Below are 140,589 nucleotides of genomic sequence, written 5' to 3'. Positions count from 1 at the left end.
AGACTCCGTCTAATACCAGAACGAAAAGGAGTGACAACACTTTAGATACGTCTACACGGCGCATTTCTTTCAACTGCACGGGTAGCCCCCCTCGCATGGGTATAAAGAGCAGTTTAGACAGGGTGGCACTGCTTAGGGGAGTAGAATTGAGTAACGTGCTGCCTGCAGCCCGCGGGTACGTACCCGGGTATATACCCTACACAGCTCGCTACTCCTCCAAGCTGTATCTCTCCGTCTACCCCGCTGGTTTTAGCAGTGTTGTGTCCCACTGCCTCTTCCCTTTCCCTGCCTCAGGAAAAGACGACAGGAGCAAGGAAAGGCTCTGGGAGCGTCCCAAGGCCTTTCTCTGCAGCCTCCCCCCGCCAGAGCCTTTCACTGACATGTGTAGCTACACACACCTCTGTGTAGGGACAGCCCGCTTTTCCCTGTGGTGCTTAGCTACACTGCTGTACAATGCAGATGTACCCTGCATATGTCTATAGCACCACTATGAATCCTGCTCCATACATAGTCAGTGTGCTCTCCATTTTCCAGATGGGGAAACTGAGGCCCAGGCACCCCTCCCCCAACTGTTCAGCAAGGGACTACTCATCCAGCCTATCCCAGGGCCTGCTCCTGAGTGGCCTGATAGTCTCTCGGGCGCTGGGATGGAGAGAGCGAGAGTGCTGGGAGTCACAGCCGTACTCTGCAGGCTAAAGGCGCTCGCACTTGTCGATGTCAGCACATTTCCAGCACAAGGGGAGTCACTGGCGCAGTCTCTCCCTGTTTGTGATGCTTCCAGGCACCTCGATGATCTGATTTAACAGGCTGTGGGATGTTGGCTTGAGCCCCGCTATGCCTGCTCCAATTGGGGAACACGCTACGTGATGTGTAATGTATGCCGGGCGGGCCGAGGAATGCCAGTCACATCTGCCCATCATCATCCATATTCAGAGCTCTGGACGTTTGTGGCCAGCTGCCCTGCCTCTCCTGGCGTTCATTCACATTGCCCTTGCTGGCTTTTTATTGTTTCTTGTGCAAGCCCCGGCACTTGTTGCTCCGTCCATCTCTTCATGTCCCGCTGACAGATTTTTACGGTAAGCCGGATTTTCCTTTTCACGTGATGGTGTCTTGTGATGGCGGACCAACTCCGAAAAGCCAGGCCGGCTGGCTGAATTACTATTTAACAGAGCTCAGCCCGATCCTTACCGTAAAGCTACCGGCAATCCTAGAAATGACAGAGGAGGGTGCTTGGCCTCCGGGAAAGAGCTTTGACAAGAATTGACCCAAATGTAAACTTTGTTTTCTTTTGCCCTTTTAACGGGAAGGTCAAAGACTCCTCCAGGATCAGACACTGCATTTTCTGGAGGAGACTTGTCTCGGGCTGTGATTGTGTCCAACCTAACCAGCTACGCTCAGGCCTGGTCTACACTAAAAAATCGGGTCGACCAACCAACATCGCTCAGAGGGGTGAAAAATCCACACACCCCCGAGCGATGTGGTTAAGCCAACCTCACTGCTAGTGTAGACAGTGCTAGGTCAATGGAAGAATTCCTCTGTCGATCTAGCTACCGCCTCTCGGAGCAGTGGCTTAACTACGCCGCCAGGAGAAACCTTCCTGTCTGCATTGGTAGCATCTACACTTCAAACACTTCAGTGGCACAGTGACATGACAGACAGAATTACGTCGGTATAACTACATCGCTCCAGGGTGGGAGTAGTACCGACTGAAGTGCTGACAGCAGGAGAGTTTCTCCTACCGACCTAGCTACCACCTCTTGCGGAGGTGGAGTAACAAAGCCAACGGGAGAGCTCTCTACTATCTGCTTAGAGTGTCTTCATTCAAGTTCTACAGCGGTGCAGCTGCATAGATACATCGGTGCCGATGCAGCGTTTTAAGTGTAGACCCGCCCGGAGTCTGATATACCATGTGGGAATTGGCTGTTTGTGGTTATTCAAGGTCCCTCTGCGTCATCCATAAGACTGGGATTAAAGCTGGTGGAAGATTTTCCGATGGAACAGTTTTCTGTGGGAAAATGCTGATTGGACTGGATCTAAACTTTCTGTGGGAATGTCAATTCTGTCCGAACTTCAGATGGAAAGCAGGCAGGCTGGGAGGCCAGCAGACAGATGGGCTGGCCTGGCTCCCCAGCAGCCCAGCTTCCGCCCCGGCATTTCCCCCCCCCCCCAAAACCGAATGTTTCAAACATTTCTGTTCCGTGCTAAATTTTGCATTTCCAACGTTTTGTTCTGATTTGGAATGATAGAGATTTGGAAGATGCAGAAATTTCCACTGAACCGAAACTCCGGTTCCCTTGCCGTTCGTATGTCTTGTTTGTATTACGGCGGCATGTCTGAACACGTGGCAAAGACAGTCCTGGCAGCAAAGAGCTTGCCATCCAAGTAATCAGTGGGGAGAAATCACGTGATCCCATTCTTCCTCCCCCTGCAGTGTCAGAAACGGGGTTCTTCCGTCTCCAAGCCAGAGGCACGGATCTTCCCTTCCTTGTACCTTTGCAGTTCCATTGACGGGGGCAGCCTTAGACTATTGAGGTCAAAACACTGGGACAGGGACCAGCCTCTGAAGTCTGAAACGAAGTAGGGTTGATCACCCCACAGGCTGGATGGTTGGTTCCCAGGGGCTCCCCTGGGTACTAGTAAATAAGAAATGTTCCTTTACACGCTGGGATGTTCACCCCAGTGTCAGAGTCAGCAGGGGGCGCCACTGACACTTCAGCCCGTAAGGAGTCCTTGTGAAAATCTTCCCCGCTATTAGTGGGGGAGGCCCTGCTTTGGGAATCCTGCTGCGGCTTAGGGGTGACGGTGGCTTAGGTGCCAGGCTGCTCTGTGGTGTCAGGACTGAGACAGGTGTCTAGGGACTTTACCAGTGGGCGCGTAGGGAATTTAAGTCCCTACAGGGTTAAGCAGTAGCTGAGCAGGGGATTTAAGGATAAAATTTTGGATGTAGGCGCTTAAAGTGGGTGATAGGCATCTAAATCCCCGTGTGAACCTAGCCCTAGGTGCCTAAATACCATGCAGAGGGTGAGTCCCAAGGCCAGAATTTTCAACAGTGCTCCGCTCCCATTGAGGTAGGGGTTTCAAATGAGCTCCCGCGCTAGGTGAGGAGCTTTTTGGGGAATCGATCTGGAATAGAGGAAGGATGCTCCAGTCCTTAGGGTTTGAGCCTGGGATGCAGGAGCCCTGGGCAAGTCCCATAGGCCCAGATCCTCAAAGGTATTTAGGCTCCTAACTCCCCTGGATTTCAGTGGATGTTAGGAGTCTAAGTACTGTTGTGGATCTGGGCCTTAGCCTCTCTGGGTATGTCTACACTGCACATTAAGCCTGGGCTCTGACTCAAGTTTGAGCCCTAACCCCCCTTCCGTCCACACACAAATCAGTCTGGCTCGGGTCAGCAGGCACTTGGGGCCCGGGTCCTAGGACCCTGCTTGGGGGTGGGTCAGAGCCTGAGTCCCGCTGTGACTCAGGTCTAAGCCCTGTCGTTTTGCAGTGTGGACACAGCTCAAGCTGCAGAGCTGAGTGTGTAGCGCTGTATGGACGTGTTAGCACGGCCGTGAGACCCGGGCCCAGCCATTGCAAACCCAGGCTTAATGCAGTGTGGATGCTCAAGCATAGGTGTGGAAATGTAGAGTCCACAAGCCCTGCCTACGCCTTTCCATACAAAAGGAATTTTCCCCCTTAGGCCTGGACTCCACTCAGTGTTTGTACCAGTATAATTGTGTCAGGTTTTTTTTTTACCAATATAGTTATACCAGTACAACCCCAATGTGGATGCAGTTGCACTGGTATGAAGGTGTCTTATAAAGTCTTTGTACCAAGGTGCAAGGCTCTCCTTTCTTCTGCAAAATAAAGCAACTCCTCCTTATCACTGTCTGGCTGTTATTGGCTCTCAGCTAGGTGGACCCGATATTTCAGTGACACTAGTATTGCTTGTTCCCCTTCCTCCATGGGAATAGTTCTGAGCACTTGTATACTGGTCTAACTGCATCCACATGGGGGAATTAGTTATATGGCTTTCCCTGCCCCCCAGCAGTTAAAGCGGTACAACTTGTGCATGGGTTTTGTACCGGTTTTAGCCCTATTGGTTTAGACCCTGATCTCATTTGATCCAATCACCACTGTAAGCTCCGCTGCTTAGAGCTGGATGGGACAATCTTTCCAGTTCCACATCAGGATGAGAGAGAGAGAGAGCGACCTACCCCAGAATAGCCCCATAGCCTGGTGAAGAGGGCTCTCACCTAGAAGTCCCGGGTCCAAGTCTCTCCAAATCAGGCAAAGCACTTGGGTTTCCTACATCCTACAGCCTTTAGGGTATTTGAAGGCAGGGCTCTCTTTGTCTCTGGGACCGGGAACTACATCCTGCACTCGAGAAACTTTCCCCTGTTTTCCTGCATCAACCTTTTCCTGCAAAAAGTTTCAGTTTTGACAAACTGGTATTTTCTGGTAGGGGAAAAAAAAGTTTGGGGGGAGGGGTATTTTAATTCCCAACCACCTCAAGTATCATCATAAACACCTTTAAACCCATAGAAAGGCCCCCCCATTGAAAGGAGTATCTTTTTCCCCCTACTCTAGGCAAGGCTTTCTCTCAAAGACCCTGATCCCACAATACCATGTAGTATTGCACATTCACAAAGTGCTGTTCACATTGATCCGATTGCAGGCTTGGATCCAAGGTCGGCCTGGGGTCTGGAAGAAGCTCTGCGTGTTTGCGGTTTCTCGTTTTCGTTGTCTCTGGGATGCTGCTTTATATATTTTTGCACAAATACGACTGTTTGTACAAGAGCATCCCTTCCCTCTCCAGAGCTGCCTGTTTGCTGGTGGAGAATGAACGCAGCCCCTGTTAAAAGTTCATCTGTTTCCAAGTTGCTGAGAGAACAGAGGGGATTTTAATGACTTCTGCTAGCTCAGGGAATGCTAAGTTGAAAATAAATCACAGATCCTTAAACAAATTCCCATCCCAGCATTACAGATAGCTCCACAGATTAAATCTGAAAGAATTTTAAGTATCTCTGCAATTTTTCCCTGTTTATGCTCCCTGACTATTTTTGCAGTGACAAATGGTCTGGTTAGTTTCACATGTGTGTTACAGGCAGTTTGTCAGTTTCACTCGCAGGTTGTGGATGCTGCAGGGGACTATTTGTCTCCATTAGAAAGTTTTAAAAATAAAAATCATGGTGCCATTTCCCAGCTCCTTTGGCTTGGTAAAAGCTGGTTGTTTGTGTTTGTTTTTTTAAAGGCAGCATGTTTCAAGTGAAAGGGAAAGACTTTTACCTGATCTGTTATCTAGGAAACTCACTGCCTCAAGCCATTAGTATAGTCTGTATCCTAGCAAGATGAAAAAAGGAACTAGCCTTTTATACTGAGCGGATTTAAAAAACAAACAAAAGGTATAAAACCCTCGTTCTTCATGAGGTGCTCCCATAATACAAAGGCTACTCGGCGTCAGGATACTGGACTGGGTGGTTTTGGTGTCTGACCCCAGTTGGTGATTGCTATGGTTACAAAACCTAAAGTGGGGTGGGGGTGGGGGGGGGGCAGATTGGACTAGATGGACATAAACCAAGAGGAATTATTGGGAATAGTTAGAAGCACGGCTAGAACGGCTCGTGTAGCCCCACAATAAAAGACTTGTAATGCCCCGTGTCACCATCTGCAAGACAGTTCCTAAAACACCCCCGCCTCCAGCCTGCTGATGCCTGTTTAAACACCAGCAGCGCCCCAGCCAAGCAGTGTTTCGGCTCCGGCTTCATTCTCCGGTAAAAGATTCTGGGCTGGATTCTCCTTGCGCTTACCCTGGTGTAAATCAGGAGTAACTCCAGGGAAGTCAGTGGGGCTTCCCTCAGCGTCAAGGGAGAGGCGGATCAGGCCCGTGGCTGAGGTGCAGCTGTGATTCCAAGTGGGCGCAGCAATGGCTGGGGTTTTTGGGCAGTGGCCACCTGGGATTTTGACGAAGGCCTTGATGAGACTGGACAGATTTGTCTCTCTGGGCAGAGAGAGCTCCATTGGTTGCAGTGGGATCCAGCTGTGAGTGTCCCAGCCCAGGATTGGGGCCTCACTGATCCGTTTAGGGTGAAATCTCCCCTTACACTGGATTAAGAAGGGGGCTGCAGGGGTCCCACCCCCATTGACTCCCAGGAAGTCAGGGGTAGCAGGGGAGTCCCCCACCACACAGCTTAGAAGCCCTGAGAGCTATGCAGCTCCCCATATCCCCTGTACTTCAACCTCCATGAGAACTTAATGCAGGGGAAGTGAACATGTGTCCTAGGAAAATGGTGCATTTCCCTAGGGCAGGCAGGTCCCTAGAGCCTTCTTTTATTGAGGTAAATGTTTGCAGTTGACTAGTTGCATTAATCTGGTTCCTGAGCAGCATGGAGTCCGGGGCATCAAAGCTCTTCTTTCTAGCCACAGCATCAAACAGCTCTCCTGCTCAAAGAGCATCCGCGATGTCTCTAAAGCAAGAGAGTCACCTTCCGAGAGTATAGAGGGAAGTGGCATGCGACAAACCTTTTGCAAATGCCACTTAAACCATCAGAGAGGAAGCGGGGAGGGAGGGAAGGCTTGAGAATCTATTATGGTGATATAGCCGGGATTCTGGGTCTTAGACAAACGCTCTTCCTTTGAATTGGCAAAGATTTTCTACTTACCCTGCAGCCGTGCACAGAGGAAGCAGCCCGTAACGAGATGCAGGGCCAAAGCTGGGAGTCTGCTGCATTTCGCTCATGTGCACTCCCCGTAAGATAGGGGAGGGTGAAGGGAAAATGACCCTGGAGGGTGGGAGAAGATTTTTAAGCTATAAGCAGGTGGTAGTAAGATATCAGCCTCGTTAATGACTGGGGTGGGTGGGCGGAGCCTACTGAAGCAATGGATGGCCCCGCCCCTTCAGGTGAGGGGTCACAGAACCAAGACATCAGCTGAGCACAGGGGACAAAAGATGAACAGAGTGTGTGTGGGGGGGAAGGTCACAGGGTCAAAAGGTGGGATCCAAAAGGGGACACTAAGCAGAGAACCCCGGACAGAGCCCACCGCTCCATGGTGAAGTCCAAGCCCAGCCTGGGCAAGCTTCCCTCAGACCTGACTAGACTAAAGCTCTCTGTGGATGAGAAGGGAAGTTGAGGGGCCATGGCCCACTCTATCCTTTGCCTCTGTGCTGACACTGATGATAAGGGGGCTGGTTGGTGCAAGTTACAGTGGTAGCTATTGTGCTGTGGGTATCTGTTCGCTGGCACCGACCGAGCCATATCCCCAGACGTCAGCGCTGGGCCCAGCTGGGGCACCATCCAGCCCAAGAAGCTAAGATGGTTTCCCACGCACTGGGTTAGAACTCACATCACCGCAGGGGAGGGGTCAGCATCATTAGCTCCATTTTACAGATCAGGGAAACCGAGGCACTGAGCGAGGACGTGACTTGCTCCGGGTCACTTGAGCTGGGGACAGAACCCAGGCATCCTGTCCTTTAGCTACAAGTCTGTCCTGCTCAAATTAGGTCACTGTCCATCTGGGCTGGATTTGAACTAGTGAGCTAGAGGCGAAAGGAGACCAGGCAGTTTCTCCTTTTCAAAGGTGGTCTTATTTAGTAACTGCTTGTAGTTCCGCTAGAGCAGGTCAAAACGCAGATTTCCCATTCCGGGCAAATTCTGACACTTTGCAAAAGGATTCTCCCCCCCCCCCCCCAGATTTGGAATGAAAGGGACAAATTTTGGAAATTTCCCATGGAAAGGAAATTCCCACATTGTTTGTTTGGGAAAAATCAGAATGTTTGTGTTCTTCCCCCCGCCCTGCCAAATGGAGCAGCTGGCTCCAGGGGTGTCTCCCCCCCTTATCCCTGGATGACTCCCAGGACATCAGGGGTAGCCTGGGGTGTCCTCCGCCACAGAGCTTGGAAACCCTGAGAGTTCTCCAACGCCTTATCTAGTCAGACCTATGCATGCTACGGTGCTTTCCGTTTAAGCACTTCATAGACATTAGCTATTCCTCAGCTGTAGACACGTGTAAGTATTATTATCACTGTTTCTCAGATGGGGAGACGTGTAGTGATTTGCCCATGATTTCTAGCCTGCTGCTTAAGCCAAGGGATCATGCCACTTCCCCAAAAGAAGCTCTCCAGACAGCACTTCGAGGGAGATATCTTGTGGGACTCAAGACAGAGGCTGTGCAGAACGGCCCAGGCTAGATAAGGAGCGCAGAGCCTCAGGCTTGCCCTGCGTGAGGTCCTGGGAAGGCTCCAGAGTCAGAACTGAGGTTAGGGTTTGGCCCGTTCTCCTCGCCAGCATCCATGAGAACCGCCCGGGGGAGCCAAGAGGTCCCTGCCCTCCTCGCCAGCCACCTTTCAGCATCTAGCAAGAGGCAGCCCCTGGCAGCACGTAGGAGCCGTGGAGGCTGCAGCAAAACACTCGTCTCTGAGAGCAAAACATCTTATTATCAGCTATGGAGAACTGCCTATTATTATTACTCCGCCGTACATCTGTCAGCATCTCGCTGTCGCAGCTCTTCCCGCCCCAGGCAGTTAAGGTGAACAGTTTGCTGACGGCAAGCCAGTAACCCTCTTGCTGCTGGACAAAACCGTGCCTGGGATTCCAGGAGAAAGGGCCTGATCCGCTGCTGGCCTGCACCTTATGCAGGGGTCATTGACACCCGTTCAATGTGCATTGCAGGCACTCGGCTCCTACCGGCCTGTGAGTGGCTGGGCCGGTGCAGCTGTGTTTTATACCCAATTCGCACCGGTCTGGCCCAGTGTGCACAAGGATGGGGAATCAGGGTGATGGATCCGTTCCCATCCTCTGCCCCTGTATGTCACTCCGGCAGCATACAGAGGCAAGAACTCTGCTCCAAGGGCCAACTGCCCCCTGGCACGGGCACAACGTGACGGTTCCATTAGTAGTCCTAGGCTGACCCCCTCACAAGCGATGGTGCATGAGGGACAGGAAGGAAAGGGGCTGTAGACAGGAAGGGCAGCTCAGTGGAACTGGGGAGCCTGGGTTCTGCCACAGACTCCTTGTTTATCCTTGATCAAGTCCCTTAGTCTTTCTGGGCCTCGCTTCCCTGTCTGTACAAAGGGGCTAATAGCACTGCCCTGCCTCCCAGGGCTGGGTGAGGATAAATACATTACAGCCTGTGAGCGATTCCAGTGGTATGGTACCACAGATAGAGCTGGAGAGCCTGGCTCACAGAACAGCCCTTGAGAGACTGCCACGTAGTAGAACCCCCCTGGGGTTGCTCTAATTTATGCCAGGGGCATTTTGGCTCCCAGAACAGTCTGGAATCCCAAGAATGCAAAGGCAGCTTAAAGCCACCTTTGCCCTTCGCTCCCTTGGGCTGCACTTTCTGTGCAAAAGAAGCACAGCCTAAGTCTTTCGTCCAATCTCTCTCTTGCCCCATGTCTCTGCAGCAGCCCGGGGACTCTGTCCGGAGCCCTTAGCACACCTGCTTTGCCCTGACAGAGGTGAAGAAACTAAACCCAGAGAGGCAAATTCTGCTCTCAGCTATGCCAGTCCACGGCTGGGTTAGCTCCGGTGATGCTGATAGAGTGGTGGGAAGGAGAACAGTCCGGGAATGAGCAGCCCCACAGAGGTGCCTTCAGTAACTGGTGTCACTCTGTTGCTAATGGCAGCTGGGTGTGGTAAAAAGGAAGCCTGCCTCTGAATGATTGAGTTCTGGGTCTACACCTTGCTACATTGCTCTGGGGTCTGAAAAATTCACCCGCTTGAGAGACACAGTTAAGCCAAGCTAAGCCGTGGTGTAGACGCTGCTGGGCTGGCGGAAGAATTTTTCCATCTTCCTCTTGAGGGGGGCAAGAGCAAGTGTCTACGCCACACCGGTGTAGCTGCCGCTGTAGCCTCTGTAGTGTAGACATCCCCTAAGGCAGGGGTGGCCAACCTGAGCCTGAGAAGGAGCCAGAATTTACCAGTGTACATTGCCAAAGAGCCACAGCACAGACGCCGACTCCGTGGGTGCTCACAGAGCACCCACGGAAAAAAATTGGTGGGTGCTCAGCACCCACCGGCAGCTCCCCGTGGCCACACCCCATCCCCTTGCTCCAGCTCATCTCCGCCTCCTCTGCGAGCGCGCTGCCGTGTCCTGCTTCTCCCCTCTCCCTCCCAGGGCTTGCGTCGCGAAACAGCTGATTTACTGCTGTTTCGCGGTAGGGAGGGAGAGGGGAGGAGGGGGAATGCGGCGTGCTGGGGGAAGAGGCGGGGCCGGGGCGGGGATTTGGGGAAGGGATCCAATAGGGGCAGGGAGGGGGCGGAGTTAGGGCGGGGACTTTGGGGGTGGGGATGGGGTGGGGGCGGGGATGGGGTGGAGCCGGGGTGGGGCCAGGGGCAGGGAAAGGGGCAAGGGGGCACAGGTACCCACCGGCGCCGGAGAAAGTTGGCGTCTATGTACGTCAGCAGCCCCCCACCAGCTCCCAGCACCTCCCACACACCAGCAGCCCCGCCAATCAGCGCCTCCCCCTCCCTCCCGATCAGCTGTTTCATGGCGTGCAGGAGGCTCTGGGGGTGGAGGGGGAGGAGTGAGGGCACTGCTGGCTCAAGGGAGGGGAGAGAGGGGGCAGGGCCCATGGCAGAGCCAGGGGTTGAGCAGTGAGCACCCCCCGGCACATTGGAAAGTTGGTGCCTGTAGCTCCAGCCCCGGAGTTGGTGCCTAGACAAGGAGCCGCATATTAACTTCTGAAGAGCCGCATGTGGCTCGGTAGCCCCAGGTTGGCCACCCCTGCCCTAAGGATTGACTTAGAAAAGCAATATGGGTGGGGCTTGGGGGAAAGGGAGCAGGACACGGAGATGCGGGGGAGAGGGGGACTCCAGTGTGGGCAGGGAAAATAGGGTGAAAAACAGGGCAAAGTGAAAAGACACCCCACAGCGAGTGTGACAGGAGGAGAGGAGCAGAAAGACCTCATTCTCAGATGGTACTTTTCACTGGTAGGTCTCCAAGCATTTTACAAAAGAGATCAATATTTTACAGATGGGGAAACTGAGGCACAGAACAGTGCAGTGACCTGCCCAAGGTTACCCAGTAGGCTAACAGCGGACCCAGGAATTCAAGCCCCTTCCCGTTCCCTTCCCCAAGTCTCCCACTGCCCGCCGCTGCCTGGTGAGTCCCTCCACTCCACCCCCCCCCCTTCAGAGGTGCTCGCTGCATCCCTCCTGACCCCAGCACCCCCTCAGGGGAGAGGGGTGGAGGAGAGGAGGGATGCGGGGAGCATGAGTGGTGGGGGCCTCGCGGGGGAGGGGAGAGGAGAGGAGGGACACAGTGAGCAGCGGCTGTGGGTGTGTGAGAGCAGGGCAGGGGCGGGACCTGGGGTGGAGTGGGGGCGGGGCCATGGCCGGTAGAGGTGGGACAGGAAGCTGGGCTCCCCCAGGGGAAGCTTCACCCACCGCCCATGGTTGGTGGCCTGTGCTATACAGGCGGTCAGACTAATCTAGTGGTCTCTTCTGGCCTGAAACTCCATGACTCTGAGGCTCAGAAACAGAAGGCGGGAAATTGCAAATGTGTTGTTATTTAAAACCCAATGGTTTTTAAGCCAGGCTCAGGATTTTTCAGGCTGGGTGTGTGACTGTTGAACACTCGCGTTGGCCATACCGTGCTTTTGCCAGTTGAGCTTCTGGTGGAACCAGTCAGGCCAGCTCCAAACGTCCAACAATCATGAGTCGGGTCCCCCCCGAAATCCTGAGATTGGCTTACGAGGCGTGCGATTTTCCATAACAGTGAATGTGGGGTTTGCATTTTATTTTTTGACTTCTGGTTTCTGAGCCATTTCCAGATTTTTAGCCACAGCCACAAGGGTGAGAAACTTACCAGCCCCCCCCATCCCCCCAAAGCTGGGATTCTCACTTAATCACAGGGCTCCAGCAGCTGGAGATTTAAGAACCCCCCAAATTAGCACAATTTAATTATCCTGGCAGAGAGAGTGGGATTTAAATCACAGGAGGAAATATGGCTATAGGATGGTTTGGCAAAGCCAGATCTGTTGGGTGAGGTTTGTCCAGCCCTGCAAGGGACTTCAGACTGAATCTAGTGCGGACGGAAAGAGCATATTCAGCTGCAGCTAGCCAGCCTTGATCGCATTGCCAGTGGCAGAGATACCACATCCCCAGAGAATTGATAAGGGAAGCAAAGGGACACAAGGAGAAATCTTTGGTGGGCAGAGTTAAGGACAATAAGGATTTTTTTTTTTAAAGTACATTGGGAAGAGAAAAATCCTGACAATGGTATTGGTCCATTACTGGATGGAAATGGTAGAATTATCAATGATAATTCAGAAAAGGTGATTGGCGGACAAGACCAATTTCAGTCAGGCTGTTTGATGTTTAGCCTCTCATCCTCCCAGCTCCCTGGGAGACCTGAAATAAAGCATGTCATTTAAGGAACCACAGAATGGAATTGTGTGTGTGTGCGCGCTTTGAGGACAGGCTTGTATTGCGGGGGGGGGGTGGGGGGGGGGGACACAGAAAGCCATGTCCTCACGTTCGTGGCTCAGTGCCATGAGCCCATAACGCTCACAAGTCTTGCAGGGTCAGACCTGCGAGGAAACAGTGCTGGGGGGGTGGGGTTGGCAAGAGACACTCATCCTTCTCGTTCAGTCTGCCCGACCTCAGGGGAGCTGTGGCGCAGGAGTGGCAAGAGTGGCTCAGTAGGGGGTGCTGGCCCTGCTGAATGCTGACCCCCCCAATGTCCCAGCGTGGAACTAGGGGGTGCTGTCATGCAGGGAAGAAGGGGGTGGCTCAGTAGGGGGCAATCTTCTCCTTTAGTACGTGCTGACCCCACTGCCCCAGCATGGCGCTAGGAGGCACTGTGCTGATGGAGGGGCTGTATTTTAAATGAGATTGCAAATGAAAGCTCCTTAAAAAGGCTGTGGGGACATTTGTCAGGGTGTCAGTCCAGCCGTGTCTGGGCCAAATTCCCAGGTATGCACTTAGTGTCTTCCTAGCTAGAATACCCCCTGCTGAACAATTAGTTCATTGCTTCCTGTCCTAAGCTGTCATGTAGCGTTGCTGTGCTAATTAAAACAGCTGCTACTTTCTGTCCCAGAGGTGATTTTGTGAGGTCCAAGCTAATTTACTAATTAAATAGAATGCTGTAAGTAGTACAGTCTCTCTCATCTGTGTTAAACTGACGTACCGCTGCCCTCTGCTGGAGGGAATCAAAACTGCTCATCTGTGTGTCATAGGCCCCATATGGCTATGGGCTTGTGGTGATTCTCCCTTAGCTCAAGTGGATGGAGCCTGTGATGTTGTAGCAGGAGGGTCTGCGTTGCATCCCTGCTCTCCCCATGTGTTTGGGGAGATGTGCAGTGTAGGGATGCTTTGTTACTATATTGTGCTTTTGTGCAAAAACACTACAGCTAGAAACCACATAACGGCCTGTCTCGGAGACAGCAGGCAAGAGATCTCTCAGGGGTTCATTCCAGGTGAGAGATCCCTGACACAGTGCTGTCAGGCCCAGGCGTTCAGCAGACACGAGTCAGACCTCAGCAATCACGAGACTGGCTTAAAAATCGTGAGGGTTTTTTTTTTGTAAAGGTGGGCTCATTGTATTCCTCGCCTGGTTTCTGAGCAGTACTGTCGCCCCCAGTCTCGTTTTCTCTGCAACCACAAGGGCTTGAAATTTTCTTTAAAAAAAAAAAAAAAAAGCAAGCTGAGATTCTCACGTGACTCCGGGACCTGAGGCTTTAAGAAAAAGATCAACTCCTGTGAGACTTGCGATAAAAACTTTCCCTGAGAGTTGGCCCCATGCTAATAGTAGTTGAGACTTCCCCATGGGAACAGGAGGGAGATCTCCATCTGTATAAGCAGAGAGCTGTTGTTGTTGCATAAGTTTGGGTGCTGTATGTTTCACTTTCTTAACCCCTCCATGCGGGGGACTGAGGGTGTGTCTACACTGCATTATAAACCCGGGTCTGTGGAATCTGTGTTTCCGATCCTGCACTTGAGCATCCACACTGCATTGTAACCCAGGGTTTACAATTGCTGGACCCGGGTCTCAGCTGAGCTAACGTGTCCAGACTGCACTACGCAACTCTTATGACTCAGGTTTGCGGCTTGAGCTGTGTCCACATTGCAAAACGACAGGGCTTGGACCCGAACCACACTGGGACTTGGACTCTGACTCACCCCTCTAGCAGAGTCCTAGAATCTGGGCCCTAAGTGCTTGCTGATCTGAGTCAGTCTGGTTTGTGTGTGGACGGAAGCGGGTCTTGGGCTCAAACCTGAGTCAGAGTCTGGGTTTAGTGTGCAGTGTAGACGTACATTGAGTGACTTGCTTGATGCTGTGGAGCGGGGCTTGTCAGTGATGGGCAGCAAATATTTTAAGAAGGGACTTCTGCAAAAGTTTTCCCCCTTAGCACGTGAGTGCCAGGATTTCATGTGCCTCCAGGTTGAAATTCCATCCCACCCCTGCGTGGAGGGCCAGCACGCACTGCTTTGAGGCCCACTGAAGTCTTACCTTGCAGCATGTGTGTTCCCAACCCCTCAGTGCCTCACCCACAGAGGATCCGAGTTTGCTGCCCTGAGGGGCCCTGATCCTGCAAAACGCTGAAGCCCGTGCACTGACTGGGGTTGCTCCTGCATGCAGAATTAAGCAGAGGCACATGCGTTAGCAGGATCGGCCCTCAGCCCAAGCTGCAGCGGCTCCTGCTTTTAATTCTGAAGGTCCCTGGTCTGACCCAGATGAGCTTTGTTACATCTGTCCCATTCGAGCCTTATTTTGAGGGCTTTGGTGGCTTTCTGCACAAGGGTAGATTTTTGGCCCGAAATCATGGGCCAGAGCATCAGGCATCAGTGATTGCAGCCGGAAGGATTTTGCACTTATCCATGGCCTGTTGTTGCTTGTTTTTTCCAGCAGGCTCCGAAGCCCTCACTGGAGGTTGCCTGGGTTAATAACTTACGTTACAATAGCACCCAACTGAAATCAGGGGCCCATTGTGCGAGGCACTGCACAGACACACAGTGAGAGACAGGCCCTGCCCCAAAGAGTTTACGGTAAATAGACAAAGGCGGTGGGGGGCGGGGGGAAACCGAGTCACGGAGCGGGGAAGTGACTAGACTTGCCCAAGGCCACGCAGAAGAGCTGGGAGTGGCGCCCAGGTGTCCCAATTGCCCTGGCTACGCAATCACGCTGCCCCTCTTTTTCCAATTGCCAGCCCACTTGACCCTGCCACTGGGCGTCGAGTGGATTTTCCTTTTCATCGCCGCGCCCGCCCCAGCGCGGTGGGGATGATTCAGCGCTGCCCACGTGGCTGGCTGGCTCTTGTGTTGCACGGCTCGTGTCTCTCCTGTCCTTTCAGCCCTTCACTTCACAAAGGCTCTGAGTGCTGCACTGCCCCTGTGCTGGAACAATCTGCTCTTCACTGGGGAACAATGGGGGAGAGCGGGCGAGGCGGGGGAATTAATGTGGAAAGAGCATCCAGAGCAGATGTGTGTCGGCATCCCTTCAGCTAGCACTCTTCTTTCCAGGCTCCAATGGCTGCGGGAGCTCACGGAGGATCCTTGTCTTGCAGGGGAGGGAGCCCAGGGCCAGGGAGGGGTCCAGGGCCTTCTCAGCCCAGCCACAGTGACTGGAGGGTAGGAAGCACAAGGTTACATCAGGCCCCGAAGCAGCTGCTTCAGAGCAAAGGGCAATTGGAGGGCTGCCCAGGGTCCTTGCACTGGGGTCTTTGGATCACCCTGTGGCACCTTCTCTGGTGGGGGAGGGAGAGTTGAAGGCCAGAGGAGAGTTGAGCCAAGCCCCATGGATAGAAGCTTCCCCCCCCCCCCCTTTGCACTTACTGTATGGAAAAGCTCCTTTCACCTGAAGGGCTTTGCAAGGGTGGGCTGGCAGCATGGTTGTTTTTCAGAGGGGGAAACTGAGGCACAGACTTGCCCAAGGTTGCAGGGCATGCCGATGGCAGAGCTGGGAATGGAACCCAGGCGTCCTGTCTCCCAGCCTCCTGCCTGAGCCATTAAACCACATGAGTCTTGTACAACAGGGAACAGAACCCAGGAATCCTGACCCTCCTGCTCTAACCACTAGACCCCACTGCCCTCCCGGGCTGGGAACAGAACCCAGGAGACCTGACTCCCCTGGTCTAACCACTAGACCCCACTCCCCTCTCAGGCTGGGAACAGAACCCAGGAGACCTGACTCCCCTGCTCTAACCACTGGACCTCTCTCCCCTCTCAGGGCTGGGACTATGTCCCCAGAGACCAGTCGCCTAGCCCCTGCTCTAACCACTGAACATTGCTGTCTCCCTAGCTCTTCTAAGCCATCAGCCAGTCACACAATAAAGCCCTTGTCATTTACAATGCACTAAGTCAGCTGGTTTTCCAAACATCGTCTCTCCCTCCCTCCCTCCCGCTTCTCTCTCTTCAAAGTAAATAAGTCAAACTGCTTCTTTATTTTTTGAAAGACAACTATTAAGGGATAAAAAGCTCCCAACTGCACTTAAACGAAAGCATTTCAACTCCAGCCCACAAGATGGTTAAAACATCAAGCTTTGTGAGTCAGGTGGTAAATTGCTACCTTAATTCGACGGCTTTTTGCTCCTGAATCGGAACCAGATACAATTAAAGAGACTCATGAATGCTCCAATTTTGTTTGTTAACACTCTCTTGTCTTTCTCTGGAGTTTCAATTTTGCAAACTATTTCGGTGACTTCCCAATTTGGCCTTTCTCTGGAGTGGATTTAAAAAATAAATAAATAAATAAAAATCAGCTGTGCTGCAATACGCCATTTGCTTCAAATGAAATCATAAAAAAAATTGACTTTAATGCTTCAACTGACGTGTCTTCTAATCCTGCTTGAATTAAGCAGAGCACTTCTGTCCCCAGTTATGTCTGCTGCCTGTCTCTGCTCCATTTGCTTCTCATTTCCCTGCCCTTGCGTCAATTTGCTTAAAAAGCCTGCTACAATTTGGGCATCTGTTACGCAGCCAACAGGGGGCAGTGTTTTCTCGTGGCTTAGAGCAGGGTGCTGATTGGCGCCAGGCAGTGCTGAGTTTGTAATGAAACAGGTGCTGGGGCTCAACCAATTTTTTTGCTTTCGTAAGGCAAGCCCAGAGGTGCTGGGGCTTTGAACCGTGAAGCCAAGAGGTGCCAGGATACCTGGGTTCTTTTGCCTATTCTGCAGCTCACTTGCAGTGTAAGAACATACATGAGAACAGGAAGGAGGGAACGAATGGAACTGGGCAATTGATCAAGCGATCCATCCCCTGTGATCCAGTGCCAGTTTCCGGCTGTCAGAGGCCTTGATCTTTGGCTCACCCACACCTAAATACTTTTGAGGATGTGGGCCTCAGAGCCCAGTTAGCATCAGGAGTGTGGTTTCTAGTGCTTGGAGCAGTGGACCGGGTGAGAGCCACGACAGCTGGATTCTACCCTTGACTGCGCCACTTGCTTGTTGCCAGACCCTGGCTGAGTCAAACCCACGTTTTCGAAAGCACTCTCTAATTTTGGGTGCCTTAATTTTGGGAGTCCTAATTTGAGCCAACCGGGGCCTAATCTGCAGAGCTGCTGAGCAACTACCTCTGCCATTGAGTTCGTTGGCTGCTTAATTAGGTGCCTAACGATGGATCTGGCACCTTGAGCACCCAAAATCTGAGACATCTATTGAAGGCACTTTGGTGATCTCTCCACCTGGTAAACTGGGACAAAATATCTCTTTCTGGGGGGTGGGGGGGGGGGGGGCTGAGGTTTGCCAAAAGCTCAAATAGCCTGTAATGAAATCACAGATCGTTAGAGGCCAAGATTCTGGATGCCACCATGCTGTTGGGGTTTTTGCGGGGTGGGTGGAGCCTGCTTTCCCTAGGGCCGGTGCTCGGCAATTTCTGAACATTAAAGTGTCTGAGGTTGGCCCCCCCAAATCACAAGCCTCTTTTGAAAATCTTGTATTCCAATGTCAATGACTAAATTCTAGAGGCCGAGTGTGTGCAATATACCAGCCCTGCAAAATCCCTTCTGTCTGGCAGGGTGAATGCTATAGCAAGGGTGGGCAAATGTACTGAGCCACATGGGACAATCTTCGGAAGTTCACGAGCCGGGGCTCGGGGCTTCAGCCCCGCAGGAGGCACCTGCTGGGGCTGAAGCTCTGAGCCACAACTAGGTGTACCCCAAGACCACCCCCTCCACTGGGAAGAAGCCAGAGGTGATGCGTGGGGTGGCACGTTTTTGCCAGGGTTTGCTGGCCCTGCTCCGTCACATAGTGCAACCAGGCCCCTTCCCTGCCCGGCAGCTGCTGGAGCCAGTGGCCCCTCACAGCAGCTCCCAGCTGTTTGCTGCTGCTAATACCTGGGAGTTGCAGGGTGAGGCCGCTGAGGGTAAAGGGGGGGGGCATGCCTGGGGGTGTGTGACTCAGGCTGTTGGGGGGGGGGTTGAATCTTTAAATGGTGCCCCCCCCCAGCAGGCACTAGTCATCTCTGGCAGAAGCCCCTAGCCCCACCACCCTGCTGCAGGGCAGAAGCTCCAAGCTTCCTCCCTCCCCCCCCCGTCTGGTAGGCAGAGAATGCGGGAGGGGTGAGCCGCACTTTAATGGTAAAAGAGCCGCAGTTTGGCTACCCCTGCTAGATAGCAATCCTGATCTGCTATTTAAAAACCAAGGACACTGCCTTCTAGTATGAAAAGTGTCAGGTCTGTATAAGAGAAGCGTGAAATTCACCACTGGGCAGAAGGCCAGCGTGAAATCTAGGCACCCCTTCAACCCTGGTGCACAAAGGTTTGCATATGGGCCGGATTAGCATCTTGCTGACCCCCGGGTAAATCCAGAGTTAACTCCATTGATGTCAGTGACGTTACTCTGGATTTCCACCGGCATATGTGAGATCAGAATTGGGCCCTGGATGGACGTTTGTCTTTGGATTCTCCAAGCTCTTGAGCAGATTTTATTTACTTTTAAAGGCCCGTGAGTGGTTTATACTCTAGGCATCTATCACATCTCCAGAGTCCTGTCAGGACCATTCTTTATCCTTCCAGAGAGGGATCGAAGGCAGAGTCGCTGCTCCAGGAGCTTCAAAAGCTCTTGTCGCTCATTGATTCTTGGGGTTATTATTGGAGGGAACATGCGGTCGATGGCTACTATTTTGGAGTTGTTTTTCCCTGCCATGTTGAGTGGGTTCTCTCTCCTTTCCGATCTATTGAGCAGCAGTACCTAGGAGAAGGCAAAGCAGAGTGCATTTAGTTTTGTGGTGGTGGATGTAGGGAGGTGAGATTCATAGATTTAATTCACAGGTTTTAAGGCTAGAAGGGACCTCCTGCATATCACAGGCTGGAGCATTTCAGCCTGTTGCCCCTGGACTGAGCCCCATGACCTGTGTCTGAATCAAGTCTAGCTTCCAGAAAGCCAGTCACCCTTCATGTAAAAACATAGATGGAGAATCCACCACTCCCGGTGGCGCTACCGGCTAATCGCCCTCACTGTTAAAAATCAGCACCTTACTTGTCATTTGAAGTTGGCTGGCTTCAACTTCCAGCTGTTGGTTCTTGTTCTGCCTTTCCCTGCTAGGTGAAGATCCTTCTGTGAGAGCCAGTTATAAGGTTATTCAGAACATTTGCCTCCCATCCAAGGATATGCGGGTGATTAACAAATATTAGTTAATTCCGCCTCACAGCCCATCCAACCCATCTGGTGCAACCTGGGTTCAATTCCTGACTCTGCCACTGGTTGCAAGTCATGCTCTGTGACTCAGTTTCCCCATCTGTAAAATGATATTGCTTTGTAAAGCTCTTTGAGATCCACTGATGACCAGTATTAGATAGGAGCTAAGTGGTATTAGTAACACCTCTCTCATGAGCTAGTGAATATCATCGGATGAGACCAATCTTACATAGCTCCTGTCCCTGTATCATTTGAACACCTCACCATCTTCAATGTATTTATCCTCTCAACACCTCTGTGAGCTAGGGCTGTGTTGTTATCCCCATTGTACAGATGGGGAACTGAGGTCACACAGGGACTCTATAGCAGCCTCGTGTGCTAACCACTGGATCACATCTCCTGGGGAAGCTGAGACCCAGAAAGGTGAGCTCAAGGTCGTTTAGTGAGTTTTAGTATAACCCGGGATGGAATAAAGAAGGTATCGCCTTTCAAACTCTGCCCACAATCCCAGGCCCCACCCACAATCCCAAACTAGATGGGTGTTTTTGCAAAAACTGACCAGTGCTGAAATGATTAACATTGTTGCTATTTAAAATTTCATCAAACGGCTTCAGAATTGAAAGGGACCCGCACAGGACAATAAAACTGTGGTTTTACGATGCTTAAAGAAGACCTAAAAGCTGTTTTAAAAATAATAGTAACTGGCTTTTCTTTCAACATCAGAAAATCATATTTTATCCCCTTTCCTGGAAGGATCTCTGGGCAGCTGGGTTTGACATCAAAACCAGAATTTGGGAGGGAAAGGTGGGGTTTTTTTTTGGAGGTTCAATTAAGCTTATTAAAACTCTGTCTTTTGGGTAAGCATTATTTAACTCAAACGCTTGATAAACAGTGAGGAGGAAAGGTCTCTTGGTGAAAAATTTGCCAGCCCAACTGCTTGAATGGAGGGCTGAGAAAGATTTTTCTCTGGCAAAAATAGAGACGGTGGAACTTGCTATTTCTTGAAGGTCAGACAAAAGCAAGCAGGACGATTGTAAACTCTTTGGAGCAGAGGCTGTCTTTGCATTACAAGTGTGTACAGTGCCTAGCATGGTGCGGCCCCAATCCTGACTGGTGCCTCAAGGTGCTACAGTGATAGAAACGAATAATCAACTATCTCAGGCCTGGGACAAAATAGGGCAGAAGCCCAATGTTCTTTTCCTGGAACAGGTCTCCTTTAGCTGAGAGAATGCCTTGCAAACAGCCACTGAGTGCTACAGACAGGAAAAAGGAAATGTCCTTGTCTCGGAGAAACCGCTCACCTGGAACCAACACCTGAGTTCTCAGCCCAGGTATTATAGAGAGGTTTGGGCTTTCATTCAATCAAGTCCAGCGAAGCCTTTTAATGATCGGATTAGCGCTTTCCTATTTTCTGAGTCAGTAGCTCGAGAGCTCCAGGCCAGCGCCTGGATCCAGAAATTAACAAAATTGGAAGAGGCTGTGCCTCTCTGAACTAATTAATATCTAGCACTCCAGCGAGCACACCTCTGGGATTGTCTGGGCGCTGTGACGGTGCTCCCTAGACCGCAGCTCCCGGAGACGGAGTGGGGAGCTACACCTGGGAGCGCCCCCAACTCCCTGTGCGCACTTCTTCCCTGCGTCACACCGTTGGGGCTTTGCTGAAGGCTTCTGGAGATGGGGCCATTAACTAGAGCGCATCGGGATCCCCGCCCCCGAAAAAGCGCAACAAAAATGAATATTTTTTCATTTTCCTCTAATTTTTTTAAATGTTTCAAGATTTTGTCCAAAAAAGCCCCCCCCAATTCTTAGCTTAAACCCCAGAACATTTAGATGACCCCCCCCCCGCCAAATTTGACAAAATCATTTTCCATAAAAATTTCCACTTTGTCCAAAAACCCACATTCCATCATGGTGAAAACCGTTTGGACAGGACATTTTCAACCAGTTCTGCCATTAGCCTCTCCGTGCCTCGGTTTCCCTGGTGTAAAAACCCAGGTCAGGTTTGCGAGACTCATCTATTGATTCTTTGTAAAGTGCTTTGAGGACTTGGGAGGGAAGGAGCCGTGTCATTTTCCAACTGGGAGGCTGAACGGATGACATTCATTGGGGAAAAAATTAACTGAGGAGCGACGAGGATGGAATTAGTAAGACAGACATCCGCATGGACGTTGTGGAGCGGAGCGGCTTAGCGCCAGGAGCCTGGGGACCGAACGGTCAGATCAGACTTTCAGAGAGCAATGCTGCACTCAAGAACTGATTGTGCCCTGGAGAAACGCATCGGAATGCTTGAGAATTGGAGCAAAGGGGACACTCCCAGCCTGAACGCGGGGCTCTGACCCAGGGGGACTGCAAAATTGCTGGAAATGGATGCCGTGTGAAGGATCTTCCTGAATTACCCACGGAGAGGGAGTGTCATGAGGGCAGGAAAGAGAGAGAGAGACGTGGGGTGACGCTGTGATTGTCACCTGCGGAAAGAAAGCTCTGAAAGAAGCGGGGAATGGAGAGAAGGAAGGGGAGAGAATGAGAGAAGAAAAAGAAAGAGAGAGAGACACACAGCACTTGCCTTTGGACGTTCAGTTCCCTTCATGTGAGGACCAAGGCCTCCTTGTTAAACACCGGCCTGCCAGTGTAACTAACCCCAGTGCAGCCAGTGAGGGGCACCCCAGGGAGCTGGTCTGGGGGGTGACCAAGGGCTTGTCTACACAGAGACTTAGTGTGCAGTAAGCTGAGGTGGAAAAGGGCCTTTGACGTACAGCTCTGAACGCGCTATGGAACAGTCGCTGCACCATAGCAGGGTCCGCTGAAGTGGCTGCTTGGCCGGGCAGGGCTTGTCCCGCTCTGGAGGCAGCACGTTCAGTCCTCTAACGGGAAGGAGCGTCTCCCATCGCATCCCAATGTCCCCCTCTCCTAGCGATGCTCTGAGTGGTACTGATGCGCTGGGCCTAGCACTTGGGTATGAGCCAGACAGAGGAAGGACTCCATTTGACTTCAGTAGCCTGTGAACTGGGCAGCGGGCAGGCCACTCCGGTGAGGAGCCTGTGAGGTGGTTTCTCGGTACATCTCCCTGCGTCGGCTGGGGCGGGGTATTGGAAAGCGCCGGGGCCAGGCTCCAGGGCCTCCTCTCTCCCAGAGCCGCTGAGAGCAGGTTCGGGCCCGGTGAAAAAAATTTTTGGGCCCCCCAGCAAGGGCGGACCGGCTAAACAGGGCTGACGAAGTCGGGGAAGCCGGGCCCCGGGCCCCCTTCCGGACCACCGGGCCCCGGTAATATGTACCGGCGTCCCCCACCCGCGTCGGCCCTGCTCTCTCCCAGCGCAAGGTGCCGTTAATTCCTGTTTTAAGCCCAACTGGTCTCTCAGCTTGTTCTTTCTCTTGAAACCAATGAGATTTATTTGAATCTCGCAGCTAGAAAATAGGGGCCCTGGGAGCTGGGTGAGAATCATGAGCCCCTTCTACTGCCGGGGAAACTGAGGCACAGAGCGAGGATGTGACTTGCCCAAGACCATGCAGCAGAACAGTGGCAGAGCCAGGAATAGATGTCCTGGGGCCAACCCCCCATCCTTGTTCCTGTGATCACACAGCCTCTCCGTTTGCCATTTGCTGTCCTTGGTCCCCCTCAAGAGCTGTCCTGGCTTCCCTTGAGGTCCATCACCAATCCCAAAGTTAGCTATGCTGCAGGGTCGGGCTTCAACCATCAAACATCCTCTGGGTCCACCAACCCCACCATCTGGCTTGCGTCGTACCTTTCAGTGACAAGTCAAGCTGATGGCACTGGGGGTCGGATTCTGCACTCGCTCACGCTGGGACGCATCAGAAATGACTCCCCCAAAGTCCATAGTGTTGCCTGGTGCAATTCACCCCCTATGCAAAAGGCCCGCACTGAATCTGTGCCCCACTGAAGCCCGTATGCTAGATGACAAGGGTATTCGAGAGGCAGCGTGAGCCAAGGAAGGTGAGTGGGACGGGGAGGCTGGAGACCTACTCTGCCACTGACTTACCATGTGACCTTGGCTCTGTTGCCCGGTGATCAAATGAGACATTAGTGGTGTATATAGGCTCTGTGCTGGGGTGCATGCCATCTTCCTTGAGAGCAGAATCAGATCTCCTGCCGACAGGGCCGGCCCTAGACCAAATGGTGCCCAGGCGAGGAGCGTCTTCATTTGTTAAACTTTTGAAGAACTTACAAGCGATCGCCTGCCCCTAAATCCAGCCCTACCTGCAGATCCTTCTAGCCTGGACCCTTTCCGCTCAGTGTTCCTTCTCTGTGTGTTCAGAACCCACTACTGCTTCTCTCCTCTCCCCATTACTGCTAGACTGGTGCAGCGGGGTCCGCCTTTGCTATACGTCAAACCGGTGTGTGCTGTTCTCCTTCATTTACTTTTCCGCACCATTTCACCACCTCTGAAAATGAAGAACTCTTCCTGTCAGCGCAAATGCTCGGGATATTTATCCTCACGCCAGCCTGCTAGCAGCGCTGCGGTCAAGGCCCCGGCAGTGCTTAAAATATCCTGTTTCCCAACATCTTTCACTTTGCCATAATAATTTGTTCCACTTTGAAACTTGGCATAGAAAGTCACCGCATTGTGCTTTTCTCCTGAAAACCAGCACATTTTGGGGAGGGAAAAAACCCCCAACAACAAATAGTTTGGGCCATTTTTATGCTGATGGCGAAACGTATGGATGTGTTCTGAACAATTAGTTTATTTGTGCTTGTATCAGTAAAAATGAACAAACCAACCCGTGCTGATGTCTTTGGGAGTTCCGAATGATTATTTTTTGTGCTTGTATCAGTAAAAAAAAACAAAAAACCCAAAAGATCATTTTTATATACAGAACAGCATTTGAGCTGTGCTTTTCTCTAATTGCCTGTTGTCTGGGCCAAACAAACTGAAAGAAGCCAAAATATTGATGATAGAAAAGGCTCTGTTGCACAAGTTTGTCATTTCTTCTAAGAGTTTTAGTGCACAATTTAATTTGTTGTATTGGGCCCTGGTTGGGTACAGGAAGAGAAGCCGAGTTGGTTGAAAGATGCTGTTTCATCAAAGCAGAATCTGTTTCAGTGAAGTTTGAGATGGAGACAGAGACTTCTTCCTTCATAAAGTACATTAACTGCTTTACAGAGGGTGATTTCTAAAGTTAGTTAGTTCTGTTTGCCAGGAGCTGGGAATGGGCGACAGGGGATGGATCACTTGGTGATTACCTGTTCTGTTCATTCCCTCTGGGGCACCTGGCACTGGCCACTGTCAGCAGACAGGACACTGGGCTAGATGGACCTTTCGTTTGATCCAGTATGGCTGTTCTTATGTTCTTAGTGCTTTGTGCAGATTTCACTGCAGTACTGTACTTAGGAGGATATTGCAAAACTAGCTTGTAAATTCTCTGGGACAGGGACTGGCTTATCTCTGATGGGGCTCTCTCAGCACTATTGTAATGCAAATAATACGAAGCTTAATTAATGTGGTTTGTAAAGGCCTTTGAGCGCCTGAAATGAAAGTTACCCTAGCGGATCAGTATTGTTTATTAGTATGGACTGCACCTGTGAAACTGTGTGACGTGCATGTTCGAGTCTTCCTTTTAATGGGGCTCCTTGAAAACCTTTACCTTAATAGCCCCATGACGTAGCACGTTCCCCTAGATCGGTAACATACAACCAAGGCCCAAATCCTTCAAGGCCTTCAGGCTCCGAACAGTGAAATCAGTGGAAGTTGGGACCTTTTAAGGATCTGGGCCCACGCGAGGAGGTAAAAACACACTTTACAATGGTGTTGCCCCTAGATGGGAAAACCGACGCAGGCAAATTGCAAAATTCCTTGCCCAAAACAACCAACCACCCCCATATACAATCCCTTCCTGCAGACCAGGAGGGAAAACCCCCTCCCCTCCTTCCTTCCCTGCTGGGGGGTGGGGGGGGGAATGAAAAGAGAGGAAGGTGGGGGAACATGAGGTCTGTCGAAGATATTTTGCTTCCCCCCATAATCCAGCTCCTGCCCAGATGCCCCAGTGATGGGCACCACGCAGACAGGTCAGAGCCTCCCAGCTGAACCGGGGCCAGCCCAGGGTCCCGCCGGCGCGGGTGTTGGGGGGGGCGGGGACCGAGCGTGCTCCGGGGCAGGAGGCTGCAGCTGCTGCGGCTCCCGGGCGGGCTCTGCCGGCCGCGCACGTGGAAGGAGGCGGCGGCGGCTGGAGCGGGGCCTGGTGAGCGCACGCCGGGGCCGGGCCGCAGCATCGGCTCGGGGGTCCGGGCCATGTACTGTGTATGGGACCCCCGCCTCGCCCCCAGTGCCCCGCCCCGTGCACGGCCCCCTCCCTGCCCCACCGGGCCCCCGCCCTCTCCCTGCCCCCCGGGTCCCACACCGTGGCCCCGGGCCCCCTGCCCCCTCCCTATCGGGCTCTGCACTGGACACGGGCCCCGCCCTGCCCCCTCCCTGCCCCACTGGGCCGTGTACTGTGTATGGGACCCCCCGCCCCCCTGTGCACGGCCCCCTCCCTGCCCCCCTGAGCCCCATCCCTTGCATGGGACCCCCTGCCCCCTCCCTGCCCCACCGTGCCCCGCACCGTGCCCCCTGGCCCCCCGCCTCCTCCCTGCCCCATCGGACCCTGCACTGGACACAGGCCCTGCCCTGCCCCCTGCCTGCCCCACTGGGCAATGTACTGTGTATGGGACCCCTGGCCCCTTCTCTGCTCCACCTACAGTGTCTGGGACCTCCTCATCCCTGCTCTACCAGGCCACGTACTGTGCATGGGACCCACTTCCCCCTCCCCAGTTACACTGGGCCATGTACCCCTCCCCTGCTCTGCCAAGCCACATACAGTTTCTGGGACCCCCTGCCCCCTCCCCTGGACCCCCTGCTCTTCACCAGGTCGTATATTCCATAGGGCACCATTTGTTAGTGCGATGATTCCAGCCTGCTGCCTAGGACTCAGGTGCTGTGTAAGTGTATAACTTGTTCCTTGAGTCTGGGCTACACCTACAAATTGGATCAGCCTAGCTACATTGCTGAGGGCTGTGCAGAATTTTGAAGAATTATTCTGTTGACCTAGCTACCGCCTCTCGGAGAGGATGGAAAACCCCCTTCCATCGATGTGGGAAGCATCTGGGGTATAGCTGTGCTGTGTTATGTGGATGTACCCTTAGATTGTCTGCTTTGGGGGGGCAGGGACCACCATTTTGTTCTGTGTTTGTACAGCGCCTTGCACGGTGGGGTCATGGGCCGTGACTTAGCTGCCAGTCGTTACTGCAATACACTTAATCATACTATTTCTTTGTATGCCGAAGTGTGAAGGAAAATAACGGGTGCCTGTAATGCTGCTACCGTGCTATTTCCAAATCCCTCAGCCTCTATCGTTCTGAATCGGATCCTTTCAAACGAGGCGAACTGTGCGTTCCTCCGAAAGGGCCTTAGCACGGGGTGTACGACCCCTGTGTGGCGGCTGAAAAGAGAGGCAGTTTTTCAGAGATCGGAGTGCCATGAAAATTCTTATTCTTAAACTCAGCCTTACGCTTTCTTAACTGATCTAACCACCTGTCCTGCTACCCTCTCCCCAGCTCTGCGCTTGAATAACTGAAAAATGGCCGAAAGCTTCCAAAATAAGGTGCCGTTCATGCAAACACTTACACACACGTATTATTATTAGTTGTTATTTATACTGTCCAGCATCCAGGAGCCGTGGTCATGGCCCAGGACCCCGCTGTGCTAGGGGCTGTGCAAACACAGAGCGGACAATATAAGTATTAGTAGCTCTCCACCTCGGGGACCTCTGCCGGGCTATTCACGTGTTAAGTGTTTTGCAGGACCATGGCCCAGATCACTGTAAAAATAAGCAGGAGAAATTTCAGACCCCAAATCATTTTTTTCTGGGGAGCAAGTTCTAAGCTATTGAAAATAGAGCTTTGCCACAGAAAGTGGTTCCCCCCCGCCCAACTTTAAAGGGACACAATCAGATTAAAATGGTGGTTGTTTATTTTTGTTTCAGAGTAGCAGCCGTGTTAGTCTGTATCCGCAAAAAGAACAGGAGTACTTGTAGTATTTTAGAGACTAACAAATTTATTTGAGCATAAGCTTTCGTGGGCTACAGTTGCATCTGAAGAAGTGGGTTTTAGCCCACGAAAGCTTATGCTCAAATAAATTTGTTAGTCTCTAAGGTGCCACAAGTACTCCTGTACTTTTTGTTTGTTTTTGTATTACAGTTATACAAAGCCCTAACTGAGAACTGGCCCCATTGTACTAGGATGTTGTACACGAACACAGCAAGAGACTGAAGAAGTTAGATAAGGCAGACACAGGGTGGGAGGGGAAACTGAGGCAAGAGAGTTGACGTGACTTGCCCAATCCTTCTGCCTTCCAAAAATTATATAACCAATGTCCTATCCTGTGTTAATAGTAACAAATTCTTACGAAGAAACCACTCACAGTATTTAAGCTACATGTCATCTTTTAGGTCGTTACCTTTTTTTATCCTTTTGCATGTTAGTCAGTTTGGACAATAGGTTCTTTGTTTCTGGCTGATTTTTGCTTTCTGGCTCCCATGTGCTAGCATGATGCTGCAATGTTTGGGTTGCAGACACTGCAGCGGGAATGCTTAAATCAAAACTCTTCTCAATGGATTTTTTTATATTAATATTTCACTAAGTGAGCATGTTTCTTGGGGACTTTCTCCCATTTCTTTTTTTATTTATTATTATTATTTACATTTTTGTATCTATTAGGCTGTTGAGAGGTTTCTTTCTTCCTCCCTTTAATAAATTGTGCTTTGATGTTAAAAAAGGTGTTTTTCTGGTTTATGGGCTAGCAAAATCATTTGCAAAAAAGGGAAAGTGTATGAGGCTAAAACTCTTCCACATTTTGATGTCTAATTTCCAGACTCGGGTGCCTTAAAATGAGGTATCCAGATCCCTATTTAGACCATAGTTCTGCAATTGACAATGTGCGGGCAGATTGCTTCATCTGCATGGAACTCTGCAGAAGACAGGGATCTGTCCACATGTAAATTACAGGATTGGGGCCTTGAATGCATAGATAAGTCTTAACCTACCTTGCATTGAAACTGAAGGGAGTCCAGTATCTCTGAAATCAGGCCACTTATTTTGCTACCTAAGACCCTGATCCTGCAAAGAAATAAGCACATGCTTAATTTTATGCCCTGTGAGTAGCCCCATTGAAGCCAGCTGCCATTGGGCTGTGTTGCCTAGTGAGAACTTGAAATACTTAGAATCTGTTCCTGGCTCTACCAGTGGCCTGCTGGGTGACCTTGGGGAAGTCACGTCGCCTCCCCGTGCCTCAGTTTCCCCATCTGTAGCTTGGGGATAATGGTACTGACCTCTTTTGTAAAGCACTTTGAGATCCGTGGATGAAAAGCACTATAGAAGAGCTGAGTAGTAGTATTATTTACAGGACTGGGGTGCTAAAATAGAGATGGAGATGCCTAGCTTTAGGTACACATATTTGAAAATATTGGCCTGTTGTAGTTAGACGACTTAGTGCTCGTTTAATTATTTCCTGTTGTCAGCCATGCTGCTTTGTTCCCAAAAAGGAACGGTTTGCTTGTAATCAATCTTTATGTATTCTTAAGGCATGGCTTTATGCCCAGAAAGCAGTTTTTGCTTTCTGTAAACTTTGTTAACCAGTTATTTGCCAAAGTAGCGCTATCCTGCTGCAAGTGTACTTAGGACCCGTACCTGCGAAAGTCCATCCTTTACAAGATTACTATCCCAAATCCAAATGGCCAGGTTGTGACCCTGTGCCAGATTGCTTTGACTAATGCTTGGCTAATGGGCTCCTCTCTGGCTCCCCAAACTATATTGACTAAAAGCGTAGCTAATTGTTTTGACTACATTCATGGTTCGTTATTAAAAACGTTCAAGAGACCAAATCACCAAACGTAGGCAAACGTATTGTCTACAGATAAAACGGTACAATACAAAAAGCAGACGTACCCTCCGCCTGCGAAGCAAGTCTTATCTTGCAGCATGTTCCCCTGACCCAAAAGGCATGCTTCTGAAATGTGCATTTAAACTAGCTATATTTATAGTATGATTTTACAAGTTATGTCACTAAAACCCAACCCACCAGTATGTAGCAGTTCCTTAACTGGTGGTTTTATTCTGTATTTTTCTTATCTTCATTTTGAATGCTACATTCCGAAGCAGTTGCCTGTGTCGGTACCTGTACTAAGCTATAGAACAAATTGTGTCTTGACTTTGGCAGATTTCATACTTGCTAGCTCCAAAGCTGACTTCAGCTTTGCAAAATGCTCTGGGATACTTAGCATAAGTGAATAAGAGTAAGCAGAAGACCATTCAAATATGTGCTGACATATTACATCTGTAATGTAATGTGTAATACAGATTCATATAGTGTGTGATACCTATAACAAATACATATTGGCGAACAGATTAAAACAATTCCTACCGGTGTTAGATTGCCGTGGCACTTTCCCCCAAGTCTAAATGTTGTGTTGAAAGTCTCAAGAATCCCTTTATAGAGCTGTTTCTGAGATGTTGTATTTCAGGCAGAGTTTTATTGACATTTGGAGGAATGTCAGATATGCTCCAGCTGGGACCGCGAGGAGGGATTTGGATGCAGCCATCACTGTGCGAAATGTTATAGCCGGGGTTTTGCAGGAGGTCAGATTAGATGATCGTAAAGGTCCTTCTAGCCTTGAAATCTGACTCTTAAGTCTCTGGTATGCATGATTTGGGGCATTGTCTAGGCCCAGGGCCCTGGTACTCTCTGGGAACACGGGTAAAACACAAGTGCCATTTAGTGTGGAATAATAGGTTCCCCGGCATAGTTGCTTTTACTGGGACGTTAGAAAGGAGGTGACATACCCAGCTGCTTGGGAGAGGCCTGAGAAATGCCATGAAAGACACTAAACACTGAGAATTTAAGCTGTAGCGCTTTACGGATATTCAGAGCGACAGATTTTGCAGAAGCAGCAACGGGGGAGAGGACTTAAATCTTTTCCTTATAGGCAAGAGAATCTGGGTGATGATCCAGTTATAATCCTTTCCCCCAGACTAACCTCTATCCACGGAACTGCCCTATTGGAGGTGCTCAGCAGATGGTCTGGGAAGATTCAGTAGTGGGATTACTGGCCTGCTCAGGAGCGGAGCTGCATTGTATGTCAGTTCTATCTCCTTGTGCGCTGAGGGCTCGGCTGGTGGGTTTAGCTTCAGTGGCGGTGATGTTTTTCATGCAAATGCTGGATGATGATCTCTGGACTCCTAGGAATCGATATGAAGGGATTGAATATTTTGTGATTTGCATTGCAGGCGTGCGATGAGCCGCAGGAGAGGAAAGATGGTCCATTGGGTAGGGTGCTAGCCTGGGACTTGATTTGGGTTTGAACCCCGACTCCGCCACAGACTTCCTGTGTAGCCTCTCTGGGCCTCACTTCCCCTTCTGTACAATGGGAATACCAGCCCTGCCCTGCCTCACAGAGGTGGGGGAGAATCATTATGTTAGAACATGAGGCACTCAGCTATTAGGTAATGGGAGCCATATACGTACCTGTGCACTGAGCAGGACCCCAGTGTGCTAAGCACGGTACTAATGTATTATAGTAGCGCTAGAGATCAGGGCCCCCACACGCCAGGTGCTGTACATTCACACAGCGAGAGACTGCCCCAGAGGCCATAGAGTCTCAAGAGACAAAAGGTGGGTGGGGAAACTGAGGCAGGGAGGGGGATGTGACTTGCCCAAAGTCACCGGCAGAGCTGGGAATAGAACCTGGGTCTCCTGACTCCCAGTCCAGTGCTCTGTCCACTAGGTATTCCTGGCATCTCCAAATATATGGCTTAAACTAACAGACGAGACTAAGGAATCTCTCCAAGCCTGTCTAAGTTCTTCCATGGTCCCGTCTCTATAGTATCTGAGCATCTCACGTACATAAATGAGGTTGCTCTGCTAACACTCCCTGTGCGCTAAGAAAGTGTTCTCCCTATTTGTGCAGAGGGGGAACTGAGGCACAGAGAGACCCAGGGCCATATTTTCAGAGACACTGAGCACCCGCAGCTCCCCTTAACTGCAGCTAGCTCAGCATATCTGAGAATCAAGGCCTAAGGTGATTTGCCCAAGATCACGCATGCGGTCAGAGGCGGAGCTGGGAGCTTCCCCCCACCCCCGATTCCCACAAATCTACAGCCTGATTCTGCAGTCTTGTGCTGTACAGATACCTTGGCAGGGACTGCGAATTCTTCACCTTGTTTTCATTTTAAATGTTTCATTTCTGGGAGCAATTATGCAGCCTTGTGCAAGTGCGCCTTGCTTGTCAGCTCAATAAGGACAAAGAACATATGTTAGATCGTGGGCTGCTTGCATGGATCTTCCACAGTGTAGTGTGTGTATAGTGTCGCAGTTGAGGTTTGCAAGGTGTTGGGACAGCTGTCCCGTCTGTGTGTGTGTTGTGGGGGAAGAAGGGAATAACAGAAGGCGTTGTTGTCTGCATGATAGTAAAAACATAACAGGGGGCTTTTGCTTAAACCAGTGTTTTCCAAAATGAGAGCACAAAGGAGACTCGCGGGGGGGGGGGGGGGGGTGTATGGACGGACCTCTCCATTGTTCTCCAGGGTCTCAACTTTTCTTTTTTCTTTTTTTTTAAAGTAAGTCTCTAGTTTTTAGACTTGAGAGGGAAACCTTCAAGGTGTGAACTGAGTGTAACCGATGGGGAGATGCCTGCCTGAATTTGCAGAGAGCCTGAAACCATTGCTCAGATGTGCGAACTGCCCCATTTGTTCCAGTGGGGGCTGACTCAGATGTCAATGGTGATGTGTAAGAAAGAAGAGGAAGGACCGTATGAAGATTTATGCCAGTGGTTCCCCGGGGGGGATGTGAGAGGGTTGCAAGTGGGATGCGATTGGTTTCATTTCCTTGTTTGGGGCGTGGGGAGGACTCAGTTTTCAAAAGTTTGGGAAATACTGGGTTCAACCCCAGGGTCTGAACCTGGGTGGCCCGACAAGTTAGAATAGGGGGTGACCACCCTATCTTTTTGTGGCTAGACGGGGGAGGGTAGTCCTGAAAGTTTTGTTACAGAGGGGAAAAGGGGTGTGTGTGTGAAACTTTTATTTCTTTTGTAACAGAGCAACTGTATGTTAAAGGACGAGACCCACGGCTATTTTTAAAAATCATTTTGAGTGAGTACGCCCTTGCGCCAGATTCTGTGAGCAAATGGGATTTGTTTCCACACAGAGGCCAGGCAGGGGTAGAATCCGGGGCCGTAAGCTTGGAACTTACAAGGTGTGTGTGCGGGAGAGAAAGTTTCAGAAAGTGATCAGCCTGTGGGAACAGGGGCTTAGAATGGAAACTCTTATGCCGCTTTAACTCTGGGCACTGGTGCAGAGCATTCACGTGGCGATACCATGTGCTTCCCATGGCTGGCTGGCAGTGAGCCCTTGTTACTGTTTGAGGAAGCAGGATTCTGTCTTTTTACTGTGGAGGCAGCTTGGAATTACCCACGCGGGAATCTGACCCGGGCACTGGGGTTAACACCCTGGGCCCCATGGCCCCAAATAACCATGTTCTGTTTTAATGGTATCTCAGTAGCCCATTGCTGAGACCCGCTAAGACACGGCCTCCTTGTGCTAGGCGCTGCCTGTTCACGTAGCGAGAAACCGTCCCCGCCCCCAAAGAGTTTGTGCTCCAAATAAACAAGGCCAGGGAAGGTTTATTCATCTCCTGGCCTGTGGAGGTGAAGCGCCTAGCCCAGGTCTCCTGCATCCCCTTTCAGTGCCCCGGCCACAGGACCTTCCCTCCGCTCTTCAAGCCCTTTGTGGGTGTTAGAAAAAGAGGCTGTGATGCCCCATTGATGCTAGAGAAGAAGCCTGAATCTCTTTGCCCTTCTGTCCAGCTCTGCTCCCTGATTGCTTTACAAAACACCAGCAGGTGCCGTCAGCAGGTGGAACAAATGGGACTTGGAGGGAGTTCAGAGCCAAGCCGCCAATGCAATGATTAAGGGGCTGGTGGGATTGACTTAAGGGGGGAGGGGAGATTATCCCCTACCGGTGCCTGGCTTTGGAGGAGTGCAAACACCAAGAAGGGGTGGGTGCTTTGGGGTGTGTAACCTGTAGGAGGGATGGGATAGAACTAACAAAGGGGAGTGTCGGTTAAGGTCTGTTAAGCTGTGAAGTTGTATCCCAAGGGACGGGATGGCGTCTCTTAAGAGCTAGGAGAATATCGTAAAGGGGAAACTTGCTCTCCTTGTGTTTGACTCTGTATTCTAGATATGGGGGCGCTATTGTACATGCCCTGAAGAGCTTATCGTCTACATAGGCAAAGCATAAGGAGAAACCGAGGCACGGATTGGGGAAGTGACTTGCCCAAGGCCGTACAGTGAGTCAGTGGCAGAGCCGGGGATAGAGCCCAGGTCTCCCCCGTCTCAGTCCATCCTCCTGCCTGCGGGGCTGCCCTCTCTTTGTCCTGCCCTTCTGTTCCCAGGGGTTGGCTTTGGTTGGTGGAGCCAAGCATGGGCTGGGACATAGCATGGGGCAGGCTCCCTGCCTCTGTGCTCCGGGTGCCGGTGGCTGGAGACACAGTTTCCTGGTAGAGATTGGCGTCTCCATGTGAGAGCGAGGAGGGCGTGGGAGGGAAAAGTCAATTGTAACGATATTGGAGCTGAATTACAAAGAGAATAAACTCTTCTCCTCAGGGCTTTGGGCGCATTGGCTGCTGGGGTTTTTTTCCTCTCTGTGCGGTAGACGAGCTGCAGAACAATTGATTTCTCAGCCGAGGAGTTAGCCTTTCCCCTCGAGAGGTCTCCGGTTGTGAAAGGAGTTTTCCTCTCGCGGGGGATCTGCGGCCCAGCCTTGCCCATCTCTGGCTAAGACCATCTCCCAGGCAGCGAGCCAGAGAGCAAATTCAGGGGCTCGTGAACTCGTGTGTGGAGAGTTAGTGTGATTGCTTGTGCTTGACGGTCTACCTGCAACGGCCACTCAGGGCCATTGTAGGGGTCCCTTATACAATCCCCCTCTTCACCATAATGACCTCCGCCTTCCTGGCCTTAGTGCGCCGTTGGCCAAGGCGTGGTTTGCCTCCCTCTGAAGCATTAGGTGTTGGCCACAGGATTTGGCCAGGCCATTTCATGGACAGCAAAATGTCCATTCCAGGCGATCTCTTCCTGCCTGAGCAGCGCCTGGGTGGCTCTATAGATTGCAGGCCCGCAGTGTCTGAGAGCAGGGCAGTGCTGTGTGTACAGATGGGAAACTGAGGCACAGATCTAAATGACTTACTCGAGGTCCCCCAAGGCCTCTGTGGCAGAACTGGCATCCCGGAGTAGCAACTGAACTGCTGGGCAGCCCTTCCTCACAGTGGTGCTTCAGGTGATGAGATTTCTCCGGGTGCCTCCTCGTCTCTCACGCCAGCTGGTACCCTCTTGTCTGTGTCTTTGCAGCTCCCCTCTGAACGCTGCCCTCTGTGGATGCTGCTGCTTTTCCCACCAGGGCTGCTGGTCCCAAGAGCCCGCACCCACCTGTGCTTTGAGATCGAGGCAAGCCATGGCTCTGACCCAGCGGGACTCTGCCACCCGCATCCTGCTGGCTGAGGAGAAGTTGCTCCAGAGAAAAGTACGGGATCCCTTGGAGGGAGGGTACCGCTCTCCCTGCCGGGGCGGGAAGGAGCTGTAACCCAGAGGAGGGGGATAAAGGACACCGAGTGTCACTTCTGTGTATCCAGATGGGACCGGCACTTGGGATCTATTCAGATCATAGAATATCAGGGTTGGAAGGGACCTCAGGAGGTATCTAGTCTAACCCCCTGCTCAAAGCAGGACCAATCCCCTGACAGATTTTTGCCCCAGATCCCTAAGTGGCCCCATCAAGGATTGAACTCTCAACCCTGGGTTTAGCAGGCCAATGCTCAAACCACTGAGCTATCAGTGGGAGTCGGAGCAGGAGCGATCCTAGGGGCTGCAAAGGCTCCAGAGCCTGCAGTGAGCGTCTGTGTTATTGCAAGAGGCACCACATGACAGCGAGTGCTGAAAGCCTTCGGTCTCACTGGCTGGATGGGTCCCCAATCCAAGGCTCATTCTGTTGCAGACGAGGGCTGAGATTTTCTCCGTTGCCTAAGGGGTTTAGCGTCCACGTTCCCATTCAAACGAAGGGGAATTGAATATCCAAATCCACTTGGCTTGGCAAGCCTCATTCTTCACACCTAACAACCAGGGTGAGCGGGATCCTCTGAGACCAAAGAGGGGGCAGCAGGCCTGCTGGGGCCCTGCCAGGGAATGAATTTCCCTGGGCCAGGCCATTTCTACCCAGAGGGGACAGACGAGTTGTCCCACAACGTCCTGCGGCAGGGAGCCTAGAGTGCTGCCGAGGGTGCCGGCTGCTATGAACCATGGGCTATGTCCCCAGAAGTCTTTGTGGCTGGGTGCAGTACCAGCATGGGGAGGGATAGCTCAGTGGTTTGAACATTGGCCTGCTAAACCCAGGGTTGTGAGTTCAATCCTTGAGGGAGCCATTTAGGGATCTGGGGTAAAAAAATCAGTCCTTAGTCCTGCTAGTGAAGGCAGGGGGCTGGACTTGACGACCTTTCAGGGTCCCTTCCAGTTCTAGGAGATGGGATATCTCCATATATCATGGACAGGAAACGTGCCCGCAGCACATGGAACCTAACTGCAGCTCTGCGGTGGGGTTGCGATCTCTCAAAATCGGGGGTAGCCAGGTGACTCCCCCATGATCAAAGCTAGGTGGCAGTGAAGACCCAGCCAAAGTGATTTAGGAACTTGTCTCCTGGAAAGGCGATGGGGCTGCAAGCTTTTATTTCCCATTCTGGGGTTTCGGGTGGGCGGGAGGTTGGAAGAAACAGGCTTTGTTTCCTCTCTTCCTCAGATGAAGACCTGGCCTTCGGGCTTTGGGGTGAAGCTGGAGATCATCACCCCTTTTCTGGGAAAGTACCGCCCGTTCGTGGGGCGCTGCTGTCAGACCTGCACCCCGAAGAGCTGGGTAAGGAGGGGAGATCGGAAGAGGGAGGGGATCAGCCTGGTGGTGGTTGGTGGCTTCTGCTTTCACAAGGGCTTTCATAAGGGCTTACCCCTAGAGTTGGTCCCTCCTGGGCAGGGCTAGGGCAGATTGGCAGGGGCAATCTTGTGAATCTGTGAATCTTGTGCCATCGCTACACAGAAGCCTCCAGTCTCTGGGTCTTCCCAGCTGCCACCTTTCACCAGCACCAAAGCAGATTCTGGCCTCTGGGCAGCACCTGGTGCTGCCGGCAGCTGCCGGGCAAAGAGAGAAGGAACTCGCCCTCCCAACGCTGGCAGGGATGGAGGGTTCCTGGGTTATCCTTGGCAGAGGAGTGAATTCCCAGGGGAGAAGGGGGGGCCCTGCTATTCAGGGTGTGTTTCTACTAACGGCCGTGCCTCTGATTGCTTTCAGCAATCCTCCTTCCACAAGCATCTTCCCTCCCTGGGCTTTCACAATGTTCTCCAGGTGACGGAGGAAGACACCAGGTGAGTGTTGGAGGGGGCTGGAGAAGGGGTGCAGGGTAGGAGAGGGTTGGAATGGGGCGATTTTCTGGGCACCACTCTTCTCACGTTATCTCCATGCTGGAGATGTGGCCTGAGCCCAGTCCTGGCAGCCAGGACTCCTGGGTTCTATCCCCAGCCCTGCACGGACTCGCTGGGGGATCTGGGGCTGGTCGCTTCTCCCGCCGAACAAAAGCAAGAATAATATTCATTTCTCTACCTCACTGGAGTGATGGGAGGATTCATAAGTTAGACTAATTAGCAAGTGAGGCTAATAACAAATCGCTTTAAGGATTGTTTGTAAAGCCTTTTGAAAGCTGCAGGCCCATCAAGACTAAGTGTTATTAACAGCGGAGAGGAGAGTATTTGATTCATTCCCATCCGCCCACCCACCCCAATTTCATGTAACAGCCGCAGCAAAAGGGGGCTAGAGATTCAACCGAGTAGTTAGTTGTTACCAAAACGTGTAGATTCCCACTCTGGTGTGGAAGGTTGTATTCAGAGATCAGAGTTTTCATTCTGATCCCTTCCCTGGGACTGGTGGTGGTGAAGCACTGGAATGGGTTCCCTAGGGAGGTGGTGGAATCTCCTTCCTTAGAGGTTTTTAAGGTCAGGCTTGACAAAGCCCTGGCTGGGATGATTTAGTTGGGGTTGGTCCTGCTTTGAGCAGGGGATTGGACTAGATACCTCCTGAGGTCCCTTCCAACCCTGATATTCTATGATTTGTGAAATGCTTACAAAACATTTTGGGTAGGGCTGCCCAAGCTGTTTCTAGCCCTGGCAGTTTGTGTGACGGAGGACGTTAAAAACGAGGTGATTCTGGTTCCTTTCCCCTGCACTCTCATGTGCACGCACTTGAGAGTGCAGGGATCTGGACGTACGCACAGTAGTGTAGCTAGCGGGGTGCAGGGGAAGCAGCCGCTTCCCCCGCCTTTCCAAAAGCGGCCGGAGGAGCGGGGGGCGGGGGGGCGCGGCATGCAGCCCGGCAGCCGCAGCCAGAGGAGTGAGGGGGGGGCACAGGCTGGCGGCCCGCAGCGCGGCCGGCAGCCATGGGGGGGGCATCCTGCAGTGGGGACCCCCCACACCCATCTCCAGACTGCGCCCGGACCCTGCCGTGGGCCGGAATCACAGGGCTTGCTCGCGGCACGAGCCCCAGGGCTCCCGCAGGGATGGGCGGCCCGGCTGCAGAGCCCAGGCGCTGGCCACGGAGTTCTTCAGCTGCTTGAAGAGCAGGAAGAGCAGGAGGCCGAGGAGGAGGAGCAGGAGGAAGAAGAGCGCCAGGTAGAGCAGCAAGTTGAACTCCCACCACGCCATGCTGCCGCTGCCAGGGGAACCCGAGCGGGAGGAGGGAAGTTGCTCAGTAGGGGAGTCTCTTCCCCCCGCACACACGCTGGGGATGCACCGGCAGGGCAGAGCGGGGGCGGGGCGTGACAGGTGTGAGGGTTTCCTGGGCAGGGCTCGGCCCGCTGGCTGGAGGGCGAGCCGCCGAAACACGCCCAGCGCAAAGTGAGTCCTAGCGCAGTAAAGAACAGCTGCCTGGACAGGGGCCCGCAGGCTGCAGCTCCCCGCCCACCTCGGCGCGTCCGAGCCCCTGGGCAGCGCTCGGTTGCTGCGGGAGCAGGGGCGAAGGCATCCCGAGCTCTCTTCCCCCTCTTCTGGTCATCGTGGTGCAGGGGGCGATCAGTGAGGGGCGCAGGCAGGTGTAGCGCACGAGAGGCAGCTCCAGCTCTGACCCTCCCGGACGGACCAACGCTTGGAAACGATCCACTGAAAACAGTCCCGGCTTGCTGCGAAGCCCCCCAGGCGGAGCTGCTGGCTCTGGGGCCACGGAACAAAGGGCAGCCCCAGCCAGGGGTGGGTCAGGGCCGCTGGCACCGCTCACATGAGGCAACTTCCAGGACGGGGAGAAATCGCTGTGCTGAACCTTCTCCGTGTCACTAGGCAGAGCCGGGCTGCAGCTGTCCGGAACAATTTTGCATTGGGAAATAAAGTCTTCGCAGGCTCATCACTGTCAGTTTTTGGGGAGGGGGCGGGTTGCCCTTTCCTCGGAAGCCTTTGGTTTCTGTTCTGGCCCCTCTCATAGACTAGACACTGGACCAGCTGGCCCCCTGAGCTGATCCAGGATAGTTCCTAGATTCTGAACAGAGATGATTTTTCTTCTGGCCTCAGTGTAAAAGGGGCCCTGCTTAGCTTCAAATCTAAAGGGTGGGCATTTAATCACTCCACTGCCCTGATTAAGCTGGGATACAGTGAAAATGATTCATAGCTTGAATGGCTCCAGGTGGGCACGGCCGGAGGAGCGGGGGTGGGAATGGGCGGTGCAGCCGGAGGAGGAGCCATGGGGGGGCGCAGAGCGGCCAGAGGAGGAGCCATGGGGGGGCGCAGAGCGGCCGGAGGAGGAGCCAAGGGGGCGTGGCCAGAGGAGGAGCCAAGGGGGGCGCCTTTTTTATGTTTGCTCCCCCTCCTCTTAGAAGCTGGCTACGCCACTGCGTACACATGTCCAGCTCTTCGGCTGATGTCAGTCATTGGCTTCAATGGAGATTGCTGGAGCTCCCCTGATTTACACTGGTGGAGGGTTTGTCCCCTGATGTTTAACTCTCCAAATGCTGATTTTGGAGCATGCGGCAGCTCCTGCCAATTTCTGTGGGATCCATGTCCGTTCAGCGCTCTTGCAAATGGGGTCACCGTGCTTCCCGCTGCTTGAAACCTCACAGCTCCAGCTTTCGAAGGGGTTTAAATAATTCATCTCGCCTCGTAGCATTTCACGAGTTACGGATGCTAAAACCAGGTGGGCGATGGGAACGCAAGATAGTAACCAGACGTTTGTGATGTTTAGTGTCTGATATCTTGTCAGAGCCATGGGCAGGTGAGAAATGGAACCTCTGTCACTGGGATTCCAGTATTTCTAGTGGGGTTCAGTCGTCATTTCTTGCCCTGGTGGCTTGCAAAATGTTGGGTATTAACGAAGTCCTTTTGTCTCTTAGCATTCCCTGGTACTGATTGAGGACTGGACGCCTGATTGGAGACCTGATGCCATCAGGAATCTTGCATCAGTCTCGGGTGATGTTAACAGGACACTGGCGTGGGTCTTGGTACAGTGAAGTGCAAAGTTTATATCAGGAACGTTTGCCCTTCATGAGATCCAAAGTGAGAGCGGGGAAATGCCTTTTCTCTCCCCGCCAATGCAGGGACATCCTAGATGTTCTCCTTTCCTAGAAGGAAGCTCCGAGACCTGTGGTTTCATGGTTGAGAGAGAGAGATCCCTAAATCAATACGGTTTTTAGATGTTTTTAGCATGGGAGCGTCACTTCTATACATACAGGCACTTGGTTTTTCTCTAGCTCTTTTCCTCCTTAGATCTCAAAGCGCTTTACCAAGTACCATTAGTCCCATTTTACAGATTGGGAAATTGAGGCGCAGCGGCCACGGTGTCCATAAATGACCAGTAAACTTGGGGCCAGCTCAATTTTTGGGGCCCCCACCTTGAGGCTTGTGAAAGGGGCCTAGTTTTGAGAGGACGGGTGTTTGGCCCTTTGTGAAAGTCAGGCCCAGAAATGAGGAATCTGCAGTCAAGTTGGTTTTGAAAAACTTGGCCAGAGAGCTGAGCTGATTCGGCAGGCTAGTGGCAGAGCAGAGACTAGAACCCAGGTCTTCTGGTTCCCAGTTCAGCGTGCGATCCACTCGACCATGCTGCAGTAAAAGTTATCTCAGCTATCATTTGGCTGGAGGTCTGGCAAGTACCAGTGCATTAAGGATTAAATACTGAGATTAGACTCGTTCCAACACGCGCTGACCTACGTCAATCGTTCCCGGAAGGGAGGACGTCGCAAAGGAGGGATGGGCTTGTTAAAAAAATGAAACACTTGAACGAGGGGACATGTCCAGGGACTGATCCTACACCATTAAGGAAAGGCTCCCAATGGGGAAGCAGTGTTTCCTAGTGGGTAGAGAAGTAGCCTTGGATGCAGGAAACCTGGCTTTGTTCCCAGCTCTGCCACTGGCCTGCTGTGTGATCTTGGGCAAGTCACGTCCCCTTTCGGTGCCTCAGTTTCCCCATGGGGATAATGATTCTGGCCTCCTTTGAGATCTACATATGAAAAGTGCTATATACAAGTGCTTACAAGTATTAGTAGTACCCTGGAAGGATATACCTGGATTATGGAATGCATGTAATGTATCACATGTCCATGGGTTCCGTAATTACCTAGCGGAGTGTGTCTCTCTCTCTCTCTAGGTACAGGGGCTGGCTGGTAAGAAGACTCTGTTACTTCCTTGCGATCCTCGAGTGGAAAGTTGATTCTGAGACCCCGCGAGATCTCCAGGAGAGAATCTTCCGCAGCAAAAGGTATCGTTCCTCATGTGAGAGCAACCTGAGGTTATTTACCCTACGGGCTGGCACTGGAGTTTTGCTCTTATCTCCCCTCCTTTCTCAGCTGTTCCCCATGCTATTCCAACCCTATGTCTGGATCCTGCCTCCGGGTCTGTGTTCTGACTGCAGCCCTTGTCACCTTCAGAATAAAGTAGAACTGAGTGCAGGATCCAGTGACATGGGGCTATAAACCTCAGGCCAGGGAGGGCATCTGAATAAGGACTCCTGGGTTCTATTCCCTATCCAGCAACTTATGCCCTCTCCAGCAGGACGCCAGGGCTGTGCTAACTGTTAGGTGGGGCTGGTTTAAAAAATTTTGATCAACATTTTTTTGGATGGAAAATTGGTTTTTTGATTAACTGAATATTTTTGTGAAAAGTGTCTGCTTTCCTTGGAAAAGTTTTATTTTTGCATCAAAAATCTGGATACTCGAAAATTTGAAATATTTTGCATCTGAAATGTCGCTGTGGTGCCTCATAGGAGTTGTGGTTCGGTTACCTCTTGCTCCTATCCGCCTCCATGGGACAGGCGCTCTGGCTGGACTTCAACTCCCACGATGCACCATGGCAGTGCGACTGCCAGGATGTCCCGCCTCCAGTCCCCAAGCAGGGACACTGGTGCATCATGGGAAATGTAGTCCAACCAGGGAGCCAGGCCTCTAGAAGAGAATAAGAGTGTGAGGTACCTGAACTGGCCTTTTGTGGGAACTCCAGTCCTTTCTTGACCTCTAGCAGACGTGCTGGTATAGACAGGGGCCCCTGCTACTTGTATCCTGCTCAGAGCATCTCTGCTCAACACAGTGGTTCAGATGTTGATGGCTGCCCTGCCCTAGTGCCCTTGCCATATTTAGGCCTGGCAGAATGTGTGTTTTTATTTTTTTTTATCATTTTGATGGCTAATATAATGTTTATCTTTAAGCATTTTTTTTTTCAATTTTGGATTGAGTTAAATTTTCCCAGTTGCTGGAGAGAGAGTGCAAGTTGGAGGAAAATCCTCCATGTAGAGAAGGCACCCAAGCCAGGCGACCTAGAGTCTAGTCCTGGCTCTGTCCTTGAACTGGGCAAGTCACTTCCCTTTGCCTCAGTTTCCCCATCTCAGAAATGGGGAGTCATAGCTCGAAGGGATCACTGCTGTGACGAGCACAGTGTAAGCGCCTGAGTGCAGTAGCGGGGCTACGAACATGGAACAAGAGAGGCATTGTCCACTGTCCAGCATGGCTCACTCTGCTGTTCTACACCCAGCCCGCAGTCTTGGGCTAGTCTCTGTACCCTATAGCTATGCTGGGATGACTCCCATGTGGACACCCTTATTCGAAATACCATGGCCTTGTTTCCGTTCAGCTTATATCACTTTGGGCACATATACGATTTTTCAGTTTTGAGCCCTCCGCTAACCTGAAATAAGTCTATTCTGAACGGGCGTGTCCAATCACGGGGAGTTATACTGGTGTAACGATACCAACATAGCTTATAAAGCCAGAAGGGACCGTTGTGATCATCTCGTTTGATCTCCTGTTCAGGGCCGGCTCCAGCTTTTTTGCCGCCCCAAGCGGCGAAGAGGAAAAAAATAAAGCCACGATCGGCGGCACTTCGGCGGCTGCTCTACCGCCGCTGCTTCATTCTTCAGCGGCAATTCGGCGGCAGGTCCTTCCCTCCGAGGACTGAGGGACCCGCCGCTGAAGACCCGGACGTGTCACCCCTTTTCATTGGCCGCCCCAAGCACCTGCTTCCTGCACTGGTGCCTGGAGCCGGCCCTGCTCCTGTTTAATACAGGCCAGAGGACTTTTCTGAATTAATTCCTCTTTCATGTGAGCGTATCTTTTAGAAAAATAGGTATTCAGTTGAAAAATGCCAGTGACGGAGAATCCACCACAAACACTTGATAAGTTGTTCCAGTCGTTAATAACCCTCGCTGTTCAAAACGTACGCCTCCTTTCTAGTCTGAACTTGTGTATGTTCACCTCCCGACCCCTGGTTCTTATTATCTCTGTCTGTTAGGTTGAAGAGTTCTTTATCAAAGGAATGCTGGTAAATTTTCCTGTGTAGACAAGCCCTTGCCCTGTGCCTCTCTTCCCACATGTACAAGAGAGAATTAATGGGCCAGAGTCTCTCCTGGCGTAACATTAGTGGATCTGTGCTGTTTTACGGCCCTTTGTTTGTAATGTGTTTTGTGAGCCTCTGATGACAGGCCCTGTAGCAGGGGCAAAGAAAGATTGCGATATCTCAGGAATATTTTCACAAAGGGCCCTCTGTCTATACTGATGTCCTACTCTCATCTGCATTTATTTAGCACTTCTCTGGCATTTCCCCCCCCGCACTTACTCTGATAAATTACGAGCTGCGAGTTTGTCTTTGATGTCAGGCTGAGAGGTTAGATGACTAAAGCAACAGTGCAGAAGTTGAACTGGTGGGAGCAGTGCGCTGGGAAAGGCGTTGTTCTGATGATTCGCTTTTCAGCCCCGAGCTCACAGACAGGGGAGCAGTCCTGTAGACCACAGAGGCACGTGATAAATTGAGTTTATTCAGTGTCCTCTAGAATAGAATCTATCAGTGATGATATCACAGCAGCACCTAGTGGGCCTCACTGAGATCCAGACCGCATTGTGCTAGGAGCTGTACAGACACAGAACAGGAAGATGGTCCTTGCCCCAAATTGCTGACAATCTAAGTATAAGACAAGAGACAACAGGTGGAGACAGACGGTCAGGGGAATACAAGGAAACAGAGACATTAATGGTCAGTCTGATGGGGCCGTGGTGTGATCATTGTGGTTTGAGCGCCTTTCACAGGGATGGTGCTACCTCCCCAGCCAGTAGGTGTATCCCTTCCCCTCGCAGGGTGCCGGATGGGGACGGGGAGCTCCAGATGGAAACAGCTGTCAAGAAGGAAAATGATACTGAGTGTTTAGTAGCAGCAGAACTCCTGGGCACCTGTCAGTTGCAGGCAGGGTGTGGTTAACTCCCTGCTCCAACCTGGCTGCTTAAGAGACAGCGTTGGGCCCAAGCCTGCTGGATTCAATGGGGTCCCCACTGACTGCCAGGGGCTTTGGATCAGGCCTTTCCGGATGGATGCTCCTTTTGCAGATGGGTCAGGAAGGAAACGAGCCAGCACCAGCGTAGCGACAATTGTTCTGAAAGCGTTAATTCAGCCAGGCTGATCCCGAATCCTGTGCTCTGTGTCTCTGTCTGGTCTGCAATACGTCCCCTTTGGGCCTGACGCAGAGCCTATGGGACAACACCCCGGGCTTTACCTGCCCTTTGGCCGGCAGCGAACTGGTGTCTGGGGAAAGGCAGACAGGCCGGTGTGGGGGGGAGCCCGGTGTGAGCAGAAACCTCAGGGAATGTTTGGGGAGGCAGAATATAACTGACTGCAGCTGGAATTTGGCCAGGACATTGGAGTTAGCCGCCCTGCTCTTGGAGAGCTTATTCATTGATTTCTCATCTGACAACAATACAGTGTCACCCTAAATCTGTCCCCGCCTGGACTAGAACCCAGATCTCGTCTGTGCCCTTTGCTCTGCCCGCCAGAGACGCTGCGGCTTTCCTGATCTCTGAGTTTTCCTGGGCTTCCCACCCCAGCCTTGCTCAGGCTGCATGAGATCGCAGTGTCTCTCCGGCATGCAGCGTAACGTGTCCACGATCTCGGCTGGGGTCTCTCCTTGCCGCCCCCGATAACCGTTAATAGGGTGTCAGCGGCTGGCTGTCCTTAGGCTGTAGTTGCTGGGATGCATTAGGCGCTCTGAATAGCGTATTAAATCCTGCGGCTTTGCTTGGCGTTCTTGTTTTTCACCTGCTCTCCCTTTCTCCCCAGGGTGCAGGATGTCATGTCTCTGGAGGTCCCGCAGGCGAGAGGGGCTGGCTCCGTTCTCAGCAAATCCCCGGCACAATGGAAGGGCGAAGTGCTGAGCATCCTGGGCCAGATTCAGTCTCCTCTCTCCCTTTTCATACTGAGGTACATCCCCCTCTCTGCGGAGAGGGCCGGGCAAGGGCTACAGGGGGCTCTGGCACCCATTCTGCTGTGTTTATGGAGCAGCAGCAGAATTTTCCAAGGGGGCTGGTAATAGAGACCAGGTTCTCGTCCCAGCTCTGCCATGTACTTGCTGTGTGTAACCTTGGGCAAGCAAGACTCTTGTGCCTCAGTTTCCCTGTCTTCAGGACGGAGAGAGTGACACAACCCTTCCTCGGCAAAGCGCTCGGAGATCGGCCTGCAAAGCAGCAGAGCGGTGATTAGAGCGATGGGTCTGGCCCCGTTCCTCCGCACGAAATTAACCTGCCCGGCAGAAAGCAAAGAGTGTGTGAGTGCATTCTGTGCCCGCCTGCCCTGTGGCTCGCTCTCTGAGGTGCCTTGCAGTGAAGCGGTGGTGGTGATGGCAAGTCAGGTCCCTGCTAGGAGCCTGTGTGTGTGTGTGTGTGTGTGTGTGTGTGTGTGTGTGTGTGTGTGTTTGTATTTTAAGTTTTTTGCCGAGTCGGGGATGTTTTTCCTGTGTTTCAAACTTAGCTGGTGGTTGGCTGCGGTTGGGGCCCTGGGCTGGCGAAGTGGAATCCCTGGTGAAGAGGGTTTGGGATCAGGTGGAGGTTCAGAGATATGTTCTGGTCAAGCAACAACACACAGCTGTGCTTGATGGTCCCAGGAGAGGTCCAGGACTGGAGTAGCAGGGGGCTGCGGGTCGCGATTGAGCGGTACCGATGGAGCTAGTGGGGGAGGGGAGCCCAGGGCTGGGGTACCAGAGGGCTGCAGGTTGGGATTGAGGGGTACCGATGGGAGCTAATGGGGAAGGGAGCCCAGGGCTGGGATCACAGGGAGCTAGTGGGGGAGACTGCTGGTCCTGTATTAAATTGGACAGTCCCCTGCTTGAGAGGTTCGTCCCCTATGCAGGACTGGGAGGAGACCGGATGCGGTTTTGACAGGTAACCAACAGGGGGTGCCATTTTTAAGAGGGTGCTAATCTTCCCCCTCCAGCGTGACCTCAAGTGCATGGTACATGTGGGGTCACACCAGCGGGGTTGGGGTCACGCCATGCCCGGCGGTACTGGCACGTCTGGTATTCTGGGAACGTGTCCATGGCCACCTTAGCTGCAGGTCAGGATTCAGGGGCACCGGCAAAGCTGGTGGGGCAGTGGAACCGGGCTGGGGGACCAGGGGATATGGGTCAGGACTGAGGGGTACTGGCAGAGCTGGGGAAAGGGTGGGAGCTAGGGGCTGGGGGACCAGGGGATGCAGGTTGGGATTGAGGGGTACTGGCAGAGCTGGGGCGGGGAGGGGGGGGAAGAGCTAGGGGCTGGGGGACCAGGGGTTTGGAGGTTGGGATTGAGGGGTACCGGCAGAGCTAGGGCGGGGAGGGGGGAGCTAGGGGCTGGGGGACCAGGGGATGCAGGTCAGGACTGAGGGGTACCAGTAGAGCTGGTGAGGGAGGGGAGCTCCGGGCTGGGGGATCAGGGGACTGCAGGTGAGGACTGAGGGGTACCGGCAGAGCTGCGCGTGAAGCAGCTTGGGGCTGGAGCAGGGTGAGCTGTGGGTCGGAACTGAGAGGCGTTAGCAGAATTGCAGGCGGGTCGGGATGGAGGGGTATTGGCCGAGCTTCGTGGGGAAGCCCGTCCAGCACCTCTGTGCGTTCTCCTGGTCTGGAGCCAGCGGTAGCCCCATCCCCTTTTAACGAGTGCTAACGTTTCTCACTGGAAGTGAACATCAAAGACTTCACCTAAAAGAAAAGGTGAACTTTTTTTTTTTTTTTTTGATTGTTGAGAAATTGGCAGATAAAGTTTCCATTGAGGCCTAATTGCTTCTCTGATTGAGCTGTAATAAAAGAACCTTTCCGAACAGTCTGAGTATTTAAAGTGGGGAAATTGCCCAGGGGATAAAAGCATTTAGAGACTTCTGGTAAACATCACGCAGGAGCTCGGGGGTGGGGATGGGGGAGATGGGTTCTGGGTTTGCACGCTGGGCTTATTTTATTTTTATTGTATTTTTTTGCCTAATCACGCAGGGGCGTTAATTTTTTTGTTGCAAACAGAGCTCCTGTTTATTCATTTACTTTGTGGGAGCTTAAAGACGTGGGTTGAACATTGAAATGTGATGATAATGCCTAGCTCATGTAGCGCTTTTCATCTGTGGATCTCAAAGCACTTCACAAAGGTGGGTCAGTGCCATTAGCCCTGTTGTACAGATGGGGAAACTGAGGCACAGAGGGGGGACCTGACTTGCCCGAGCTCACCCAACAGGCCAGGGGCAGAGCGAGGAAATGGGCCCAGGTGGCGTGAGACCCAGTTTAGTGCTCTAACCACTAGACCACACTGCATTTGAATTAAATCTCGCTCTTCGGGTAGATTTTTCACACCCCTGAGTGATGTAGTTAAGCCGACTTAATTTCCTCATGTAGACCGGACCTGAGACGCAGCAAGTCTGCGTTTGAGTCTCTTCTCTGTCACTGAGTTGCTGGGGAAGTCATTTAACCTCTCCTTGCTTCCATTCCCCATCTGGAAAATGGAGAGTGTCATACAGTGTCAGCGCTGCAATCCCCAGAAAAACCACAACATTAAAAAAATATTGAGGGGAGGGGGCTCTCCTTTTGGCTTCTGAGCCACTAGGCTGTGCTGGGGTCCTATTTTTATGCTTTTCTACCTCTACTACAAGGGCTGGAAACTTTCGCTCAATCAAAGAAGCTGAGAGTCTCACGCATTCCCATGACTCCGGAAGCTGGAGCTTTAAAAAACTCCAGGGAGGCGGAAGAGCTATCGAAGCTTAAGGACCATGTTTGGCCCAAGAGCGAATGGGGATAAACTGGCCATGAGGAAATGTAGGCTGGAAATGAGAGGAAGGTTTCCTAACCACCAACAGGAGTAGTGGGGTGGCGGGGAAAACAAGCTGAACTAGTTCTAAAATGGACCTTGATACGGTGATAAATGGGATGACCTGCTGGGTGACCTGTGATACCACGGGACTGCTCCCGATGACCTCGGAGGTCCCTTCCGCTCCTAGGTTCCTAATATGCCAGTTATTGCAATACTTGCGATAAAAGCATAAGAGCTGGCAACGCCATGCTTCTCTCTCGTGTGTCTGTGCAGCGCCTGGTGCGATCGGGTTGCATGGAAAATGAGTGGATGCAACTGTATCGCGTTGATTTCAGTGGGGGTCTGTTTGGGCTCCAGAGTGCCGGGTGCGGCAGGGTTGAACTAGGATGAATTTCCCAGCAACCCTCCTGTGAACCACAGCTTATGTTCTTGGTCAAGCCTGGAGGGGGCTTGTTTAAACTCGCAGGCTTCTGCGAAATGGGAGTCGGGAGGTTCTCAGCCCAGTCCCCCTATGGGCAAGCGGCAGGGAGGAGCGAGTGAATTCCCGGCCCTAGAGGTGGTGAGCGTGTGCGGCTCGGTGGGGAACGCAGCGGGGAGACGGGGAATTGAAATCCCTAGAACCAGTGGTGACTGACGGTGGTGCCCTCCCGTGTGATGCGCGGCATCGTACCGTAGCTCCTTGGGGCAAACGTCGGGGGCTGATGATTAGAAGACGCCAGTAAAGTTTAGAAAGTGGAGTGTATAAAGGTGTAATTCCACCCCTCCTAGTGTAGGGTGCAGGGACTGGGGATGGACACTCCGTGATGGGAAATGAGGTTGGTGAGGGATTGCCCCACTTGGAGAAAGGTGGAGGGAGGTACGAAGGTGTCCAGCGGAGACCTGAGAGTTATACGGGTCGGGTGGTCCTTGCAAGGATCGTGGCTGCCAGACGATCAGGCGGGAGCCGGGAGCCTTGGTACGCGGATGGGATATCAGCGGGCCTTTCTTTCCCTCTTCCCCCAGGCTCTGCAGCTGGGCTCTGCTCAGACTCCTCAACCGCATGTTCCTCAACCTGCTGCTCCACAAAGGGCAGCTGGAGATGGTGCGCAGGGCAGCCCAGACGGTAAGGAGCAGTGGGGGGGCTGCCAAGAGCCCTGTTCTTTGTGTTATCTGCCTAAGGCACTTGGGTGGGCCCCGCCACCCTAGTGTCTGAGCTCCCGTAATGCCTTTATCCTCATGCATGGGGGACAGGGCGGGGCTGATAGCACCATTGTACAGGTGGGAAACTGAGGCACCGAGCGGCTAAGAGATTTGCCCAGGGTCACACTGGAGTCTGTGGCAGAGCAGGGATTGGAACCCTAGCCACCGGACCATCCTTCCCCTTCCTCCTTAGGCCGGGCTCCCGGCAACACTCGGTTACCTGGCATCTTCGTGCTGATGCTTGTGGTCACCATGTATTGAGCTCAACACAGGGCGCAGAGCTGGGTCCCGTTCCCGGCGCTGCCTGAATCCTTGTGCAGCCTGGAGGCAAATCACTTGGGGTCAGATTTTCAGCAGGGCCTAACTGCCTTAGGAACCTAAATCCTAGAGAGTCAATGGGGCTTCAGCAGGGCCGGTGCAAGGAACTTTTGTGCCCTAGGCGAAACTTTCACCTTGTGCCCCCTCCCCCCCTGCCCTGAGGCGCCCCTCCCACGGCAGCTCCCCTCCCCCAGGGAGCCGTGCGGCAGCTCCCCACCCCAGCTCACCTCTGCTCCGGCTCCTCCCCAAGCACGCTGCCCCTGCTCTAATTCTCCTCCCCTCCCAGGCTTGCGGCGCCAAACAGCTGATTGGCGCCACAAGCCTGGGAGGTGGGAGAAGTGGAGCGGCCGCTGCCCTGGGAGAGGGAGTCTGAGCTACACGTATCAGCGCGCCGCCAGCAGCGCTTTTTGGTGCCCCCAAATCTTGGTGCCCTAGGTACCCGCCTAGTTTGCCTAAATGGTAGCACCGGCCCTGGGCTTAAGTCCCTGAGTCATTCGGCCTTTTTGAAACACGTTTCCCTAGATCTCAGGCTGGCAGCAGTTGAATGCCCTGGCCCCTGAGCGCCCCCTGCCAGGCTTAGGCGAAGGTGCTGTATGGCTCTGCTCCCGGCCTCGGCCTGGGGCTGGGAATGGAGCCACGGTCAGGGGCTGGCGCGGGGCCAGGAGCGGAGCCGTGCTGAGACTGAGGACAGGGCCAGGTGCAGGGCTGGGAGCCGGGGACTTGGCTGGGGGCCGGACCAGATCAGAGCTGGGGGCAGGGAGGGGCTGGGTGGCACTCCCTCCCCGCCGCTTGTGGGGGCTAGCCTGGGCACCCCCGCATCCCCTGGATGTTCCTCCACGGCCCCCTAGGGGGGTGCGCCCCACAGTTTGGGGACCTCTGCAATAGCGGGTGTGGCGGTTGCAGACGGGGGCTTGGTGTCCAAGTGGACAGAACCCCTCTGCTATTCGCAGAGAGACAGAGCCCCTCTGCTATTTGAGAGCCCTTCGGCAGGCAGGGTATGTGGTTAGCTCACAGGGCCGCACATCTGGTTCCTTGGGGCTTCAGGCTCCGTTGTGCCCCTCCAACAGGGGCCTTTCCAGCTGTCGTCTAGAGCGTGGGACTCGTCTCCAGTCACCAAGGCCCAGTTTTCTATGTAAGGGTCTGTTCAAACGCTCATTGAAGTGGATGGAAAAATCCCTGTGGGCTTTGGATCGGGCCCTGGGCGTCTGGTGACTTGCCAGGGGGCTGTGTGGGGAGTAGTGCCCAGGATCCTGGAGGGGTGTGCAGTATATTGCCTGCAGTGGGTCCCCCTTTGTGCGCATTGCTCAGCCGGCATGGCGTGGCCTATGGGTATGTCTGTAGTGTGGATGAGGACTCTGATGTGGGTTTAAGTCCAAATCCCCCTCCCATCCGCGCACACGCTTTCCCACCGCTGCTGGGTCCCTGGCCCGTTTCCAGTAGCACGGCGCGTCCCGCTGCAGCTGGGGGCATTGGTGGGCTAAGAGCGCTTCTGCACAAGCCTCATGGGGCAGACGGACAGGTTCTGCCATGATACACCATGAACCCAGCCCTGGAGCGGCCACAGCCGGCCAGGGGCTAAGAGAACCCAGGGAAATTCTCCCGGAAACGCCAGTCCTGTCGGTGCACTGCCAGTGTGGCCGGGCCTGCCTGGTGGCCAGGGGGTGTACACAGGGGTGACACATGGATGCTCTAGGGCGAGCGTGTAAGGCCCGGGCTCGCCTGTGCAGGCACGCAGCCTCAGCGGCACCCCGCACACACCCACCGTCGTTTTCTTCTTGCAGCCTGACGTCCCGCTGGTTTTCCTCTCAACTCGCAAGTCCCGGCTGGATGGGCTGCTGCTCCCCTTCCTCCTGTTCTCTCAGGGCCTGGGGGTGCCCCGAGTGACCTGGGAATACCAGGCCTTTACCCCAAGCCTCAGGTATGGGTTAGAGCTGGGGTTACAGGCATCTGTCTTCTGCATGGCCGGCTCCCTGAGCTGTGTGACTCCACCTGCTTCTCTCCTCTCCTCATCTGCCTGTTACTTTCATTCTTCTGGCCTCTCCCTCGGAACCCTTCTCCCACCAGGAATGGGGCCGGGGGACCATGGGCGAAGGGGCTGGGAGGGAGAGGTGGCCGTCTTGTCTCCCGGGGAGGCCCAGGCAGGATTGGGTGGTTTGGGAGGGCGAGGGCGCTGGGCTCTCTGCAGTGTCTGTGCCTGTTTTTGCCTGCAGGGCCCTGCTGAGCCGGCTGGGAGGGGTTTTTCTGCCTCCCGGAGCGGAGCATGCGCCGGACGGCGAACGGGGCGTGCTCTCCAGGGCCATCCTCACCTCAGTAAGTGGGGGGGAGGGGCAGGGGTTCGTGCGGCTGAGCCATGAGCCAAGGGGTGGCATGGGACCCTACTGTGGGGGGGGAACGTAGTGAAAGCCTTAAGCCAGTGGTTTGAGACTCCTAAAGCACTTGGTCAAGGATTTCATAGCTGACTAGGAGACTTAGACACCCAGCTCCCATTCCCATCAGTTCGAGCTTGGTGTATGGCTCAGTCCCCTCCCCAGCCGTTGGAGGGGAGGGGGCGGGTCAGAACGCCCCCCGCCCTGCTTAGATGGACCCTCCGAATGGACTGAGCACAGGTCTGGGAGCCAGGGCCTTCCCGGGTTTCAGTCTCGTTCATTTGGTGAGCACCACCCGGGCGCTTAGCTTAATTCCACCTCTGCCACTGACTCACTGTGGGACCTGGGCCGAGTCACTGCCCCTGCCTCGGTTTCCCCACCTGCTCAATGGGGAGGATGCGGGAGTTGGGTGTGAGCCCCAGTATTGTTATTTTGGAAGGTTGTTGGGGGCTCGTCCAGGAATCGTGCTCGTTTGTGAAAAACTGGAGCAAGCCCCCCAGAATAGCGAGCAGCCCAGTGGTTAGGGTGCTCAGCTGGATGGGGGAGACCCAAGTTCAAACCCCCGAGCTGAATCGGGCAGAGCAGGGATTTGAACCTGCCATGCTCATGCCTTGGGCTGTTGGCTATTCCAGGATCTCGCTCTGGCTTTTCGCAAAACGACGTCTGAAGTTCTCGCTTGGGTCCTGACGCGGGACGGGGTCTCTAGACCCCGGTTGGTTTATTCCCTGCTAAATTCCCTAGGATTTATGAGTAAGAGGGCGGGGCCAATCCAATGCCCGCTGAGCTGAGGGCGAGTCTTTCCACTGACTCATCACGCTTAGGCACGCGCGGGGGACTGCCCGAGTGGTAGCGCCTGGTGGAAAACCACGCTTCTGTGGGGTGGAGAGTGGACGTCGCAGGAGGAAATTGGAGCTGGATCTCAGGAAGCGCTCCCTGGCTGTGAGATCTGTCGGGCTGTGGGATTATCCCCCTGGAGGAAGGGGCCTTTAGCCTGTGGGAAGAGGGGAGGGATTGGGGGGGAGCTGAGAAGGGGGGTGGGATGTGATTGGCTGGGGGAGATGTAAGGAATGAGGGTGGGCAGCAGGGCTGAGCCAGAAGGGGCCACCCAGGGTGGCGACGGGAGCAGACGGTTTTAGGGAGTAACCACCACTTCTCTGCTGCCTGGCTGGGGGGGGGGGGGGGAGGAATATTCCCAGCCCCCAAAGCTTAGGGCGAAGGGGAGCTCGGCTGCACCCTGTCTCCGATCCCATGAGGTTCCTCTCCCGCCCGCAGTACGTCGAGGAGCTGCTGAAGAGCCGGCAGCACCTGGTGATCTTCCTGGAGGAGCCCGTCTCTGGCGAACCCCGGCTCTCCGCCCCTGGCGGGGAGTGGCTGGCGCTGGTGCTGGGCGCTGTCCATGCCAGAGCCGTCCCCGATGTGATGCTGGTGCCCGTGGGCATCGCCTACGACGTGGCCCCCAGTGCGTCCCGCAGGGGGCTCTCGGTAAGAACCACCGGCCGTCAAGGGGAGTGGTGGCCAGAGCAGAGCAGCCGGGAGCCAGGACTCCTGGGTTCTGTTCCTAGCCAAGGGAGGGGAGTGGGGTCTAAGGGTTAGAACAGGGGGCTGGGCGACGAGATTCCTGGGTCGTGTTCCCGGCTCTAGTGGGGAGAGGGGGTCTGGCATAGACACTGACAGTTCTACCCTACGCTCACCCCCTTTCCCTTCACTTGGGTACGTGCTCTGCACCTTGCAGGGGATCCTCCCGAGAAACCCACCTTCTCCCGCCCTCCTGATCGGGGCACCCCACTTGTGGCCTTACCAAACCCACCGTCCTGGGCACGGGTCCCTGCTCTAGTCTCTGTCCTGACCCAGATCTCACCCCTTGGCTTCTGCTTCTCTGGTCTGGCTGGGCTATTCCCAACAATCCAGCTCCTCTCTTCGGACACTGGGCACCCAGGGCAGCCGATCTCTCCAGGTCACCAGCCTCTTCTCTCTCTTTTTTTTGCCTGCTCCCTGCTTCCAGTATTGGCTGACTGGCTGCTGGCTCTGGGAACCAGGCCAGCTGCCTTTCCAAAGGTCTGGAGAGGGGCACGTCCCAAACCTTTGGAAGCCGAGGGCTCCGGTAGCTAGGACTTTCAGTTCTGCAGAGCACCTGAGATCCACGCCCGGGAGCCCCTGCAGAGCTTCCAAACTGAGCAGGGGTGCGGGCACAGGGCAGCTCCCCTCCTGCAGAGCCGGGTCGTTTAGCTTGGGCACCCCGCAGAAGCAAAACTTCACTCCCTGCAACCTTGAGGTGCGGAAATCTGGCATTACACTGTGAAGGTCGTTCGTACAGGCCCCCTCCTGATCCAAGTCTCCCTGCGGGGTCGGGTGTTGCCTTGTTCTGCCCCTGGAGAACAAAGTCCTGAAGACGCTTTGCCTGTCCCCGGGTAACCTCCTGCACCACCACCTGTAGCTCCTCCGTGGAGCAGGCCTGTTCCTCTACCGAGCTAATTCGCCCTCTGACTGATATATAGCGATAAACATCACCAGCGCGCCATTAACAGACTCTGCTCGTCTGCTCTCCTAGGGCTCAGCTCAACCTTTGGGTCTCTGGTCCTGTCTCCTGGCCGTTCGCCGAGCGCTGGGCCAGGAGTTTGGCTGTGTCCGGATGGACTTTGCACAGCCTTTCTCCTTGCAGGTATTGGGCAGCCTTCTGGGGGCTTGGCCTAGGGCTTCTGCCTGTTCCGGGCCTGGGGATTTGGCGATTCCTGGCTAGATCTTGGGGAATCTAGTGGCGCAAGATTCTTGGGTGTCATGATCTTGGTGGAATTTGGGAACTAGGGGGATGTCTCCGCTGCAGGTTCGAGCGAGCAATTAAACAGTCCCACAGCCAGAGCCCTGCAGCGCTCCAATGATATTTTTAGCATGCTCGCTCGAGCCAGCTGCTGTGTAGACATGCCCTAAGTGGCTTGGGATGATTGGCCAGTAGTGCCGTGGGGAATCTGGTCGTCTTGTGTTTGGGGATTGGCCTGAATATATGGGATCCAAGAAGCTCGTAGGGACCCCACTGAGTTTGTAGTTTGGGATCGGGCAGATGGAGGCCTGGGGAATTCGTTGCCTCACTGGCATGGCTTGGAATTAGCTGGATGGGCCACATAGGGTATGTCTACACTACGCCTGCGGCTGGCTCGTGCCAAGCAACCTGGGCTCACAGGGCTCGGGCTGCGGGGCTGTTTAATTGCAGTGTAGACGTTTGGGCTCGGGCTGCAGCCTGAGCTGGATTGTCTACACTGCAGTGAAAGAGCCTGAGCCCACATCGGCTGGCATGGGCCAGCCGCGGGTGTCCAGTTCCAGTGTAGACGTACCCCTAGACTCCTTCCGGAGCTGGATGGGCCACGGAGGGTAGTGAGGAGGGTGCAGGTTAGCGAGCGCAGCATGGGGGCTCCCTTAGTCCCACTGCTGCTGATCGGCCTGCAAAGGCCTTGGGAGTCTTTGGCTTCCTGGGGTCTAGCCAGGCCGGTAGCAATTGACCGGATCGTGTTCCTTGATCCCAGGAGTACACAGCAAACAGCCTCTTCAGACAGAGGTGCTCGCGGAAGTCCCTGGAGGAGCTGCTTCTGCCCGTCATCCTCGGCAAAAGGTAGCCCCAACCCAGATCCTGAGGGGGGCGGGGGGCAAGGAGAGCTGGGGCCATTGGTCAGAGAAGACCGCAAGGAAGGGGCTGCAGAAAGACCCTCCGGGTGCACCGGGCGTGTCACGAACCCCAGCTAGATTCACAGCCGGTGTATCCGGCACTGCTCCAGCTCCCACTAGCAAAGCCCTGCAGGGACCCCTGCTCTGAGCTAGGCCTGGATGCCCGCTCTACTGCTGAGTGGTGTCCCTTGTCCTCTGGGGTAACTGACCCCTGCCGTCAGTTTCAGCAGGAGCTCAGCTGGGGCCCGGATGCCCCAAAAGCAAGGGCTTTGGTGACGGAACAGAGAGCTTTTCACTGCTGCGTTGCTGGCCTCACTCCGGCTGGCTGGGAAATGGGTTTGTTGGGTTTCAGGCCGGTCATGGCAAAACCCACCTGCCCTTCAGCAGGGGGGCCACGGGCTGGATGGGCTGTGGGTGCCGAGCTCCCCTCTGCCCCCTAGAGGTGGATCCGAGAGACTAAACCTCAAGCGTCAGGGGCTAAGCCAGACTCTACATGCTCAGGTTTAGGGGACCTGCCTCTGAAGACTGGCCACTGCCAGGGGCAGGAGCCGGGCCTTGGTCCAGACTGGCAGTTCCTTCCTAGCTCGGGCTTGAGCCATGGTGAGCACACCTGGGGGAAGCGTGCGCTGCCACCGCCTGGGCTCTGTGTGTCGTGTAGCTGGAAGAATTGAGCCTCTAAGGGCTTCCACCGGCCTTGGGTTTGCTGCCCGGGCGATTGCGTCTCTCCTATGTCAGCCGACGCCTGTTGCTGTTAACAGCTGCCCAGTCTCACCTGTGTCATCCCGTTTCCGCAGTCCCGACCTGCTGGACTGGGAGAAGTCAGAGGAGTGGTACCCGGGCCTCGGAGCTGCCGCGGAGCTGAAGGCAGACGAGCGAATGCTGGTGGGCAGACTTGGCCTGCACTCCCTGAGCGGTAGGCGCTAACTCTGCGCTGATCTCCCGAGCGGCCAGATTTGGGGAAGGAGGAGTGGGAGTGGGGATCCCCCTTTCCCTCCGTTCTCTGCCTCTTTCCACCAAGCTGTTGAGCTGAATAACTGAACGTGTCCTGCGTGAGCTGGGAGCCGACGGGTCTGCTCAGCACGGTTCTCTGGCAGAAAAGAGGCTGGAGCGGGACTCTTTTAACCCATATGTTGGGTCAGCAGCTGGTTGTATAGACTGTCTGCGTGTCGGGGTCTGTCTCAGCGGAGCAGGGTGAGTGGAGGAAGGGGGCTCATTTGGAGCAGGCGTGTGTACGAGAACAGCCGCGTGCTGGCGTGCTCCAGGGGCAAATGGAGACTAGCCATGGGCACAGGCTGGGGTGGGCCCTGCCCTCAGCAGCAGGAGGTCTGTGTACCGGGCCCTGTACTTGCTGGGGGAGGAATGGGAGGGGCCAAGGAGACACCCTGAGGGGATACTTAGCTCCACACTCCCCATTTAGGCGTCAGCAATGAGCAGGGCCCCTGTGCTCCAGCAGCCCTGGATGGGACCAAGGCCTCTGAGGGAGACCCAGGTACCTAGAGAGACGGTCCTGGAGCCTTCCGGCTGCATTGCCCGTGCTGGAGGAGGCCTGTCTTGGTGTGGCCAGGAACTCGGTGGGGTTCAGTGGAACCCCCCTGCAGGACAGGTGGGATTTGTAAGCTCCATGCAGGGCCAGACCTCCTCTCGGCTGGACTGCGGTTAATCCAGAGTCACTTTGGATTTACACCAGTTGGAGGTCAAAATCTGGCCCACAGATCCTTCCAGGGCAGCCGTTAACGTAATTAGGAGAGAGGCAGAGCCGGGCTCCCGGCTCCTCCCCTTTCTCCATCGTTCTGCTGTTGCGAGGCCTTGGTTGCTGCAGCCGTTGCCGGGGTGGGGGGGATCTGTACCCGGCGCGGCTGTTCAGAGAGGAGAACCGCACGGATCTGAGTCGCAGACTTCAGGAGGAGCCGCCCGGCTGGGGGGATCCCGCTACTGCCTGCAACAGCTCAGTGACAGGACAAGCGCAGCGGCCTCCCCGCGAATGCAGCCACAGTTCTGGCCTAGATTGTGTGAGCTCCTTGGGGCAGAGTCCTTCCTTGCACAACGTCTGTACAGCACGCGGCACAGCGGGGCCCTGATCCCAGACTGGGGCCTCTCGGGGCTACAGCAATGTCAATAACACGGAACGTCCCAGGGCTGGAGCGCTGAGAACGTCAGATCCTTGCCAGCCCAGCATCCGGCGGGCGTGTGCCCGGAGGATTTCAGAGCCAGCTGATCCCTTGTGATCTGCATCCCCCCACGTCTTTCCTATCCCCGGACTTGGGCTCCGTCATTTCCTTCCATGTCTAGGCTCCGTGGTGAGAGATTCTCCAGCAGCCGGGTCTGAAAGCAGATCCCTTCCCCGTGGAAGGAGGAGAGGCGTGACGGGCCGTGGGAGCGCTCTGTGGCAGGGCTGGCCGCCCTAGCTGGGCAGGCAGCTTCCTTGCTGGGGCCGGGGGGGGCTGACCCCGACTCAGAAGCAGAGGGGCCTTCTCAGAGCATTTCCCTGGGTGACTGGCCTTGTCTTATCAGGCCGGCCTGCCGCTGGGTGACCGTGGGTGAGTCACTGCACCGCTTCGAGAGCGAGCGATGGAAAACGCTAGGTAAGGACTAGGTATCCAATCACCTGGACGGGCAGGACACAGGACTCCTTGATCTGGCTGCACGAACTCTAGATCTCTTGGATCACTCTGAGAACTTCCTCTGCCCTAGTACCTGCTATGACCTGGGCGGCTTTCAGAGCTCAACCGCACGGCTCATCTCTTTTGTGATGGTTGGAGATTTGGCTGCCGCTAGGCAAACTCGAGCGGAAGAATTTCCCCTGCGCTGAGACTGGGAGTGAGGGTGGGCTGAGTTAGCGCGTGTGAATTAAAACGAGCTTTTCCTGCCCAGCACAAAGCCCATGAGAAGGGAAGGGTCGTTGTCCCCCTGCCGAGTTTCCAGGTCTGTTTTTCAGACCTGCTGAGCTACTGTCTAGTCTGAGAATCAAGTGACGAGTGGCAGAGAGGGGATTTGAACCCAGATCTCCTGGCTCCCGTTCCAGACCCTTCACTGCAAGACCATCCTTTTTCTCACCCACCGAGTATTAACTTAATTCCCTGCGTTCAGCTAGAGAGAGCAGAAGCCGAAAAGTTCCTCCGAGGGAGGCTGGGGAAAACAATAGGCTTGTTAAATTGCCATCCCGGTCGCCTGGTTACAGAAAGGCTGCGTTTCACATGTCGCGCTTGTGGTTCAGGTTATCCTTCTCTCCCGTGGTGGATGTGACTTTCCAATTATCCGTCATTTGAGTCCAACGCTCCGCACGTGCTAATGCGCCGGCTGCGTGACTGCTCGCGGAGAGCGGCCGACTCCGCTGGAAGCGAGAGCCCAAACAACAACGCAGCCGCTGCAAAACAGAGCCACGCCTCAATCGATTTCTTCCGCTGTGCGGAGAGGTGCCCACAGTGAATCAGTCCCCTGTAGGGCTCAGTGCTGGCAGGTTAGCTCTGGTCCCTCGGTAAATTTCCAATGGAATTCCAGTGATATTTTCCCCTCCCTTTCTTCAAACAGCTGTTCTCTCGCTGTATCCGCTTCATAGCAATGAGGGAGTGCTATCACCCACCAGTGCTGAACTCCTTGGGGAGGATAACGGCGTGATTTGCTGGTAGATCGCACTGCCACCAGATGCCACTGAGGCCAAGAGGTGAGGATTGGATATTTTCCTAGCTAATGAATAACATCCGCACGCACACGTTTCTGTAAAACCCCCATGCTACAGGGCGCGAACCAGACACTTGCGGGTAGAGGTCAGGAAGAAACTTCCCCTCTGGGCAGGTTGTTCCATCAATGTCCACTAGGGGGCGGTCGTGCGCCTTTCCTCTGCAGCAGCTGGTTCTGGTTTCTCTCAGAATGGCTGGCGCCCTGCACTGATTCATTCTGGCAATTCCTAGGTTAGCTGCTGCTGCTCCCATGAGAAATTCCTTTTTTTTTTTAACTCCGGTTGGGTGGTTCTACACTAGGAGCCACCACCTTTTTGTTCCAGATTCACCCCACCATCCCCTTCACATCTGAATCCTCCAAAAAGTGCTCTAGCAAAACAAGCCCAAGGATGACAAGTCACCCCGTTGCTGCTGTTTCTGAGGTTAAAAAACAAATGGGAGGGAGAGAAAAGCACCTTTTCAGGCCTTCTTTATACAGCACAAAGGCCCAGATGCAATTTTTGCCCCCTTTGCAGGGGACCTTTAATGAGCACCGTGGTTCGGGCTCCGTTAGCAGCAAACATCACTTGTTGCCTAAGGGTTCTCATGCCAATCTGTGCCCCTTTGATGGCTTGGGCACGGCCAGCTGGATTGGGGCTGACAAATGACCTTACCCATGGATAGGCCTGACTTCTGAGACTTTCACCCGTGAACTTTGCCCTTTCAAGTCCCTCTTTGCAGGCAGGGATCCTCCAGCGCCGGGTTTGAATCTTTGTCTGACTCACAGCCCCAGCTGCGGGAGCCCCTCACATCTCTTGCCAGATGCCTGTGCCGACGCGCTCTTGGCGTGAGTGCCGGAGGTTGGCAGGACAGGGCAGGGGCTGTGCTTGACGTAGCTCCTGGGGCTGCGCTGGGTGGGTTGGTGACACAGAGCTTCGAAGGGCTCTGAGATGCTCGCTCTGCGTTACGGCCGCTGCAGCCTTTAGATGCTGGTGTTGGGGTAGTCCCCGCTCTCGGCTACGGCTGCAGTAAATCGGGAGCGACGGCCGGATTCTGCTCCGGGCAGTCAGAGACGAGCACCCGTTCTGCTGGAAACGGGGAGTGTGAAATTACTGGCTTTACACTGAGCTCCAGATCTGGCCTGTTCTTGCTTTCCTCTCTTTGGGTTACTCGTTTCCATCCCCTTCCAAGCGAGGAAGCGTAGTCCAGCGGCGAGGATGCTACGCTGGGTTCAATTCCCTGCCCCACCGCAGAATCCAGGCGTAACCTTGGACAAGTCATCTCAACGGCGTTGAGGCCCTGAACTCCCCTTGGGCGCTCTGCGCTTGAGTTCCCCGTCCGCGCAGTGGGGGTAGCAGAGGATAAATGCACTCAAAGCTGCGAGGCGCTCCCATCTCCCGGTGCTGGGGGGTGCTGGAAGGACGACAACTCCATTGGACAACTTTCAGGAGGCTGGCGTTTGTTTTCCTTCCACGGCGCAGTGCAGTGCCGAACGGTGCTGTGAAATGGGAAGAGGTCAGAACACCTCTTGGGCTGGCCAGGTTTCGGATTCCTCCTCCCCCAGCTGGATGCGACTGGAGGCCCTGCCCCTGGATTGCAAGCGTTGCCAGCAGATCGAGGGACGTGATCATCCCCCTCTATTCGGCACTGGTGAGGCCTCATCTGGAGCACTGTGTCCAGTTTTGGTCCCCCCACTACAGAAAGGATGTGGACAAATTGGAGAGGGTCCAGCAGAGGGCAACGAAAATGATTAGGGGCCTGGAGCACATGACTTACGAGGAGAGGCTGAGGGAACTGGGATTATTTAGTCTGCAGAAGAGAAGAATGAGGGAGGATTTGATAGCTGCTTTCAACTACCTGAAGGAGGGTTCCAAAGAGGATGGAGCTCTGCTGTTCTCAGTGGTGGCAGATGACAGAACAAGAAGCAATGGTCTCAAGTTGCAGTGGGGGAGGTTTAGGTTGGATATTAGGAAAACCTTTTTCACTAGGAGGGTGGTGAAGCACTGGAATGGGTTCCCTAGGGAGGTGGTGGAATCTCCGTCCTTAGAGGTTTTCAAGGCCCGGCTTGACAAAGCCCTGGCTGGGATGATTTAGTTGGGGTTGGTCCTGCTTTGAGCAGGGGGTTGGGCTAGATGACCTCCTGAGGTCTCTCCCAACCCTAATCTTCTATGATTCCGTCTCCCAACCCTTCCTGTGGGACACCTTGTGCCGAACGCCGATTGAAAAGGACACGGAGATGGCGCTGGAGATGCTGCGTAGCCCTGTGTCCTGCATGTAGCGTGCTCTGCCTGGCCTGACGCGGCTCGTGATCCATGCTGATCCCTCTCTCGGCTCTGGTCCTGGTGGGGAAGATGCATTGCTCCATCTCTCTTGCTCCCGTTCTCTCCTTCCTAATGGGTTTCTTCTGTGCTGGGCTGGGTTCTCCAGGGAAAGGGGCTTGCAGGTCAGCTTTCCTCTTGCGTCTGCATTAGTGTCCATGAATGCCACCCGCTGAGGGAAATGGGGCTTAGCTGCTCAGAACAACCTGGCGTCCTTTTCATCTGGAGATCTCCGAGCCTTGCAGAGAAGAGCTAGTGTTACCTGCGTTTCACAGTTTGGGAAACTGAGGCACGGACTGGCCAGGCACCTTGCCTCAGGTCACGCAGAGAATCCACAGCAGATCTGGGGACGCCACCCAGCCCGTCCCAGATCAGTGCTGCATCCGCTGGGCCGCTCTCTCACTTCTCCCGTGGCTCTGACCAATCGCCTGGCTCTCCCCACGTGGGATTTGCGCCCCATCTAGGGATGCGGTGGCTTCTCCGGCACTCGGAGGCTGGGGTGTGTTTCTAACCGACCCGCTGTGGCTCAGCCGCAGGTGAGTGGGCCCAGGGATCCCCGGGGGAGGTTCTCTGGCCTGGGATGATCACAACTGGTCTGGCCTTAAAGTCAGTAACTTTTTAATCCATCCATCTCTGCTCCTACCGCAGTCCCGCTCAGGGTGAGGCCCATCCCACCCACATACATTTCCTGGGGTCACAGAAATGTATTACAGCAGGGCTCAATCCTGCGAGGTGGTTGCTGGGCTTGCCCGGAGGCGTTTGGGCCCTGTCTGAGGGACCCCCTCCCGGGGATGAAGGAGAGCGGGGAGGGGACTGTGCGCCGAGGGGATAACAGGACGCTCTTTGATCCCCTTCCAGCCGGCGTCTCCTGCTCTGCCGTCATGGCCGTGGCGATCATGTCTGCGCTCTTACTGCACAAGCACCGTGAGGTAGGGGGAGGGCCCCGGGCCGGGAAGGAGGGGGAGGGGTCCTGGAGGTAGGTGTGGAAGGGAGCTGCTTGCTTTATGGGGTGGTCTGAGTGAGGGGGGGCAGGTTGGGGATGACCTGCTGGATGGTGGTTTCAAGGGCCCCCATGTTAGAGAGGTGCCATCTGGATGGCGGTTTTAAGGGACCCCCCTTTATGGAGTTACCTGCTGAATGGAGGTTTCAGGTCTTCCCGTCTCCATTGACGGGGAGGAGGGGGGATTTGTGGTTCTCCTTTTGTGGGGTGAGTCCTTCTACCAGGGGATTTTCCAGCTTGGTGCTGGTTTCAGAGCTTCCTTTCCCTGGAGGGAGTGGATTATTCGTCTCCCTTTCTCTGTTGCCTGGAGGGGGGCGTGTCCTGCTGGCTGGTGGTTTCAAGTCTCCCCCCCCCCCCTTTTCTTTCTCTTCCCTCCTCCCACCCTGCCAGGGCGTCTTCCTGTCCCGGCTCATGTCCGACTTCTCCTGGCTGGTGGAGGAGACCCTGCTGCGGAACCACGACGTGGGCTTCTCGGGGCAGCTGCGCGACCTGGTGCTCCACGCCCTCTCCCTGCTGCGGGGCTGCGTCTCCCTGCACCGCCTCTCGCGTGGGGACGTCCTGGTGGCCCCCAGGGTGACGGAGGCGGCCGTGAGGGAGCTTAGCTGGCACAGCACCGCCCTGCTGCCCGTCTTCATGTGCGAGGCCGTAGGGGGTGAGTGACCTGGCCAGGAGCGGGGTCGGCAGGGAGGGGCTGCCCACAGTTCCTGCACCGTGTGTATGAGGTTGGGGGGCAGGTGACTGGGGGGGGGGCGGGACTGCCCATGGACTCCCCTGCAGCATGTGTGTGGGGTTGAGGGACATGTGACCTGGTGGTGGGGCTCCCCATGGCTCCCCGCACCATGTATATGGGGTTGGGGGGGCAGGTGACCTGGGGGGCGGGGCTGCCCATTGCCCTCCGCGCTGTGTGTGTGGGGTTGGGGAGCAGTGGTGGGGGGCAGGGCTGCCCATTGCCCCTGCGCTGTGTGTGTGGAGTTGAGGGGCAGTGACTGGGGAGCGGGGCTGCCCATTGTCCCCGCGCCGTGTGTGTGGGGTTGGGGGGCGGGAAGGAGACCGGGCAGTGACGATGCCCCGAGCCCCCCGCAGCCTGCGCCATCAACGCCCTGCTGGTGGAGATGCTGCCCTTCCTGGGCCCTGCCGAGCTGCCCGCGGCCGTCGTGCTGAGCCAAGAGGAGCTGCGCCGCAAGACCCTAGCGCTGCTCCAGCTGCTGCCCAGAGATGTTCTCCTGCTCCAGGTAGGGCCCTGCGAGAGGCCGGGGGGGCCTTGCTGCCGCTGCCTGGAGCCTGGCTGGGTTGGGGGAGCCGCTTCTGGCTCTGCAGGGCAGCCAGGCTCCATCGCTCCTCTTGAGGGGTCTCGCCCCCCTCCCGGTGCCCTGATTCCCCCACCCCCATTCTGCGTCCCGTCGCCGGTGCTCTGCCGGGGGGGGCCGTGCTGACTTGTTCGTCTCCTCCCGCAGCCCTGCCAGTCGGTCTCTTGCTACAGCCAGGAGGTGCTGGACAAGCTGATCCAGTGTGGGCTGCTGGTCGCGGAGGAGGTAGGTGAAGGACGCCGGCCATAATGTCCCTGCTGGCCGGGGCCGAGTCCAGCCCCTGGTCCCGCCACCTGCCTGCCCCGAGCTTCCCAGGGCACGGTTGCCCGCCTGCAGGGCAATCCTCCGTTCTGGGAAAGGTGACCCCCGGGAGACCAAGTCCTTTGGTTAGCCACGGGGCCCGGCGTCCCCGATCTCTGCTGAACGACGTGCCCCGCCAACGGCCACCCACTTCGGTCTCCCCGGCCCTGCCCGCCGAGACGGCTGGTTAGCATCTGGGGAGCCATGGATTGAGAACCCACCAGTGGCTGACTCTGAGGGGAAGATGTGTCCTGGTTCCCGGGCTCTGACATGGGGATGGGGTTTGGAGCTGGCACCATCTTGGCAGGAGTTTGGAGCCCCAGGTCTCTTCCCTTCCCCCCCCCCCCCCCCCCCCCCCCCCCCGGCATGCATGCCGGGTGAGCTGTGCCCAGAGGATTGCCAGCCCCCAGCCGTTCGGAGTTGCCAGCCCCGATGGCTCAGGGCAGCCGGTTTCTCCCCTAGGCCCCCAGCGAGCGGCCGGCCTGTGACACCGCCCGGAGGCGCTTCTCGCAGAAGCTGCTGTGGAAGGAGATGGAGGACTTCAACGACAGCGACAGCGACTACGACGAGGACACCGGCAAGCGCTGCTTCAAGGTACCGCCCTGCCCCAGCTCCCCTCGCCGCGCTGGCGGGGATCAGGCTGCCTGGCGCCAGCACCTCCTCCATCAGCTTCCTCCTGGGGGAGCAGGGGGCCCTTTCTCCTGCCTCGTGCCGCACCTGAGGGGCCATCCTTCCTACCCGTCTCCAAGGAAATCGCCTGCCCAGATGGTCATTGCCTCTTGCAGCCTGCCCGGGAGGTCTCCCTACTGCAGCTGGGTAAACTGAGGCACAGCTGCGGGGAAGGGACTCGGCGAGTCGGTGGTAGAGCCGGGACTAGAACCCAGAAGTTCTGAATCCCAGTCCAGCCCTCCCCTTCCGACCATTAGATCCCACTGCATCTCCCAGAGCTGGGGATAGAACCCAGGAGTCCTGACTCCCAGCTTTACCCCTCTCTGGGCTGTCAGTTCCCTGCTGCTGGGGGAACACGTTCTCCTTTTGGTCTGGCGGCACGTGGGAGGGGATCTGCCGCCCTCCCTCCTCAGCCCCATTGTAAGAGAACATCAAATTATCATATTAATTCCCGCTCCTATTGTTTCCCCCGCGATCGCACGCCGGAGCCCGGGTTCACAACCTGTCTCTTGAAAATGCCAGCTGCGTGGGCCGCTCCTCCAGATGGGAGCAAAGTTCTCTGTAATTCACCGGCGGGCGGGGGGGCCTGAGAATGGGGCCCTCTGAACGCGTCTCACTTGTGCACAGGCTGCGGGAGCCTGTTGCCAAGCATCTGGCGCTGCAGCACCATCTTCTGGTCAGCCGGAGGCTCTTTCCCGTGTGTGGATCCAGCGGCTTTCCCGACACGGGAAGGTGTTACTGAAAATGTCAGGCTAGGAGCCAGGGCGAACGGGACCAGGGGCTGCCCCAGTTCAGATCCACCCGGGTGACTCCTGCCCTGGGCTCCCCCCCGAGCCCTACCTCTGCCGTCAGGGGTCAGTTGATGCGGACACCGAGAACAGAACCCCCCAAACAGACAGATGGGGTGGCCCCTGGGGCAAGATTCAGACCAGCCTGAGCTGGGCACATAAGGTAAATAGGGGGTGAGGGTCAACCCTGACCCACAGCCCTGGGCTCCCCATAAACAGCTCTACCAATGCCCCTTAATCCTGACCTGCGGCCCCCCAATATCCCAGCTCTGGGCTCCCCTATCGCTCTGCCAGTGCCCCTAAGTCCTGATCCCAGCCACGGGCTCCCCTGGAGCTCTGCCAGTGCCCCTCAATCCTGCCCCACAGTCCCCTGCTGTCCCTTCCCTGTTGTGCGTGATGTTGGCAGCTCTCCCCTTGAGAGGAAGTTGAGTCCCACCAAACTCATTTCACGTGTGACTAGCAGAACCCCGTTCCAACGTGGACCATTCAGCACCCCCCAGGTCCAGCCAGGTTCAGCCCATGCATCTCTTCTCCCCCCAGATAAGCCAGCTGGACAACTGCCCTGATTTCTTCCTCTTCCTCTGCGGCCTCCTGGGCCCCCTGCTGAAGACCTTTGAGAGAGCAGCTGCCTTCCTGGTGGAGTCTGGCTGTCCTGAGCTAGGTATGACCCCCAGTGCATTCACCAGTGTGTGTTTAGCAAAGCCAACAGGCTGAGCTGACCCACTAGGCCTGTAAGATCCCAGGGGAATCTCGCTGCGTGGGGTCAACGAGAGCAGAGACTTGGGGCCCATCCCCCTGGGAACAGCCTGACGCCCAAGGGCAGTGCTGTCAGGGTGTTGGGTGCAGCTGAAGGGGGGGCTCCCCGCAGAACCCCAAACAGCGCTGGGCATGTGGAACGTGGCGCCTTAACGGCTGGACTCTCCTAGCCCCGGGATCTGCCACCAGGGAAACCGAGGCATGGAGCAGGGACATGCCTTGCCCTAAGTCACACAGCAGGGCTCAGGACCCACGCCCATGCTGGTAGAACAGCTGCCGCACTAAGATCCTTTGGGGGGCGTGCAGCTCGGGGCGCATGCTGCTCCAGGGGGCTTCCTGGCTGTGCGGTCTGAGCTGGTGGAGAGGGGACGCCGATGTAAATCAGTGTAGCCCTACTGAGGTGCAAGCTGCCCCAACGTCCCCAAGCTGAGGATCAGCCCCAGAACGGTGCAAGGGCCCCTCCCACGCTCTCTGCTTGCCTCTCCCAGAGCTGGAGTATGTGGAGAAGCTGCAGCGGTTCCTGGTGAGGAAGGCGAGAGAGGACGGCTCCTTCGGTGAGTCTGGGGCAAACCTACTGAGATCCAGCCTCCCTATGCTGCTGGGGAGATGCTTCCGCGCCCAGTGTTCTCCTGGGTCTAACCCCTTCCTCACCAGGGCACTCTCACCCTGCTAGGGAGCCTTCATCCCGGTGCCGGCCTCTTCCTCTGGGGTTCTGTGGCAAATCAGATCAGGAGCCAACTCAGGGTGCTTCTCTGCCTGAGCAGAAAGAGCTGGGTGTTGTCTGCCCCCTGCTGGGAGCAGGGGGAACAGCACCAGGAATACTTCTGTTAGTCTTAAAGGTGCCACAGGACCCTCTGTTGCTAGCACCAGGAAGTGACAGGCTTCTCTGGGCACTTGTCAAGAAATCACTCTCCCAGCTCCTCCTGCTGCTAGGATGGAGCTGCTGGTGGGCAAACACTGAGTTGGGATGTAAACCTGCAGGGGGCAAGAAGGAATGGCCTTTCAGCCACGGTGTTATTGGGCAGGGAGGCAGCCCCATAGACGGGGTGAGTCCTGTCTTCTCTCCTGCAGCCCGCAGGGGCTTTTCAGGACCACTGCGAGGGCAGTTGAAATGGGGTTTTAGTGCCACAGGCTGCGTTGTAGGACCCAGAACAGCACTAAAGGAGTAGGAGGGGGCCCGGCCCAAACAACTGCAGGAGCTGGGTGTGGTGGGAGGGTTGCTTGGGGTTGGTACGCCATGTGCTGTGCCTGATGTCCTGCCCCTCACGTTACTGTCTCTTTCCAGTGTGTGCAAACAGGAGCCTGGCTCTGAGCTCTGTCCGGACCTTCAAGGAGCTGGGGGTGAGTGTGCCCCACCTGTCTGTACCCTGGTGATCCTGGGGAGGTCAGTTCAGCCCGTCACACCTGTTTAGATGGCAGATGGGCTGCTCTCTCCCTCCCCCACGGAGACATGCAGTCCTGCCTGTAACCTCCCCTCAGCCTGGCCCACCACCTGGCTGGACAGGCAGATGCCCTCTCTCCTTGTGCAGCCCCAACCCCTTCCTGGGTGGAAAGTCAGGGTTCCTCTGTCCCTCTCCTCCCCCAGGTGCTGAGGGAGCAGCCAGGCCCAGCGGGGCCCATTCTCCACCTCTCGGAAACCTTCAGCACCAAAGGGAACCAGGAGCGACTGGAGACGTTCATGGGGCAGTTCACCTCCAGCTAGAGCAGCTCGGCAGGGGTGAGGAACTGTCCTGCCACCTGTGGTGACTGTTTCAAAAACCCCCTTCTCCAGGATACCATCGAATGTCTCTGGGCTGGGGGTGGGATCCACCCACAGCAGCACGACCTCTGTTGTTTGAGTTGGAGATCAAAATAAATCTATTCTTGGTGCCTGGGTCTCCAGCTGCTTTTACTGGACAGGCTCATGCCAGCGGTTTCCCCCCCCCTCTGAAAACCAGCCATGGTGGGCTCACTGTTGCTTCCCTCTCAATGGTACCACGCCAGCTCTCCTTTCCCTGGTGTTACTAGAGAGATCAGACTGGCAGAATCATCTATGCGAATGCACCCCCAGGATGGGGGAGATTCAGTCTGGGGTTGCACTTTCCCCATCCCCACTGAGCAGGGCTGGGAAGTGCATGGATTTGCCTTGCTCTGCGTCTAATCCTAGGGGAGCAGCCCTCTGTGCCCCTTTAACAGCAGCTTGGCACCATGATCCCCCAGCGCTGGCTGTTTGAATGGATTTCACACCAAGTGTGCTGATGGGTCGGAGCACAGACTGCGCCCTCATGCACCTCAGCGAGCAGGGCTGGCCCTTCAGCGAGAGCTTTATTGCAAAATCCACACGCCGTTGAGTGGCACGATTAGCCAAAGGCTATTAAAGTGCTACACCTGCCAGTGTCCATGATCAGCTCCTGTGCCCTGGGGACCGCGCTGGTGGGGCATCCTCAAACGACCTTGTTTCGGAGGGCTCCTAGCTGGTCAATTTCACACTGCACCACATCTCCTCTCTGCAATGCAGGGGAAGCAGAGTCACATTTCCATTAGGAGCTACACACTGCCACAACCAGCTAAAGACTGTAGCCCCCCCTTTGCCCCAGCCCCTATGGCAGCACCATAGACCAGGGTAGGATGGTTGATGCCTGATCTTTGTTACCTAGTTACAAGCGACTGACCAGCGCTACAGCAGAACCCTGGAGTTAATGTCTCCCCATCTACCCCCCAGCAGATCAGACATGCTCCTAGCCTTGCGGACCAGAACACAGGGTGGGACTGACCCCCTCATGCCTAGAATAGACAAACTGCAACTGCTACACAAAATCCAGCGGGGGGGGGGGGGGGGGGGGAGAGTGTCTGTCATACTCTGAAACCCTGGGAGCTGGATGAGTCACATATAAAATAATGGACAGAGTGACTGGAGCCTCCAGCAGCTCCTAAACCCCCCCAGAAATGTTTTGACTGTAACTAAAGGGGCTAAAGCCTGCATTAAAAAAGCAGCCTAAGGGGGATACCCAGTCGCAGTGAGGTGCACCCCCTAGTGGCTGCAGGAGCTCAGACACTTATTCCACAGCCCTAGGAACCCACTGGCTCAAAACAAGAGGCTGGGCTGTCTCCCTTACTGAAATCTCTGAGCCTGGTGCTGCAATTCCAGCTGCTCAGGCAAGTCCTTGAGTCTGTGCCGAGCGCTCCGGACAGGCACCACAGTCGGCCCCTGTGGCTCCAATGGCAGGACCGGGGTCCACATGGGACACCAGCTATCTCCTGTCACTGCCCTTTGCTGGGACCCAGCCTACCCCCTGCCACTGCCCTTTGCTGGGACCCAGCCTACCCCCTGCTGTAGGGAGTCCGGATCGCTAGTAGCAGCTTCAGCTCTCGCTGCGATTCCCCAGAACTGACGCTCACCTTCAGGAACACAGGGGGCTTCCGGAAAACTCCAGTGCCTGGGGGGGTCCCGGTGAGGAAGACGTCTCCTGGGTACAGAGTGATGAACCTACCAGGAACAGCCCATCAGCAGGGCATCCTGGCTCAGCGCCTCCACCACAGCTGGGGATAACGCTGGGCTCCCAGCACGCACCCCATTCGGGCCACGATTGTTCAGACGTGCCCAGATACCTGCCGGGGGCTGTGACTACCCCATGCATAGATCAGCGCTAGGGATCGACCCCAGGCCCTCTGGCTCCCAAAGCACAGCCGCTGCTAAGGACAAGGGCTAATAATGGGAGGCAGCCATGACCCTGCCACTGGAGAGGGGCAGAGAACCACACTGGGTTACCACGGCTCCCAGGAACAGAGTCGTTTGCTGCCACCAGGGCAGGGGAGGCACCTACCGGGAGACCCACGCGACCAGCGCCTGCGTTTTGAAGATCATCTGGTTGGTGTTGCTGTCCTGGACGAGCTCCCCGTTCACTTTGCAGCGGATTCCCAGCTTGTGAGGGTCTTAGAGAGAGACAGAGCAGTCAGGTCTGCAAAATAACTGGGGAGGATGGGGCTGTTCCCTGTTATGCAGAGGAGGTGGGGATCCAGGAGAGGAAACCTCAGATCACAGGAAGGATCCCAATTTGTTGGACAAACTGTATCAAAGGGGCTGCCATTGCTCACCGCTGCACTGCAGCCACCTCTGGGCTGGAACGCAACAGCTGTTTTGACAGCTCGCCGCAAGGCGGAGAACGGGGTGGGCCACAAAGCGAAGGATGCTGGTCCAGTTGCGGCAGCAGGAGGAAATGTAGGGCGCAGAAGGTAATTGGAATTGGGCTGGGACACCGGGATTCCTGCTGGGAACAGCATCCTGCGCGCATCAATGAGCACAGGGGTTGCCCCCTAGCGCCGTGCTTGGGGAACTGGTTCAGTAATAACTGGGGAAGGACATCACGTACTGAGCCACCCGCCCCAGTCCCGGCAGCGCCCTGGGATTTAGAGGGCTCCTATGCAAATAGTGAGCAAAGCCGACCACAGGTGGCCTGTGAGCTCCCTCGCATACCCAGGGCAGTACGACTGCAGCAATGGAGCAGGTGGGAGGAATCAGGGATGAAGGCAGTTCATGCATCACCCCAGGAGGGCATCCGTGAGGGCAACCCAGCCCTCCCTGTGCCACCACAGCCTGGCAGGCGGGAGAGACCGAAGGGCCGGACCTCTACCTGACACACAGTCCTTTGTGACAATGGCAGGGCCCAAGGGGCAGAAGGTGTCAAAGGATTTCCCCAGGATCCACTGCTTCCCATTCCTCTTCATCTGCCAGTCCCTGGCGGTGACGTCATGGGCAACCATGAATCCCACAATGTGATCCATCGCGGCTGACTCCTGGGCGGGGAGGGAAACGGGAGGGGAGTCGCCACACAGCCGAGCCACTGCTGGAGAGACTGCAAACGTGGGGCTGCCCGACTCCTCTGGGCATGACGGTGCAGAATTAACACATGCGCCGCCCCGACCAAGAGGGACACCCTCTAGTGGTGAAAAGGGAGCACGATCAGTTCAATCACCAGCCTGACAGCTGCGCTTGCCAACCAGGGGGCCATTTAGTGCCAGCCGTGGTGGTGGCTTTTGCCACGTGCCCTGGACTGAAGTCACCAAACAGATGGCCCCGTTCAGTCGGGGCTCGGTTTGAGGTACCAAGACCTGAAGTGGCTCCACAGTCCGTTCCCAGCTCCCTTAGTACCTTGATGTGCTTCCCTTTCTTCCCGATGACAAATGCCAGCTCCACCTCCCAGTCGACTTCCTAGAGAAGGAAACAGGCAAGTCTGATCTCAGTCCAGCAGGGCACAGAGGCAATCAGGGCTAGGGTACCACAGGGAGAGGCAATTAGAGATGCCCCAGATCACTGTTCCCACAGCTGCGAAACGCCACTGGTGATATGGTACGTGGGCAGTACCATCTCAGTGCAGAGACACCCCCCCCTTATGGCCCAGCAACATGGTAGCTCCCCTAAGCAAGCTATTTGGATGTAACTTTCAGGACTGTTGGCGTCTAGGTGGCTTGTTACCCAACATAGCCAGCAGGAGGCACTTGCACAAATAGCAGCAACCGTCCTTCCTAATTTCCTAGTGGTGGATCTTTGGATTAAACAGCTCTCGAGGCAGCTGGCAGCCAGCTCAAATCTGGGCCCATGCTCTACTGACAGCAGCATTCTCCGTGGCCGGAGTGGGCACGCTCGGTTTTTGCTCCCACAGTTCTTTAGCTGGAGCCTTTAATAGACACATCCTCGGGGGCTGGCGTGCAGACGGGTCTTGGCTGAAAGGTCCCCGCAGGCACGACAGGAGGAGCAAGGGGTATTTACTTGGCTCTCGGCTGGGTGGATGATCTCGTCGTAGGGGCCGATGATGGAGCTGGGAAACTTGCTGAAAATGATGGGCTCCTCGGGGATGTTTATGTTCTGCTCCCGGCAGTGGTCTGCGTAGTTCAGCCCCACGCAGATCACCTTCCCCGGGTTGGTTATGGGGGCCAGGAGTGTCACCTGATCACGTGGCAGGATGTGCTGGCCAGACTCCTGAGCCCTAGAGACAGAGGAGGGAAGGGATAGCTGAAAGGGATGCTGAGAGAATGGAGGAGGCTCTTCATTGGGGAAACCAGGGACGGCGGTGTAGTGGTCAAAGCAAGGGACTGGGAGAAGCGGATCCCCGGGGTTCTACTCCCAGTTCTGGCATGGATTTCCTATGTAGCTGCAATTCCTTGCCTCACTGTGCCTCAGTTTCCCTCCTGTAAAATGGGGCTCACACCTACCTCTTGCATAGACACTGCCTTGAGAATCCTGCACTGAGAATGACCAGTCAGAGCGTGGGGCCAGGACTAGGACAATCCCAGCTGTACACTTCCACACCTTACCTAAACAGCTTCCAAACCCCAGGAGAACAACTACGCCCCCTAGTGCCCATTGAAGGGCATCTCATCCCTAGCTCTAAAAGCGCTTTACGAGGAAGAGCTTCATTATTCCCTTGTTTTACAGCCGGGAAACTGAGGCATGAGGCGGGGAAATGCCATGCGCTGAGTCCATGGCAGAGCTGGGACTAGAACCCAAGCCCATAGGCGCCAACTTTGTGGGTGCACCTGCAGCCCCCTTATCAGTGCCTCCCCACAGCACCTCCTGCCTGCCACGATCAGCTGTTCCAGGGCATGCAGGGGGGGCAAGGGCCTGCAAAGATGCCGCGCAGAGGAGGCAGCATTACTGAGAGAATCTTAACTTCTCCATTCCCTGCTTTCTAGTCAATGAAGCCCAGACCTTCAAAGGTATTTAGGCACTTCACTTTCACTGAAATCATTGGGCGGTAGGTGCCTAAATACCTTTGAGGATCCGGGCTTAACTCTGTAACTCTTAACACTGCGCAGACAGCGAGCCCCAGGCCTCAAGCTGGGTTCATCCACCTCTCGTGCATGGCTCCACTGCCCCCTTTGTTTTTTTGTTAAAGCCCCCGTTGGCTTTGACTCTCTGCATTCTGATGCCAGTCAACAGCCCGGCGGCAGGTGGGGGGAGCCCACAAGGGTGCCAAGCGGCAGGGGAACCCAAGCACCAACGCACAGGAAGGGGACAGCCCCTGGATAGGGAGCTTGTTAGCTCGAGCGTCTGCTTGGCCTTTCAGGACAGAAATGGCTTCTAGCACTGCCTGCAGGGTCGCTGGAGATCCCCACTTACCTTCTCGCTACGGCCAGTGCTGCGTCCCCTACCTCCAGGAACTCTCTCATCCTCTTGGGAAGGGAGGGGTCGAAAGCATTTAAATCAATCACGTTGCCTCCATCTTTCTCCTCCAGCCCAATCCTGGGCCCATCCGAGCCAGTTTTAAACTGGACCAGCCTCATAGCCCCAGCTAGATGGGAAACGCCCCTGGACTCTGTCCCGCCCCAGCTCGTGCAGCCGGGTAGTCTCCAGCTCAGTCTCAGACTTGCTGGAAGGGCTCTTAGGACCAGCACCGGCATCAGATCCTGCAGGAGAGAGACAAACGAGCGTGGACAGGTCATCCGCGCACTCCACTTGGGTCTCTGCCCAGCAGGGGTATCTATTTTTTTTTTTTTGTCAAGGTCCAAATTCTTGGTCAAAGTATAGTAAACAGAGAAAATAAACTAATGATGATGATAATAAATAAATAAAAAGATGTTGGGGTCCATCCAAAAGCATCTGGCAGTCCGGATTTGGCTCGCGGGCCGCCTATTAACTACCCCAATGGAAAGTAACCAGAACCTGGACTCTCCCTCTACCACATGGGGGAGGGAGGGTGGATAACTGGTCACGCACAGGGCTCAAACCCTGGGACACCCAGTTGTTCGCCAGGGTCACGCAGCTGCGTCTGGATTCCCACAGAGCCAGAGGCTCGGGCTGTGACCCCGATAGGGTGAGGGGCTGGTCTGTGAGGTCGGAAGGGGGAGCCGAGGGAGGTGGGGGGTCACTCTGGGAGGCCGAGGGGGGGGCGGGCCTGGAGCCCCTGCAGGGGCTGGATCTAACCGGGCAGGGCCGGAGCGAGCGGACGCAGGGGGAGGAGCGGGGGGGGGCGGGGTTAACGGGCACTCGGCGGGCCCAGCAGGTTCGGGGGGGGGGGGGAAGCGCCAGGCCGCCCCAGCCCCGCCCCCGTTACCTGCCCAGGGCCTCTGGGGTGGCTGCTGCCCTTGCTGCACTTCCTGCGGTCACTCGCTGATGCCGTCACAAAGCCGAGCCACGCCCCTGGCATCTGACTGTGACGTCATCACAGCCGTCGCCTGTAGGGGAGCCAATAAAAACCTAACTCTCCTCCTCTCGCAACGAGTGCGGCGGGGCACCCAACAACCAATCAGAGAGCGGCCAGGGCGGGACTTCACGCGTTACCACCAATAAACCGCTAGCTAATAAGCCCCGCCCACTCTTCTATTCCCTCAGAGAGCGTGACTGGCTGTCACCATGACACCAAAGGCAAAGCGTGGGACAAGCCAGGCTGGGCGCCATGACACTAGGGGCAAAGTGTTGGGCAAGCCAGGCTGGGCGCCATGACACTAGGGGCAAAGTGTGTGGAGAGCCAGGCTGGGCGCCGTGACTCTAGGAGCAAAGCGTGAGGCAGGGCAGGCTGCAGGATGAGCCATCATAACTAGGGCACCAGTTACCTTGCATGAAGGTTGCCGTGTGGCTCCCCCGCCCCAGCAGAACCCATGGGCGCCCTCATCTGCAGATGTAGAGCAGCTCCCAAATGGTGCCAATGGGCAGCAGCAAATGGGGGTCCAGTGTGCTGCACCCCTTTGGCCTGACGTGCCCTGGCGCTGCTCATGGGGTCAGCAGTAGCAGCAGCTCAGCGCACGGTCTCTAATGTGGCCCCCTGTGGGCTGTCACTCTTAACCCCTTGGGAGAGCGCGGGCCCCTTCTGCTCCTCTCCCCAAAGCACGTGACTCCGGAAGCTGGGGCATGCCCCAGTGGCCAGGGGCTACACGGAGCCTGCTAGCCCTTCACACCCCCTCTTCACTGCAGGGCTGGAGAGAGCGGAACCTCCATACCCCCCCACCATGCTCCAGAAAACCCTCCTCCTCCCACCCCCAATAGTCCTTGCTCCCTACCTGTCATCTGCCTCATCTCAGCCCCCAGCCCTGCCTGCCCCCCTGCCCAAGGCCGCCCCTCCTTCTGTCAACCATCCCTCCCTTTCCAGCACAATGGAAGGATCAGAAACCAGCAGCAGTTCGTTTAGCACCTAGCATGCGTCCATGACTGGGGCTCCTAGGAACCATAATTATAATAATAAATTAATAAACTAGGAGCATGGGGCAGGGTGCTGCAGGCGCGTTCCTAGCAAAGCGGGGCGGCACCGTGGGTCAGGACTCTCTCATCAAGGGTGACCCTTTCTGTCACGTTGTAGTGTCACTTCTTCCAAGCACAGAGTCCCACAGGAAAACGCCTGAGCTTGTCCCAAGGCATGAATCAACCAGTCCTGCAAGGGCATCACCCGCTCAGTGCATGATGCTCAGCAGAGTTGTTCCATACCTCCAAGGTGTCCAATACTCACACTCCATAACATGGCCCATCCCAAGTGCTGCTCTGGCATTTGCAGCCATGTAGCCAGCTGGATATGCAAAGAGAGGCCCAGGATAGAAAGCAAGAATGGAACCGTGTTCATGCTATCAGCTGTGTTTCATGGCACGGGAAGGATTTGGATACAGAAGCAGCTGGGATCTAATGCTAGAGAAGGAAGCAAAATGGATGGGAGCCTCTTTTTTTTTTTTTTTAAGTTTATTTTATTAAAATATACAGTGACTGAATATCAAGTAGTTACAGAGAACAGGAACCGACGACTGTCTCCCCAGGTTGTGCTGTGAGGGTGGGCGTGAGATTAGGGGCACTGGAGTAAAGGCTACTGCTAGTGAGACATGCGGCCATTCCTTATACTGTACATATGTCAGGAAGTATCGAGTGCAAACTCACAGCCTCCGGGAGAGGGCTTAGGATAGAGGAGAGGGAGAGACGGCCGGAATTCAGAGCCTTCTTGGCAGTGGGAGACAGAAACAGACTGATCTGGGCCTTTGGGCACTGAGAGAGGTTGAGAGGAAGATGAGGACTGAGTCTGGGTGGTGAAAAGTCTGGATCCTGGGGCTAGTTCAGATCTGGGAAGTGAGGCTGGATTTGGGGGTAGTGGGGGATAAAGGTGGATCTGGTTGTATCCGAGGGGAAGCCCTCGGAGAAAGAGGCAGAGCCTGCACTAGTTTAAGCATCAGTGACAACTTCCACCAGGACACCTTCTCTTCCCCAACGTGTTTGGTGGACTCTTCCCCACTGCAGATCCAGGGACTGTTTCTCAGGCTTGGTGCTCTTCTAACCAGAGACTGTTCCATCCCCAGCGAGGCAGGGTCATTCAATAACCAGACCCATCCAAGGTTACTAAAGGAACTGAAAGGGGAGTCTCTCTAGGGCACCTCATCTAGGGGATTTCTATTGGCATGGAAACAGCTAGCCCCACGGCTCTGTGACTCTGACATGGCCAACAGGAAATCCCAGTGAGATGGAGCATCCAGCTACTTAGAAAGTTCCTCATTAGGGACTGTACTGACTTATCCCTGACTTGGATCTTGAGGATGACACCCTCTTGGTTGCAGAGCTACCAACCCACCTCCTCTTTTCCCTGCCAAACCCGATGACCGGTGACTTGTCTAGCCCTACATGCGCTGATTTCCAGCTGGCTTTTCCAACTCTCTGGCCTCTTTCAAGACTTGTTCGCCCAGTGGCAGATCTCATCTCAGTCCCGGAAACAACATGTGTAATGCCTAAAAATAGTCACTTGTTAAAAAAAACAAAACAAAAAAACAGTCCCTCAAACCAAACCTTGTCATCGTTCCCCCAGGGATAGGTGATATTTCACGCCCTATTTGACTTTCAACTGCAGCCTGGAGCTTTGGGCATATTCGTAAGTCACCGCCCATCAGCTTTCAGTGTCACAGAAGAGACAAGATGGGTGAGGTAATATCTTTTACTGGACCAACTTCTGTTGGTGGGGAGGACAAGTTTGAGCTACACAGAGCTCTTCCTCTGTCTCCATGTACCTCAAAAGCTTGCCCTCTCCACCAACAGAAGTTGGACTTATAATAGGTTGTATCTCAACCACCTTGTCTCTCACACACCCTGGGACCAACGTGGTTACACAACACTGCCCATCCCACAGAATAACAGTTTTCCAGTGTAACCCTCAATTGAAGTCAACAGATATTTGAACCAGATCTGATGGAAATGACAGACCGGTGGAAAACGATGGAAAATTTCAGCTCCAGAACGTGGCAGCGAGGGCCCGTCTCCTCCTCCAGTTTGGAAGCGCCAGGGTATTTGTGCTTGTACTTCTGCTTCAGGAAATTCAAATCCTGTTTCTTTGTTGCAGATCGCCCCAGTTCCAGTCTCCTGAGTGAAGATACCTCGTTCTCCCCTACTGTTGCAGGTGGAGGGACATTCATTCTCAATGTGATTGGGGAGAAGGTGTGCTAGCTTCTTCCTTTGCTTCCCTTCTCTGGGGACGCTAGAAGGCTCTGTACACTCTCTAACATTCGCACACGATGTGGAACCTGCCTTTGAATGGACGCTCTTGTGCTTTTAGAACTGAAGTTCTGGAGATGATTCCCAACAGCCAGTAATGTCTTCTATTCAGACGTCCACAAACAGTCCTCTCTCAGCTGAGACACATTCAGGCTCCAGGATCTTGGCCCAGGAGCTGCCTGCACATGGAAAAGTGGGGAGCAGGTCCTCGGCTGGTGAAAATTGATGGAGTTCAGTTGAAGTCAGATTTCGCAATGGGGGTATGAAGTCCATGGAGTTATGCCAAATTGTGCCAGCTGAGACCTATTTCTTCTTCAGTAACTGCCTCTCCCTCCTTTTCCTGATGGAACCCAGTAACTGCCTCATTGCCAGGTTCTCACTTGGTGCTAGTGAGAAGAACTCCACCTCCCACATGCAAACGTCCTTTCCATCCCACTACCATGCGAGAAGTGCTGAGCTTAATCCACGAGGCTGGTCTCTTTCCCACAGGTGGTATTTGACGCTGTGCAGCGTTCCCTTGCTATATCCTAGGGGAGAGCTAGCCAATCCCCCTGCTAGGTCAGACAAACCCATGAAACCCAATCTCTTTCTGTCTCCTCTTGCCCTTCAAGTGAGAATCCGGTCAGTGTTGGGAGCAAACATGATCACGTCCTCTTTTATTTATTTTGTTGTTGTTGTTGTTTTTGTTTTTAAATATAAAAAGAGTTTGTTTTTCTTCTCATAAAGATGTGTGTGTGCTTAACGAGAGAGACAGACAGAGGCGTCCGTCTGCGTGCAGGCCAGGAGGCAGCCGTGCGGGAGAGACGAGATCACATTCTAGATCACATTCTCGAACAGCTGCATGGAGCTCATGATGTTCTCGTCCTGGAAGGGGAGGAGAGAGAAAGGCCAGGGCAATGGTTCAGAAACAACACGACCAATGGAGATTTGTGGTTCAGTGAATGAGGAAGTGGCTTGGGAGACAGGAGATTTGGGTACTAATCTCAGCCCTGCCACTGGCCTGCTGTGACACCTTGGGCAAGTCACCGCCCTCTCTGTGCCTCAGTTTCCCTTCCCCGCTCTTTGGGGTTGTAAACCCTTTGGGGCAGGGACTAACACACGTCTGTTCAGTGCCTACCAATGGGCAACTGGTTGGCTGGGGCCTCTTAATCTCTACTGTAATAATAACAATATATCTGACAGAGGTGTGGTCTGTACATTAGACTGGCAGCTGTCAGAACTGGAGTTCTAATACTGGCCTACTGGGTGAACTTGGGGAAGTCCCGTCCTCTTTCTGTGCCGGTTTTCTCATTAGGGATAGTAGGACTGACCTGCTTTGGACAGTGCTTTGAGGTCTGCTGATGAAATTAGCTAAGGATCATTACTGAGTCAATGTGCATCATCTAGCACTGTTCATATGCTACCATGCACACGTGGGCATGCTCCGTGAATTAAGTCAACCTGCTCTTAATGGAGCTTGGTCTGGTCTCCTGTCTCCCTACAACAGCTCCATCCCCTCTTCGCTTATGCAGTAAGTGCCTCCACGGCAGGAATCAACATGTGTAACCCCACAGCCCGCATTACACAAGAGGAGAGGATCTGGACGGGGGGAAGCTGCAGTCAAAAGGGATTAGAAATGGTGTGACTGGAATTTGGAGGGTCAGATGAATCAGTGTCCTGGCTGGAGAATGCACTGGACAAATTGGTAAGATGGCTTCTAGGAAAGGAAGATGGGTAAGATGGGCTCTGAATCCTATAGAGGGGCCAGGGACGTGGTCAGGAGGAAGAGGAGGAGGGACCTGCAGGACCAGGAGGGCGATGAAGAATCCACAGCAGCGACCTGCTCACCTTTTGACAGGTCTCTAAAAACTCCTCGATTGTCACCACGCCGTCCCGATTTCTGTCCATTTTCTGAAACAGAAAAGCGACGCTCAGCAGGCACGTGGGTGGCGGTCCCGGCGAATCTGTGCCTAGGTGCAAGAACACGCTCATCCCCCCACCCCTGCAACCACGCTGTGCCCGCCTGTACCCTAAAAGTCCACCTTCCTGCAATCCTGGCAGGCCTGGGAATGGCCTCTCTCTGCCTGCATTCTGCCCTGCGGCTGTGAGCCCCCATCAGGGACGCTCCTCCCAACCAGTCCTCCTTCCTACCTGCCAGCCCAGGCCTAAGGCCTGTAATGGAGCAGCCCCCCTGGGACCGGAGTGTGTCTGTGGCTTGTAACCCAATCTCAGTGAATCCTCATCAAGAGTCCCTAATGGGGCCCCTGCTCTGCAGCTGCCAGGGTCTGCAGCGGGATCGCCAGCCACGGCCCCGCCATCTGCCTCCTGCCCGCAGCCGTGTGGGAATCTGCATCTGCCCTTGTGTCGGTGAAGCTAATCCCACGCCCACACCCTTTCCACCCCGGCATAATTCCACTCATGGGCGCCGACTCCGTGGGGGCTCCGAGGCTCAAGCACCCAGGGAAAAAAATAGGGGGTTTTCAGCACCCACCAGCCACACTGGTTCTGGCCCGGGCTCTCCACCGATCAGCTGTTTGGTGGGTGAAAGCTGTTGGGGGGGAAAGAGGGGGGAGCGGCTGGTGGGCGAGGGGGGCCTCGGGGGAAAGCACGGAGTGGGGGTGGGAAAAGGCAGAGCAAAGGCTGGGCCTTGTGGAAAGGGGCGGAGCCTCAAGCAGAGTGGGGCTGGAGCCCCCACCGGGAAAAATACAAGTCAGGACCTGTGATTTCATTGTCTTCTGAGACACCACTCCTGAGTTACATCTAGGGTGACCAGACAGCAAGTGTGAAAAATCGGGATGGGGGTGGGGGGATAATAGGAGCCTATATAAGAAAAAGACCCAAAAATCGGGACTTTCCCTATAAAATTGGGACATCTGGTCACCCTAGTTACACCAGGATAAGCAAGACCAGAATCAGGCCCTCTGCGCCCAGCTTTTGGAGACTCAGGCCCATCCGCCCTCTGGCTAACTTGGAACCTAGGGTCTATGGGCCAGGCCCGCTGCCCTGGTTAGCAAAAGGTTTCTACTCCCAGACGCCTGCGAGCTGGCTTACCTGGAAGAACTTCTCCACGTGCTCTACGGGGGCATCGTCCCTGACGATCGGGTATGTGTAGCGGCCCATCATGTCGTAAATGGACTTCATGATCGCCAGCATCTCCTGGCAGAGAAAGAGAGAGACGCACTGAGCACAGGGAGGAAGCCCAAACAAAGCCCACCGCCGTCCCCCGGTCTTGGCCAGGTTCAGGTCGGTGTCAGGGCCAACGGAAAATCATGAGGGCGAAACAACGGGTTTCCAGGCAGGCCCTATGAGCTGCATCCCCGAGGAGGGGTTAACTCCATCGAGCAAGGCAGTGGGAGAAACCATTGCGCAGCGGGAGCCCGGGGATTTTAGGAGTATCCCAGCCATCCCCATTGCCCACTTCCAGGCAAATGGCAGCAGTACGGTCTAGTGGACGGAGCACTGGACTCAGGAGACCTGGGTTTAATTCCCAGCTCTGCCACTGGCCTGCTGGGTGACCTTGGGCAAATCACATCGCCGCTCTGTGCCTCAGTTTCCCCATCTGTAAATTGGGGAGATCGACTGAGGATAAGTGCTAGTTAACAGTCACCTATTCTCTTGTGCCGTGACCTTGTCGAGGTAAGCAGGGTCGGTCTGGGTTTTAGATGAGAGACCTCCGGGGAGCACCGTGGGGCTGCAGGAAGCAATGCTGAGGATTGAGGAGGGGATACGTGCGTTCAGGGTCCCACGGTGGTGTTACGGATACAGCAGTGGGGTCCGCCATGCGGGAAGGGTGCTGTGGAGGTCTGTGCTGTTGGCAGTGCATCAGGACACAGAACCCATGTCCTGACTACGTGTGGTCATTAGTAATCCCGGGGCACTTCTTCCTAAAGCTAAGGATGGCTCCTTCACTGAACTAACCCCCGAGGTCTCCTGGCAGGCAGCGCTGCATCCTGCTGAAGCCTCTGGAGATGCAGCCAGTTGACTCTTTGCCATTTAAGTCTCCTACAAACCTGAAGAGGGGGAGGCTGCGTCTAGATAAGGAACTGTCTCCTGCTTTGTTGCGCCATGTGGCGTCATATGGATTATTGCCTCAAGCATGTCTTCACATATGGGACTTGAATGCACGTCCAAGGGGCAGAATTTTGGCAGTGCTTTTCCAGTGTCACAACGTGGCCCGTATTATGGTACCACAGATCATAGCCAGGGACCAAATACTTCCATAAACTGGCTCAGTGCATGATGTGAACCTCGCTTTGGTAAACAAACCACAAGGGAGCGGAGCATCGACACAGACAATGCTAGGGCAGGCAGTAGGCTCCAGATGCCTCGACCAGCAGCACCAAAGCAAACCGGTGCTCCTCACCAGCGTGGGGAAGCTAGGCCAGTAGGGTGGGGAGGAAGCGGCTTCCAGAGGCTCACAGCAGGAATATCCAGCACGGGAACCTACAGAATTCTGCTGACTCGTCACAAACTTGTTGCACAGGACCAAGTCGTGGACCCAGTGATGTCAACGTGAGTTTAGTCATTGATTTCAGTGGGGCCAGGATGTGACCCACAGGAAGTGAGAAGCATCACAGGTTTAATGAGTAAACCAGGTCCATGTCAGGTAGCCATATGGTGCACCACCAAAGAAAGCCACATTTGCTCATAGTTCTCTCCCAGCCTCGGACATATGGTCACGGCCTGGCCTGGTGATTTCAGCTGTTATTCTAGCCCTATGGGCTTCACGAGGGCTCACACGCTGATCTAGGGGAAGGGGGATAAAGTTGGGGTTTTATGGGCACATGGAAAGAGGCTGTCGCCTTGTCAAAGCCATGGAGGTGGCCCAGTGGGATCTGAGGTCTCACGTATGGCAAAACTCAAGCAGCCACTACCGCCAGCTGGAACAAAGCACCCGAACGGCCAGACCTTTTCAACCTCAGGTGTCTAAAATGAGGCACCCTGAAGTAGCCTGATTCATTCTCAGAGGTGCGGAGCGGCCAAAGTTTCCACCACCGTCAAAGGCAGCCTCAGGCCAACCCAAGAAACAGTTCCAAGAGCCCAAGAGTAGGCCCCCCAAGACGGAAAATGTCGGCCTAAACCAGGACTGGAGCCTGTCACTGCCTGGAGAAATAAATCCGCCCCCATTATGCCCCCCACCTCGCTTGCGGAGGGGATCCCTCAAACCCAATTGTACCACTAAAACTTCTGAATCCGATCCATACCCGCAGGGATCCTGCCTCAGGGCCCCCATTTGTGCTCCTCACCCAAACTCTCAGCTCCTTCCCATCCCACGGGCTCCTGTCGTGGCGTACGGTCACACAGCAGGCCTGGCCTGCCTGTCTCCGAACCACTCCCACTTCATGGGGGTCTCTGAGATTGAACTTTATATTCAGATTCCCCCTGGGCCCTAGCTAGCACAGACACATACTCACGCTCCTACCGCCTTTGGAGCTCCCATCTCTGACCCAGACCCTCCGTAGACGTAAGTACCACACCTGCTGTGGGCTATGGTACTCTCACTCATTTCCACCTCCAGATGCCCCTGTCTCTGATACAGAGCCCCCACAGATTCATGTGTCTCCTTCCGAACCTCACGCATACCCGCAGCCACATTCCCCTTAGCCCAGCTGCAGGTACCTCCTTGGTGATGTAGCCGTCCTTGTTAATATCATAGAGGTTAAAAGCCCAGTTCAACTTTTCATGCACGGTCCCACGGAGCAAGATGGAGAGGCCGACGACGAAATCCTGGAACAGAGAATGAAGCAGAGACCTAGTAGGACAGGCCAACAACCCAGCACATGGACAACTGCAAACATATAGCAAGCAACCCCCCCCACCACCACCCTCCAACCAACGCCCCAAGAAAAAGAACGGTTTTGCAGCTGGTGCCTGGGACTTGCTCTTTAAAAGGGGGCGGCTCTTGACCCTTTAAAGGGTGAAGCGGAAATGTTATCGACCATGAAACTCTCCTGGTATTTTTCCTATCGATCCTGTTTCTGTTCTCGGCTGGATCTATTTTTAGTCGCCTCGCTACCCACCTGAGCCCAAAAGCCCCTCGCTGACAATAATAATACGAAAAAAACCCTCCTCTTTGGTTCCTTACTGCTCAGCGCGTCTGGCAGGGAGCACAAATAACCAAATGAAAATCATTAACTGCCTCTTCCCCAGTGTAGAAATGAAATAAAAGGCATTTTGGTGTTTGGCTGGCTGAGAGATTTGTGTTACATCCATTTACTAAATAAAAGAATGATTTTATATATACATACACACACACTCATTTGAGTGTGATCTTACATTTCTATATCGTCTTTATTTAAAACAATTCCACAGTTCTTTGGACATTTGACTGTTTGGACACTATAGATATACATTGCATGTATGAATGATGAGGTAAACAAATGAGGAAAATCAACCCAAGGCTTTTTGATCTTATGATCCGCTAATTTTGAACGACTAACAGAACAGGGCATAATCTGGCTATATAGGCTTTATGCCCCACAATAAAAATACTGTCTGATGTATTACCCTGTGCACTCTGCTCTCACATAGAGAGCTGAGCTGGCAGACTATATCTCAAGCTAAGCAGGCATGCTTAGAACCTCAGAGTTACAAACACCGGAGTTACGAACTGACCAGTCAGTCACACACCTCATTGGGAACCAGAAGTACACAACCGGGCAGTAGCAGAGACCAAAAAAACCCAGTAAATACAGCACAGTACTGTGTTAAACGTAAACTATTAAAATAATAAAGCGAAAGCAGCATTTTTCTTCTGCATAATAAAGTTTCAAAGCTGTATTTAGTCAATGTTCAGTTGTAAACTTTTGAAAGAACCACCGTAACGTTTTGTTCAGAGCAATGAACATTTCCGAGTTCCGAACAACCTCCATTCTCCAGGTGTTCGTAACTCTGAGGTTCTACTGTACTAGGAGGGGAGATCGAGGGTGGCAGGACAGGTGCTGGTGACTCAATAGGGGCTTGTGTTCCTGAACCAACGCCTCAATAGTGCTACGGGACACAGCACTTCCAGGGGCGGTGCCCTCTCTGGACAAGATGTAATGCTGAGGCCCTGATTGCTTGTGAACATTAAAGGTGTGTTGGCACTTTTTGTATATGTATGAATCACTCCACCCAGCACTGAAATGCAGCCACCTCTGGGGTTGAACGCAGCGGCTGTTTCACAATGTGCAGCAGCCACCGCACAACGCTTTAGGACAGGGAGCCAAGAATGAGTGGGCCTGATTTTTCTCTCGCTTAGGCCATTTTAACACCCCCCCACACACACACACCGATTTGAACAGAGTCATTTCGAATTTACAGCACTGAAAAGCAGAACCAGGACCTCCGGGTCCATCTGAAGCTAGACAAATTCAGACTGGAAGGACGGCATCCATTTTTAGCAGGGAGGGTAATTAGCTATGGAAACAATGTACTAAGGGGCGGGGCAGATTCTCCATCACTTATAATTTTTAAGTCAGGTCTGGATGTTTTTCTAACAGATCTGCTCTAGAAATTGCTTTGGGGGAAGCTCCCTGGCCTGTGTTTTACAGGAGGTCAGACTGGATAATCACACTGGTCCCTTCTGGCCCTGGCATCTGTGACCCTATAAAAGTTGCAGAGGGTGGGCTTGGGGGCAGATTTGGGGAGGAAGAATGTGAGTATCCAAGCTGGGAGTCTGGGCAGGTCACCAGGGTTAATCCCCCTGCTCTCCTATGGGGAGTGTCCGGTGGGGTCCCCTTTACAAAGCTAAGAAGGGAAAAAATCCACGCAAGGGGCTGGAAACGGGCAGGAAGAGAGACTTTGAGACCCTGGCTGGGGCAGTCTGCCCTGGAAGGGAGGAGAACTCTGATGTGACCGTGGAGCAGAATCAGGAGAGGAGGATGCGACTACCCCTACCCATTGGTCAATTTCTCCCCTGCTGCCCCCTGTACATGGCAGAGGCCCCCCATGAATATCTGCAAAGCCACCACATTGTCCTCCTTTCTAATCTCCGTTCCCTTGAGTGTCCCCCCGCCACTCCTACCAGCTCCCTGCTGTATCCACCTATTGTCTCGCAATTTATTAGGAGCCCAAGTCACGGCTCATGACCGGATGGTGCTAGGAGCTGTACAAACACAGAACAGAAAGTCAGCCCTCGCCCCCAGGAGCTGGCAGTCTCCGGTTACAAACTCTCCAAGGCAGGGATCTGTGTTTGTGCAGAACCTAACACCGTGGGGCCCGGATCAGACCCTCTGGACACTACTGCAATACAAATAAAAACCCAACCACAACGGGGAACATTTTCCAAACTCCCAAAGGGAGTTAGGCACCTAAATACCTTTGTGGATGTGGGCTGATTCGTTAGGTTCCTAAATACCTTTTTTAAACACCTGGCCCTTTGAAAAGGGGGAGCTGGGATCTTACCTCGAAGCAGATGGCTCCGTTCCGGTCCACATCAAAGGCGTTGAACAGGAAGTGGGCGTACATGCTGGCGTCTGCAAGAGGAGAAACAAGAGAGACTCAGTGAAAGGGCTGGCACTTTCCTCCCCACCCCCGCCATCCTCGACCTCACACTCTTTAAACACATTTACCCTCACGCCCCCGGGAGGCCGGTTCTCCCCATTGTACAGAGGGGAAACTGAGGCACAGACAGGCCCAAGGTCACACAAGAAGTCTGTGGCAGAGCAAGGAATGGAACCCAAGTTTCCCATGGGCCCTAGCCATTGGACCGTCCTGCCTCTTAGCTGCTGCCAGTGTGGAAAAGGGTAAGGGTAATCTCACAGCCCAGTGAGGGTGACCGGGGAGCTCGCGTCCTCTGATCCCAGCGCGGACTGAGGCAGGGGGCTAGGATCATTATTTCACTAGCAATGGGAACTGACTTGTAAAGCTACAGCTATGTGGGGCGGGGACCATCTCTGCATTATCCAAGGGTACCGCACCTAGCACAATGGACTTTACACACTGCAAAACACCAGTGCCTTTAACACCCCCCGGCTGCTTTATCCCCTGCTCAGGCCAGGCGAGGGGCTAGCCGCAGTGCTCAGCTGCCTCCTGGGGCCCAGCCTCAGCGGACGAACTCGGGAACTTTGCAGACGAGAGTCTTCTCCTCACAATGGGACATCGGCAACGTTGTGACAGGGAATCTGCAGCCTGGGATAAAGGCTCTGAGCTCCTGGTGCCTCGCTAGATAATTTAACCCTTTCCCTGCTCTGGGAAGGTCTTGCGGGGGACTGGTGCCAAACTCACCTCCCTGAGGGAAGAACTGAGCATAGATCAGCTTGAAGGTGTCTTCGTCTACCAGGCCGCTGGGGCATTCCTACGGAGGGAAGTCATCGCCAGGAGGTTAGCCCCCTATTGGTCTGACCATCACCCTCCCCACAGATCAGGCACCGAGATGTAGCCGGACTGGCTGGGAACACGACTCCCCTCTCGCCCCATGGCTCTGCCATGCAACAAGCATCTGCCCTGCAATGCACCCAGGACATCCGTCCTCCTAGGGCATACGAACATAAGAATGGCCCTACTGGGTCCATCTAGCCCAGTATCCTGTCTTCCGACAGTGGCCAGTGCCAGGTGCCCCAGAGGGAATGAACAGAACAGGGGATCATCAAGGGATCCATCCCCTGTCGCCCATTCCCAGCTTCTGGCAAACAGAGGCTAGGGACACCATTCCTGCCCATCCTGGCTAATAGCCATTGATGGATCGATCCTCCATGAACTTATCTAGTTTTTTTTTAACCCTGTTATGGTCTTGGCCTTCACAACATCCTCTGGCAGGGAGTTCCACAGGTTGACTGTGCGTTGTGTGAAGAAATACTTCCTTTTATTTTTCTCTGCTCTTACGCTCCCTCCTCGAACCCTGACCCCCATGCACCTCGGTATTTGTGGCCTCTTCTCATCCCACTGCACCGCCTCTCCCCAGCGATACGCCCACCCCATCCTGGTGGTGACAGACGTCTCGGCACGTAGCTTAATGCACGGCTGGAAGGCGCTCGGGAATGACGGTGATGAGCGCTGTAGAAAAACCTACCTAGAAGGAACAGAACCCCCAGCCAAGCACACTCATGTTCGGTGGCTCAGGTCTGTAATACACCCTCCTCCCTCCCCGCCATCCACTCCGCTCTCAGCCTGTGTCCCCCAGGGTCTGTCTATGCCGCAGGCAGAGGTGTGATGGCAGCAAGTGCAGACGTCCCCGCGGTAGCTTTGATCGAGCGGAGTAACGATAGCAGCGAAGCCACAGCAGGACAGGGGGTGGCTGCCCAAGGACACAGCCAGGGAGCGGGCAGGACAAGCCCGCGTAGCTGCCTGTGCTTTTGCTACTCGATCTCAGCTAGATGGAGGATATCTACACGGGCTGTAATCACTCCCGAATGTAGTGTCGACGTAGCCTGAGTGTTCTCACATTGCAGTAGGAATGCCCTTCACCCCATACCCCGCTCCTCAGCTCAGTGAGCAGGGGATGAACAGGGCACAGGCCCAAAACACTCCATCTCCTATCAGATCTGTTAACATCTCGCCCTCCACGCTTCAGTAGGACTTAAATGGTGCCTCGGCCTTGTGCGCGCACTCGGCACCGGGATGAATTTCACCCATGGCTCCCTGAGCCCCCGAGGCTGCATCTCAGCCAGCTCCCATCTCTCCCGGGTTCGGTTTCCAATCTCGTAGGGGCAGCAGATGGAGCCCGACAGAGGCCACAAGGCACAGCTGTTCTCGGGGATCATTTGGCTGGGGGAAGGACCCAACAGACACTCACGTTCTTGAAGCCCCTGTACAGGGACTGCAGCTCCTTCTTGGTGAATTTGGTCAGCTCCTGCAGCTGGTCTAGCCCTTCTGGCTGGTGCCGGACAGATGAAAGTTCGAGGTCGCTGTCGCTGGTGTCTGGAATGACACAAGAGAAACTCTGTGAGCAAGCAGGAAGGGAGACACAGACTCCCAAAGTCCAACCCCATGTAGTCCTAAGGATTAATCTGCTTGCTTGCATAGATATATCTTTTCTTATAAGTTTAAGTATTTGATGTATTGTAACAGGTTTATAGATTTATATTCAAAATAAGTTTGGCTGTAATGCAAGAGCCCTACAGGCAAAAACACCTGCATGTTAAGCTAAAGCAAAGTTAGTATCTCTATATTGGGCCCTTTTACCTAGAAAGTAGAGTTGACCTTTATCTTGTTTATCCTATACCCAAATAGATAAAGTACCTATGCCTATGTCTAAGACCTTTACCTAGACCGATAGACAATGAAGAATGGCATAGGGGGATTTTTCAAAGTTGTACCCACAGACTTAACAAGTACACCACAAGGGCGCATGTACCTGTCATCCATATGCACATACATATTAGCCTATGGGGCAAGTGTACCCTAACATTTCTGTGGGGGAGGAATGAAACTTGGGCATAAGAGGAAGGATTTCCGGGACTTATTCCTTATAAAAGAGGTGATCTACGATGGCTATTTCACTCTTTTCATTCTACCTTCACTCTTCACTATCTTCATCTTCAACTACATATTGCTGCTATCCATCTACGATGGCTATTAACTATTAATAGGCCATACTTATCTTCTTTTCAAACTTTCGACTAGCTTGGTCTCCCTAAACTTTATTCTCAGTTTGTGTATTATGTTTTGTTTTAACTAAGTTAGAGAGTAAATTCTAAAGTAGCTTTGACAGCTCTTCGCATTAGCTTCCTCTGCACACCTCTGCAAAGGGCGCGAAACCGGAACTGCCAGAGGCGAGGTCCTGTGTCTTTCAGCACCAGGGTATCAAAACCGGGTGTGAGTATTAACCACAGTTTTCAGCACATAATATTGTATTGCCCTATGCATCTCTTGAATAACAGCAATACAATTGTAACTTTGTAACTCTGACTCTTTTACCATTTGCTTACTATTTCATTGATCTTAATAAAAAGTCTTTATGACTATATCTGTCTGAGTGTGAGCTTTCTGTCATACCCCCGAGGGTCCCTTATAAATTCTGTAGAGCCTGATTCGGGACAAGAACTTTAATCTTCTGATCAAACAGACTGGCGAGCCTAAACCCATACTAATTAATATTAATACTTAATTATTATTAATATTAACTAATTAAAATAAAATAAAATTAAGTTGATACATTAAATCAACATTACTAACACAACCCAAATCAGGCTACACCCAGCACAGCAGGGAATAAGGAATATTCTTGTGTTGGAGAGGGTTATTGGTTGCCAGCAATCAGGTGTTTGATCTACGTATTATTTATTAATTATGATGATGATGATGATGATTAGATCTGTGGGCAATCACAGACCTTGCTGAAGCTGCATGCTATCCATCTTTCATTCAGGCTAAATGAGGGAGCAATTAAATACCCATCTGTTTAGTGATAGCTGAAGCTATGGAAGTCACTGCCCAAGGCACTGGGCTGCATTGGAAGGCTTGAGCAAGAACTAACTCGGGGAGAATAAGAGGGGTTTCCCTGGGGACTGATTGCAAACCCAGCAGCTGGGGCATTGATTTGGTTGCAGCTCTGTGTGTGTATGCGTGTAAGGAGCCAGAGAAAGCCAGCAGAAAGCAAGAGATGCACTGTCAGCGAGGCCCTGGGAGGTAGCCGAGAGAGAGAGCTTTTTCCGGGCAGAGTGCTGGCTGGAAAGCCAGGCTTGGAAACTGTGAGCAAGGAAACTGACTGCTGTTGTTTGCTCCTACTGCCTTCAGGGAAACAGGACTTTGTGCTCATTCTTTGAAATAAACAGGTTTGCACCACAGAAATGCCTGACTCCCATCACCAATTTCTCCTCCTAATGGAAACAGCCTAGCAAAGCCCCAGATACTGACTCACCACTCAGGCCAAAGGACACCAATACACAGACCCACTGTGCACAGGAGTCATATAGACCTGCCAGTCCAGGGAAGCAGGGGACTCCAGAGAAGCACCCCGTAGGTGAGGGGTAAGCATCAACGCTGCCGGTTTGGTCTGCGTAGGGCTGCTAGCCGGTCTCCCCAGCCCAGGAAGGATTCAACACCATGGCAAAGCCTCCTACAGCCCCTTCCTTCAGGGCACCATTTATTAATTCAAATAGAAAAATTACAAAGAAAAACAAAGCTATTCCCCTGATCGACACAGGCTGCAGGCCCAGATGCTTTTCACTCAGCACCTCTCTCTGCTCCAGGGCCAGTCACAGGTGCCACTCTCCCTCCTGCAGCTTCTGCTCTCACCTGAGCTCTTTACAGCTGGGTCTGATAATTGAACAGGACTGGTTAGTCCTAGGCCCCTGGTCCTTAAAGGAGAAGACCATCCTCGAAAAATCCATGCCTCTGAGCCCCATAGTGACACCGACCTAACCCCTGGTGCAGATGCAGCAAGGTCGATGAAAGAATGCTTCATAAACCTAGCTACCATTGCTCGGGGAGGTGGTTTTTCTACAGTGATGGAAAATCCCCTTCTGTCGCCGCAGGATGCATCTATACTAGGGGGTGATGCTGGCTTAACTATGCATCGTAGCTATGCTGCCACAGCCCCGGTAGTGGAAACAATCCTGGAGGAAGACAGGGAAGCAGACCCAGCCTGAGAGCATCGTAATGTGGCCCTGAGATAAAGCTAAGAGAAAAAGCTTTTTGGGCACAGAGTGTTGGCTGGAAAGGCAGGCTTGGGACTGCGAACAAAGGAGACGTCTCCTGTGATTGGATTTGTACTGCCTTCAGAGAAACAGGAGTGTGCACGTTCCTTATAAATAAACAAGACCCCATCAAAGAAAAGATCAGACTTCATCATCAGTTTCATCTCCCAACTGGAACAACTTGCAGGGCCCTGAAATCGGACAAGGCGCTTGGGTAACATTATGTTCAAGGCACAGCTGCGACCGATCCCCTGTCGCAAATTCTCCTAAATGCTCTGCAGGGCTCATATTCCCCTATGCCTTCCACCTCCCGGCAAAACTGAACAGGATGAAAGATTAGTTCAGTCGTTCGCACAGAACTGCCCTGGCCCCAGCTCCGTATCCCAGGACAAGAACCATGAAACTTCTGGCACACACACGACCTGCCAGACTGGATCAGAACCAAGGAGCAGGCCCGGTACCCTCTCACAGTGGCCAGCACCAGCTGCTCCAGAGGAAGGTGCAAGAACCTTTGCAGAAGACAGTGATGGGACAACTTGCCCCAAAGGAAAGTCACTTCTAGACCCCCCATTAGGTTGTTATGGGTTGGATGAAACCTAACTGAAACTCGGGGGGGCATAACTGCCATGCTTCACTTACAATAGTTGTAAGACACCATTAAGGCTCAGATGTAGGTACTTAGCAGGGTGACCATACATACCATTTTGGCTGGGACAGTCCCTTTTTAAAGCCCTGTCCTGGCCATCCTGACTTTTTTGGCAAAACTGGGCATGTGTCCCATTTGCTTTTGCCCACTGATCATCAGCTGGCAAGAGCAAACGGGACCAATGCCCAGTTTTGCCAAAAAAGTGGGGAGTGACCCCTAGCAGGGCACAGAAGAACGTGCAGGGGGCGATGCCAGCCCCATGCGGGGGGCAGAGGGGAGCCTTGGGGTAGCCTCAGGTGGTGTCCCGTTTTCCCTTTTGGAAAATATGGTCACCCTAGTACTTAGGCACCTAACTCTGATTTCCTTTGAGGATCTGGGCCTGAGCGCCTTTGTGGAACCAGGTGGCTGAAACAATAGCAGCTTGCACCCAAAACATAGGCACATGTGAGGGTGCTCAGGACCTTGAATTATGTGGGTGAAGGAGCCTTGCTGGGTATTGTTTTAAGCGGGGGGTGTGTGTGTTTGTGAGACAGAGGGACAAGGAGAAAACAGGCCACAAAGACGGAGCAGAGAGCTAAGGACAAAGCCGGGAGAAGCACTGGGAAATGTGGCTCTAGAGAGGGATCTTTTGGGCAGAGTGCTGGCTGAAAGAGGCTTGGAACTATGAGCAAGGAAACAATCTCCAGTTTCATTCCTGCTGTGCTCCGGGAAACAGAACTTTGTACATTCTTTGTAAATAATCAGGACTGAAAGGAGTTGACTGTGACGTTGCACTACATAATGTTTTATGGAAATATGCTTATAAGTGTGAATATAATGTAACTGGAATATGCTTTATGCAAAAGGTCTCTTGTAAGGTATCATTACAAAGCTTATAATCTACTGAGTGTGTTCATCCTATTTGTATACATGTATCATTCTTGTATCTGAAGATAGAAATATGAAGTATAACTCTGAGGTCCTATTGTAGTTATGCCAAGTGTGGGCCATTAATGGTGGTTTATAATCTTGATGGCTCCCACTGACTAGGACAATTGGTTGTAAATGGTTTATTTACCTGCAAGCCTTCCTGTGTGCCTGTGGGCCAGCCCTTGGGTAATGAAGAATGAGGTCTCACAGGACATGTGAAAATGTCACATGATACTGGAATACATCTTAAATCTGGTACTTTTCCATTTAGAAGGAAGGATGGGGACCCAGAGAGACAAAAGATTCCCGCCTTGTGCCAAAGCTATAAAAGGGGGTGGAACAGAGCAAAGGGGGCTGCAGTCATGAGAACACCCCTGCTTTCCACCTAAGATGTCTGCTGGAACTAACAAGAACTGTACCAGGAGAAAGGATTGGGCCCAGACTAGGAAGAAATCTAGTCTGTGAAAGAAGCTTATTGGAACATCTCTGAGGGTGAGATTTTACCTGTAATCAGTTTCTTAATGTATTAGGCTTAGACTTGTGCGTTTTTGCTGTATTTTGCTTGGTAACTTACTTATTACTTGAAACCACTTAAATCCTACTTTTTATACTTTAAAAAATCACTTTTGTTTATTAATTAACTCAGAGTAAGTGATTAATACCTGGGGGAGCAAACACCTGTGCATATCTCTCTATCAGTGTTATAGAAGGCAGACAATTTATGAGTTTACCCTGTATAAGCTTTATACAGAGTAAAACAGATTTATTTGGGGGTTTGAATCCCATTGGGAACTGGGTGCTGGAGATAGGTGACCTGCTGAGCAGTTTTTGGTTCAAGTCTGCAGCTTTGGGGGCGTGGACCAGACCTGGGTCTGTGTTGCAGCAGGCTAGTGTGTCTGAATCAACAAGACAGGGTTACGGAGTCCCAAGCTGGCAGAGAAAATGGGCTCAGAGGTAAATTCAGCATGTCAGGTGACAGTCCCAAAGGGGTCTCTGTGACCGAATCCGTCACATTGACATCCTTTCCAAAACTCTTGTTTGGAGGCCTGTCCTGCCCATAAAAGAGCACTGGGCTTGGTGACTTATGGAAGGGTTACAGCATGTTTGGAAAACAGAATGCACAGAGAATCTCCTGGAAATCTAGAAGAGTGAGATTTCACCATTTCTGGGAAAGAATGGGGGCGTGGGGAGGGGTTTGCAGCAAAAAAACCCCAAAAAACAACCACAGAATAATTTGCCAAATTGCCACATGCTTGCTCAAGATAAAAGAACCCTCAGAACTCCTTAAAGTCCTTTGCAGAAGCAACCTGGTTCAAAGACATTAAGGAGGCTATAGGGCTAGCATACAGACATCTTCAAGTCTGCCGCCAAACTAGCTGGGTTGAAGGACTTTTAGAAGTGTACCAGGACAGTTTGCTGACCTCTTCGTCTGGAGCTGAACTGGCTGGGCTGGACGGCATTAAGAAGGCTGCAGAAACTTTGATGCAGTTCTGTCAAGCAGACCAATGTATGCTAATGAACATAGCTGTCATCTAGAATATAATATAATTTACTTACTTGGTGGAGAATAAGTACTCCCACCCAGCACCGGTGGCTTTTCCTCTATAGCTTTATTTTTAACAACTAAGGAAATTCCAGACAAATAACCTTGTTCAGATGAAGTGATGATTACAAATTGCTATCATTTTCTGAATGGAGTAACAAGACTTATCTCAAACCTTTTAAAGTTGGGCAACTCTAAGTTAACATTAACCTTCAGTAAACAAGATGCATGAGTCTGGAAATGCACAGTTATGGTTTCATAAGTGTAACTGACATATCAACACCTATTCTATCCAGCAACTCAACCGACTCCTCACAGCCCCCTTCTGTCATTTCTAACCACCAACCCTCAGCTTTGTTACTCTAAATACAGATCTGCACCATGCCTAGAGCTCAGCACAGATGTGCTCCTGACCCAACCACAAACCCTGCTCTTCTTCAGCCACCAACATGTTGAAAATGAGAAACAATGATGCCTTCTTTCTTATTTTTCATATAGATTCCAGAACAATGCGATCTATCTATCCATTCATCCATCCACCCCCATACACACCTATCTATCCATTCATCCATTCACCCCCCCACACACCCTCTCCATTCATCCTCAGACACATCTATCCATCCATCTCTCCATCCATCTCCATACACACCCCTCTATCCATTCATCCATCCCTATATACACCTATTTATCCATTCATCCATCCACCCCATACACACCCCGTCTCCACTCATCCTCAGACACATCTATCCATCCATCTCTCCATCCATCCCGATACACACCCCTCTATATCCATCCATCTCTCCATCCATCCCCATACACACCCCTCTATCTCTCTCCATCCATCCCCATACTCATCTATCCATCCATCCATCCATTTTATCCTGCCACTCATCACCGTATTATCTGAGCCCCTTCCATGTAAAATCAGTAGCAATAGCGAAGTTCCTAGTGGGCTACACAGAGTCTCTGGCATTTCTCCTTTTTTGGGGTGGTGGTGGTAAAAAGTCTGTGTTTGGGGTAGGGAGTTTGGTTTTGATTTTTTACATTTTTTGTTTTCTGTTGCTGAGGTTGATTTGTTCCCATGTTGGGTGGGTCTATCTCAGTCCCCACTCCAGAGGGGATAGTGGCTGTAACACCTTGTAATAGTTCCCTTCTTCATCGACTGAAAAGGGGTGAGGATTCTGCACCATAAGAGACTTACCCATGTCCCAAGTCTGAGAACAGCTGGCAAAGCAAGAAGTAGACTCAAGGATTATGATACCACCAGGGCTGCACCAGGGCCGCCCAGAGGATTCAGGGGGCCTGGGGCAAAGCAATTTTGGGGGCCCCTTCCATAAAAAAAGTTGCAATACTATCGAATACTATATTCTCTTGGGGGCCCCTGTGGGGCCCAGGGCCTGGGGCAAATTACCCCACTTGCCCCCACCCCCCCCCGGGCGGCCCTGGGCTGAAGTTGGGCATGACCCAAAGCCCACTGAGGTCAATGGAAAGACGCCCATTGACTTCAATGGGTTTTGGGTCAGGTGCTAAGTGAGGGATTCATTCCCCGTTCAGAGATGTCACCTCGTACCAGAGTAAACTTCCTCAGCAGCTCAGTTTGCAAGGACTTTCCACTGGGATTCCAGCCGGCCTTTAATTCCATATCCCCTTTCTGAAAGGAGAGGGATCCCTCCCACGTATGTAGCGCAGCAGAGCACGGTACAGCCCTGGGAGCAGGGAGACCGGCTCATCAGACACTAACAGAGGCTGGAACCGGGACTCCTTCACAACCACCAAAGCCAGAGCCTCAATCGGGTCAGCATCAAACCTCTGTGAGGGGTTAAGGGCTCTTGGAAGTGTCTGCAGTTCACATACATTAAAAAAAGAACAGCCCTGAAGATCTGTGCAAACTTCATAACGCTATCTGCCTTCCCCCCCAGCCCCGAGAGATTACGTTAATTCAACTTTGCCTGGGAGCTGGACACACAGCAGGCAAATGCAGTTCACGATATCAGGCTCTAAACTCCATTTAGATAACGATTCAGCTGACCACGTCAATCATCTGCAGCAGCAGGTGAGAGAATGGGTACCACACCATAGACAGAGACATGGGGAAAGGGAAGGAAGGCGCGCACTGCCGGGTACAATACATGGATATGGAGAAAATGACAGGAGACGAGGATGATACAAGCTGGATTTACTGGGTCAAATTGAGCCCTGTTGCAAACCAGCACACTGAGGTCAATGGAGTTGTGTCTCCTTACAGCAGGGCTGAATCTAGCCTGGTGCTGAAAGGCTTTGGGCTGCGCCATCGAACCGAGGTGAACATCAGCCAGGCAGCATAAGATACATGAAGGTCTAACCCATGGAAATAGATGCAGCTGAATAGCTGGACGTACTGCACAGTACAGGACGCAGCGGTGGAGAGACAGACGAACAGAACAGAACAGGAGGATGGAAATCATTGGAAACACGGGCCCAGTTCCTCCGCTGGTGTAACTTAGCGTAGCTCCATTCAAGTGTGAGGATCGGGTCCGGGGACAATACAGAGCAGAAGGGAATGGGACAATGGAGATCTCTGTACGCGGCACGTCCGAGGCAGGTGACCAAAGATGGCTAGAACAATAGTCGCAGAGATCAGGCCCCAGAAATGGAGAGAGACCGCTGGATTCAGACATTGCAGCCTAGATCTCAGGAGGGTAAAACTGCTGGGTGCCTGGACAAACCCAGCAGGGCTGGGGAATGCATTCAGACAGAGGCTGGAGCAGGTAGTGATGGGAATGGGTTCCCGGCAAGAGAGAACGGAACATGGAGAATGAACCTTGCTGAATACGGAGACCTAGAGGACAGGAGCCTGGGTTATATCTATGGTGCTGAAAGTAAGTTTGTATAACCCCCAGCACAATGGAGCCTCTGTGCTGACTGGGGTCTCTTGGAGCTCCAATATTAACAAGGCTGCAAAATTTAGACTGAATTCCCAACAGCCTGAAGTCCAAGTGTCTTTGGAGCTGAGGTCTGAGCCCTTCTCTGAACACAAGACAGGAGAGCTGAATGGACAGGTTGATACAGGGACAGATCCAACACCCACTGAATGCAATATAAAGACGCAGAGGGAGTTAGGTCATTCTGCTGTGTATTTTCCAGTGGGCCAGGGGAACAGGCAGGATTTCGAGGGCTGGGGGTGAACGCTGCTAAGTTATTGTTAATTAGTATTAACACACCACAGATGAAGGTGCATGGGCTCTGGACTGTCACAGTAACACACAACAACTCCCGAGCTCTTTGCATGAAATTGCCAGCTTTCCAGCTGGTATAAACTGGCAAACTTCCAGAGAGGTCAAAGCCAATGTACTCCAGATGAGGAGCTCTCCTTAAATGTACTGGTTAATCCGCCAGTCGTTTTCAGTGGTGCATTTCTCATGCCGGGGCAGAGGGTCAGGAGCAAGTCACGAGATCATTAGGTTAATCAGCACAAGCGGCTGCATCAGAGACAAGAATCTGCACCGACTCCTGCTCCCTTTGTGAGCGACAGCCCCGTCACAAACGCAGGGAAAGGTTCAAGTTCACCTCCTCGATCCATATTCATTACACTTCCTGAGGAGGGGTCAGCCGAGGCTGCATGCCAGCCCAGTTCTGCAAGCAGTGCATGTTTGCAAGCAAGTATTAACCAAACAAAGGTTTTCGGGGTGACTATTGGCTGAGATTTGCTTCTGCATGCAGCTCAGACCTGGGATGCTACCAGGAAAACCTTGGAAATCAGCTTGGGGATTCCCTGGAGATGATGCTGTTCCAAGCGACTCATCTCCTGAGATGCCAGACACCACGTTAATTGCACCGTACACTAAATAATTTGGAGTCAGTCATACTGAGTGAAATCCACCACGTGAATCCTATTTCAAGGGCTGCTACATTGATTTACACCAGTGGAGGAATCAGCCCCGAAGCCTAGAATGTCCTTTGCAGCTAAGAGTGATTAGAACCAGGTGACATTTTTTGGCGGAAGTTTTTTTTGTGTGTGGCAAAAATGCAGATTCAGAGACACTGAACCATTTCATGAATATGTGTCAGTTACACCAAATTGTTTTGGTCAAAAACCTCTCCCCACCCCCGAAAATCTGACAAAAATCAAAATGTTTCATTCCAACATTTTCAAACTGAAACATTTCTATTTTTCGGTTCCAAGTTTCCTTTCATTTTATTCACAGACCCACTCCAAATCCCTGTCAAACGGTCGCAATCAAAACAAAACGTCGCAATTTTGTCAAAACAAAACGTTTCACTTGACTTGAAATGAATTTTTTTCTGACTTTTCGAGGTGCCAAAAATGTAGAAAAAAAATCGTTTCCAGTTGAACCCAAAACGATTTTCTTTTTTCAGTTTTTTTCTTCCTGAACGGCCAGCGAACCAAAAGGTCTGTTATTCACTCAGCTCTAGTGACGACAACAAACCTGTAGTGTATGGTCAGAAAAGTGCCCGTATAGAATCATAGAATAGAATCATAGAATATCAGGCTTGGAAGGGACCTCAGGAGGTCATCTAGTCCACCCCCCTGCTCAAAGCAGGACCAATCCCCATCTAAATCATCCCAGCCAGTATAAGAATGGCTCCTCCTTACCCAATCAACCTACTAGTTGGGCCAAACTCTGGAGTAGCTCCTCCAAAGTCAGTTAGTAACGCCAGGGTTCACAGTTATGAATGAGCGCGCAGTGCACATCTGCCGACTTTAATGACAACAGAACTAAGCCTGTACTGCTTTTGATTCCCATGAGCCCTGCAGAGCCAACCCAGCTACGGGATAGTGCGCCAGAGCCTAAACTGTCTGATGCATCGTCAACAGGATTGTTAATTTAGTCCCACTTGCAGGACCTTTATTGCCGGTGGTGATGCATGAGCCAGAAAGAGCACCATGCCTCCCCCAGCGGGAGACTGCACAGCCAGCCAGCAGAAGTGCTGAGTACCCACAACGGCAACTGAAGTCAATGAGAGCTGTGGCTCTGCAGCCTCTAGATCAGGGTGGGCAAACTACGGCCCGGGGGCCGCATCCGGCCCTTCAGATGTTTTAATCCAGCCCTCGAGCTCCTGCCAGGGAGCAGGGTCTGGGGCTTGTCCTGCTCCGCCGCTCCAGCTGGGGAGCGGGGTTGGGGGCTTGCCGCACGGCTCCTGGAAGCAGGGGCATGTCCCCCCTCTGGCTCCTATGTGTAGGGGCAGCCAGGGGGCTCCGCATGCCCCTGCTCCAAGTGCTGTCCCCGCAGCTCCCATTGGCCTGGAACCGCAGCCAATGGGAGCTGCAGGGGCGGCGCCTGCAGATGGGGCAGCATGCAGAGCCGCCAGGCTACCCCTACACATAGGAGCCGGAGGGGGGACATGCCACTGCTTCTGGGAGCTGCTTGAGGTAAGTGCTGCCCGGAGCCTACATCCCTGACCCCCTCCCGCACCCCAACCCCCTGCCCCAGCCCTGATCCCCCTCCTGCCCTCCGAATCCCTCAGTCCCAGCATGGAGTACCCTCCTGTACCCCCCAACCATCGTCCCCAGCCCCACCCCAGAGCCCGCACCCCCAGCCGGAGCCAGAGCCCCCTCCCACACCCCAACCCCCTGCCCCAGCCCAGAGCCCCCTCCTTCATCCTAAATTCCTCATTTCTGGTCCTACCCCAGAGCCCGCACCCCCAGCCGGAGCTCTCACCCTCCTCCCACACCCCAACCCCCAATTTTGTGAGCATTCATGGCCCACCATACAGTTTCCATACCCAGATGTGGCCCTCGGGCCAAAAAGTTTGTTCACCCCTGCCCTATGGAGATCATGCTCCCTTCTTCTTACCTGAAACCTGAGGGTATTTCAATGGAGCTACGTTGATTTACACCAGCTAAGGATCTGGTCCCATGCATTCAGTATGCTCCAAAATGATTGCCATTAAAATGGAGCATCCCGGCTACCCCCAGCAGGACAGACCCACAGCAGAATCACTCTGAATTACACTGTTCAACCCTTTAATCCGGATTGATACGGAGGGTGGTTTTGCAGTTCATGCACTGGCCTGGGATTTAGGAGAGCTGGGGTCAGTTTCTAGCCATACCACAGACTTTCCGTGTGACCTTGGGCAAATCACTTAATTTCTCTGGGCCTGTTTCCCCTTCTGGGGTCATTCTTTCTCTCACTCTTTGTCTCGTCCATTTAGGGCCTGATACAAAGCTAGACTTCAACAGGCTTTGGACGAAGCCTTTAGACTGCAAAAACCGTATGGGGCAGGGACTGTCTCTTACTATGTGTCTGTGCAGCGCCTGGCACAATGGGCCCTGATCTTGGCCGGAACTTCTAGGCATTTCTGTAAAACAAATAACCTATGCATAATAATCGGCCCAGCTGTTCCCTTTAAGTGCAGGCACCGAAGAGGGGATCTTGATTCCTAATTACCTGATTTGTGGATGCAATCAATTAGCTAAAAGGTCAAAATCCCATGAGCAGCACCCACAGTTTAGCTGCGCCCACAATTGGCTGGTGCCTGGAAAGTTAGAGGCGTCGTTAATTATGTGGCCCCTACAGAGCTAATTATTCTGTATTCAGGCAAATGTCCCATGTCATAAAAACTCAGGGTGTGCCACGGTAGCCCACAATTCAGGGCGTTCCACATCCCCCTTTGTGCCTGATCCACTCAGCATGTGACTCTAGAACAGGGACCAGCTAGGGAAGTTACTCCTTTAGCACAAGTAGGAGAAACTCACTTTTTTTTAGCTCCGGAGGTCCTTAGTTCAATCCCCGGTGATAGCTCAGATGATAGTTGTGTGATGGGGTAGGCTTACCCCATAAAGGCAATACTGCCTAATGGTCAGTCCACCCCACCACCTGGCTATTTAAGAGCTGAAAGGTCCGATTGTAGACACAAGGATCTGGGAGATATTCAGACAGAGGAAGCGGGGCCAGGAGTAAGAAGTGTTTGAGAGGAAATCTTGTTCCTGTTTCTTTAAGGGCCTGGGCTTCCTGAGAAGGGAAACTGAGGCAGGGAGCATGTGCAGGCCCACTCTAATTCAGCAGGGGGTGCTGCAGGGCAAGCACACCCTACGATGCTAGCAGTACCTCAGCTGAACTTGAGTGCTAAGGGATGGAGCCCTACTGTCATGGCCGCCGAGTAACAGAGCCACATGAACATTCCCTGGGAGCAACGGCACCACAGCCCATTCCTTGCACGTCACCGGCGCATCTCTTGTCTGCTGCTGCCCTATAGCTGTATGGTTAGAGGAAGAGCGTCATGTGTCCAGAGCCAGCTTTATGCATTGGAGCATGACTTACCGCTGGGGGGCCTGGCTGATGTCGGGCGTCCCCAGGATCACACTGATTGCTTTAGGAAAACAGCCAATGGTGGCCACAAGCAGAGGCAGGATACTGGGTCAGCTGGGCCAATGATCTGTTCCATTGCTGCACTGCACAGCTTCTCTGCTGGAGCATCTTCCTTTCCCCCTGGGAGGCAGGGTCTTTGGGGCACCCACTGGCAGAGCAAACAACTCCCAGGGTCTCTTACCATCCCCTCTGTATCTGCTACAGTCCATCCACCAACCTGTATGTGACCACAAACTCCTTCCACTCAAATATAACTGGGTGCCAACCAGAGCTGTCACCCACTTTCGCACACTCATCCTCCGTCCCAGTGGTTCTCACAACAGAGATCCATCCAGAGCAGCCTTTCTAACGTTACTATCACTGGGGCACTAGGTGACAGCAGTGGGTCTAGGGGACTGTTCTCCCTGCACATTGCTTGCTCCTGCAGTCCAGCCCAATCAACCCTGATAATACTCTGTCCTGCTTTCTTCTATTTCTAACTATTTGGTACTGATGTAACATGCATCGGACTGTATCAGCTACTAGAACAGGGGCGGGCAAACTTTTTGGCCTGAAGGCCACATCTGGTTTCAGAAATTGTATGGAGGGGAGGTTAGGGGAGGGGGTCGTGGCCCAGCCCCCACCTCCTATCTGCCCCCCCCCCCAGGACTCCTGCCCCATCCAACCCCCTCTGTTCCCTAACCCTGCCACCAGATGTTTTGGATGGGCTATAAACCCTCATGCTTCAGGATTTAAGCCAATCGCTAGCAATTAGGGGTCAGCAGGAGACTCGCCTTGGGGACAAATTAATCCACTGCAAGGTTTCTTGCCTGTCCCCCTGAAGCAGATGGTACTGGCCACTATCAGAAAAACTGGACCGGATTAGATGGACCTTGAGTCTGATCCAATAGAGCAGTTCCTATAGGCCTAGCAGATTTGGGTTCTGTTCGATGGTCAGACCTTGCCCACTCACTTCACCTCCGTACCAGGGGGCTAATGATATATTTCTCCACTTCCCAGAGTGCAGTGAGGATTAATTCACAAAGTCCCTGATTCAGCTAAACACATAGCTCATTGGCTTCAGTGGAGCTTAGGCATGTCCTTGAGTGTATTGCTGAATAGGGGGCTTCAGTACTTTGAGCTTATCACATTCTCAGAGACCTGGTCCACATCAAAAGCTCCGACCCAAATCATCCCAGACTTTGAGGAAGTTGAATTCTGGGTCAAAATTTCACAGCTCAGTCCTACTTCTGTCTCCGTCACTGTCACAGCTACCAAGAATAAAGCTCGATTTGCAATCGGCCAAACTGCTCAGGCTCACAGGAGCAAACGAGAGTTTGGATTCCAGGAAGTTTTAAAGGGACACGCATTTCAACTCCCAAGACAGAGCAGACTGTGGAACTCATTGCCACAGGATTATTGTTGAGGCCAAGAATTTAGGATCAAAGAGGGGCCAGTCATTTCTATGAATAACAAGAATAGCCACAGTTTGAGTAGTTAGTGCGGACGGAGTTTTGGAGGGGACCTAACACCTCATGCTTCAAGCCAATCACTGACATTTAGGGATTTGGAGGAAACCTTCATAGTGATCATCACAGCCTACCACAGGGTTTCTCCTTCCATTGTATGAGGCATCTGGTTCTGGCCACTGTCACAGACAGGATGGGCCATGGATCTGATCCTATATCTCTAAAACACTGTCCCCAACCAATGTGACAAACACGTCACGGCTTGCAATACTGTTACTTTAGTGCTGGGTGGCTAGTACTGTAGGGGAAAGGCAGTGAAGGGCTTGTTCCCTTTGAAACGTCATGACTGGACAGCAAACCACTCTGCTGGGATGAGCAGCTACAAGATGTTCTTAGCAGCAGAAGTCACTGTGGTATTTTGCAGCACGGTAACACACACCCCTACAGAGCCAAATTCAGCTCTGCGGTAACTCTGCCTTCCACGGAATTGCGCCCGGGATCCATTTCCATCCACTATGTCTTTGGTTAGCGCGGTCCAACAGAATCATAGAATCATAGAATATCAGGGTTGGAAGGGACCTTAGGAGGTCATCTAGTCCAAACCCCTGCTCAAATCAGGACCAATCCCCAGAATGATCCCTTCCCAGCTGAATCTCTCCCATTTACTCTCCCTGTCTCCACAGCCTGGGGCGCTTTTTCAACGGATGATGCAAATTCAGCCTCCCCGGACAGAATAGAATCACTACCCCCGGACGGGTAGTGATCAATGGCTCCATGTCTAGTTGGCAGCCAGTTTCAAGGGGAGTGCCCCAAGGGTCGGTCCTGGGGCCAGTTTTGTTTAATATCTTTATTAATGATCTGGAGGATGGTGTGGACTGCACTCTCAGCAAGTTTGCCGATGACACTAAACTAGGAGGCGTGGTAGATACACTAGAGGGTAGGGATCGGATACAGAGGGACCTAGACAAATTAGAGGATTGGGCCAAAAGAAACCTGATGAGGTTCAACAAGGACAAGTGCAGAGTCCTGCACTTAGGACGGAAGAATCCCATGCACTGCTACAGACTAGGGACCGAATGGCTAGGCAGCAGTTCTGCAGAAAAGGACCTAGGGGTCACAGTGGACGAGAAGCTGGATATGAGTCAACAGTGTGCTCTTGTTGCCAAGAAGGCTAACGGCATTTTGGGCTGTATAAGTAGGGGCATTGCCAACAGATCGAGGGACGTGATCGTTCCCCTTTATTCGACATTGGTGAGGCCTCATCTGGAGTACTGTGTCCAGTTTTGGGCCCCACACTACAAGAAGGATGTGGAAAAATTGGAAAGAGTCCAGCGGAGGGCAACAAAAATGATTAGGGGTCTGGAGCGCATGACTTATGAGGAGAGGCTGAGGGAACTGGGATTGTTTAGTCTCCAGAAGAGAAGAATGAGGGGGGATTTGATAGCAGCCTTCAACTACCTGAAGGGGGGTTCCAAAGAGGATGGAACTCGGCTGTTCTCAATGGTGGCAGATGACAGAACAAGGAGCAGTGGGGGAGGTCTAGGTTGGATATTAGGAAACACTATTTCACTAGGAGGGTGGTGAAGCACTGGAATGCGTTACCTAGGGAGGTGGTGGAGTCTCCTTCCTTGGAGGTTTTTAAGGCCCGGCTTGACAAAGCCCTGGCTGGGATGATTTAGTTGGGAATTGGTCCTGCTTTGAGCAGGGGGTTGGACTAGATGAGGTCCCTTCCAACCCTGATATTCTATGATTCTATGATTCTATGAATCAAGGCAACACTCACGCAACAGCAGTCTCAATAGGAGAGCCAAAGACTGCAACCTGCATTCCCTCTGCTCAGATGCTGGGGTGAGCTAATGCTTCCCAGCTGAGCGGATTGGTCTTTCTGCCTCTGACCAGCACAAATATTAAGCATGCAATTAATAAATAATGCCACGCTACAATCTCCAGTAATGGAGTCCCACGACGGGCTCAGAGCTGAGTCAGGGGCCTACGTCACATTCTCGGTCAATGGGAACTAACCCGCTCCAGAGAGAGCCTGAAATTCCATGTCCACCCTCTCCCCTTCCTGGGCTTCCTCTGACCCTGCTCCACTAATGCACCTCCACCGTGACCTGGGGGAGAACGGCCACTACTGGCTGGAGAGGGGAACACCACTGCCACTCACTTCTCCAGCACCCTCTCGCTCTTCTTCCCACCAAATGGAGGGGTCAGAAGTCAGTGGAGCTCCCCCCAATTCCACCAGCTGAGGATCTGGCCCTGGGAGTTTTATTTGGTGGGGGGAGGGGGAGGGGCAAGATCTTTAAAATTCAGCCTACTTATCGCTGTAATCAAAGAGCCAGGGCCACCGCACGAGATTCCCCTAGAGCAAGGTCAGAGCATGGCTGGGACATGACGTGGCCACCGGGCGCCTTTTAAAAATAGGACTACGCAGCAGCGGCACAAGCGACTCGGGGAGCTGCCAAGTCAGGAGGGGGCTGCTCTCACTCAGGGTCCTGCCTGCTGCCGGGGTGGAGAGGGGGGTTAGGGTGGGCGGGCGAGGCGCTGTATCTTTCGAAGAAGCTTTGGGGTTCGCGAGCATCTGCTTTCCTCTTCCTCCTCCCCACCCAGGCTGGCCTTGTGCCGTGGAAATGGTGCAGAGGGAAGTGCCCTTGAGGGGTCAGATCCAGTTTCTTGATTTAAGAGTCAAACAAGCAGGTTTCGCTCCTTGGTTAATATTTCATGGGGGCCACGTGACGCCGAGATGGCTGTGTGGTTACTGAGACGCCTGGCTCTGCACTTTGCAGCGGAGGGGGCGGACGTGGAACTACAGAGAGGACCGTCCCGGGGTTGGCGGGGGAGATTGGGTTTGGAAGTGGGGACTCCCAGCCAAGCAGCGAGAGACCCTCCCCGAGGAATGCTTCCCCGGTCACTAGTGCACCAGCGTTCGCAAGTCACGTGCACGTGCATCCCACTGGTGAGTAAGCATTACAGGCCCCCCTCCCCCCGTGCCCAACTCACAGAGGATATGAGCCTGTTATAGACCCTGTTAAGGAGCCTTGCTCTTTAGCTCAAACTCCAGCGGCTCCTGCTTTTTGCTCTAGAGCTCCCTGGTTCAATCCCCGGCCAAGCCGGTGGCCATCACATGTGTCCATGACATCTCCTCCTGGGGTAAGGAACATGGGACTGCTCAGGAAACAAGTTCCCACTCATCCCAGGTGTGATCCTGAGGGACTTGCACCCAGAGGGAATTTGGCCCTGTGCATCCCAAAATATGCATGGGGTTTTGATAGGACTTCGCTGGAAGTTTGCCTGCCTGGAGCACGCAGGAGGAGTCAGAAGGGGTATGGATGTGTTGAATTCCTGGCCCCTCCAGGTCAGCCTTAGGCTCTTATCGTACTGGGCACAAGCGAGAGGAGCATCCGTGCACCGGGGGTGGGGGCATTCACGCCTGCGTGGAGAGTAGCAGCTCTTCCCCCTTCATTTCCAAATCAGGGCCTTTCCTTCGGGTGGGCAAAGGGGGCCCTGAATGTGCCTTCGGAGCCTGGTGCTGGTGCTGAGAGCACCTCAGTCAGCAGGAAATTCACGCCCGAGGGGCAGGGCTCCTTTGCAGGAGACTCGCCCTGCATTTCCAGCCAGGGAGAAAAGGACCCTTGGCCCCAGCAGGGCAACCGCAGAGACTCCTAGTGGGGCCAGGGGGCAGCTCAGGGTAGAATTTCCCCTTATCACCCCCCCCCCCCACACACACACACACACATTGCCCTGAAGTCCCACTGGAGCTAGGGCCCTCAGCCCTCTCAGCTGTAGTGAAAACCTTCCCTCCCACCAACCTGGCCTGGAGAGGCCACAGAATAGGGAGACACTTGGGGGAAAGACAGGCGGTTCCCCTGAAAAAACATGGCCCAGACCCTGGGGAAAAGGCCGGTCTCATCCTGTACCCCGTCCCCCTCCACCGCCCGGGGGAACAGCACTAGGAAGGAGTCAGTGGCCACTGTCAGTCGCTGGATGGTGCTGTATTGAGGGTAGAGCTGTCCTTACCCAGGGCGTGGGGTTTAGAAGGGGTCAGGGGAGGGGATCATGGGTGCTTGGCTCCAGGAGCAGGGAGAAGGAGAAGCTGGACTGAGCCAGGTACCAGGGTCGGGATGGGGGTGGATCCAGGCTGCAGGGAAATGTACGGTCGGTAGTTACCTTCCATGGACATGGGCTCCAGGATCCCGAACTGTTTGAGGACGGCGATGAAAAGCATAATGACCACGGCCATGGCACAGAGTTCCATCCCCTGGATGCCCATGGCCGGCCAGCGTCCCGCGACGGGCGGCGCAGCTCCGGGGTCATGCGACTCACGCCCCCCGGGGCCAGCTCAGCTGGGACAGCGCCCGGAACCAGAACTGAGGGGCCAGGGAGCAGCCGTGCAGCAGGAAAGAGCCCGTGGTTCCCCACCACCACCAGCACCTCGGCAGCCTCACATCTCCGAGTCCTGGCTGGAGACAGATTGCTGAGTAATCTCCTCCTTTGGCTTCCCCCGCGGGGATGGGAAGGCAGGAGACGGGAGCGGTGCCGTTGCCGCCTTGGTAAAGCCTTGAGCGTGAAAGAAGAAAGAAATCAAACTTTCCGAACTTGGCAGGGCAAACTTTCCTAGCAGCAGAATCCTGGCACGACCAGCTCCTGCCGGGGGCCCATGTCGCTGGGCTGCTGCAAACTCCCGTCGCTCCGGTGAGTCTCTGATCAACTCAGCGCTCCATCAGTCCGGCACGGCAGGGTCAGCTGGAGGTTCTGAGGGGCTCCCCCGTGCCCGGGTGATGATGCACTGACGGATGGAGCATCCGCCCGGCGCCTCCATCTCGCCTCTCCGCAATGCCATTGGCTGGAGGGTGGCTATAAAATTCCACACACTCCCGTCCCTCCTCCGCCCCCAGGCACACTCACACCCTGAAACCTCGGAAAGGGGGAGGAGGCTAGAGCGGGGCTGGCTGGGTGTCTCTCGTGGTGGGGCGGCATTGATCCAGACGAGAGAAGCGCCGGGCCCCAGCTGCGCCTCCGAGTGACAAGCGATGCTGGCGGTTGCAGATAAGCCGTTTAGTTGGTTTGTTGGTGTGGAAGCCACGGCACGTGAGGGCAGCTTGGGAAGCCGGGGTGGAAAGGTGACTCTGTAGTGCTGACCCCCTGAGCTCACCGACCTGGGGTAAGGCAGAAGCAACTCCCCTGGGGCCAAGGGAGCAACGCTGGAGTAAGGAAGAGCAGAATCCAGGCGGGCACCAGCAGTTGAATGAAAGGCGATCGAGTGCACACAGCACAAATAAACCCTGGGGATGCAGGAAGCATCCTAGCCGATTCCTCCCCACTGCAATACAGTCATGGGGCCGCACTCTCCCTGGGTATAAATGCGGGAGCTTCACGGACTCCACTGGAGTTCTGCCCATTTGCACCAGCTGAGGATCTGGCCCCTGACCTCTTAAAATCTCCCACGCCCTGCAGTGGAGTTCCTACCTTGCAGGGGAATGTTATTCACCAACTGCGAGCTCCTGGGAGACTGACAAATCACTTGCTCTCTCTGCCTGGATTTTAAGGCTGCAGGACTGTACTTCTGCCAGGCCACACCCTACTATTCCACAAGCCCAGGAGATAAAACGCTCCTAATGACACATGACCGAGCGCAGTGGGTCTGTCTAGGAGATGGACCCTGGGACATGCTCAGTATTGCACACACATGCCTGCATGCAGGTTGTCCAGTTATTCATTAGCTGATGTAGGGGCCCAGACAAATCTGCTAGCCTGTGGCACTGTATAAAACATGCAAAGAGCTTGAATGCTGCATGCACACATGGCCATGTGCCACGCGTCTTCACATGTGCTGCAGGAGACAAGGCCAGACAGTGTAATAGGAACCCCCGGGGGACGACAAGGCGATTGGCAGCATAGCAAGAGGTATAGGGTAGGGTCCGCAGGGGCATTAGCAGGGAGCTGGGTGGCATGTGAGGGGCCAGGAATCCTCAGGTGCTGCGCCGTGCCAGCTGCACATCTTTAAATATGGTAAGAGACAGTCAATTCTAGCTGACGCATTTAGGGGAACTACGGTAAGAGAGCCAGATCCCTAAAGCACGCACCTGGCTTCACAGTTTGCACTGCAGTGGGCAGATTCCGTCACTCCTCGTGTGACTGTTATTGACTTCGATGGGTCTGTGCGGGCCGAAGGGAAACCCCCCGTGGTTTTCGCAAGGGAAGCCAATCTCCTGTGTGTGGGGGGGGGAGGGAGGGTGGATGGAGAGAGATAGAGGGGTGTGTACAGGAGATTGGCCCCACTTCGTCTTACCACAGGAAGTGAGGGCACCCTGGGTCTCCTTGCATATCGGGGCAGTGGCGACGCCCTCGGCTCCGCTCTAGGCACTGCGGGACACGTTCTCCTCCTTGTGCCCAGCTCACTAAGTACCTAGATCTGTTTGCACACCGAGACGTTCACCTGCGCATGGAGAGGCACGGAATTTCTGTGATGCGCTGCGTACCCATCCATATAGACGATCGGGCTACGGGTTTATGAACCTGTCGGAATTATAACCCCACCCACTAACTCCAGCGGGAAATCAGCAAGATTATGACCCCGTGCGTCTGACTCCGCTTGGGACACGAATGATCTAGCAAAAGTGTTTGTCCCAGGGTATCATTGCCCCAGTCCTTCTCTCCCTACAGGGCTGCATGGTGTTCTGCATCCTCCACCCCAGAGGTGGCTGCATTTCAGTCACTCTGCACAGATCTATAGATTACACATACATGCACTTTATAAGATGGGACACTAGGAAGAAGTGACCAGATCAGACACAAGATCCATCTAATCCTGTATACTCCCCCCTCAGATGTTTCAGAAGAATCTGTATAATCTTCGTAAAACAGAACCATGCAATAATTCTTGCATAGAAGACAGATTCTTCCAATCCCTAGCCCCAGCCGGTTAATATCCTTCATGCATTTTTAGCATGTAGCTGTTTTTAAAAAAATCATTTAGGCCCTGATTCCTCCCAGTAAAGCAAATAAGTTGCATTGAAATCAACGACACACACACATGCTTAAAACTAGGCTGAATCAAGGCCAGAAACAATTAACCCCTTTTTGACCTCTTTCCCTCTGACATCCACCGGCAATGAGTTCCACAGGTTAATTACACATGAGGCAGGGAAAAAGCCTTTATCAGTTTGCCTTCTAATTTGGTCAGGTCCTTGTGTTGGGAGGGAAGGCAAATAAGAGTGCCTGACTGACCTTCTCTAAACCATTCATTATTTTATATTTGTCTATCGTGTCATCCCTTATTCATCTCCCGTCTAAGCTAAATAGTCCTTTCCCATCCCGCACTGTGAGAGCTGAAAACTGCAAATTATTATTATTGCAGCGAGAAAGCAGCTGAGCTCTCAACACGCACACTCCGTGGCTGGGTATTCACCCCATTCCTCCACATCCCTCCTCCCGGGAAATCCGCTTGCAAAGGACAAAAGCCCAGAGCAATTCCCCATGAACACGGCGCTATAAACAAGACATTGATCCCTGTTTTCTCATTGTAAAATATTAAAGATGTTTAAATGGATAAAAGCGCCAGCCTCCAATCCTCTCCAAGCCAGTCTGCATTAGCAGCTGCAGCAACCAATTGGTTTAATGGATGGGGCTTGGAGTTGCTCCCCCCAAAATCTTGCCTGCTGGGGACTGCCAGCCAATTTGGGGTTCGGGTTCTTTTTTTCTGCTGAGACTGAAAGTTTGACTTAGAAACATTGTCAGAGGCTGGTATTGGGGGAGGTTCGTTTGCAGCTGTCGGAACAGGATTGGAGATGCAACCAGTAACGTACAGGAGAGCGAAGAGGACAGATTCTCACTTATGCTAAAGTTGCCTGGCAGCAGGCAGCTTTCTGGGAACACCACTGTGCAGGGGGCTTCCTGGCTGGTGTTAGGGGCTCCCCACCTGCCCTGCTCCCAGTCCCCAGTGTGGCCAGAATGCCCCAACAGAAGGGCCCTGAGAAGCAGAATGCAAGTTAGAGCTGTCTGGTGGCTGCTCTAAATTATGCTAAAGGCCAGGCAGGGCTCTGAATAGCCTCAAAACCTGGGAAGGCCAAAGGTGGCTAAAAGCCACCCCCCATTCCCTCCCTCCCTGCCCCAAGCACAGGAATGGAGTAAGAGAGAATCAGGCCCATGAGCTCCAGGCCAGGGCACCAGGAAGCGTATTGCTCAGAGAGGCAGTGGTAATTGCTGTCCCTCAGCTGCAAGGCCATCAGACTTCAGGCTTCCCACGTGGGGATGGGTCTTTTGGGTGCCAAAGCCCCTCGCGGACATAGCTTTAGCGAGAAGCATGCTGCAGCCAGGACCGATGCAGCAGTGTGGCCAAGGACAAGCGATGCTCTTTGCAAGAGGGAATGTTTGCTCCTGCCGGGAGGCTGCTCCTCCCCATCTCCCACCAGCGCTGGGCAAAGGGACGCCTTAGCCAAGTTCTGACGGTGCAAAGCTCCCAGTGCACAAGCTAGATGGAGCTGGGGGGGGGGGGGGATCCCTTTCCTTGGCGTCTCTCACCTCCCTCACCATTCAGTTCCCCTCTGCCAGTAGCTGCAGTGAGCAGCTGGGGAGAGGAAATGCAGGTGAAGAAAGCAGAACCTAGGTTTAGTGCAACATACCCTCGTCTCCGGCAGGCAGAGCTGGGGCCATGGGAGGAGGCCAGCAGGATTAGCTGGAGAATGATGGGTGCGGGGAGGACACGGCATAGGTCTGCAGCAAGGGGAAGGGGGCCAGGGTCTGGGATACAGAGGGTAGCTGGCATGAAGCCGCCTGCAAAATAATCCTCCATGGATCCCTTCCAAAGGCAGCTGCCGAGAGCTTTACAGAGGGGCGTGGTGTGAGGAGGGCAAAACTGAGCCCCAGAGGTGGTTGGGAGGAGGGGGGAGAGTGCTCTGGATTGGGGCTGGGGAGGCGATAAAGAACCGCTAGGGCCAGAAGCCCCCGGGGAGGGAAGCAAGAGAGACGGAGAGGGCAGGGGCAGAAAGCGTGATCCCAGGGCCTAGGCCCCGGGGAACCGGCGCTTGGCAGGCATGGCCGCTGGATCAGCCAGGGGGGGAAGAGCTTTGGTGGTTTCATTCGGAAGCGTGGGAAGGGGGAAAAGCCACTGTGGAGAGATGGACTCTCGCATTCACTCCTCCATTCCTTCCCACGCCACAAGCTGCTGGCAAAGCCCCAAGCCGCGGCATGACCCACCTCCGGGGCCAGCAGCCGGGCCAGAGCCCATCGGGCAGTTCCCTGCTGCTGTGTTCACAGCCTTTCGCCCTCCCTCTAACCGGCGGGACAGACCCCACGGGAACTCTCCGCCGGCTGCTCCCCTCCCCATCCCAAGCGCCCCGTGACCTGAGCAGGTCATTAAAGGAAACTTCCCAGGGGGCATCTACACTGCAAAGAGAAACCCGCGGCCCCGCGGCTCAGAGCCCAGGGCAGGTGACTCGGGCTGTGGGGCCAAAAAGGGCCGTGGTGCCTCTGGCTGGAGCTCAGGCCCTGAAACATAGCCGGGAGAGGGTCTTGCTACAGAGGGAGGCAGAGGGAATGGCCCCCCAAAAATGCCAGCAGAGAAGCAGGGCCTGGGATCACAGGTTCAAATCCAGGCAGTGTCCTCTTCTTCCTTCCCAGGGGGATAAATGGTCACCAGCTGCCAGGGTGAGCCTTTCAGTGGAGACCACAAGGAAACCTGTGCTCCTGCTGCCTGTGTGTGGATGCTAAATACCTCCCTGTACCTCTCCTAAGAGTTGGGGTTTACTCCAGTTGCCTTGGCCAAAATCCCCCTTGCCTGCTGCATCTCTCGTCCCCTGGCTGCTGCCCTCCAGCCCAGAAGTGGCTGCATTTCAGCAGTATTATAGAGATAGAGACAGCAAAGCACCTTGAGACAAGGAGTCAGAAAAATGCAAGGTGATCCAGCAGATAGAGTACTGGGCTGGGACTCAGGAGATCTAGTTCTATTCCAAGCTCAGCCTCAGGCCTGCTGGGTGACCTGTGGGCAAGTCACTGCACCTCCCTGTGCTTCTTCACCCCTCCCCCCCACATCTGATCTATTTAGACCGTAACTTCCTTGAGGCAGAGACCATGTTTGTACAGCGCCTTGCACAATGGGACCTGATCGCTAACCGCTGCCGTAACACACATAGAAAAAATGATTCACATTCTACTTTAGGCTCCACGCTGGGTTCTCAAGTCCCTGGACTCCTTATGTTTCCGACTCCCGGTACCAAGGGGGAAGGTGTCAGCAAAGGTAATAAAAGCCCTCAACACTAACCTCTTGGCTTTTGTGGTGAGTTGGAGGACCAGGTCTGGCTCAGCTAGACACTCCGCCCAGCCTCCACCTAAAGGTGCTCGGGGACTGGGACACTAGCATCACCGCTCCTGTGTGTGCCAAAGGCGCATGGGTGTGGAGTGGGGGCTGACAGAGCCCTGGGCTGCTAATAAGCCAGCGCTCCTGTCTCCCCCCTTATGGCCATGCTGGCTGGGCCCTGCTAAATAGGAAACCTCCACCCACTATTCCCCCAGCTGGTCCTCTCCCCACTGGTAAAGGGGAGGGGTGGGTCCAGGATGGAACCACTGCTCGAGCCCTTTCCCAGGCCCAGTCCTGGATGCATCATGCACGTGACCTCCCCTCTGCGAGGATCCGGGGAAGGTTTGCACACTAAGTCGAGGATGTGACAGCTGGGATTGCTCCCCACCCGCAGCTGAACAGCTTTGCAGCAGGCTCCAGATTTGCTTACATCAGCCCCGCTTAAGTGTCCTCCACTCAGGACTCCGCTCCCTAAGGAATCCCTCCCCTTCACTCTTCAGAGAAGCCAAGAGGCTGGATTTTGCCTGATCCCAGACTCAGCTCACCCAATCTGCCACAGCCTGGAAAAGCCGGAGGGAATCTCCGAGGTGAAGGGGGGATTTTCAGGAGCCCCTCCCTCCCCCCTTTAACACTGCAGAGCCCCCGGCAATCAAGCTACCATCTGCTCCTCACCACGTGAGAAGCTGGAGACGGGGCTGCGGGGAAGGATGCGCACTGATGGATAGGCCATTAAAAAGCTTGGCGGTTCAGTCTGGATGAGCCGTGAAGGACTCAAATGATTAGCTGAACCGGATCCAAAAACTTTCTCGTTCTCTGCCTCCGCACCCTGCCCTTCTCCCATTCACCTTCCTCCTCACCTAACAGCCTTCTCTGGATCCCTTCCCCAAAGAGGGGATCCCTGCCCCAGTACCTCTGCGAGAACTCCACCGGAAATTCTCTTCCCTTCTCCTCTAACAGGCCTTGGGGACTCTTGCATTGCTGCTCCAGCCAAGTGCAATGACTAGCCTCTTGGCCACCGCTGGGGATCCAGCCCAGGACCGACAGAACTAAGAACACCAGCTGCAAAGGAACCATCTCCCCTAGCTGATCACTGTAGCAGGCTCTTGTCTTCAGCGGCTTGGGCACAGAGGGGGTTGACACATGACGCACAATGAGCGGTGGGCACAACCCCCTCCTGGCACACACGGTTCCCTGTAACGAACCCGGGTTACAGCCGACTGCAGCAGGCTAATAGGACACGCTGCAGGGCTTGTCAGACCTTGGAGACAGTCTAGGGCAGGATGGCCAGCCTGGGGCTCCAGGGCCACATGCGACTCTTCAGAAGTTCATATGCGGCTCCTTGTCTAGGCACCAACTCCAGGGCTGGAGCTACAGGCGCCAACTTTCCAATGTGCCGGGGGGTGCTCACTCTTCAACCCCTGGCTCTGCCACAGGCCCTACCCCCACTCCACCCCTTCCCATCATAGGTGCCAACTTTCCCCGGTGCCAGTGGGCGCTCGCGCCCCACTGCCTCCGGCCCTGCCCCGACTCCACCCCTTCCCTGTCCCTGCCCCGCCCCCATTCCAACCCCTTCCCCAAAGTCCCCGCCCCAACTCCGCCCCCTCCCTGCCCCTATTGGACTCCTTCCCCAAATCCCTGCCCCGGCCCCGCCTCTTCCCCGAGTGCGCCATGTTCCCCTTCCTCCCCCCTCCCTCCCAGCCACGCGAAACAGCTGTTTCGCGGTGCAAGCGCTGGGACGGAGAGGGGAGAAGCAGGTCTCGGCGGTGCACTCAGGGGAGGAGGCAGAGGCGGAGTGGAGGCAGAGGTGAGCTGGGGCGGGGGGGGCAGGGTGGGGAGCTGCCGGTGGGTGCTGAGTACCCACCAATTTTCCCCCATGGGTGCTCCAGCCCCAGAGCACCCATGGAGTCGGCGCATATGCTTCCCACCCCCTCCCCTGAGCCTGCCATGCCCTCACTCCTCCTCCTCCTCCTCCCCCTCCGAGCCTCCAGCACTCCGTGAAACAGCTGATCAGGAGGGTGCAGGGAGGGAGGGGGAGGTGCTGATCGTGTGCTGCAGGGGCTGGACTCTGGCTCCCTGGGCTATCGCAGAGGCTGGACGTGCTGCAGCCGGCAGAGCTAAGAGGACATCGCTCTACAGGGGGGCTAATCTGGAAGCATTCATAGGGCCCCCATCAGGTCTTCCTTGGCCAGAGAAAGGTCACTGCAGCTCCAGGAGCTTGGGGAACAGGGCGGGCAGACCAGAGCTAGCCAAAAAGTGTGGCAGGAGGGAGATTCCCCCCTGCCCTCGACCCCAGTCCCCAGGCCATATATGCTGCTCCAGCAACTTACAGCAGCTGTGCGGCACTACAACTAGCCAGGGACAATCCCCCGGGGTAAGAGCAGAGTAAAGTGCCATAATCAGTCCTCTGCTGCTTCTCCCCCAGTCTCTGGCCCAGCAGCCTTGAGAGGGCGTGTCCTTAGCACATGATGCTGCCGAGCTTCTGGGCCCCACAAGCAGCTGTAAATTAGAGCCACCCCAAGGCTGCTCTATCTAATTCATGCCAGCACCAATGCGGCTCCTCCCAACAGCTCTGAATCTGGGCAGCGAAGATAAGGCTTAATCCTTTGGTTCCCTGCACAGAATGGGAGCCAGCCTCCAAACCCGCAGGCTGTTTAGGGACGATTTCCCAAAGTGATGAGCGTAAGAGCCATTTGCGGATGCTTCTCCTAACCTTCAGGCCCTGCTACCGTGGATATTTTTACTCATTCGGAGTGATAGGCTCTAAATTAACTGTGAGCACTCAGGAAAGAGCCATGGGCTTCGTTATGGACAGCTTAGTGAAGAGCTCTGTAGCAGCAGGGGCAGAGAATAGGAGCAAACAAAGTTTTAGGCTGCCTAAGAAAACGTATGGACAATAGAAGGCTGCCCTTGTATAAATCAACCAGGGGCAGTAGGGGGCACCCCAGCTTAAACAGGGCACAACAGAGGAGGCTCAGAGATGGAGGACAACAATTATAAGACACCTGGAAATAATTTCCACCGAAGAAAGACTGAAAAGACCCGGTCTATTTGGTAGGGAGGAGTCACATAAGAAAGGATATGGCAGAGGTCTATAGAATAATGATTGGGATAATATTCTTATATAGAACTTTTCAGCTTTAGATCTCAACGCGCTTTACAAAGGAGGGAAGCACTTTTACAAATGGGGAAACTGAGGCATGGAAAGTGGAAATGACTTACCTAAGGTCACCCAGAAGGCCAGTGGGAGAGTTGGGCATAAAACCCAAATATACCAAGCACCCGTCCAGTGCCCTACCCAGTAGGCCAAGGGCACACCTCTTTTTCCTTTCTCATAATACAAGAATGGTGGAAGGAGATCGAACGCAATCGAAAGGCATCAGTTTTAATATTGAGAAAAGCAGCTGCTATTTCACACAGTTGCATCGTTAACCTGCAGAACTCACTTCCACAAGAGCTCATGCAGGCTAAGAGCTCAGCAAGAATCAAAGAACAAGACTATCCGGCTCGTTCGTAGTGCTTTTCGTCAGCAGATGGCAAAGTGCTTTACAAAGGAGGTCAGACACTTCTATACAAAGGATTAGACACGTCTATATGCTAATGAGCTACACAACGCAGGGAAGGGATATAAACTCTGATGTGTCAGGACATAAGCCCCTAGATTGTAAACTCTTGTGATAGGCCTGTCCGGTACCCAGCACAATGCGTCCCTGCCTCTAGGCACTGCCAGGAGACAATAAAGAGAAGTCAGCACTTGATTGGTGGGTGCAGGAAGCAACTTACCTATGAGCAAGTTATTCCACAGTTATCCCATTATAAGGTTTCTTGACCATTGGAGACGGGGCACTGGGCTGGACCCCCAGGAGTGGATTTACCATGAAACAAACCGTGTGGTGGCCCCCGTCCTGGGCAGTGCACGGAGACCTGCTGCCCCCCTCCCCCAAAGGGGCGCAGAGATGTGCCAGCAGCAGGGCTAAGGCAGCTCCCTGCCCGCTCTGCCTCCCTCCCTCCGCGCCGCTTTGCTCCTGGAAACGGCCGGCATGTCCCTGCGGCCCCTGGTGGGGGGTGTCTCCGCGTGCTCCCTCACCCCAACTCCGCAGCTCCCGTTGGCCAGGAACTGTGACCAATGGGAGCTGCGGAGGCGGCGCCTGCAGGCAGCGGTGTGCGGAGACCCCCTGACCTCCCTGTCTAGGAGCCGCTGCCGGAGGGGTGTGTGTGCCGGTCACTTTGGGAGCCGTGCCACCCAAGGTAAGCACCACCCCCTGCCCCCCTCCCGCACCCCAACCCCCTGCCCCAGCCCAGAGCCTGCACCCAAACTTCCTCCCAGAGTCCACCCCCCGCATCCCCTCCTGCACCCCAACCCCCTGCCCCAGCCCAGATCCCGCACCCCGCACCCAAACTTCCTCCCAGAGCCCGCACCCCTCACCCCCTCCCACACTCCAACCCCCTGCCCCAGCCCAGAGCCCGCACCCAAACTTCCTCCCAGAGCTCGCACCCCTCATCCCGTCCCACACCCCAACCCCCTGCCCCAGTCCAGAGCCCGCACCCCGCACCCAAACTTCCTCCGAGAGCCTGCATCCCTCACCCCCTCCCACACCCCAATCCCCTGTCCCGGCCCAGAGCCTGCACCCAGCATCCAAGCTTCCTCCCAGAGCCCACCCACCTCATCCCAACCCCCTGCCCCAATCAAGGTACTTCACTTTATTTTCATTTACTTCCCATTACTTATAATATAGGAGGAGGATGAAGAAAAAAAGAATGAAAAACGGGGGGAGATAAGAGAGAATGTTCTTTTTCTTGGCTGGGTCCCGGAGGGCCCGAAAACGAAGATGCGCACAGGGCCCGACTAACTAAATCCGCCACAGTGGAGCCCTACTCTGATCCAATCTGGTAGTTCCCCACGTTCCTTCCTTCTGTCCGCTATCCATTTCCTCGTCAGCCTACCGAAGGGAGCGTGTGGTGGGAACACGCCTTCCCCTGCCAGGACACAGTCTCCGGTGCTCCCTCTTAGCAGGCTAACTCCCCTGTCTTTGCGATACCAGGAATAAAAGCGCCAAGCAACGCAGGCTGGGAAGGCCACTGAATGACATTGGTGGAGCACAAGCCGTGTGGCGCTTTCCACAGCAATGAGCAGCAGGGGCGGCTCCAGGCACCAGCGCTCCAAGCGCGTGCCTGGGATGGCAAGCCGCGGGGGGCACCCTGCCGGTCCCTGCGAGGGTGGCAGGCAGGCAGCCTTCGGTGGCATGCTTGCGGAAGGTCCGCCGGTCCCGCAGATTCGGCGGCAATTCACAGGCATGCCGCTGAATCCGCGGGACCGGGGACCTCCCGCAGGCAAGCCACCAAAGGCAGCCTGCCTGCCGTGCTTGGGACGGCAAAAAAGCTAGAGCCGCCCCTGATGAGCAGTCAACACGGAGCATGGGGGTAAAACATGAGGATGGGCCCTTTAATAAAGCAGTGGGGTCATGTAGCTCTACCCACTTGGGAGGAGCCTTTGAGTCCAGGGTAGGAACCATGAAGGACAGATTTCCAACTGGGAGTGAGGAATCTCCCCCCTCCAAACCCTCTTATGGTAAAGAACCTGAAAGGCAAAGAAACTGGGTCTTATCTCTACTCCCCTCACAGACTCCTCCTAAAAGGGTGGAGTTACTTGCAAGCCCCACCTCCTCAATTAAAGGGCCAGTCCTATTTTCACCAACTTTCTTCTCCTGGCGTCACATGAAACCAAAAGAGACAAAAGACATTTCAGAAGGGAAAGGAGCAGCTGGCTGTCAAATTGCACCAGGCCATAAAAAAAAGGTTGTATTTGATTCCCCCCCCCCCCCCCCGCCACACTCATTACCGCAGCTTGGATTTCGTCAGCAGCTACTCTTTGAGAAAGCCTTTTAACTCAATTAGCTGCGGCTTTCGTTAGCGAGTTGCGTGTTTAAGCGAAACCCGAGCGATGTTTATTTCTGCTCTAACAGTCACTTGCAGGCAGGGCCTGACGTGGATCCAGGGCTAATCATAATCAGTGATGGGGCGGCTAATGCAGCCCGGTAGGCTTCATCCCCCTTTGCCTCTCTCATTGAAGGCAGCGAGGAGGAGAAATGAAAGGAGCGGGAGAAAAAGAGGGAAAAAAGTGAGTCCAAAAAAAAGAGAGGAGTGCGCAGAGAACGTGATGGATGGAGAGCAGTGGGGAACGGGGGTGTGTGTGTGTGGAGATGAACTCACTGAGTTGGCATTTTAAAGTTTGCGTTTCTAGACAATTAGCGCTGTGAATTATTAAAGAGCAAAAAGGAAAGAGGTTGTTTTTAATAAAGTATGAGTAAGCAAGTATTGTTCCACTGGGGGGGGGGGAGGAGCCCGATCGAAGGTAATCAATCAGCTCCCTGCCCCATTCTAATGGCTGCTAATATTTACTTGGTTTTATTGTTGTGTGTTTAGCTGTGTCCCTGGGTCCCGGCCAATCGTGTACTTAACACAGGCGGTCGATGAGTAACACGGGCCAAATTGGGCCTCGGAAATGGGGGGAAAGGGGATCTCAAAGCTGAATGTCATCATGCGTCATCTGCAGCCCCGCTGCTGTTACTATTAGTCTCACCGAGATCGCAGCCCCATTGTGCTAGGTGCTGTACGCACACAAAGCAAGAGACCAGCCCCGGGAGCTTGGGCTCTAAACAGACCTGACCAGAGCAAGGAAGGATTTTTATCCCCCCTTTTACAGATGGGGAAACTGAGGCACAGAGTCAGTGACATGCCCCAACTCACAAAGGGAGACTGCAGCAGAGCCAGGAACGGTTCTCAGGAAAAGTGAGTTCAACTCGAGCACCTTAGCCACAAGATTATCTTTCCTAGCTGCACGCAAAATCTGAACACAGTCACAGGGGCGGGATGAGGCTGGGAGGGGGCGGAGCAGGGGTGGGAGGCGGTGGGGTGGGGGTGGAGCAGGGGCGGGGCCATGGGGAAGAGGTGGAGCAGGGGCGGGGTCAGCTTTCCTGGGTGGCTCAGCAGGCTGGGGGATCAAACTGGCCGCTGGAGCAGCACGCAGCTGCGTAGGGCACCAGGAAATTTGGGGCAATTTGGTGCCCCAAATTTCCTGGTGCCCTACGCAGCTGCGTACTTTGCGTATGGGTAAGGAGGGCCCTGTGCACGCTAAGCCAACCACGAAAAAGAGACCAAAGCATCGCAGCCTACAGGAGACTAGATTCTTGTGTGCCACAGGCAGAGAGCAGGAGGCACCGAGGTTTAAATGAATAAGTGAGAGATACCCACATAATCCTGGCATGTCACCCGCACCCCACGCTGCCGAAGAAGGCGAACCCCCCACCCCGAGGTCACTGCCTGGGGGAAAATTCCTTCCCGACGCCACACTCAGCAATCAGGGAGACCCTGAGCGTGGGAGCAAGAACCAGCCAGCCAGGCACCTGCAAGAGAGAATGCTGGGTGCCACCTGTGAGCCCCGGCCCCCCCTGCCCTGCGTCCCATCTCCAGCCATCCCTAATGCCTCTGAAGGAGAATAAAAACCCCAAATGCATGGTGGGGAGGGTAAATCTGTTCCTGACCCCTGCCAGTAGCCAGCAGAAACCCAGCAGCAGGGGTCAGGAAGGGCTATGTTTTAACTCGTACTTGACAGCATCTACCAGTCTAGGCCACATGTAGATAGCTGCCTTCGAAACATGCCCCTGCCCATCCTGTCTCCAACCCTCTCCAAACTAGTAGGGCTAGAGTTCCAGCAGAGGGCCTGCTGCAAGATCCCAGGGCGTGGGGCAAGGGGCCAGCTTCAGCCGTGCTCCCAGAAGCAGAGGGGAGCAGCTGAGCCCACTGCATTTAAGCCAGTGTCACCCCATTGCCAGACTGGCTGCCTCTCTTCTGTAAGTAGGGCCCTACCAAATTCACAGACCATGTTGGTCAATTTCACGGTTCTAGGAATTTAAATATCGTAAATTTCATGATTTCAGCTATTTAAATCTGAAATGTCAGTGTTGTAATTGTAGGGTCCTGACCCAAAAAGGAGTTGTGGGAGTTTGGAAGGTTATTGTAGGGGGGGTTGCAGTATTGCTACCCTTACTCCTGCGCTGCTGCTGGCAGTGGTGCTGCCTTCAGAGCTGGGCAGCTGGACAGTGGCAGCTGCTGGCTGGGAGCCCAGCTCTGAAGGCAGAGCCGCCGCCAGCAGCAGCGCAGAAGTAAGGATGGCCTGGTATGGTATTGCCACCCTGACTTCTTCGCTGCTACCTGCAGAGCTGGGGCCTCAGTCAGCAGCCGCCGCTCTCTGGCTGCCCAGCTCTGAAGTCAGCGCAGAAGTAAGGGTGGCAATACCGTGACCGCCCCTAAAATAACCTTGTGACCCCCCCCCCCCTGCAACTCCCTTTTGGGTCAGGAGCCCCAATTTGAGGAACGCTGGTCCCCCCCATGAAATCTGTATAGTATGGGGTAAAAGCACACAAAAGTCCAGATTTCACGGGGGGAGACCAGATTTCATGGTCCGTGATGCGTTTTTCACTGCAGTGAATTTGGTAGGGCCCTAGCTATAAGCTACAAAAGAAAGGTCTGATCATGCTCTGCCACTGGCTCAAATGGGAGTAGGATCGAGCCATCGTGCACATGTCGTTCTACAGATGTTTTCACCGCTCGGTGCTAGCACCACCAGTGCAAGCATCCTGCGGGAACCTCCGTGCATGAGGCATGAGTCGCTCATCCTGCTGAGACAGTCAGTTCGACGGTTAGCTCCAGCTCCAGCGCCCCCGGCCAGAAATCCCAGCTGAGAAAGCCTCGGGAGCGGAGAGTCTCTGACTGCATCCAACAGGCTGGAAAACACGGTCTGTTACCGGACCGAGCCGAGGGGGGATTATTTCCGTCCAATGGCTTCTCCTCCACGTGTGGGGCTTGGAAAGTGCAGAGCGTTTTGTGGAGGAACTGCAGCTGACGGGATTTTCCTGGGACTCTTAAAGCTGCTGGGGGCTGGTGAACACAGAACAGAAGCTGGGGGATGGATTCAGACACGTGAACTTTAAGGGGTCCCTGAAGCCGGTCTAGTGGCTGGGCTACTAGCCTGGAGATCTGTGTTCTAGTCCCACCTCTGCCAGTGACCTTGAGCAAGTCCCTGTTTATGCAGCTATAAAATGAAGATGATACAATCTATGCAGACAAGAGAGAGGCAGGGAACAAGCTCTATGGGGAAGTGACTGTTTCTCACTACACATGTACAGCACCTAGCAGAATGGGCCCCCCAAGCTCAGTCATGGCCTGCGTGCGCTACTGTAGTACAGCCAATCAAGGCCGCTGCAGTTGTTGGCTCCTTGCCTTATATTCAATCCTCTAGACTAGGGGACTAGGCTAGGACAGGGGAGACCCAGCTCAGACAGTGTGTGGGACCTTGGGCATGTCACTTAGTTTCTCTGCACCTCAGTTCCTCGTCTGTACAATGGGGACAAAGCCCTGCCTCAGGGGGGCATTGGGAAATATCAGATTGTGAGGCACACAGTATAGCAGAGAGGTACTAAGACAGACCGGAGCATAGAAAGCAGAATTATCTTTAACAAGGAAATTTCCCCAGCCGGTGTGGAGATTTAAAAGCGATTTACTGGCTGCAACCATTCCAAGACCTGCCTATCATACTGTTTAGCCATTCACGTTAATAGGAACCAGTTTGCCCTCTCTTGTTCAATACAGAAGACACGCAATACAACAGAAGTGTCCTAGAATGCAACAGAGGCACCTTGGGCTAGCGCGGTGAGATCAGAAACCACGTTGCGCTTGTGGTTACAGTGACGTCTCAGCAATGATCTGAGTTGCTATAAAGGGAGCTGCACTACACACAGTGAGATGCCGTGAGACAGGGAATTACATCTACCCAGCCCCTCGCCTCCCGGCACAAGTTACAGTGGGATGCTAATAATAGCCTGACACAGAGTTAAAATTTGGCTGTGAAGAATCATGTTAGTGACATTAACAATATTAACCGGACTGGGCATTGCTGCCCTCCAATGGATGGAATCAGAACTGCTCAATGGTGTGTCCTACACCCTGGACTGCATATGGCGATTCTCCTGCACGCCAGTAGTAGGGGCTTGTGGGTGTGGAGATGGAGTCCATGATATTCCACGTGGCTACAGAAATGCAGCCTAGAGAAGCTTAAGGTAGGCACAGATGTATTAGTACATAACTGATGGGAAAATAGAGCCAATATTATTATTATTAGCTCGCCTTGCAGGGTAAGGGTTGGTGGGAGTTGGCCCTGATCCTGTCAGCTGATCTGCATGGGCTGGAATCAGAGAGGCTGCGTAGAAGGGATCCCCCTTGCATGGGCCATAAAGTGTTCCTGGTGGTACCCTGGTAAGCACAGTCCTGCTCCCCTCTGAAGCCACTGGAGGTGCTTCTAGGCAGGCAGTAGCAACGGTGAAGGCGGCAAAGTAGGCAAAACTCTGGCATTCTCAGTGCTGCCAACCCCAAAAATAGCGAGGCTGGCCCTGGGATTTAAAAAAAACCCATGAGTTTTTAAAAATAGTAAATATTGGGCTCTTTCCATGGGCCGTGCTGGTTTCTGAGCCTTGCCAGCGCAGTCTTGCTACATTTCCAATCTTTTCTCTGCTGCCGTGCGGACCAGGCACTTTTTTAAAATGAAAGCCGAGATGCTCAGGCCATCTCCTGATTCCAGGAGCTAAGGATTTTCTCATATTTGTAAGGTACCCATCAACGGGGTTTCCAAGCACCAGTCCATTTATAACCCACGCCTGCTCAGTGTGGCCCTCTCTCTCTCCCTCTAGTGGTGGCTGGGTCACATATACAGGCTGAAGAACCTGCTACCACCTTGGCTAACACAGATCAAAAAAATCCCTGGTTTTAGCTCCAGAGAATGAACCTGGGATCTCCACCACCAAAGCTACACCCAGGAGATGCTTACAGTATGTTGACAATCACTACAGGGAAGATCATGGGGCTGGGAGTCAGCAGTGGCCCCCCTCCCCCTCCACACACTTAAAATATAAAGTCATGGAAGTGAAACTTCAGGGCACTGTGCTCAGCAAAACTAGCAATGCTTTAATGGTTTTGGATTGTTCCAGGTATGGTTGTAGTTTCCTTCAAGTTTGCACTTTTCAGAGCCATCCATCTCGCTGCTGCTTCGCCAGCCAGCTATGAAGCGAGACGCTGTCAGCTCATCTCCTGAAAGATGCATGAGCACAAGGACTTGGGGTTCCCGGCGCAGAGGGAGGGGGAAGACCAAGTGCATGTGGATAGACCCAAGAGTTTGGGGGCAGATCTGAAACTCAGCCAGGCTTCTTTGAACTGAGAAATTGGGTCGGGAACGTGGCTAGATCTGGCTTTTCCATTGTCAATGGACTGAAAACGGTGGTGGGGCAGGGACCCACTCACTGTGGGGAAGTTGGCAGGGAGAGCTCTTCATAGGGCCATAAAAGCAGGTAGGGGTACACCAGCCATCGAAAGTCAGGGACAGCTAAGTGCCGATCGCCCATGTGGCTTCATACAGGGCCTAGCGCAACAGGACCCAGATCTGCTTGAGGCCTCGAGATGCGTGTGAAGTGCTGGCTTGTACCTAGACCACGGCCACAGCCAGAGTCTCTTTCCAGGCAGTTAGGTTTTCCAAACAAATAGTTCCTCAGCCCACCCTGGGCTACAGCTTCAAGGGGATTTTCTCCCTTCGCCTCTCAGTCCCTCCTGCAGGATTCTGCCTTGTTCTTTCAGTAAGCACCATGCTGGACCCTTTCCCCCCAGCAGGTTCCCACTGTCTCCTCTCCCAGGGGACCGACTTCCCAGTCCTGCGGCTTCTGCCACTCTTCCATTCTGCCAGCTGCTTAGAGAGAAGCCCCTGTCCCTTCCTCAGCTGCACCCGATTCTCAGGGCTGGCTGTTATTCAGGGACAGACCCCCCTCTTTACAGCATGGCTGTCATATAAATGTCATAACAGCTAATAGTTTCAGGTTTGAGCCAACTCTGAAATGCAGAGACAGCCGCCCAGTCTCCCAAGTAGGGACGTATCAGCCAGTCCAGACGTAAGCTCCCGCCTGAATCCGCACTAAAAACACAAGCTGAGATCTGGCAACCGTTCCCAGGAGAGCATGGACTCTCTTTCCTTTCCATGCATTTCAGGCAGAAATGCCAATCCGCCCAGGAAAACCCTGTTTTCCTGAGATCACGAGCCCTGCTTTGGAGAGAGAGAGAAACTTCTGTAGCTCTGCAGCAGAGTTGCCCTACCAGGGGATGGTGTGTTCCAAAAGCAGGTGGGTGAAACTGACCTGGAAAGGTGTGCTAGGAGCCAGCCAACAGCCCCAGAGAAAGATCACACTGACACTCAACAGGAGAACACGTCCATCCTTCTTGCCCTGAGAAGCTGCCAGTGCCAGTGCAGTTATGAACCAGGGATGGGAAGAAATTAACCAGAGGAGGTTGCCCTGAACACGTGGAAAGGTCTCTGAGAAGCGAGATCTAACAGGCTGGGGCATCATCTCCCCAGGGGAGGGGGGAGGAGCCTCATTACTTGAGACTTTTAAATCTACACTGGACGAGAACACCAGAAAGTGAGCTGTAGGGGACAGTCCTCCCCTGAGAGAGGCAGGGTGGTCAGATCTTAGGGCACCAGCCTAGACCCACATTCAGTCCCCTGCTCTCGCACTGACTCCCTGGGTGATTCTGGACCACTCACTCAGCCTCTCGGGGCCTCAGTTTCTCTTCTGAAAAATCGGAAAACAGCCCTGCCCTGTTGTACAGGGGTGTGGCAAGAATCAATACAGAAAGATTGAGATAAGTCCCTACAATAGAGGAGTCCCAGGGCATGGGCTAGGTGGGGTCTGACAGCTTTCCTTGTATCCTCGCAATCCCATGCTTTATAGCAATGATGAACTCTGCCATGTGGCCCTTCCCTATACCCTGCAAAGGGCTGATTGCTCCTGGAGCAGCTGAGTGTGCTTAGAATCATAGAATAGCAGGGTTGGAAGGGACCTCAGGAGGTATCTAGTCCAACCCCCTGCTTAAAGCAGGACTAATCCCCAGACAGATTTTTGCCCCAGAGCCCTAAATGGCCTCCTCAAGGATTGAACTCACAACCCTGGGTTTAGCAGGCCAATGCTCAAACCACTGAGCTATCCCCCCTTAGCACCTTGCAAGAGGGGGCCCACTCTGGGGCAGAGTTAACGGCATAGAAAGCAAGACAAAATACCGGCCAGGAACAAGAACAGCAGCTGCTGCAGGAGGCTTAACCCCCACGTCTGTGCGCAATAGCAGGCTGCCTTCACACGGAGCTGGAAGCTCGCTCTCAATCACACTGGTGCAATGCCTTGCTATCGCCAGGGAGGCACTGGCATAGGCAGCAGTGCAAGGGATTTCTGCCAGCTGTGCGCAGAGAACGGTAAGTGCTGGAATAGGTCTGCAGCTTCCGAGGGCCGTCTCTCACTGTGACAGCACCAGCGCCCTGCAGACCCGCTAGAGGCCATTTCACCCAGGGATTCACACCGTTATCACTGGTTTACAGATGGGGACACGGGGATGGAGGGAGGGGAAGGCGCTTCCTCAAGGCCACATAATGGACCGGTGGCAGAAGTAGCAATTGAACCCAGGACTTTCTGGTTGAGATTCTTCGCTGGTGTCTCCTGAAGGCACGGCCCAGCGGGAGTTGGGACAGAGATAGTTGTAAGCCACTGTAGTGTCATTGGGTTTCTGGGGCACTCAAAACAACCCCTGACAAAAATTAGAGCAACCCCAAGACTGCTCTAATTTATGGCATCCTTTGAATAGTCCAGAATATTTGTAATGGCCAGTCAGTAGCATGAGGGTCTAGAGAAGGACGTGGTGGCCAGAGGGATCTCAATAGACAATCTGTCAGGTGGAGCTGGGGAGCCACCAGCGAGCCTTAAACGAGGGGTGCTGGAGGGAAGATGCTAGCTGGAAAATAGACCGTTAGCACTGGGAACGCCTCAGGAGAGAGATAGGGATCTGAGCCGCTGCCCGCCTAAGCGCTGTCCTGAAGAGATCTATGGGTTAGCTGGGGGCTGGCTGTGCACGGAGAAGGAAGGAGCCGGGCAGCTGGTACTTCAGGACTCTGATACAAGCTACCCTGCCCAGTCCTGCTCCAGAATTGCCTCGCACGAGCCGTTTGACTCAGCTTGCCCTGGGGCAGGCAGCAGCGTCTGGCCCCGCACACAGGAGCGGCCTGCCCCTCGCAGGAGCTGGGCACCGCGGGCGGAGGACACGTCAGCTGACTTATTTCACTTCACCCGCCATAGCCAGCTACTTCCCATCCTCTCCCTCTGGAGCCCATGTTAACCCGTATGGCCCAGCTCTCCCACGGACGGTACTATACACAGCTGGGGCGGGGCCTCTGCGGAGACTGAATTCCCATCTCATGGCTTCCAACATCCCTGGGGGCAGGTGATCACCATAAACTAGCTTCAAAGCCCCGGAGTGAGAAGGGCTCTCCGCCTCCGTGGTGTGAGCTCGCAGGTGTCGGCCAGGGGCAGGTGAGCCTAGGACGGTGAAGAAGCCCCATCGCATGAAGAGATGGAACTGGCTGGGTCTCCCCAAACGCAGGAGTGGCTTACGAATGTGATTCCAGTGCCTGCAAGTTGGCCTGATCCCCCCGCTCACTGAGATGGGAGCAGGGAAGCAACGTCACGGCCTTGTCCTGTCAAACAGAGGGGGAACCCTGCAGCTCAGTCGGCCAGCCTGGACTGCAAGCCACCTCGCACCCACACAGCAGGAGCCCTGCTGCCCCCAGTATACGGCCATGAGGTTTCTTTGACCTGTGTGTTCGTTGCTCAGTCCCGGTCCAGGATGCAGCATCCAAGTCTCACTAAGGCACGGTTCCCTCGGCATACCCCTACCCAGCTTCCCTGGAAGCCTTTACATGGATGGAGACAGGGACACCCCACTTGCCTTTTCCTCAGCCTTCCCCAGCAGAGGACTTTAGCCAGCAGGGGGGCTAGACCTCACGGCTTTCGTCTCCAGAACCACAGGCCTGATGCTCCATTAGCAGTAGTGGGGCGTCTCTTTTCTTTAGACTGCAGCCACTAGGTGGCGACCTGAGCAGAGCGTAGCCACGGGCTGCAGAGCACTTGGGGCTTGACCGGATGCCTTCTGAAGTCAACGGGAGTCTTTGCACGGGTTCGAGATCAAGCCAACTGATGTGACACCTACTCCTGGGGTTGCATTTAACACCTGCTCCTGGGGTTGCATTAGGACACAGGCTGGCCTGCAGTTTAGTTTCAGAGCAGAAGATGAACAGGAGCGGGGGGGTGGAAGACAGGAGAAGAGGAAAAACTCCACCCAGTTAATTCCATAGCTCTCAGCTCCCCTCCTATCCCCCCACCCTCTTCTCAAGCCCGGGCAGGCTGGTCCTTCTGGCACAGGGGAGAGGGGGCAGCTGCTTCTCTTCCTGCTGGGCTCAGAAGAGACAGCGGCACTAGCGATGCATTCATATGCACTGCTCCACACATAGGCCAGTCCGTTATTCAAGGCCTCAGCTGCCTCCTACCACACCTGGAGCCAGTCTGGAAGCAACCAGCTGGCTGCGCGGCATTAGCCAGAATTGGAGAGGACTCCTTGTCCCACAAGGAGACATCAGATCTCGCAGTGCTGGTTGCAATTACAGCAGGGCCAATGAAGGGACTCGCTTCCCCATGCCCTCAGCAGAGGCAAAGCTCCCCGTTGAAAGGTGCGAACCTTCTGCTGTAAACCCCCATGGAGCCGGGGAAAGTCAATACGAATATCAAATGGCCTTTCCAGCACAGCTCCCCTCAGCCCCAGGGCTCCCAAAAGTCATGCACAAACTGTTTGGGAATCACTTCAGCTGCTGCAATGCGGCCACCTCTGAAGTGGAACAGGGCAGCTGTGTATCGGAGCAATGGAAGAGTAAGGAAGGGGAAGTGTCAGGGAACAGCTGGGGCAATTCAAGGGGAAGGAAGGTAGCTGAATTTAGCCAGGACATAAGGGGTAAAAAATACCCCCTCAATGCTGCAAACAGCAGCCAGCCTGGTGCTAGGGGAGCTTTCGTGCCAAGCAAGGAAGAGCTCTGTTTTACATCTGCCCAGTAGATGGCGAGACACCACCACGTAGCGCCTAAGCTCAATGCTGCCTCAGATGGCTCTGCCGAATCACCAATACCAGGGACAGATCAGACAGACCCAGGCCCCGGCCTTTTGGTCTCTCTGCACCCGCTCTGCTGAGCTAGGAGAAGTGGGGGCTACAGGGCAGTGGGAGAAGGCAGCACCGGTTCAACCTGCCCAGCCAGCTCCTGCAGCACAGTGCCTCGTAGCATCACGCTGGGGCATTGTAGCGGGCTGGTCACCCCGCTCCGGCCCGGAAGAGGTTAAAGCAGCCCTGGAGAGGGCTGTGGAGGAGAAAAGCCAGGCGGATTGGGGGAAGCAGCCACAGGTGGGGCCACGCCCCAGTCAGACCACAGCTGGCCCTATAAGAGGGCTGAGGGCCAGCGACTGAGAGGAGAGACACTCTAGCTCCCTAGAGAGAGAAGGACCTGGCTGCCTGGGAAGCTGAGCAGGGTACCTCAGGTGGAGCAGTGTTGGGGAAGGGTAGAGGGAGCTGGGGAACTCCAGCCCAGCAAAGCCCCAGGCTGCAGGCCAAGCTAAGGGCCCACAAAAAGGTACTGGGGCTGCAGAGGGGCAGCCCAGATATAGGCAGAGGCAGCAGGTCTAACCCCCATTGCCGATGATGAGTGGTATACAGACTGCCGTCTGCCCCAGGGAGCGGGGGCTAAATGGAGACTGGCAGTAGCCACTGAGGTGAGGTGGGGATAGGGAGTTGGGGGTTCCCCTGGCTGGGGAGACCCAGATTGTGGGTTGCTGCTGGGGGCAGCTCCCCAAAATAAAGGGGCACCAGGGTCTGGGAGGGACATGGGGGCCAGCGGCAGGCAAGACACTGGCCTGCAGAGGGCGCTCCGGGCTGGAAGAGCTAATTCCCGAGACAAGCAGCTGCGCCCCGCCACAGTCATGGACTAAGTACGGACTCTGAAGGGGATGAGCTTCAAGCCTTCAGCACGGTGGTAATCCCACAAGATACGTCTACATGGCCCACCAAGCCTGGGTTCGGTCTCAGTTTTGAGCCCAAGCTGCACCTTCCGTCCAGATAAATCAGTCTGACTCGGGTCAGCCAGGACACCGCTAGGGAGGTGGGTCAGAGCCCAAGTGCTACTGAGACCAAGGTCCAAGCCCTGTCTGTCTGTAGTGTGGACACAGCTCAAGCCCCAGCCCAGGTTTACAATGCAGCATGGGCTTAAAACACCGAGACCACAAGCCTGGGCCCCAAAGACCCAGACTCAGCATGCAGTGGTGTCAGTAGGTCCCCAGCCCAGAGTTCCTGCACAGGTACCCTGGTTACACGGGCTTCAAGCCCCCAGAGCTGCAGCCACCCCATTGCATAGCCCCATCTGCTAGTTGCCCCCACCCTGGGAAAACACCCCATTGCTGACCTCACCCGTTATGGACCCTATTTCCCTAGGGCTGCCCTGATGCCCCTTGTTCCCCAGCCTCAGGTCCCTGTTAAGCTGCCCCGTCTCACCCTGGCAGGTCCCCTTCCATTCCTGCAAGGAGCTACTCCAGGCATGCTCTGAGAGATGCTGGGAGGAAGGGGAAAGCTTTCCTGCTTCCCTTGCATTTTTCCGCTCCACTGACACTGGCTGTGTCTGTCATTTGGGTCACTACTTCCTCATGCGATCAGCAAGGTCCCAATGGGGCTCTGACACCAGAGTTGGCTGCTGCAGCGAGGAGAGGCCCAAGGCTGGCCTCGGAGCTCGCTCGGAGCATCCCACCAGCGACCGTGGATTGCTCCCCCGTGCAGCCATTTCCAGTGTGGGCCCCGAAGCTGGGGTCTGCCTTTGCTGGCTGCCACGTTCCCCAGAGCACCATCTATCCCACGCCCAACGCCAGGACAGGAAGCAAAGGGAGTCTGACCCCAAGCCATCAGTTACTGAGGGTGGGAATAGGCTGATACTTTGCACTTGGGAAACTGAGGCACAGAGAAGCAGGGGAGCGACTTGCCCAAAGTCACGTAGTGAGTCAGTGGCAGAGTCAGGAATTGAGCCCAGGAATCCTGACTCTTGGCCCCCTGGTGGGAACCCAGGAGTCCTGACCCCCAATCCCCCTCTTCTGAATATGAAGCAAACACCCTCCCGGAGCTGGAATTTACAGTAGACCCAGGAGCACAGGACTGCGAGGGATCTACTACAACAGGTTCCCTGCTGTTCTGTTATTTATATCACAGCAGGGCCGAGCCAGTCAGCCCACTGCGCTAGGTGCTATACACACACACAGGAGGCATGTCTGCACAGAAGAGTTTTGCAGAGATGAGACAGGCCAAGGGTGGGAGGGGAAACTGAGGCACAGAGAAGGGAAGGGACTTTTGCCTAAGGTCACACAGGAGGCCAGTGTGAGAACCAGAAATAAAACCCAGGTCTCCCGAGTATCCAGCCACCACACCGTGCTATAACCACTCCTTCCTGCATACTCCTTGCAAAGTCGACTGGGGGGCGGGGAGGGGGGAGAAGGAGTTGTTCCCTAACCAAGCATAAAGACTCAATAACCATGTTTGTTTCGGTGTTCACACGCCACCCCCCTCTCCAGCTTTAGAATAACAGTAGATGAGTCACCCCTGTGGATGACTCATGACAATTACTGCCCCTTCTCCGCACACCAGAGCCTGCCTGGAGCTTGCCAGGATGGGCTTGAATTAAATCGGTGCACTAAACTCGGCAGGAGTTTGTCCTTCCCCTGGAACGCCCTGCCCCCAGGCTGGGAGAGGTCTTATACCAGGAGCTGACAGAGCTTTAGTAGGGCTGAGATGCTGCCAGGACACGAAAATAGAGGCTGGCTCTCAGGGGGCAGACAAAGATACCTGCACCACACAGCCCTCCCAAATCCCAGGTTTGTGTCCTCACTTTGGGCCTCTGCTATGACCTAGCTGTTTTCAAGGAGTAACGGTCTCAAGTTGCAGTGCGGGAGGTTTAGGCTCTTGAGGTCCCTTCCAACCCTGATATTCTATGAATCAGTAGAGCCATCTCAGGGCAGTATCATCTCCATTTTATAGATGGGGAAACTGAGGCACAGAGCTGGACTGAGACTGGTCACCCAGCAGGCCAGGGCAAAGTTGTTCTATAACTCAGGTCTCCTGAGGTTCAGTCTGGTGGTGTTCAATCCACTAGGCCGCACTTAATGATATTGGCCCACATGGGCACTTTAAGATCCAGGGAAGAAAAATGCTACTGCAGAGCTAAGAGGCTTTATTTCCAGAGCTGTATATGGGACAACCCCCTGCTTTCCCCACAATTAATGTTACTTCCTAACCCCACCATGCCTTGCTTTTTATGCAACATCAGGACAGGGGTGGAGAGAGAGAGAGAGAGAGGGTCAGACTAAATCCACCTCGATGTGCTCCAAGAACAGATGCAGTTATTGCAGGGGGCAATAATGTCGCCTCTTCATTGTTGCAGTCACTGGGGAGATGGCCATTGCATACAATCACCCTTTATATTAAAGGTCCCCTTAACCCTTTCTAAGCTGTTTATAAACACAAGATTAATAGAGGTCTTAAAAAAAAGGTAGAGAGCAGGTGAAAATTTTGCCAAAACGTTTTTGACCCGCTCCCACCGCCACCCCCTGCCAAAAGTGACTTTTTGAGCTACATGAAAATGTTCAGAAGAGATTCATGGGGTTTTTTTGGTTTTTTTTGGGTGGGGCGGGGGGAAGAGACTATTTCTCTCTCCCCGTCAAAAGAAAGTCATTTGTTTCCAGTCACTTTTGGTTGTGCCTCCTGGTGGAAAAAGGGGGAGGGGGGAAGAAAAAGGGGGGGGGGAGATAAAAACAAAGAACTGAACATTTTTTGTTTGGATGGGGAAATTTTTCAAAGAGAGAGAAACAGTTTGGGATTTTGACAATTTTCAAGAGAAAATAAATACTTCCCATTTTTCAGCCAGCTCTGACCAATTGTTATAAAAATCTAACAAGTCAATCAGCTGCCATTTAAGCGCCTATAATACTTCATACACTCATGCCTAACATACTTAGAACAGCTATCAATCACATATTAACCCCTTATCGCACATATCCTGGGAGTTCAACCCACAAAACACTGTTAGACTGAGGCCAGAGAGAGGGGTTAAGATTGGCATATGGGCCTTTGGCTGGCTGGGTTTGATTCTTTCCGGACTCCGGTATAAGTCAGGAACAAAGACCTATTAAGTCCCATCTAACTCCACCCCAAACAGTACTAGCATTTTGTCCAGTCTGCCTGCAAATGCCTCTGCTGATTGAGCATCCATTGCTTCCCTGGGGAGATTTATGTAACAGCCGGGCAGATCTCACTGCCAGGAAATCTGGAATTCAAGGATGAGATCTTGTAAGGTACTTTGCTTCCTTATAGCCTCTCTCTCCACAAATGGCTCAACTGTATATTTAAGGAACTTGCATGATTGGGTTCTACATTGGTAATTAACTAAAGATGCCTTCTCCATAAGCACTGCCTGGTTATATTAGAAGAAACAGATATTCATTCATTTTTGGACCACAAGTGTTTTACTTCTATTTTTAGTTGCTCTCCTTCTACTGATAATTTCTGAGCCATATAGCCAGGGCACATCAGACACTAAGGCCTGGTCTACACTACGAGTTTAGGTCGACTTTAGCCGCGTTAAATCGAATTAAGCCTGGACACGTTCACACGACGAAGCCCTTTCTTTCGACTTAAAGGGCCCTTTAAACCGGTTTCTTTACTCCACCTCCGACGAGGGGATTAGCGATAAAATCGGCCTTAGGGGGTCGGAATTGGGTTAGTGTGGACGGAATTCGACGTTATTGGCCTCCGGGAGCTATCCCACAGTGCTTCATTGTGACCGCTCTGGATAGCACTCTCAACTCAGATGCACTGGCCAGGTAGACAGGAAAAGCCATGCGAATGTTTGAATTTCATTTCCTGTTTGCTGAGCGTGGAGAGCACAGGTGACCACGCAGAGCTCATCAGCACAGGTAACCGTGATGGAGTCCCAGGATCGCAAAAGAGCTCCAGCATGGACAGAACGGGAGGTACGGGATCTGCTCGCCATATGGGGAGATGAATCTGTGCTGGCTGAACTCGGAAGCAGTAAACGAAATGGCAAAATATTAGAAAAGGTCTCCAAGGCCATGAAGGACAGAGGCCATAACAGGGACGCACAGCAGTGCCGCGTGAAAATTAAGGAGCTAAGGCAAGCCTACCACAAAGCCAGAGAAGCAAACGGAAGGTCCGGGGCTGAGCCGCAAACATGCCGCTTCTACGCGGAGCTGCATGCCATTCTAGGGGGTGCAGCCACCACTACCCCAACCGTGTGCTATGACTCCCTCACTGGAGAAACACACAGGGAAGCGGGTTTGGGGTACGAGGAAGATGAGGATGAAGATAATGTAAATAGCTCACAGCAGCAAGGAAGTGGAGAAACCGGTTTCCCCAACAGCCAGGATATGTTTATCACCCTGGACCTGGAACCAGTAACCCCCGAACTCACCCAAGACCCTGTGGGCACACAGGGGACCTCTGGTGAGTGTACCTTTGTAAATATTACACATGGTTTAAAAGCAAGCGTGTTTAATGATTAATGATTAATTTGCCCTGGCAATCGCGGCCAGTACAGCTACTGGAAAAGTCTGTTAACGTGTATGGGGATGGAGCGGAAATCCTCCAGGGACATCTCCAGAAAGCTCTCCTTCATGTACTCCCAAAGCCTTTGCAAAAGGTTTCTGGGGAGGGCTGCCTTATCCCGTCCGCCATGGTAGGACACTTTACCACGCCAGGCCAGTAGCACGTAGTGTGGAATCATTGCATAACAAAGCATGGCAGCGTATGGTCCCGGTGTTTGCTGGCATGCAGACAACATCCATTCCTTATCGCTCTTTGTTATCCTCAGGAGAGTGATATCATTCACGGTCACCTGGTTGAAATGGGGCAATTTTATTAAGGGGACATTCAGAGGTGCCCCTTCCTGCTCTGCTGAACAGAAATATTCCCCGCTGTTAGCCACGCGGTGGGGGGGAGGGGTGAAGTGATCATCCCAGAGAATTGGGTGTGTGGGGGAGGGGAGTTAGTTGGGTTTGTGCTGCATGTTAACCCTGAAACCGCAGCCCCTCCTTTTACATTGCAAACCCATTTTAAATGGCCAACCCAACGGGTGCTTGGTATGGTTAATGAGAGCAGTACTGTTTGAAACCATCCCCACATGTTAAGAAGGTTAAAAAAGCCAAAAGACTGTGTCTTACCATGGCTGCCTGCAAGCTGAAATCTGTGGCCTGGCAGTGCGTGAGTGATCTCTCACACCAAACCGGCAGGCCCTCAATATAAGAGGAAAAATGCGACCTTGTAACGAAAGCACATGTGCTGTGTAATGTGAACAGCAAAATTTAACGTGAAAGAGTGTACCCATTGTTCTCTAAAATGTATCTTTTTTAACCACCTCTCCCTTCTCCTCCACCAGCTGCAAATCTTTCTCCTTCACAGAGGCTAGTGAATATTCGAAAGCGAAAGTGAAGGACGCGTGATGAAATGTTTACAGAACTACAGACTGCCTCCCACGCTGACAGAGCACAGCAGAATGCGTGGAGGCAGTCAATGACTGATTATAGAAAAGCCCAATATGAGCGAGAGGAGAGGTGGCGTGCTGAATCGCGGGCTGAAGATGAGAGGTGGCGTCAGCTTGCACACAGAAGGCAAGAGTCGATGCTCCGGCTGCTGGAGCATCAAACTGATATGCTCCAGCGTATGGTTGAGCTGCAGGAAAGGCAGCAGGAGCACAGACCGCCGCTACAGCCCCTGTGTAACCAACAGCCCTCCTCCCCAAGTCCCATTGCCTCCTCACCCAGACGCCCAAGAACACGGTGGGGGGGCCTCCGGCCACCCAGTCACTCCACCCCAGATGATTTCCCGAGCAATAAGTGTTAAAGTTTTAAAGTTTTAAACTGCAGTGTGTCCTTTTCCTTCCCTCCTCCCCCACCCATCCCGGGCTACCTTTGCAATTATCCCCCTAGTTGTGTGATGAATTAATAAAGAATGCATGAATGTGAAGTAACAATGACTTTATTGCCTCTGCAAGTGGTGCTCGAAGGGGGGAGGGTAGGGGAGGGTGGGGTGGTTGGTTTACAGGGAAGTAGAGTTAGCCGGGTGGGTGGGGGGGGGCGGAGATTTCATCAAGGAGAAACAAACAGAAGTTTCACACCGTAGCCTGGCCAGTCACAAAACTCGTTTTCAAAGCTTCTCTGATGCGCACCGCGCCATGCTGTGCTCCTCTAACTGCCCTGGTGTCTGGCTGCGCGTAATCAGCGGCCAGGCGATTTGCCTCAACCTCCCACCCCGCCATAAATGTCTCCCCCTTACTCTCACAGATATTGTGGAGCGCACAGCAAGCAGCAATAACAATGGGGATATTCTTTTCGCTAAGGTCTGAGCGAGTCAATAAGCTGCGCCAGCGCGCTTTTAAACGTCCAAATGCACATTCTACCACCATTCGGCACTTGCTCAGCCTGTAGTTGAACAGGTCCTGACTCCTGTCCAGGCTGCCTGTGTACGGCTTCATGAGCCATGGCATTAAGGGGTAGGCTGGGTCCCCAAGGATCACGATAGGCATTTCAACATCCCCAATGGTTATTTTCTGGTCCGGGAAGAAAGTCCCTTCCTCCAGCTTTCGAAACAGAACAGAGTGCCTGAAGACGCGAGCATCATGTACCCTTCCCGGCCATCCCACGTTGATGTTGGTGAAACGTCCCTTGTGATCCACCAGGGCTTGCAGCAGCATTGAGAAGTACCCCTTGCGGTTTATGTACTCGGTGGCTTGGTGCTCCGGTGCCAAGATAGGGATATGGGTTCCGTCTATCGCCCCACCACAGTTTGGGAATCCCATTGCAGCAAAGCCATCCACTATGGCCTGCACGTTTCCCAGAGTCACTACCCTTGATATCACCAGGTCTCTCATTGCCCTGGCAACTTGGATCACAGCAGCCCCCACAGTAGATTTGCCCACTCCAAATTGATTCCCGACTGACGGGTAGCTGTCTGGCGTTGCAAGCTTCCACAGGGCTATCGCCACTCGCTTCTCAACTGTGAGGGCTGCTCTCATCCTGGTATTCTGGCACTTCAGGGCAGGGGAAAGCAAGTCACAAAGTTCCATGAAAGTGCCCTTACGCATGCGAAAGTTTCGCAGCCACTGGGAATCGTCCCACACCTGCAGCACGATGCGGTCCCACCAGTCTGTGCTTGTTTCCCGGGCCCAGAATCGGCGTTCCACGGCATCAACCTGCCCCAGGAACACCATGATTTCCACATTGCTGGGGCCTGTGCCTTGTGAGAGGTCTAGGTCCATGTCCATTTCCTCATCACTCTCGTCGCCGCGCTGTAATCGCCTCCTCCTCGCCTGGTCCTGGTTTTGCTTTGGCATGTCCTGGCTCTGCATATACTCCAGGACAATGCGCGTGGTGTTCATAGTGCTCATAATTGCCGCGGTGATCTGAGCGGGCTCCATGATCCCAGTGCTAGCTATGGCGTCTGGTCTGAAAAAAGGCGCGAAACTAGTATCTGACGGACCAGGGGAAGGAGGGAGGGAGGGAGGGAGGGGCGAGTGACGACATGGCGTACAGGTACAGGGAATTAAAATCAAGAAAGGTGGCTTTGCATCAGGGAGAAACACAAACAACTGTCACACAGAATGGCCCCCCCCCAGAGATTTAACTCAAAAGCCTGGGTTTAGCAGGCCGTTGATTTGACGGAGGGAGGGGGGAAGGAAATGAATACAGAACAAATCTATTTTTTAAATCTTAAGACGACGGTGCAGCATGACTGATAGCCCTCGGCATTTTCTGGGTGCTTGGCAGCAAATACTGGGCACTTGGCAGTTAGCCTTCAGGCCTATTGCACGATCTGCTGCTCAGGGAAGACTCAGCTAACGTGCGATGAGCCAACAGGGCGCGTGGCAGAAAATGGCATACTACGACTGATAACCATCATCATCAAGACAGTTCCATAGGACTGAGCATGTCTGCCCAGGTGCCCATGATCGACAGCCACTGCTGTACGACGAGGACTGTTACCAGTCATAATAAACCATCTACTGCCAAAAGGCAAAAGGCAAGGGGGCTGGTACAATGCAGCCCCACGGCTGCCGGCACCCAGATCGCCAATGAAGGCAGTTAGCTGCTGCTGCTGTGTAGCAATGCAGTCCCACGTCTGCCGGCACCCAGATGACATATGGTGACGGTGAGCTGAGCTGAGCGGGCTCCATGCTTGCCGTGGTATGTTGTCTGCACAGGTAACCCAGGTAAAAAGGCGCGAATCTATTGTCTGCCGTTGCTCTGACGGAGGGGGAGGGGCCTGACGACATGTACCCAGAACCCCCCGCGACACTGTTTTGCATCATTCGGGCATTGGAATCTCAACCCAGAATTCCAATGGGCGGCGGAGACTGCGGGAACTGTGGGATAGCTACCCATAGTGCAATGCTCCGGAAGTCGACGCTAGCCTCGGTACTGTGGACGCGGTCCGCCGACTAGAGCACTTAGAGCATTTTATGTGGGGACACACACAATCGGCTGTATACAACCGATTTCTATAAAACCGGCTTCTATTAATTCGATCTAATTTCGTAGTGTAGACATACCCTAAGTTTCACTGCATGCTGACTAGTTTGTATGTACAGCTCTGCCCTCTACTGGATGAAATCAGAGCTGCTCATCTGTGTGTCATAGGCCCTATACTGTAAATGGGGAGCCTCCATTACTTCTAGCCCTAGGGGGCTGTGCGTTAGGAGCGGACGGGTTAGAGTTCTACCACCGCTGTCACCTTGAAGCTGTGAGTGGCCCTGGCATGCAGCAGCGTAACAAACGTGAGGTCTTATATAGCCACAGAAATCTGCAAGTCACTAATGTTCTATGCTCCGGATGCAGATCTAGAGCGTACAGATCATATAAACAAGAGCCAAGGAGTTCTCACTTGAGGAAGTAAGCGGAGACTATATTTAGGATCGGGGGATGGATTTTGTTGTTTTCAAACAGCTCCCAGAAAACATGGGGCTGTCAACCCACCAGCAGCCACTGGCAAAGATAAAGGCAGAATCAGAGCTGCAAAGGGACTCTGTGCATCTCATCGGTTTGATCATCTCTGCCTAACATGCAGCGCTCGGAGTACAGAGACTGTCTAGCAACTGTCAGTGAATCCATGTGGAATCTGAATTTTCAGGTGGACTCAATTAAACTGGAAAAGTTACTTGTGCTTAAAAACACCAACCTGGAGAGATATAAGTAGACAGTAGCTCTGGCTTTTCAGTGCAGTCCCTGGAGGTTCATGGGTCTGAAATGTTATTTTTTCCACAGCCTATATAGCAGCACGTAAGTGGCATAGGGTTTCTGATGCAGCTACGGAGAGGCTCTGGCAATGGAAAATAACTTCCAAAATTAGGCTCCCTTCTTGTCTATTTTTGTGTCTTTTGATCATCTACTCCAGGTGTGTCTCTTTCCCTCCCCCACCCCCCAATGCACACCTTCATTTTCATTTCTATGAGTTTAAAATTAATTTGGTGCTGGTGAAAGAAAACAAGTACAGACAGCAGCAGCACTGTAAGCTACCCCAACCAGCTTAACCTTGAAATACCAGGTGTAGCAATAGGAGGGGCGTTTGATCTCCACAGTCTATCAAGCTCTCAGCTTCTCTGCTGAAACTGACTATATAAGGACCTCTGGTTATTAGCGGAGATCTAACCCATAGCTTGCAATACGACCCTCTGCCACTTGAGCTAAAGTAGGAACTCCAATGGCTGGCAGCAGTAGTAGGCTGTTACCTTCTAGTAGCTGGTGCACATAAAGGACAACACAACGTGTTATAACAGGACCTGTCAGAGCAATTGGCGTCAGTGGTTTTTGCTGTTTGCTGTTTCACACAAAGAAATGGAAATGAAAACTTCCAGAAATCTCTCATTTCGGGACCAATCCTGCAGTCCTCGTGAAGGCAGTGCCCCCATGGGGGTTAATGGGAGCTCTGCCTGAGTAAGTACTGCAGGCTTGGGCT

The 140,589-nt window shown here is 53.9% G+C and overlaps 3 protein-coding genes across 3 annotated transcripts; 1 reads left to right on the top strand and 2 right to left on the bottom strand.

Annotated features, from left to right (window-relative positions):
• Positions 1–35,039: 35,039 nt before the first annotated feature.
• On the top strand, positions 35,040–68,175 carry LOC135874553 (glycerol-3-phosphate acyltransferase 2, mitochondrial-like). The gene is made up of 21 exons (XM_065399427.1): positions 35,040–35,108; positions 36,375–36,488; positions 36,918–36,991; positions 41,241–41,351; positions 45,185–45,325; positions 49,165–49,264; positions 51,441–51,577; positions 51,870–51,969; positions 53,298–53,507; positions 54,574–54,684; positions 55,541–55,626; positions 56,474–56,592; positions 62,512–62,582; positions 63,044–63,305; positions 63,737–63,885; positions 64,108–64,185; positions 64,723–64,854; positions 66,258–66,378; positions 66,962–67,027; positions 67,759–67,814; positions 68,059–68,175. The coding sequence occupies exons 1-21, from the start codon at positions 35,040–35,042 to the stop codon at positions 68,173–68,175; spliced, it is 2,424 nt and encodes an 807-aa protein (XP_065255499.1).
• Positions 68,176–68,749: 574 nt separating this feature from the next.
• LOC135874122 (fumarylacetoacetate hydrolase domain-containing protein 2-like) lies at positions 68,750–74,596 on the bottom strand. Its single transcript, XM_065398829.1, has 8 exons — positions 74,504–74,596; positions 73,570–73,856; positions 72,220–72,436; positions 71,602–71,661; positions 71,084–71,246; positions 70,277–70,385; positions 69,852–69,939; positions 68,750–68,959 (listed from the first exon to the last, which is right to left on the bottom strand). The coding sequence occupies exons 1-8, from the start codon at positions 74,594–74,596 to the stop codon at positions 68,897–68,899; spliced, it is 1,080 nt and encodes a 359-aa protein (XP_065254901.1). The 3' UTR covers positions 68,750–68,896.
• Positions 74,597–78,714: 4,118 nt separating this feature from the next.
• Positions 78,715–107,562, bottom strand: KCNIP3 (potassium voltage-gated channel interacting protein 3). Its single transcript, XM_065398440.1, has 8 exons — positions 107,460–107,562; positions 88,592–88,716; positions 87,085–87,154; positions 86,263–86,333; positions 83,497–83,604; positions 80,929–81,033; positions 79,726–79,788; positions 78,715–78,762 (listed from the first exon to the last, which is right to left on the bottom strand). The coding sequence occupies exons 1-8, from the start codon at positions 107,560–107,562 to the stop codon at positions 78,715–78,717; spliced, it is 693 nt and encodes a 230-aa protein (XP_065254512.1).
• Between the last annotated feature and the right edge of the window lie 33,027 nt (positions 107,563–140,589).

The sequence above is a fragment of the Emys orbicularis genome, chromosome 2 (genome assembly GCF_028017835.1).
Source record: "Emys orbicularis isolate rEmyOrb1 chromosome 2, rEmyOrb1.hap1, whole genome shotgun sequence".
NCBI lineage: Eukaryota > Metazoa > Chordata > Testudines > Emydidae > Emys > Emys orbicularis.
This window is presented reverse-complemented; position numbering and strand designations above follow the sequence as displayed.

Bases quoted from the DNA above. Each gene is read 5' to 3' on its own strand.
- LOC135874553 (XM_065399427.1), top strand. From the start codon at position 35,040: ATGGCTCTGACCCAGCGGGACTCTGCCACCCGCATCCTGCTGGCTGAG. The intron at 36,489-36,917 runs GTAAGGAGGGGA...GATTGCTTTCAG, and splicing joins CCTGCACCCCGAAGAGCTGG to CAATCCTCCTTCCACAAGCA. The intron at 54,685-55,540 runs GTATTGGGCAGC...CCTTGATCCCAG, and splicing joins CACAGCCTTTCTCCTTGCAG to GAGTACACAGCAAACAGCCT.
- LOC135874122 (XM_065398829.1), bottom strand. From the start codon at position 74,596: ATGCCAGGGGCGTGGCTCGGCTTTGTGACGGCATCAGCGAGTGACCGC. The intron at 73,857-74,503 runs GTAACGGGGGCG...TCTCTCCTGCAG, and splicing joins ACCCCAGAGGCCCTGGGCAG to GATCTGATGCCGGTGCTGGT. The intron at 71,662-72,219 runs GTAAATACCCCT...TTCCTTCTCTAG, and splicing joins TCCACCCAGCCGAGAGCCAA to GAAGTCGACTGGGAGGTGGA.
- KCNIP3 (XM_065398440.1), bottom strand. From the start codon at position 107,562: ATGGGCATCCAGGGGATGGAACTCTGTGCCATGGCCGTGGTCATTATG. The intron at 86,334-87,084 runs GTGAGTTTGGCA...CTCCTCTTGCAG, and splicing joins TCAGTTCTTCCCTCAGGGAG to ACGCCAGCATGTACGCCCAC. The intron at 78,763-79,725 runs GTGAGCAGGTCG...CTCCCCTTCCAG, and splicing joins TTTTAGAGACCTGTCAAAAG to GACGAGAACATCATGAGCTC.